This window comes from Mustela nivalis (genome assembly GCF_964662115.1).
Source record: "Mustela nivalis genome assembly, chromosome: 4".
Classification (NCBI taxonomy): Eukaryota; Metazoa; Chordata; class Mammalia; order Carnivora; family Mustelidae; genus Mustela; species Mustela nivalis.
In genome coordinates this window covers 48,094,387-48,209,600 of record NC_139023.1, presented here as the reverse complement: position 1 = coordinate 48,209,600, position 115,214 = coordinate 48,094,387, and the positions used below count along the sequence as shown (strand labels likewise).

The 115,214-nt window shown below is 40.1% G+C and overlaps 2 protein-coding genes across 3 annotated transcripts in view; both read right to left on the bottom strand.

The window, feature by feature from the left end:
• PPARGC1A (PPARG coactivator 1 alpha) overlaps window positions 1–1,712 on the bottom strand; it is a 646,737-nt gene extending 645,025 nt beyond the window's left edge. The window contains exon 1 of one of the 2 annotated variants that reach the window (XM_082727447.1): window positions 838–1,712. The gene's annotated coding sequence lies outside the window, so the exon portion shown is untranslated. The remainder of the gene's footprint in view (window positions 1–837) is intronic. The other variant, XM_082727451.1, reaches the window with a different exon arrangement.
• A 37,280-nt stretch (window positions 1,713–38,992) lies between these two features.
• DHX15 (DEAH-box helicase 15) lies at window positions 38,993–96,789 on the bottom strand. The gene is made up of 14 exons (XM_082727453.1): window positions 96,327–96,789; window positions 88,641–89,076; window positions 84,222–84,415; window positions 68,411–68,570; window positions 65,761–65,979; window positions 60,770–60,937; window positions 53,741–53,827; window positions 52,302–52,451; window positions 51,802–51,910; window positions 51,108–51,299; window positions 48,090–48,212; window positions 42,755–42,945; window positions 40,753–40,922; window positions 38,993–39,564 (listed from the first exon to the last, which is right to left on the bottom strand). The coding sequence occupies exons 1-14, from the start codon at window positions 96,395–96,397 to the stop codon at window positions 39,447–39,449; spliced, it is 2,388 nt and encodes a 795-aa protein (XP_082583579.1). The 5' UTR covers window positions 96,398–96,789; the 3' UTR covers window positions 38,993–39,446.
• Between the last annotated feature and the right edge of the window lie 18,425 nt (window positions 96,790–115,214).

Here is a 115,214-nt window from a genome sequence, read left to right as displayed (position 1 = left end):
ACCCCTAGACCCTGAGCACACTCCTGTCTCTCCAGGTTACGGGTGTCCGGCTAACACCCATCTCCTTCCACGCCCCCCCCCTTCCGGCGTCTACCTCTAGCTTCCACGGCCCTTCCACCCCGGATTCACACCGACTTGCACACCTACAGGCCGGCGGCGGGGAGCGTCGAGGGCACGATGCAGCTGGACTGCATTGCACAGTCATCAAAGTTAAGTGTGTGTGTTTGTGGGGTGCCTGTGCGCGCCAGGGGAAGCGCCGGGTCACGGGCGCCGGAGCATCCACCCCCCCCCCCGCCTCCGCGGGGTCAAGGGACGCCTCCACTTGAGATTGCAGCCATTTTAGGGAAAGAGGTGGCTCTGGGCCCTGGGGTGGCGGGGGGGGGGAGTGGAAGGGGAACAGCACGTCGCGGGGGACTCACAGCTCCGCAGCCCCTCGGCGCAACTGGAGGGCGGGCAGGCGCCGGGCGCACAGGGGCGCGGCGCCCGCGGCGACTTGGGGAAGGTTGCGCTCGAGTTCCCTGGTTTTGCCAGGAGTTGTTCGGGGTAACGTGCTGGCTCCTGCCTCTTCCTCGGGTTTCCGCTGGGTTAGGAGGTGGTGGCGGGTGGAGGCAGATTGGGCACGGGAGGAACGCTACTGCCCCTGGAGACTGGAGAGCTAGCTCTGGGGACTGGGGGCACCTCCTCTCGCCGGTTGGCACTGACCCAGACAGTGCGACCCACTTGGCCCCCGGGCCTCCCCACCCCCTCCCAAGCCTCTGCCTCCCCCGCCGAATGCCAAGTGAGAGCGCGGCAGGGGGCACAGGGCGCGACGCCGCCGGGCCCCGAGCCACCCCTTACCTGGTTGGAAGGGGTTTCCCAGGAGGAGCCGTAGTTGTAAAAGAAGGAAGAGAAGAAGGTGTCTTCCGACAGCCCGCAGCCCGCCATGCTCTGGATGCAAATAAAATGAGGAAAGAAAAAAAAAAAAAAAGCACACACACAAAAGCAACCAAAAATTTTCAAAATCAAATTAAAACAATAAGCGAAGAAGAAATTCTCTCGAAAATAAAGAGAAGGAGGGGGAAGGGAACGGCAAAGGGAACGCAAACTCTCGGCGGTGCTCGCTCTCCGGGTGAGGAGGGATGCTCGGGCTGCCGCCGCCGCCGCCGCCGCCGCCGCCGCCGCCGCTGCCGCCTTCTCAAGACCGTACCTACAGAGGTTCGTCCTGACTTGGGCAGCCGCCGCCGCCGCCGCCTGTGCCGGCTGCGTGTGTGCGCGCGTGTGTGTGCGTGTGCGTGTGTGTGGTGTGTGCGCGCAGAGCGAGAGACCGCAGGGGAAGCGAGAGGGCGAGAGAATGAGCGAGCCGGGATGGAGGGCGCAGAGGCAGAGCGGGCGGGCGGGCGTGTGCGCGCGGGGGTGCGTGCGTGTGTGTGTGCGCGCGTGTGGCTGGGTGTGCGTCTGTTTGGGGAGCTCACCGGAGAGCCGGGGCCGTCACGTGGGCGCGCTGACTCCGCCGGCTGCCGGGGACAGCCTGTACTACAGCCCCGGCCACTAAATCAGCCCGCGCCGCCAGACCTTTGCAGCCCCCCCTCCCCACGGCGGGCGGTGAGCGCCCCGGGACGGCAGGGGGCGCGGGTGCGGCCGCGGGCAGGTGGGCGCGAGGGGAGGAGGACAGCAGGATGCCGGTGGAGACGCACATGTCCCTCGCTACGCCCCGCACCCTCCCGGCAAGCCTTCCTCCCGCCCTCTTTGAAGATTTTTTTTTTTTTTTTAAATTCCTAAAATTGCTTTCCCGTGCAGAGACCCCTCTTCCAGCCATGGGGAAATTATTTTCACACAGTTGCTGTGTCTCGATTCCCTGTGCCCCTCGTCCCCCGCGTGCGCACACGCAGGCACACACATATACTCGTGGCCACCTCCTCCCATCCCAAATGCAAACCCACTTCCTTTCGCCGGTTGCTGTAGTTAAGCTAAGTCAATGCTACATCAAACTAGGCTAGGCTGAGAAAACTGGAAAGTGGATTTAGGGGACAATACTGCCCCAGCAGGAAGAAAGGCTCTAGCCTAGCATTCTGTTGATTTAACAGTTTAAAACGAAAAGGGATTTTGTAGGTTCTGCATCTAAAACTCTGGCCCCTTGAGTCGCAATTCTTTAAATGGAGCTCTTCTCTTAAGTCTGCTGAATGGTCTAAAAATATAAACGAATATAATCCCCTCCCCACCTCAAAATGGTATTTTAGGACTAAACCTTTTTCTCAATTTTAATAATTGAGTAGCCAAAAGTTGTTTTTGTCTTTAATGCAAAAAGCCATTCTTTACCTGCTCTCCCGAATTTCTTATACAGATCTTTCTAGTGAGTAAAATTCAAATAAAAATGGGCAAATCGGTGTAAGATGCCTCTTACAAGTATGTGAACACAGGAAAACTTGAAACAATCTGTTATAGGCAATTTATATCGTTTTCTGTCTGAATTCTTTTTCCAAATGCTGCCCATTTTTATTCAAACCAATTGTGTTTTTCCAAGACTTCACACTTCCTCCTGCAAATTCCCCACTTGAGGTTGAAATCCTCTGTGAAATAAACATTTCCACAGCAACCCAGTGATGTCACAAACATCGGCTCATGATTTCAGAGGGGAAATAAAGCAAGAGAACGGATCTCTCTAGAAAAACAGTTTCTGTCTTCTTGCAAATACCCTGGCTCCCAAGTAGAGATTCAGAAAACATTAGATTCCTGGCTAAATACTTGTTTTTGTTTTTGTTTTTTGAGATTGACTTATTTTTCAAAGCTATGTCAACCGATCTTTAAAAAAAAAAAATAGGTCATCATCCTTTTTTCTGGGTTCATGAACAATGGTGTTTCAAATCAGTGGTCCCTAACCACACTGGCCACTACAGATTTTAACGAAGGGGAAAGGATTTTTTTTCTAAAAAACTGATGTCAAAAAGAACATTGAGAGATGAAATTTAATGCACTAACTTCAGACCTAAATAATGCTGACTGACCTCGCTTCGAAAATACAATAGTTTTTAAGAAGTATTAGACCCACAGAAATTCTATTCCGTTATCAAAATTAGTGCTGATCTCACCACTATTGAATAGAGGGGCTTCACTTCCATCATTCCTTCCATTGTTTCCTTTGTCTCCAGGCTTGGGGAGAGAGGGAAGCATTCTTCATGCTGTCCCCCGTTTTAATTCTTCTGCAGTCTCACTCCTATAAATATTAAATGTAAAAATACTGGAAAATATAAGATGAGGACCAATGCCTGGGATTTCTTAGCTCTCCTGTCTAAATCAAGTTCTGTAGATAATATTTCTACTATAGAAATACAGAATATTGCTTCTATAGAAATCTAGCCTATAATTTAGGGGCACCTGGATGGCTCAGTCAGTCAAGCATCTGCTTTCAGCTCAGGTCATGATCCTGAGGTCCTGAGATCCAGCCCCATGTCGGGCTCCCTGCTCAGTATGGAGTCTGCTTCTCCCTCTGCCCCTCTGTGTTCTCTCCCTCTCTCTTGTGTTCTCCCCCGCCCCCTGCTTGTGTTCTCTCTCTCTCTCTCTCTCTCTCTTGCTCTCAAATGAATAAATAAAAATCTTAAAAAAAAAAAAAAAAGAAATCTAGTCTATAATCTAATCTCATTCACAGTTGACCTTTGAACAATGCATGGGTTGGGGCAGACCCCCGCAGAGTCAAAGATTTGGGTCTAACTTGGAATCCCCAAAAACTTAACTACGAATAGCTTACTGTTGACTTGAAGCCTTACCAACAACATAAATAGCTGGTTAATACACATTTTTCATATGTATTATATACTGTATCCTTACAAGGAAGTAAGTTAGAGAAGAGAAATTGTTATTTTTTAAAAAGCATAAGGAAGGGAAAATAGATTCACAGTACTGTGCTGTATTTACTTTCTAAAATCCACATATAAGTGGACCTGTGGAGTTTGAATCCATATTATGCAAGGATCAACTTATATTTTAGTCCAAACATACATTTTGTGCCTGCGGGTGCTTATTGCTTCCCTAGTTTCAGCGTGGGTCCCAGTAGAGGAAGTTAATTCTCTCTCTGTGATCCCCTTTCCTAGTTGTTGAATGAGTGGATTCATTCTTCACAGCAATCCTAGAAGATCCAGACACTTTATCCCCATTTCACAGTTGTGCAAACAGGCTCAGAGATGCTAAGGAAACTGCCCAAGGTCACCCAGCTACAAAGTAGTAGGAATTGAACCCAAACTTTGAGACCCGCCCCCACCTCCCCCATCTAGCTCTAACCAAGCCCATCATAGCATTGCTCACATATGGATCACATACCCCCCAAGAAGAGAGAGCATGGTTCTCCCCCTCTAACTGCCCCAATTAGTGATTCGTGTACCTGTGTGAGATGTGCTCCTTTAACACGGATGGCACGGTCACTAGCTCATCCACTCTTCATGAGGACCCTGTCATGAAGCTATTACTATGTTTGTTTCAAACTGAGGCTCCTCAGTTTCCTCCAACCTCCTCCAACTGACAGCTAAGCACGTGAAAGGCAGAGCTGGGTCTCGAACCAAAGACTTCTGGCTTGTGACTTCTCTTTCCCTGAAAATGTATCTCTCCCATCTCCAGACACACAGGAAAATGGTGCACGGATCCACAAAGCAGGCCCTAGACCTGTAGAGACATGCGGGCGTGGGGGCTGGGGTGGTGCGGGGGGGAGGGTTGGGGAAGTCAGGAACAGGTGGAAAGAATCTCCTCTGAGCAGCAAACAGGGAAACATTTGTATAAAGGAAGTCTGGCCTCTGGCCACAACCGTTTGGCTGCTTTCAAATCTCTAGCTCTTTAAGCAGGGAAGGCCCAAGGAGGGCCACCTGGAGAGACTTCTGATAAAATGCTTCCCTCTTTGCCCAGCTCACCGCTCTTCCAGGGCAGCCCTGTCACTCTGAAAGAATTCTTCCTCAGTAGGTTTGTTCACCTGGCACAAGCACAGTAACAGGGAGGCTTGTTTGCTGGTTCCCAACAACATAAAAACAAGCCACCCCCCCTTTACCCCCACTGGGGCCCAGAACAGATGCAGACAACCCCTCGGGAAGCTGAGAGAGCTACAGGCTCATTGAGAAAAGATCACCCAGCCGCCTTGCCAACTTCTTGCCGTGCAGTATTCAGAGGTCTGAAGATAGAAACCCAAAACAGAAAGCTTTTGATTTCTGAATTCACTGTGTAGGTTCTCTCAAGACAAACCAAACTTTCTTCTGCATGCATTCTTGTCATGTTGCCAAGTCACAACGTGTCACACCAAAAATGTGTGATGCGTGGAACTGATATCACTCCATTAATGAGAAAATCCATCTTTATTCATAAACCCTTCCCCCCTCCCAAGAAATCAGTTTTGCATTAATCTCATATCGGAAATTGGTTAATAGTCCAGATGATGCTGGCGTGTGTTCTTTGTGTGTAAATGAGGTGCATTAACAGTCTAATATCACCAGAGGATCGTTTAGTGAACAGTGGCTCTGCTCTGCAGATGTGAGAGGCCAAATTGTCGTGGATGTGGTTAAAAAATGATCATTTTGGCTAAAACTGCAGCAGGGAAGCAGATGTGATACACAGAGGAAGTAGATTTCATCGAGCCTCCTTCCTTTATTAAAATAAAGTCAGCTAATTCGTCTTATTCGCCCTCTGAATACAGACTCGTGTGTTCCTCTTCAGGCAAAGGGAAAACCAGCATCCTTCCTGCCTTCGAGACGTTGCCAGTCCCGACAAGCGTTGTTGGATCTACGAGTTTTTCTAGGTACCAGTTCTCTGTTAATTGTTGAAAAATTTCCATCCTCTCTTCAAAATTAGAGTTGCCCAGGGGAAAGAGCGAAATGAAGAAGTAGTAAGACACGGCGGAGGGCACAGGAACAGCGAAACAGTGAAAAGTGCAGAAAGGCAAGGGCAGAAGGAAGGGCATGGCACGGAGGTGACAGGAAACGAAGGCCAGAAATCACAGTGGCAGTCCCGCTAGCCAGCTGGTCCTGAGTGCCTGTGGTATTATGTCCACCATGATGGTAGAGCAGGATAACCTTTCTTCCTTGGTGGCTTCCCTGAGACAAGATGGCAGGGTCCTTTGCATGTTTGGGAGGAGCCCCTGGGAAACATGACAGGGAAGTAAGAGAAGTGAAAGGAGAAATGGAGGAGGCGTGCTGGGTGCTACTGGGGGCCGCTGGAACTCAGTACTGTTTGGGAACCCTTGGAGCAGTGGCCATGGCACCTTTTGTCATCTCAAGGGCAAGGGGGGCGGGGCCTGGGTATTGACCCTCCAGCTCTCCGCTAAAGGCTGCTCCCCACTGTTGCTTAACTCCCCAGGCTATATGACCTGCGGCAGACACGGAAAAAGTGGGGTCTGGCAGCCGCAGAGAGTCCGCAGGCAGAGCCTGACGTGAGGATCTGGGGCTACAGACGTGAAAATGGTTAAGGGCTGTGGGGATATGGGTGGGGCACCAAGAGCATCTGCTCCCCAAACATTAACTCATTTCATTTTACAAAAACCTTGTGAAGTGGGAACTATTACATTTCCAGTTTTCCCCCAGAGAACACAGCCTAGGAGAGTAAGAAGTGGCATCTGTTGTTTTTACCCTGTTACCACCAAGCTCTCTCTTGCAGAAACAGCCCCCTGCTTTTCCTTGGAGAAACGAATGTTTCTTCCCCATCTTTGACCTAACTGCCACACTCCAGATACATGCCTGTGACCCAAGCTGTCTTGCTAAGAGCTCTCCCTCAGATTGTCACAGGAGCTGTAGGGCATGAGGTGTGTGCTTTCTGCTGGGAGAGCGAAGCCAGGAAGATGTAAGCCTGGAGCTCTTCCAGGCCATGTTCCTCCCACGAGAATGAACCCAACTGCTTGAGATTGAAGTCAGCCCAAATGCAAGTCAGCTTGGAGATCCAGCCCTGACAGGAAGCACCACAGGTTCCCAATGTATATCATTTGAGGAACTGGATCCAGTCCAGTCTGAAGATAGACACCTCCCTGGACTTTCCAAGTTCACAAGCCAATAAACTCCTCTTGAATGATAAGCCAGTTTGAGCTGAATTCATAGAAGTTAAGCAACCTGGCCAAGATCACACACCTAATGAGTGTGGAAGTAACACTCAAACCCAAGTAACCCTGTTTGCATATGGCACTATTGCACATGGTCTAAACCATCAGGCTGTACAGAGGCAATCAGCTTCCACCACAGAGCAGAGCTCATGGCCACAGCATCCTTCTCAATGCTTGGCCCTCACTGAGGGCCCCCTTCCAGAAGCAGCTGCTGATTTGTTTAAGAGGATAAGGGATCAGGGTACATCTCAGTTTTATTTGAATTGTTTGTCCCTCAAATCATGAAAAGCGCAGCCATGTCATAACGATAGTCACTTGAAGAAAGTCCAGAGTTGAGGTGTAAGAAAGTTTTAAAAGAAAAAGAAATGGGGAATTGAGGCCTTCAGGTTTTCGTTAGTTGTGAGTTTTGTTTTGTTTTGTTTTCTTCTTTTGTGTTTTGAAGATCCAATCAGGATATATTTATGGACAAGTATTTTAGTCAATACCTATGATTGCAAGTGACAAAAGACTCACTTCCCTGGCTAAAAAGCAAAAGAGGAAGGGGAAAGAAAGTGTGTGTGTTTTGTTGGCTTACCCAATTGAAGAGACCAAAGGTAGGGCTATCTTCAGGCAATGCTGGATCTATGCGAGGTTCAAACAAATCAACCATTTCTTGGTTTTGCTTGCCTTTGTGTTGACCTCCTTCTCAGTCTCACACAAAACCTGTAGCAGCACCCGGCTCACCTCTTCTTTCTTACCAGTGGTTCTAGCAGAAAAAGAGTAGACGGATGCCCCTCTCTCTCAACAGTCCCAGCAAAACCCTGAGACTACATATTGCTGGCTCTGACTGGGTCCTGAACCATCCTTACAAGAGCCGTGGGATCCAACAGTCTGACCGACCAGACTTGAGTCACATGCCCGTCTTTGGCTCTGTTGCTGGAATTGCCACTACCGAAGCTTGTAGACTGTGAGACTAGAGAAGATGTGATTCTCCAGAGGAAAATTGGGGCACAATCTGGTAATCTCCTATTTCTGGAAGAAGAATGATTGGCCATCACGTAGGCAAAAATGGCTGTAATCCACCCTGATGGACATTACAGAGGACATCTGACCTCTCCCTTGTCTTTGAAGAGTTCGTACTCTGTTGAGAGAGAAGTAGCACCACACAAAGAACAACAAAGAAGATATATAACAATGGACGAAGGTAATTGCAGATTCTTACTCCCAGGCGACCGAATTCAATACTTTAAGCAGACAAGTCTGAGGTAACTTATATAATTACTGGGATGGGCCAGAGAATTGGGTTTGGATGCCACAAATAGGAACAAAGCAGCCAGAAAAAGAAGCTGCATGACAGTAGGGAGTGGACACCAGTAACTACCACCCGCTGCCCTGGAAAAACAAGACTTTGCCACCTTGTTAGCCAGAATATCGGGTCCCCTGCTTAGTGGCCACCAGACTTTGCTCCCTTCTGCCTATCAGTCTCAAGCAGCTGGGTTTGCTTGGGAGCGCCTCAGTCATGAGGCAGTTCATGACCAGACCTGCAAAGACATCTAGGAAATGTAGTTTTCAGCTTTCTGAACTCAAGGAGGTGTCACAAGGGCTAGTGAGTGAGTTCATTTACAGGACGGGCCATAGAGCAGATTACAGGAGTTCAGTGGGAGAGAAGACAATAAAGACTGGACTTAAGATCAGATCACCTGTCACACTGGTTTATCTGACTTGGTTCTGACATTTAGGGGGGTAGGATGTCCCCAGAAGCCTGGACACTGAGCCCACCTGGGGCCACCAGACCAGTAGGGCCATTTGAAGACTGGATGGCACATTGTTTTGCCTATGGGAGCCAATCAGAAGGGAGTCTGGATGCTGTTTCAGGAAGAATAACCTTGACACCTCACTCCCCTTCAACATCCACAGGAAGCGTCTCTTTGACTTAAATGCTTCTCTCTACTCTGACACCATAATACTGACCACCCAGACCACTGTCCTCTCTGGCCAGGACCGTAGAGTAAACTCCTGACGGGTCTGTTTGCATCCATTCTTGCCCCCTACTACCAGCCACCCCTCACCCTGCAAGTAGGATAATCTTTCCAAAGCACAAATCTAATCATGGCTTCCCTTTAGTGGCCTCCATTGCTCCTTGGCTCAAAGCCCAAATCCCATAAAGCTACTCCTCCAAATTTCTCCAATCTAACCACCCATACCTGACCCAAGTCTGGCAGTTTTCTATGATTGCATGTGGCCTAAAAAGCCACGAGACCCCTCATGACCAACTCCTACCACACACCCCTCCAATCTCATCACAAGTGACTCTCTCCTCGGCCCCTTCTCCTGGATCTCTCAGCCCACAGGCTGACGTTCCACACACATCACATTCTTCTACACGAGTATCACTTTGCCTCTATGGTCCCATGTGCCTAGAGTGCCTTTTCTACCCTTTCTGCCTGGCAAAGACCTTCTCCAAATCTAGCTTGGGAGTCAACTTCTTTGGAGAAAGGCCTTTGGAACAGCCCCAGAGGAAACTCCCACGTCTCTCTCCTCCCTGTTTCTACCATACTTACAGTCCATTTCCCACAAGCCCAGTCTTATTCACTTTGATTTTCCCCATCTAGCACAGGACCTACTCAATAAAAGTTGACCGAACAAGACAGAATAAACTTAAAAAAAAAAAAAAAAAAAAAGCAATCCCCTACACAGAAAGCAGTAATAAAGAAAATGTGTTCTACCACCACCTTGAGACCTCAATTAATGTGCTTTTCTCCTCGCGAATCCTTGCTTCCAAGCAAACAGAACCTGACAGCCTGAATTAAATCATTTATCTTTCTAGTTCTCTGCCTTGGCTCTAACACTAGTGGAAAAGCCCTGATATTTCATAAGAAACTGGCAAAAACAAAAGCTACGTCCCAGCACCTTGACTTTATCTGGTTGTGCAACCCACATCCGCATACAGACAGGAGAAATGTTCATCTCTGATCTTTCTTTTACCTAGGCAGAAGTAAACGCCAGATTACTATCTTTGATCATTTTGTTTGCTCATATAAACCCTAAAGAGGCTGAGTCTTGGTGTCTGTGCACGTGTGTGTGTCTGTGCATGGGCGCGTGGCGAGTGTCTGTGCACGAGCGTGTGAGCCTGTGCGGGGGCACCAGCCACGTTATTCAACTCCATACACGAATTACACAGCACAAACAGCCTTATCAGAGAAGAACACAGCCAGAAACGCATAAGTCTTCGGCGAAATGTTATGTCCCAGTTCCTTCTGATCCACTGTGATGCCTTCTGATTTAGAGTGACCTGTGGGTTTTTAACCAGGGGCCAGTGAGGAAACAAAGGACTATTTCTACTCTGTCCCGGGTTCTGCACTCAAAGCCAAACAATGCTTGTTTGCATTCCATCATCATATATAAACACCCACAGGCCAAGATAATTTACCTTTGCTGTTCTGTCATTAGACCCTTAACTCAGGGCCTTCAGAATGGCATTTAAGCATATTAGAAAGGCCTCTGATGATGGAGACTGCAGTGTTTATTTTTCTTTAAATAACAAAAATATCCTAGTTACAGTCTGCTCTCTGGAAAGAGGTAACATGGATATAAACACTTCGTAGATCACCCCTACATCAGCTTTACAGAAAATCGCTTTTCCTCTTCCAACCTCCATTTCAGAGCTGCTGAGCAGTCGCTAAGATGGTGGTCTGGAGGTGGCTTCTGCTGGTGTTCCCTGCTGAGCGCCGGACAGGGAGATCGCGGCAAGCAGCGAGAAGGCATGACGGCCAGGCTCGAGAGAGGCGGGAGGTAGGGACAGTCTGGGGACACCACACGACACAGCAGTTCGACCAGCCTCTCCCCATGCATGACCAGGCACACAGACCACCTGGGAATCTCATCGCCATGCAGCTTCCGCTTGGCTGAAGCGGGGCTGGGGCCTGTGAGTCTGCATTTCTTGGCAGGCTCCTGGGTGATGCAGGTGCCCAGGCCTGGGGCCCACAATTCAGTAAGGAGGCCTTAGTTCTCGGGCTCTAAGTTAGATAGGCCTGGCTGAGGGGCTGCCTCTTGGGAAGCTGAACACTCTTGTACAAATTACCTGGCCTCTCTGGGCCCTGGATTCCTTATCTGTGTAAATGAATGAGAACACCTGTCAGGCAGGTCTGCGGAGAGGCTTAAATTGTGTGATTTGTGAGAGGGGCTGAGCATAACGTATGGCGAGTTATAAAAGCATTTGGTAAGTGTTACTTATTCTTATCAGGCCCGGGGCCTCCTGTACCAAAGTAGGATAGCGACAGAACTGAAACCAGAGCCCACCTCCCCTGCTCTCTGGAAAGAGTACCTTGTCCATCTTATTATTTCACTCTTTCTTTTCTTTCTTTCTTTTTTTAAATTTCACTCTTTCTTGCAATAAATGACTTCTCTTGGTGTTATTGTGTTATTACACAAAGTAATACATGTTTGTTTAAAGAAAGGGAGAGAGAGGAATGGAGGAGGGAAAATAAAATAAGAAAAACCATGACATACCAGAGAGAGCAGGTGGCATTTTAGTCTATGTACCTTCAGTCATAGATGCACATTCGTCAGAAACCATGGAATGATACTGTACATATTTTCTAATCCTTTATTTTCACTTGACACATCATAGTAACAATGGGAACAATACAGAAATAAAGATAGTAGCTCTCCTTCATGAGGCTCTTACTGTGGGCTAAACACCCCCTCACACGATGCGTGCCCTCACTCATTAATTTCCGCAGTCTCTCAACTTCGTTTCTAGATAAGGGCACTGAGGCCTGGAGCGTGTGGTTTACCCGAGGTCACACAGCCAGTCAATGGGGAGCTCAAGCTGGAAACCAGGCAGCCTAGAAGCACAGCGTGGGCCTGTTAATTTTTATGTTAATTTATATGTTGTTAATTTTTGTATATAAATTTTACATGTTAATTTTGTATTTTTATATACATTCATCCTAACACGTCGTCTGATCGCCTGATATTTTCCCCACTTGCCAACCACATTGTGAATATTTGTCCGGGCTGGTCCACAGTGTTGCACGTCATTTTGGGTGGCTACATAGGATTCCACTGTCTATTATCATGTCCATTTCACAGATGAGAAAGGCGAGGTCTGGGTGCGCAGTAGACCGGCAGACAGTAAGGGGGGCAACCAGAGCTGCCTGGGAATCTGGGCACAGTGTCCCCAGCAGCAGTCCCTCAAGAGCGGACACGGAGCACTGGCCACGCGCACGTACTTGCTGGTCCCCATGGAGAAGGGCGGGCCAGCCGGATTCTTACCACAGTGGAACCTGCTGCCCGGCGGGCTGAGCCACGTGGTAAAATAAGTAAGCAGATGGGTGAACCAGATGATCGGAGATTTCGATGAGTGCCAGAAAACCAGTCCCAGGCTCCGATCGGAAGAATGGAAGCAGCCGTGAGAATTTAGACAGACTGTTTGAGGAGGTGAGATTGGAGGCAAGACCCCCATGACGAGGAGGAGGTAGTCCCACAGTAATCTAGTCGGAGTTTTCTAGATCGCTTCACAGGAAACAGAACAAACCTTAGGGAATGGGACTTGGAAGTATGTGTTCAAAGTTCTTATAGAGAACATGTGAGAGAGGGCACAGAGCGGGGAGTGCAGGGTCTCGGGTCAGAGGCTGGAGGGGGTGATCCTGGTCCTGCCCTTTGTGTGGCCTGAAGCGGAACTCAGTCATCTGGTCTGCAAAATGGGCTAGTGATACTCACCTTCGGGCAGGGCCGCTGGGAACATGAAATAGAATAACCACATAAGAGACCCGCCCCTGGGGATCCTGAGGGGACACTGAGCCCCGCAGCTGCTGTTGACAGCGACACTCAAGTGTTTCGTGGGCCTGGCTGCTGCAAGGTCAAATCTGTACATTCCAACATCTCTACTAATCCACGGTGGAATAAAGAGGTTCTGGAGACCTCACAAAAGCATGTGGACTCAAGAGCCCACGGAGCACTGCCACCATATCAGGATTAAGACTAGATAATACTCCGCACACCATTTGCTAAATCTCACCTCCAGGGTAGCCCAGAAAGTTCGGAATGGTGATTTCCAGCTTCTCCTTTGCTCTGTTTCCTCTGGTAAACTGAGGGGGAGGCCACCTGGGCCACCCCAACCACCCTTGACTTCTCTCCACTCTCACATGGTGCCACAGTTGAGGGAGAGGCCCAGGGGGGCAGGGCGACGACAAAGAAGCCATCTTTGTTCATGACCATAAACCCTACTGACATCGGCTCCCAACATGTGGGGGTCACTAGGCTAAGCGCTTTACCCCCATCATCCAACTTCGTCCTCCCACCTCCTGTTGTATTTTACAGATGAGGGGACTGAGGGTCCGAGAGGTTAAGGAGCTTGGCCAAGGCCACACAGCTGTTAGGCAGTTAGCTCCGTGCCGAGGCCATTTTTTTTGACATCCCCAAGCTCCATCCTTTTCTGCCTCAGGACCCACTCCCCGTTCTGTTCCAACCTGGCTAGCTGCCCCCCTCATCTCCAAAACCCGGTGATGTCACTTCCTCGGTGAGATGTCCAAAAATGGGCTCTCCAAGCTCGGTGTTGTCCCTCCTGCTGCCTGTCCCTGCTCCAACAGCACAGCTGTCCATGCGGTTACCGGCGTTCTGTATAGAGTAGGGCTGAAGGGTACCGCTCAGGCATGGGGTCCCTGGGACTGCAGCAAGCAGCACCTCCTTCCGGCTAAGTGACTTCGGGGAAGTTCCCCAGCCTCTCTCCACCTGTTTCCTTCTCTGCCACCTGAGGGATACGCCACAACGATAGAGACCAGTGCTGCCCACGTGCCAGGGGCAAGGCTCGGCAGGGAGCACGTGACACCTGCTGGGAGTGGCCCAGAGGCCAAGTTCCCTCTCACCGTGGCCTGCACCAGGCCAGGACTGTGTCCAGTACCATGGCTGGCAGGGCAGGCGCACGCCAAGTACCTGGAGAACTCAGGGCAGCGCTGCTGTGATCAGCTCCCCCAGCTCACGGTCGTTGGGCGGCTGAGCAGCTTGCTCAAGGTCACACAGCTGGTTAAGAGGCCCAGCCTGGCCGGAATCCTGGGCTCATTAGGCTTCCCCATTCCTCTGGCATGGGCTCTTGCCTTCCCACCCGTGGGGCAGACACCCATGGTCGGAGTGGGAGAGGTGGCACGGGGGTCGCGGGAGCTTGGGAGGAAACTTTCGATGCAGGGGGGCGCAACTTCACACCCTCCCCCCACAGGTGGCACAGGGCTTGCGGAGTCACCCGCCTCGCCATCCTGAGCAGCCAGAAACAAAGCTGGCGGCACCAGGCAGCGGGATCTCCCCCAGGGCCTCAGGCCTCCCAGGCACGGAATGAGGAGGATGGAGGTGGGGTGGGGGGAAGCTCCCGTCTCTCAAATGCCCTGGTGTTTTTAACTCGCTCTTTTATTTCCCCTGGGGACTTGCATGTGGCCTGGGCCTAATGACTTCCTGTGAAAGCTCTACCCGGGTGTTTTCCTGTGTCTTTGGAGAAAGGACCATTCCAGCCAGACCGGCTCCACTCCCCTCCCCTCACCCTCTCGGACCAAACCGACCCAGCACTTTTTTTCCACTTGAATTTAAGAGCCTTGCAGACACAAAGATCCTTTTAGCTTTTAACATATTTAATAATTTATTATTTATCCGGTATTTTTGTAAATGTGTCCCTCAGATCGGGCCTTTGCATCTCCAGTTTCCAATTTGCACCTACCTGACATGGTTTCTGTTACCGCCCATTGATGCTCGTAAGGCCAGGCTTCCTCTTTTAACACTTCTTTATAGTCCTAATGAACTTCCATGCTTCATTTACTCAAGAAGACAGCTCTCGCCCCTTTTACATTTTCCTGCTCACAGGCATACAAATCATATGTGTCACTAATACAGTGTTGGTTTTCCCCGGCGTTGCTGCTTTTTTTAAACATGTTTGCCCTTCAGCTTGCTATTAACCAGTTTCTTCCTACTTTGAAAAACTTGCTCTTTTAAATTTCATCATTCAGTTTTTTCCTCAGGGATTTTACCCTTTATTAAGAAGTCAAAACCAATTTTGGAGCAATCACAGATACCAAATAGTCTCGTGAATCTTTTGTACCCTTCATAGCTCCTGGCACAGGGGTGGGCACACAGCAGGGACACAAGAAATATGTGTGGCCGCCAAGGTGGCCCACAAGCGATGGGGAGCCGGGGAGATGTCCCAGTGAGGCGCACAGGTATGAACTCAGACCGCGAGGGGGCGAGTCTGGCTTCCATCCCACAGCAGCTGTGCGGCCTCGAGCGTGGTCCTCAAGTGCTCTGGGTCTCGGCTTCCTGAGCTCTCAAAAGGAAAAGACAGTGGTTCCACCATCTTCCAAGGCTTCTTGCAAGCAAGAAATAAGTAAAACGCTTACGATGGCTCCTGACAGACCAAGCCCTAGGTGAACAATAAATTTTGTTATCATTGACTGCCTACTCTTTGGAAGACTTTTAGTATTAGAGATTATCTTCAATCAAAGAATCCGGCAAATCCTGCCCCCTCCCTCCCCTCCCAATGCAGAGCCACACGGGATAAAGGTAGTAAGAAGATCTTGACCTTGATTGTCTACACAAGCATTCGGCTGTGTGGAAAGGACCCATCCATGTGTCCCAGTGTCACCCTGTCACTTCTAGGTGAACTCAAGGACAGCATCTGTAAAATGGGGATGGTACTTGGTCGTTTACGGAGACCCCACAATCTCCATTCTAAAATCTATTATCTTCATTTAATCAATTTCTTGACTCACTAGTCTAAAGGAAACTGCCCACACACCAGTTCAGAACAGTTTTTTTTAAAATTTACTTTTTATTTATTTTCAGCATAACAGTATTCATTATTTTTGCACCACACCCAGTGCTCCATGCAATCTGTGTCCCCTATAATACCCACCACCTGGTCCTTTCTCCAAAGACACAAAGTTCCCCCAACTTCCCACCCACCCTCCACCCCCGCCACTTCAAACCCCTCAGATTGTTTTTCAGAGTCCATAGTCTCTCATGGTTCACCTCCCCTTCCAATTTCCCCCAACAGAAGCCAGCCGGTCCTCTGTTAAGGATGGTGGACTCAGGAGGCCGAGGCAGAAATGCCCACTAGGGGGCGAGTGCGTTCATTCATTGTTCCCAGTGGTGCATCAGTCCCAGAACTGGGAAAGGTGAAAGATAGCTTACTCAGGGCACCTGCTCTAGCCCCATCTCCCTTCACACTACTGCTAATCTTCATACTGCCCCAACTCAAGAAATTGTATTAACTCCATATTAGACCTGAGACATCTGAGCCCAGCCTGCCCAGGACTACAGAGCTAAAAGGAAAAACTGAAGGAACCTAGTTTTCTCTTACTCTACCAGGCTGGCCCCAGGATCCCAGGAGAGGGCAGCACTAAACTTTGCCTGGAGGAAGGGAAGGTGTGCAGACACCTGAAACATAGACATTAACAAAATAGTGACTCAGGTGCATCTTCCCTCAAAAAGGAGCATAGGTTTGGACCTACCTTTCCCAAAGTATGTCCCAGGGAACATAGGTCCTGGGATAGTGCTCTCTAAACAGAGTCTAGAATCACATAAGTCCTTGAAATGTGGCCTTCATCTTTCTCTCTGAAATACAAAGTACATATTAATTAAAGGTTCTGAGAAGTCCTGCAGTAAAGAAACCTGTTTGCCTGTTTAAGCCAGTCAGCATTTCCTCAACCTATTTGACATTACGGTTTTTATATGCATATCATTTCTATTAATGTTCACTTAGAGATACACTGGTTTTGGTAAATAAAGAATATAATGAAAGTGAAAAATAAGACCCTATACTCTCCAATAAGGAACTGCCACAGGTATCTCAGGACAGCGGAGCATCCAACCAAGATACCTATGTAAAGTCCGAGTTATGAAACAACAGAATCAGAACTACAAAGAAACCTAAAATCTTTCAGCATTCAGGGTGACCCCAAAACATAATCCAGAAGACAAAATCAAATGGCAACCAAGTTGTTTCACACCATGGGGTACAAAATCTGTATTTTAGGAGTTCGTACTCAGAGCTAAGATCTTAAGCATGGGATGCAAGTTTATTCATGAACTCATTCTGTCCGCCAACACGATCAGATGTTTTGCTGTGGCTTAACGATTGAATGACTTAGAAAAGTGGAGTCCCTGCAGCATCATTCAGCAGCCAAGACCTGGAAACATCCTAAGTATCCGTAGACAGATGAATGGTTAAAGAACGTGTGGCGTACACATATACACAGTGGAAAAGTAGTCAGCACCCACCCCCAAGAAGGAAATCCTGCCATTTGTGACAACACAGATGGATCCTGAAGGCCTTATGGTAAGTGAAATAGGTCATTCACAAAGACAAACACTGTAGGACATCACTTTTATGTGGAATCTAAAAAACCAACAATACTCACAAAGAAAAGGTCAGATTTGTGGCCAGCAGAGGTAGAAGGTGGGGACAGGCGGCACTCAATGAAGGTGGTCACAAAGTATCAACTCCCAGTTATAAGGGGCACTTGGGTGGCTCAGTCAGTTAAGCATCTGCCTTCAGCTCAGGTCATGATCCCAGGGTCCTGGGATCGAGTCCTGCATCTGGCTCTCTGCCCAGTGATGGGGTCTGCTTCTCCCTCTTCCTCTGTCTGCTGCTCCCCAGCTAGTGCTTGTGCCTGTGCTCTCTCTCTCTCTGTGTCAAATAAATAAATAAAACATTTTTCAAAAAATCAAAACCAAACTCCCAGTTATAAGATCAGTAAGGACTGGGGATGTCACATACTACCTGAGTGGTTACCACTACCGCATAGTATATCTGAAAGTTGCTAAGAGAGTAGATCCTAAAAGTTCTCATCATGAGGGAAATAGAAACATTTTGTAAGTATGTGAGGTGGTGGATGTCAACTGACTGTAGAGCCCAAGTCACAACATATGTGTGTCAAGGCATTACGCTGTAACATCTTAAATTACATAGTACTGTATGTCGATTGTATCTCAATAAAACTGAAAAAAAAAAAGAATTTAAACAGTACTCAAAAGGATTATTCAGACTGCCTTCTCCAGTTCAGGGAGAGGCCAGCAGAGACAAGGAGGGAGCCAGGTGCTCCCCCACAGCTGGAACAGTGGCAGGGCTGGCCCTGCGGAGACCCTCGCTCACAGGAGCCCAGCAGCTTCCGCTGACCCCACGCCTCGTGATGACCCCAAATGAAAACAACAGTGAATGCTCATGGCAGGTTGCAGACCGGGCGCAAATCCTGGACTACAGCCCCTTTTCATAGGCATGGTCTTACTTCCCTCCCCTTGAACCTGAGCTGACCCAAGTGACTCACCTGCTTGGGGAAAATGCAGCAGCAACGAGGTCCTGGGACTTTGGAGGCCAGATCCCAAGGAAGCATTATGGCTTGCATCCCACACTCTAGGAGCCCGGCCACTCTTCCGTGAGAAAGACCAAGCAGCACTCAGGCTGAGCTCAAGCCAGCAGCTGGCACCACCCTGCCGGCCACGGAAGCAAACCATCTTGGAAGCCCACCTGCTGCTCCGTCCCCCCCCCGCCCCCCACCCTGAAAAACCTCACCCTGTGTTCACAGAATCCAGGAGGAGGGTTGTTTGCAGCCACTGACTTGGAGGTCATTTGCTAAAGAGCGATAGACAGCCAGAACACACTTTTGCTGAGCTACTTTAGGACAGCACCAAGGCTGGTGCTGTCCAATACCTCCTGTCATCTTCACGGGGGCCTGCACATGGTAGGTATTTAATCATACAAACATGAGAACTAAGGCTTTGGCCTTGGGACATATTTCTGGTCCCAAAGTAGGACCAGAAATATGTTCCATCTGTCTCTGATACTTTTAATGACCAGGAAACCCTCCAGGGGAAGAATCCACCCAATGTGCTAGGTTATAGGTGGGAGAAAAATAAAGTGAACGGCGAGCTTATGTGGGTGCAAGAGAATGAAACTCAGATTCGGCCTAAAATAGAATATAAGGAGTGGAGACTCTTCATAGAAATGGGCTCTCCCTCCAACTGCAGTTGCATCACTGCTACAGGCCAGAACAGGAGGAAGGGAGGGGGGCGCCCAGGTGGCTCCGTGGGGTAAGCCGCCAACCCTGGATTTGGCTCAGGTTGTGATCTCGTGGGATCGAGCCCCACATGGGGCTCCACGCTCAACAGCTTTTCCCTCTCCCTCTGTTCCTCCCCACTCTCACACTCTCTATCTCCAAAATACATACATACATACATAAAATCTTAAAAAAAAATTAAAAAAGGATGAGAAGGGAGGCAATATTTTCACAATGTTAAAGATTGTTCCCCCTTTTAAATGAGCAAAGCCGGCACACTGACCGTGCCCTTGACATCTGTCACTGAAGAACACTAACACCATGGACTTAGCCTCTGCTCTGTCAGGCACTGCTTCAGGTGCCTCACCTGTCAGGTAACCACAGGCACATTTCCTTACATTTGTAAGTGCTTTAGAGTTTACAAACGACATTTGCCCACATGCTCATTTCATCATGAGAGCAGATGCTTTTCCTGGGGAGCAAACGGAGCCAAATTAATCAGTGAATAATTAATATTTATCAGGCAGTACCTACGTGATGGAGAAATACGGCCCTTTTTTGCTGTCTCTTCCCTGCGGTTTGCTTTTCTCCCTTTGCTTTCTTACTGCACCGTTTGTACTATAACGGTCGGTATATATTTCCCTCATGGGCCTGTAAGTTTCACTTGCACACCAGCAGCCTAAGTGCAGCACTTGGGGCAGAAGACACTAGTGGCCCTGGTGGGAAGGACAGGTGGATGGATAGATGGATGGGTGGGTAGGTGGAGGGTTAGACAAGCAGACTGTATTTACAGTTAGTCACCCAGTCCCTGTGACGTTCCTGACTATGGGATTGTGGGCCAGGCACTTAACCTTTCTGAAGGAAGATTCTCTTACTTCCATAGTTACTGGGGATTAAATGAATTAGTGCATGTTTCTTGTGGGGGTGGACATGTCGCTAACTCTCCAAAGCAGAAGCTACAAAGAAGAGACAGAGGAGGCTACTGCAGAGGATGAAGAGCTGGAAGATGAGGATGGAGAAGGCAGTACTGGCTAAGTCATCAAAACAGGCACTAAGGAATTAAAAAAAAAAAAAAGTGGACTTAAAATATTATCTGGTGGGGCGCTTGGGTGGCTCAGTGGGTTAAAGGCTCTGCCTTCAGCTCAGATTATGGTCCTGGGGTCCTGGGATGGAGCTCCACATCTGGATCTCTGCTCAGCAAGAAGCCTGCTTCCCCGTCTCTCTGCCTGCCTCTCTGCCTACTTGTGATCTCTGTCAAATAAATAAATAAAATCATAAAGAAAAATAAAAAAATTATCTGGTCTGAGAAATCTGAGAAAAGACATCAAATCTACCAGGCCTCTACCATCAACTGGAGGGTGGGGAGGTGGACAGAAGTGGGCAGGGAAGTAAGGGGAGGTTTCAAATGGACAGAAGACGGACAGGAGGATTCGATGGCGTGGGCAGGATGGGAGCTGGGGGTGGAAAAGGGGGAAAGTAGGAGACCCGTACCAGACAAGGATGGTCATGCAGTGAGAGGGTACTTTGGGGGCAGCGAGTTTGGGGAATTCAGCTTTGTGGAGCACTCACAGAGACTTGAAAGGAGTGACAAGATAGGGAAGGAGAGGTCCCCCTGACAGACACAAGGTGCATCACAGCAGCGGTCTGCCGGTTTTCGACTGGCTGTGCATGAGCAAGGGCTCGCCGTCAGTACCATGGAAACAGCACTATGAATGAGCCAAATACTGTGCTAAGTCATTACATGCATGACCTCATTCAGTGTTCACACCAAGCTCATCTGGTGCCAACCACACTATTATCCCCATTTCAGAGATGAGACAACAGAACTGAGACATCTGGTCACCCAGGATAACACAGCTCATGACACATGGGGTTAGGCCTTGATTTCTGATTTCCCCACGTCCAAAACAGGAGGCTGTCACACTGCTCCAAACCCATCTTTGGTGCTGTTCCACAGGAACGGAGGGTAGAAGTTACAGAGATGTGGGTCTGGGCTCAGCAGCAATAGTTCTCTCAGAATTTAGGCTGAGCCTGACTGTCCACCCCCCACCCCCACCCCAAGGTAGCCCTCTCCGCTGGGGCTCATCAGAGGTGACTGAGGAGAGTGCAGTAGGGACTATCTGTCATGTTTCCAGGCTGTCTGGCCCCTTTTAAACTTCTCAACAGTTTCAAACGGATGTTTTCAGTGTCGTTGGTTTTTGTGGTCCTTGCTTATTTTACTATCTTGGAGGAAAAGTCAAGAAAGCGGGGTTTGGCCTGACGAAGGGAGATGAAGCTTGACAGGTTTATGTAAGGAATAGGCCTAAAGGTCTTTGGGTGATTAATCAAGAAGAAACAGGCTGAAAGGGGAGGATACTCTGATGGGAAAGAACTTGAAAATTCCACCACGGTAATAAAACATGGGCTCTCGCTACAACCCTGCAGGGCTGCGAGCGGAGGGCCCCTCTGGGGGAGGCGGAGGAGGGAAACTGCCAGGACTGACTGCTCTGGGAGGCCAGGACCCAGCGACCTCCACCACTGCATGGATAATGTTGGTGCAATGGATAGTATTCCATCACAGTCTCCCACTCTCCCAGCAAGTTCCACAAGGTTAATTTTGGCTACAGCCTGACCCCGTGACTTCTACCACTTTTTGGAACATGACCATGTAATAGGCGGTATTCCAACACAGTCTCCCACTCTTCTAGAAGGCACTACACAGTTTATATTGGCTACAAATAGAATCAACTGTTCGGTCAGTCAATGGCTGCTGTCCCCGTGGGCTTGACCACACGCCTCTGTTTCCACTGCCAAAGTGCTGGGCAACCTCCTCCCCACAACTTTTACACTGGTTAGTCTAGAAAGTGTCATTACTCACTGACTGGATCAATTATCCACCAAATGCCACTGCAGTAGGAACACTGGTGGAGCACACGGAAGGAATCCTCTTGTCATTTATTTGGGAAAACTATCACTATCCTTTTCAAACACTGTTTTTCGATTTTCTCTGTTTTCTTGGAGTCTTATGGTGTCAGGACTTATATTTAAGTCTGATTCATTTCAAGTTAATTTTTGTGAGTGGTGTAAGAGCAGGGTCCAGTTTCATTCTGTCTCATGTGGCTATCCAGTTTTCCCAATGCCATTTACTGAGAAGACTGTCCTCTCCCTATTGGTGTGTTCCTGACACCCTTGTCAAAAATTAGTTGATTGTATTCGTGTGGGTTTGTGTCTGGACTCTACTCTTTTCCCACTAACATGGAAGAAAATACTATACAAACCATGTATCTGATAAGGGGTTGATAAATAAAATATATAAAGAACCCCTACAACTCACTAGCAAAAAAAAAAAAGCAATCCAATTAAATTTAATCCAATTAAAAAACACACAAAGGACCTGAACAGACATTTTTCCAAAGAAGATACACAAATGCCAACAGGTGCAAAAAAGGTGCTTAATATCACTATATCATCAGGCAAATGCAAATCACCTCACACCTGCTAGGATGGCTACTATCCAAAAGACAAGAGATGACAAATGTTGGCAAGGATGTGGAGAAATGGGGACACTTATACACTGTTGGTGGGAATGTAAAATGGTATAGCCATTACGGAAAACAGAACAGTGGTTCCTCAAAAAATCAAAAATTGAACTGCCATGTGATCCAGCAATCCCACTGACTCACGAGTGTTATCCGAAGGAAATGCAATCATTATTTCAGAGCGGTATCTGCATTCCCCTGTATGTTGCAGCTTTGTTCACAACAGCCAAGACATGGGAACAACCTAAGTGTCCTTCGATGAATGAGTGAAACATGGTATTGAGATATACATACACACAAAATATATTATATGTATATAATATATATATACATACATTATATATATATACATATAAACATATGTATATATATATATATATAATTCAGTCATAAAAAGGGAAACGCTGCCGTTTGTAACAATATGGATGAATCTGGGGGCATGATGCCAAGTGAAATAAGCCAGAAAAAGACAAAGGTGAGTAGTGTATGGTATCACTTATATGTGGAATCTAAAAAAGAAAAAAAATCCCACTTTATAGAAATCTGAAATAGTACGGTAGTTGCCAGGGACTAGAGGGAGGAGGAAATGGGGTGATACAGGTCAAAGGGCACAAGTTTTCAGTTCTAAGTAGTTCTCCAGATCTAATGTACATCTTAGTGACTCCAGGTGGCCCAGGGATATAACACTTTTAAAGAGCCATCTTTTTATTAACCAACCAGTTAGTTGCAATCCTACCGGAAAGGAGTGCTTCTACAGTATCAAAAATAGCTTGCACTAACAATAGCAAGCATTCACTGAGTGCCTTCCCTGGATTGGGCAGTGTTTTAAACGCACTAAGTATTAACTCCATTACTCCTCGCAACATTGCTTTCTGCTAGATACTATTCCCATTTTAAAGACAAGGAAAGAGGCACTGTGAGCTCAGTTGCCGCAAGACTGGATCAGGGTCTGTCAGAGCAAGTACCCCTTCTCCACTCTTGGAGGCCACAGAAGTGACAGGGGCTTCCATCACCCCTGTCTGGGCAGACAGCAGAGGGCACCTCCCTGGCCACAGACAGGGTTTGACTCAAGAGGGGTACAGGTCCCAGCAGAGACAGCCTGAGACAAGAGCTCCTGGGAAGACCCACTACCCTTACAACAGAGCCAGCTGACACTGAAGTTGGTAAGAGTTGGGATCCCCAAGGAGGCTGCAAACAAGGCCAAAACAGAGGAAAGCAGAATGGAGGGGAGGGACTGTGTCCCAAAGCCATTGTTTGGGCCCTGTCCGAAGTCATTTCCCTAGACGCTTTCACAGTATGAGCCAATATACTGCCAGTTCTACTTAACCACAGGAGTTGGATTTTTTATCATCTACAACCAAAATTCTTATAACTGAATTTCTAACCATAATCCTTTTTTTCTGGGTACTTTAGTCATTGAATTCATCTTTGTTGTGAACCTATTAAATATCCGGGTTCAACACTATAGTTTCTAAGGGAGAGTCACAAGTCTAAGACAGTCCCTAGCCACCAGGAACTTAGGGTCACACTGGTTGTGAGATGCCCACCCTATCCACGCGGACTCCCCCAGAAGTTGAGTATCAGAGCTGCCCCAAGGCAGTGACTATGCGCCAAGCGTGAAGAGGGAGATTAGCTGCTGAGGAAGGAATGGGCTGGAGGAGGAGGAGAAGGTCAGGATGGGATGAGGTGGGGAAGGCCACGAGCAGCTGTGTGGACGGCAGCAGGATAACGCAGGGAGGGAACCTACGGGTGATGGTGGAGCTGAGGGTTGATTTCCAATCTGAGTTTGCCCCCAAAGCAGCCCCTGAGACAACCGAGCATGTGTGTATTGTATTTGGGATGTGATCCCTGAAAATGATGCTATGGAAGGGAAGGAGGCCAGTAAGAGGGTGATTGGAAAGCTTAACAGTGCCTGGGCAAATGGGGCTCTGTCCTGGGAACCCGTGGGAGATAATGGGGAACAGGCTGGAGAATCAGCCCAATAAAGAGGTGAAGAATGAGGTATTCATCTACAACCTTCCCCACCCCAGGGCGACTCAAAGCTGCTTCTCGGGTGGCGCCACCGCCACTTCAAGCCTGCCTGCAGCAGGGGAACTACAAACACCTTGGGTAGCCAGGCACAAGAGCTAGTCCCACAGGTCTGCAACAGTCACCAACACGACGGACTGCCTTTGCATCAAGCCAAGACAGCCAGGATTTCTCTGTCCCCAGGGGTATCATAAAACCTATCAAGTGGCTCGCTGAAGGCTGGGAATTTGGGGGCCAGATGGGAACGGGAGAAGGAATGTTCTGAAAGGGGAACCATTTCCTTAAACTCCAGAGCCCAGGGAATGTTTCAACAGTCACACGGCAAAGGTGGGGAGTGAGTCCGGATGATCTCCCCAGCATCCTCCCAGCTCTGCTGATCTCTGAGAGGGATTAGGATTAAACAAACCTGCTCCTCCTGGGAAACTCAGGTGAGCCATCGGACTCACCTTTGCCCTTGGCCCAGCACAGTGGCCCAAATCCCCACAATTACGGTCTTAAAAAGCTGCCGGTCTTGGACCAGGCACTTTTATTTTTCTCATTTGCAGTGAAGAACTAATGCCAATTTCTTGCTGGCAACCTGCTGTGTGTTTGAAGCATTCCGTCATTTAAGCAGAGTGCCCTTGTTTTATTGAAAGGTTTGAGGAAGAAATATACAAACACTAAGAATACAGGTGAAGCAGGAACGTCATTTAGGAAGGCTTTAAGTTCGAGTCCTATCACACCAACAAGACCTTTCCTTCCTTCACTCAATCAACAAATATTTTATGGACCCCTAATTTGTGCCAGGCAAAATGAGTAAAGTCTGGACTTTGCTCTTGTGTGTGTGTGTGTGTGTGTCTGTGTATAAATAGATGTACATTTATGGTCACATTGTGATCAGTGCTAGTGGAAAAGAGATTAAGCAGGGGAAAGTGATATGAGAGTATGTTATCTTAAATAGGTCCCTCTGAGTAGGTGGTACATGAGTACAGAGACACCTATGAAGGTAAAGGTGAGGAAGGAATCCATGTCTTGGGGGGAGGACATTTTAGAAAAGGGAAACATAGGCACCTGGGTGGCTCAGTTGTTTTAAGCATCTTAGGCTCAGGTCACAATCCCAGGGTCCTAGAATTGAGCCCCACATCAGCAGTCTGCTTCTCCCTCTCCCTCTCCCTCTGCCACCTTTCCCCCGACCTGTGCTTTTTTGCTTTCTTTCTTTTTGTGGTGGTGGGCACGGACCAGAAGACACATGCATGAAGTGTGATACAAGCTGTATCAGTTTCAGACTGCTTCTATAACAAAGTATCGCATAAAATAAAAAATAAAACACATCTATTATCTTACACTTTTGGAGGCCAGAGGTTCAAGATGGGTCTTTCAGGCTAAAATCATGGTGTCAACAGATCTTGCATTCCATCTGTAGGTTCTGGAGGAGAACCTGTTTCCTTGCCTCTTCTAGCTTCTAGAAGCTGCCTAATGCCCCCAAGTAGATGCAAAGTCACACAGCTGTGCAAGTGCCAGGAGCCAGGGCCTTAAGAAGTACTCCAAACGTCCCACCCTTTCACCACTGAATCCTAATGCCCCTATGGAGACCGAAGAGCCCAGACAACCATTTATTTGAAAAGTGCCTTCACTTCCCCAAGCCCTGAGCCATGTTACCAGTGGAGTATTTCAGATGCAGATTTACAGCTGGAGGCATACCTGGGGTTGGGGTGCTTAGATAGCCTACCATTTTCATTCCCAAGTGCTGAGCTTGTCCTCAGAAAGGTCCCCAACTCATTCCCACTGGCGCATTTAAGGAACACTATCTGGCATAACTAAACTGAAATTTACAGGGCAGTCAGCATGGAATGACAAAAAAATTAGATCTGAAAGAGGAAACAGAATCCTAGGCCTGGACATGGGAACTTGGGCTAGTTCTTTGTCAAGATTAGGTTTGCTTCCCTGCAAATGGAGACCCTTCTTTCCTGCTCTACCTGATACACAATCCCTAGTCATTTACAAATAAACTACAATAATAATCTTTTGGGTACCTGATCAATGGCTAGGGACTATGTTCTTTTAAATACATTACATACTGTTATACTTAATCCCCATTTCAACGGCAAAACAAGAAGGGTTAAGTAATTTCCTCAGTGGACCCTGGATTGAATGCAAGTCTGTCTGACCAAAAAGACCCCATGATGTTAGGTTAGTAGAAACAGGATATGACTGAAACATATCCTTGAAGGATCTTGGATATTTTTCCATTTTAAGTTCAAAAGATTTCATTTTATGCTTTATAAAAAAGATTTTTCAAGTAGGCTTCATGCCCAACGTGGGGCTCAAGCTCGTAACTCCAACATCAAGAGTCGTATGCTCCACCAACTGAGCCAATCCTGTAGGCCCTAAAAAAAATTCATTTTAAATGCAACTCGCAACTGTGCCTTTACCATAAGCCCTGGTTGGTTTAAGTCTACAAGTCAGACAGCACAATAGCAAGTAAGACCCATGGGGGTCTGTGAACCTCAGTCATTATAGGCAAAGAGATAATGTAAGAACACAGTCCCAAACCTCAGAGGCTTCTAAAACATAGTTTATTTCTTGTTCATCTCCAGTTGAGGCCATCTGGGAACTTTGTTGTGTCACCTCGCTCTAGAAAGAGCCAAGGGAAAGGGAGCATGGGAAGCGCACACTGACTGTGCTCCGACAGCCTCCACTCAGATGTGCCCCCTGGCACTTGCACTCTGTGCCACCAGCTCAAGCAAGTCATCATGGCCATACCTAACTTTGAGGGTAGAAATCGACCACAGGCCTGGAACCAAAGAAGAACTCCATTTATGACCACCACGGGGACCTTACCGTTTACAAAGTATTTGTCACAATGACTACCCAACTTAGTTCTCACAATATCCAAGCAAGCGATTAATTAGTTAAATGAGATAATTCAATTATAAGGCATCAACAAAACACCAGAAACAAGATAAAACCAGCGAAAGGGGAGAATAAACAGTTTGGACAATTCTGCCCACTATTTTGAGTGCCTCTAGTCAATGGAATTGGAAGTATGAGTCTGTCATTTGCTTATCTCAAGAGATGCCTGCCTCCTGGAAGTGTGTGTGTGTGTGTGTGTCTTCTATGAACGGGACTCTTGATTTTTTTTAATAAATGGCCTCTGAAGGCCTATTTTATCAATTCTCAGCTTAAAAATTGGAATCTTCCGATATTGAAGGGGGAAATGGCCATTTCCCACCCTTCCCCTTGAAATAGCCCAGCATGCATCTCTAACATCTCCCCTTCTCTGGGAGATTTAATTTGAACTATATGATTTTAGTGTTAAGGACTGTCTTTAAGAGTGTGACCCCATGTTAAAGACAAGACTCCACTTTTTCCCTCTCTAAAAGATGAGGGAAGGAACAGAGGCTTGGCAATCAAGTAACAAGGACAATAAAGAAGTGGCTCAGGATCATCTCCTGAAGGCAAGCCCCATCAAGGGGTAACTTAGAAGAATCTCAAGAACTGGGTGGCTCTCCTGGCTCAGAATTTCAGCTACCATCTCCACAGTAGAGATAAAAAGTTAAGAGGCAGGAGGCTAAGAACAGTCTCTGTTTTTCTTAGTTAACCCCAAAAAGACATGTTTTGGTTTCAAAGCCTGACCACCAGGTGTCAAGCTTCAGGGGGAAAGAAAATAAACAGAGATGGTTTATCAACCCCACTTAATTATGCCAATATAATTCAAGTGAGATTTGCCAAAGGACAGAAAATCGGCTGGCCCAAGTATGTTAATATGTCAGGGAGAGTTTACTAAACTTTCACTCATCTGATTACATCAATTAATATTTATCTTTTCCACATCTGTACAAATAATTCATTAGGCAGCACAATGATGGGACATCAATCCCTTCTCTTGATTAAAGATTAAGAAGTGGTCAACTTCCATATCCAACTATTCTAGAGACAGATAACCTGAAGGCTTCCTACAACAAAACACCTGGAAATGCAGAAGAAAATAAATATAACAAGATATTTTACTTTAGCTCCAACGCCCAGTGTGGAGTCCAATACAGGGCTTGAACTCGAGACCCTGAGATCAAGACCTGAGCGGAGATCAGGAGCTGGACCTGAGCACAATAGGTGAAACGCTTGAATAAGCCTCACAGGCTCCCCAAACAAGGTATTTTAAAATATATAATAGCTGTGCCTATCAGAAAGTAGGGGAAATTCCTGGAGCAGTGATGGGAGGAAAAGGACTGAAAATTCAAACGATGTGGCTGGGTGTACTGTTACATTTGCCAAACCTGGCAAGACAGGGACAGGAGGAACGGGAGGGAGGGTGGAGTAAAACTGCAATTTCTGCTAAAGCCTGGGCGTTCAAGAGACCATGGCTGAAGTGGCACAGACATATGACAATCCAGGTCTGCTTCACAATGGCTTGGAGTGGGGTGAGGTGGGTTATGGGGAGAACATGGGTAAGGGGTAAGTTAATGGGGCTCTGGGGTTTGCTCTTCCTGCTCTCTACCTTCATTACCAAAGTTTAAAACCCAGCTCTCACTAGTCCTATATCTTGGGCAGGTTACATAACCTCACAGGGCCTCATGTTCCTTGGCCGGGCTACTGTGAAAATGTATTTAAATTCAATGCACTTTAAGTGCTTAATTAGCACAAGACCTGTACATGAAAGTGGTGTTCAAAACATGGCAGGACAATCAAAACAAAATATGTTTGAAATGTGTTCTTCTTCCAAAGAGCAAGAGATTTTTCCTTAAGAAAGTCAAGAAACAGTAATGCATTACCCAAAAATTTAATGAAAAATAAACAAACTTGATTTAGTTATAAAGGGCCAAAATTTTACAGCCATTACCAGACTCTAATCACATGATGGGGGGAGGGGAACTGTCTGAAATTAGCGGTTTTACAACTTATTCCATATTTAAATCACTTAAAATAATGCACACACAGAAGTTTTGATCACTATTACCCACATTCTCTTAATGCCACTGGCATAATTCAAAAGCCATTTTTGTTTATTTGGGGAAAGAAGGAAATCAGGTGCAATTAAAAGCCACCATGTCTACTCTATAACTGTGTATCAGGGGAAAAGCCGTGACTTAGAATGAAGAGACAAAATAACAAACTGAATGACCTTGAAGAAAATTTGGTTATCTCAGGGCCTTGGTTTTCTTTGAAAATGAGGGTTTAAAATCAAGGACTTCTGAGGTCCGTTCCAGCACTTTCTTTGATTTTATGACAGCTACTGCAATTGCAACAGAAACTAACTATCCATTTGGCCCTCCCATTCCACAGAAACAAAATACACAGTATCATTTTAAGAGTCAAAGAGTCAAATTCTTGTTTTGAATTTTAAAGTGCTACATGACTGCTAAGGTTAAAACTCCTCTCTTTCAAAAATCGAAAAGGTTGAATCATCAGAGGATAAAACCCATCACCAGTGCAAACCAAAGTGGATTTTCAACCTAGTAGAAAATTTGAATTGACAAAGCATGCAAAAATTAGCTCAAATATCTGCAGCCTTCCTCTGAATATTCAGGCAAATGTTTAGTGGTTTAAGTGTTTATTGTTTATGCTGCAGGAAGCAATGAGGCTAGATGCATGAATGCAATATGCCCAGAAACTAGAATCTTCACTCAACAGGGAAGGAGTCATTTTCAAGGAAAAATAACACAACTAAAAAATTAAAAGTTCTTAATCAGAATTGTTTGTTTCCACAGGATCTTGGGGGTGGGGGGGTTAAGGAAGGGGTGAAGCATGGGGGAAAATCACCAACTGTCAATCATGTGTTTGCAAATTTTCAATTTCTTACAGTCACTGGATTTACATACATTTGTTGGTGATGCTTCTTTCTCCGTGTACACAGTGAAAGACACTGTCCAAAATAAATTTTGATATAAAGTAGAACTTAGCAAGAAAAAAATCACTTAAGAAATCAAATCTTATATAATGGAAATACTTTAAACCACAGCATTCATACATTTGACTGTGGATCCCAAATGCTTATCTAAACAGAGGCAACGCAATTAACTGCCTTCACTCAAAATGGTGTCAGAAGGCAACTACCCTATTTACTAGCCACTGATAAGTTATGACAACACTATTTCATAGCCTGTCATTGCATTGCTTTTAACCACCCTGGCTCTAGGATTCAGGATTTCCTCAACACTAAGGACTTATCTCAAATATTTTAGTGAACAGTTAAAAAAAAAAAAAAAAGTCAAGGTGGCAATGCCATATTCAAAAACTAGATAATGACCTGGAAATAAAAGCAGGATGGGCCCTGGGAAGTGATGAACTGCCACTTAACTGTGTCCCTAAGCTTTCCATTTTTTTTTAACAGAGTGAAACTTTGAAAGGTAACTTAAAAGATAAATCTAGAGGGCCTAGAAATTCTATGGGAAATCCAATGGCCATGGAAAACTTCCAGGTCACCATTAGTCTTTGTACTGTTCAAATATAACTTAATGATAACAAATAATGAATACATGATTGGTCACAGATCTATAAACACTATCACAGAAGCTGCTCTGTCAATCCATAAATACAATGTGGATTATCCATAAAAAGCTCCTGATTCCTTTCAATACATTCTTTCTAAATACTTCCTCCAAGCATCCCCTAGCATGTCAAGAGTGAAAGCATTCAGGTTACTCAGATCTGCTGGTCTTGGTCACAGTACTGTATGTTTACACAGGACAATCTTTTTCCAAGTGACTTTAAGAATCCTGAGTCAGGAAATAAGCAAGACAGATCTTTGAAAGGAGGTCACAATAATTATTTTAAGTTCTATGTAAAGAATGGAGTTTTACTAAGGTCCCACAAAATACCTATTTAAAAAAAATTTTTTTTTAAGATTTTATTTATTTATTTGACAGAGAGAGAGATCACAATTAGAGAGAGAGGCAGGCAGAGAGAGAGGAGGAAGCAGGCTCCTTACTGGGCAGAGAGCTGGATGCGGGGCTTGATCCCAGGACCCTGAGAACATGACCTGAGCCAAAGGCAGAGGCTTATTAACCCACTGAATCACCCAGGTGCCCCTAAAATCGGTGGAACAGTAAAGGCTATCAATTATGGGCATCCACTGGACCAGATGTTATGTATTATTTCATTTAGTGAAAACCCTTTGGGCAAACTATTATAATCAAGCCTCCCCTTACAAATGAGGAAGCAGGTTAGTGAAGTCACAAATCCACAATCTCACTGCCTGATAAAGGCAGAGATGGGTTTTAAAACCTGACTAAAAAACAAATTAAAATAAAATAAAATCTGGGCGCCTGGGTGGCTCAGTGGGTTAAAGCCTCGGCCTTCGGCTCAGGTCATGATCCCAGAGTCCTGGGATTGAGCCCCACATTGGGCTCTCTGCTTAGCAGGGAGCCTGCTTCCTCCTCTCTCTCTCTCTGCCTGCCTCTCTGCCTACTTGTGATCTCTATCTGTCAAGTAAATAAATAAAATCTTAAAATAAAATAAAATGATTGTTTATGAAAGTTCATTATATCACATTCTTGCCTCACTCCGTTGCATGCCCTTGAACAATCTGGTTTTTAGCCTAACGAGTAAAAAGCAGGAGGGAGTCTTAAGTTCTACCACTACCAGTAAGAAGGAAACAATGACATAAAACACTAAACACATGAAAGCCACAGCAGTTTATTTTGAAAAATACCTCCTGAAAAGTTACTGCATACCAGGCCTAGAGTCAGGTACTAGGGACATAGAGACATGCAACATAGCTCCAGCTCTTCAGGAACTAACAGCCCAACAGAGTAGAACAGCCTCAAATACTCAGACTGAAAGTACAGAAGTGGGAAAGATGATCTATCCTCACCATGACTGCAGGTCATGGGGAAAAGCAGTTTAATATGAGTGAAAGCAGGAGGAAATAAATGTGATTCACTTTGGTTTGGGAATACTTCTAATCCCAAAACAGAACAAACTGACTTCTGGATTATGTTTACTTCAGATGTCATTTCAGATTATGTTCCGTGAGCCATTCTAAAACCACAATCAAGAAAGGGCTGTGCTGAAAATCCACACTATAATAAACAAGTAGATCACCAATTAAAACAGGTGTCCTCTTCAGACCCTTAAAGTACTACTTAAAGAAGAGAAGGACCAGGGATACAGTAAAGTTCCCTCTCCATTTTCTTTTCTTTCTTTTTTTTTTTTTTTTAAAGATTTTATTTATTTGTCAGAGAGAGAAGAGAGTGAGCACAGGCAGACAGAATGGCAGGCAGAGGCAGAGGGAGAAGCAGGCTCCCTGCTGAGCAAGGAGCCCGATGTGGGACTCGATCCCAGGATGCTGGGATCATGACCTGAGCTGAAGGCAGCCACTGAACCAACCAAGCCACCCAGGCATCCCCCCATCTCCATTTTCTTATGAACACTAAAACAAAATGGAAAACTAGACCCACCTTGGTCACAAATATGCCTAATATATAATGTGGATGGGGCGCCTGGATGACTCAGTAGGTTAAGCCTCTGCCTTTGGCTCAGGTCATGATCCCAGGGTCCTGGGGATCAAGGCCCGCATCCAGCTCTCTGCCTGGCCGGGAGCCTGCGTCCTCCTCTCTGTCTGCCTGCCTCTGCCTACTTGTGATCTCTGTCAAATGAATAAATAAAATCTTAAAAAAAAATTTTTATAATGTGGAATATATTCTAAACTTATGACAAGCACCATAATCTAAGGATCAGTCAAGGACTCCAACCAGGCTTGATATATCCCAGCTCCCTGCTATACAGCTCAGGGAAAACATTTAGTACAGAGGCCCTCATGCAAAATGAGGAACAGCCAGTTCTGCTGTTAAGTGGCCACATGACCTTGGACTTCAGTTCTCCTTAAAAAAATACAAAAGGAAATAATGCAATATACCACAGTATAAGATTCAGTTCTAATGAAGGATTCTGAAGAGTTCCTATAAACTATTTTATGACTGCTTTCTCTTTTCTTCCACCATCCCTGATCATTTCTACTGCCTTCAGCCTACACTGTTGTTTCCTGATGAAAACATGACCACAACTATCCAAAAGTCATCAATTCGTGTCAAAGTCCTCTGTACGAAAAGACACCCAATATTACATTTCTCCACACTAACAAAAATGGCGAAATGTGTTCTTACCGATCAAATAAAATCTCTCCTACCAAAACTGACATGAGATGGTCCTGATCATAACATACTTTAAGAGGACAACTCCACAAAGCAGTATACACCATTACTTTTTGTACAAAGTCCTATGCCTCTCTAAGGTAATCAAATGTTACAGGTTAGTCAAGTGCAGCCATTCAAAACCTAAAAAAACCTTTAATATCATCAGTCCACCCCTCTTCTTAAATATAAAAAAATAAATAATAAAACAAACTATATTATAAAAAAAATTTCAGGGATGCCTGGGTGGCTCAGTGGGTTAAAGCCTCTGCCTTTGGCTCAGGTCATGATCCCAGGGTCCTGGGATTGAGCCCCGCCATGCAGGCTTCCCCCCCTCTCTCTGCCTGCCTCTCTGCCTACTTGTGATCTCTGGTGTCAAATAAATAAAATCTTAAAAACAAAAATAAAAAAAATTTCATTGATATAATTAATTTTGGGAAGTAATGATTACATAAAATAGCCAAACATAAAGCTTTAAGAATTTTTGTTTTATAAAATAGTCCTGTATGTTTTGTACCAAGAACGAAGACTAAAGCAATGGCATACATAGACTATCACAATTCAAAGATGAAATTCCAGTAATTTCTGTTACAATTAACTGCACGAGTTTGTCATTCCTTAAAAATTAAAATGTTTCCCTTTTGAAGACACTGACTAGCACGGACAGGTAAACCCTCCCTGTGAATCAAGGACTAGGTTCTTTGATAAGATACTAAATAGAGCTAGTGCCATAAAGCTGAAATATTCCCTACCATCTAACCTTAGTAATTCCACTTCTTTATAAAATCTAAAATAAAACAACTCACACCTCTGTAAGCATTAAAAGAAATTCTCATTCATTAAGGGTTTTAAAATAAGTCACTCCCTAAAATTGAGAGCATGCCTCATTTCAGTCTGATCATGTCTCTAATTTGGCTAAGACAACATTTCAACTGCCTAACAATTCATATGAAAAACAAATACATGAGCTGAAATGGACACTTGTCAGTAAAGATATCACAACTAGTACTGTGTATACAATGTTCACCAGTGCTACTAACCAAACAGCACAAAAGCACAAGGCATGAAGAAAATTCACAGGTACTAGATGAGTTTACAGGGACAGCTATCAATGATTCTTTTAACTGTTTTAAAGATGTATTTATTTGAAGAGTACACACATGCAGCACACACAAAACATGAAGGACAGAGAGAGAAAGAATTCCCAACAGATGCCATGCCCAGCATGAAACCCGACAAGGGGCTCAATCTCACAACCCAGAGGATCATGACCTGAGTCGAAACCAAGAACTGGATGCATAACCAACTCTGAGGACGCACCCAGTGATTCTTTTTAATGACAAGATCTCGAAGGCTTTACCACTTTTCTCCATGCCTTCATAAGCCATACTCAACCTGGGCAGCTTTCTCCCTGTTCAACACTCCTGGGCTATAGACCACAGGAGAGGAACCTGAGAAGGAATCCATAGTCAAATTCACACAATACTCCTCTCCCTCATGCCTGGACTTGATTCCCTTGCAGGCTCCGTAAGAGGCTATTTGAACTAAGGTTCCTTAACTATCTTAACCTAAGGAAATTCTTGCCCTCATCTAAGGAAATCTTCTCATTTCCAAGGCTAACACCACCAAGCTTGGCCTCAACCTGTCTTTTCAAGACATTCATTGAAACTTTGCCTAACAACCTGTTAAGTTGGGTCCCTTTCTTTAAAAAGGTATCCCTCCTCTTTCTTGATCTCCATCCTAATCATGCAACTTTTTGTAAAAAGTAGCCTTCCCAAGTTTCTTCCAATCCAAAACTTTAACTCAACCAACAACAAAAACCAAGTTACTTAAGTGTGGTTTTCCCAAGTTTACAACTTGGGTTGTAAGTTCTCCATCAGGTTCCATTTACAACAACCTACTACAATTACAAATGAAGACTCTACAAGAAATAGCATCTTTTAAAACAGAATAAAAGAGGGGGGAAAAAATAGAATCTAAGAAACTTCCCAAATCTGGGCTGGGCTACACTCCATATACCACTGCTGATGGAGGTGGCTGCAGAGAAATGCGTTTGCTAGGTTAGGCTCAAATACCCTCAAAATGAGCAATTACCAAGCCCAAGCTAGAAAATTCAGTTAAGCCAAACAGCATAGTTTCCATCATCTAGCCAGTGTACACCAAAAGAAGAAATTAGAAGTCACCGCAGCAACAAGGTCTCAATAAATGCATTTGTCTTGGCAATGAAGGATAACACCTGTGCAACAGTGTACCTACAGGGCCATTTTGTCCATAGGTCCAAGCACGAGCTAATGCACCACAAAAACTGCCTGGGAACACCACTCCTCCCTGACTTTCTCTAATATAAAAATAAAATATAAAAAATATAAAATTCAAATTTCTGTGTAAATATGTACCAAACATATTTACCAAACCTGTCAACTTCACTTTTAAACTCAGTATTGATAAAAACAGCATCTGAAACAATGTGTAGGTTGGTTTCATACTGTAAGAATTCTAGAACCTTTAAAAAAAAATGTACTTGAGATATTCCTAACCCAACTATTTAGGAAGACATCGTTCTTGTGTCTGTAAATTTTTTTAACATTATTTAACGAGCAATACAGAGATGTATTAAAAAGCATGGGGTGAGGTCTCTAAGATGAACACTGTCCATGGTCTTGTGACAGTCTTTTCTCAGCCCTGAGCCACATCCAAAAATTACCGCATAATACCTGGATGCCTTAATTTTTTTTTTAAAAGATTTTGTTTATTCATTTGACAGAGATCACAAGTAGGCAGAGAGGCAGGCAGAGAGAGGAGGAAGCAGGCTTTCTGCTGAGCAGAGAACCTGATGCGGGGCTCGATCCCAGGACTCCAGGATTGTGACCTGAGCTGAAGGCAGAGACTTTAACCCACTGAGCCACCCAGGCACCCCTAACGGGATGCCTTAAATTTACATTAAAATTAACATGAGCCAAAAGTACACTGTGGTTGTTCAAAAGGTTAATGTAATCATAAGCTACATTAACATAAGTGATGTCATGTCTGGTCCCCTGAGAAATACAAGTTCCACTGCTCTCTGCCCAGTTTAAACCACAGAACTGACTACGGTCCAAAGAATATCTAGCAGAGGTTAATCAGGGATGTTCAAGATATCTAGAAATGGTATCAAAGAGAAGGGTGAGGGGAAAACAGGCTATTCAGCCTAAATCAGGGTAAAGGAAGAGGACAGTTAAGTATCTAAATAGCATCATGCAGTAAAACAAACATCCTTATTTAACTAACTTTGCTCTAGAAGCAAGAATTAGAAACAGTTAGTCAGAAAGAAAAATTTCAGCTCAGCATTTCTAGCAGAACTATTAAGATATCTTTGAAAGTAATGGTTTGCTTTAACGTATATGAGCAGAAAGGATGGCCATTAAAATTATTCAGAAGGGAATCTCAAGGTGTTTGTGTTACCTTACAAACCTGAAATTCTAGGACTAAATCATATGGACTTATGACTCATAAGGGCTGTGGCTTAGTGGACTGACTGTAGAGTGTATGTTATACTGTCCTATTCCCCCAAGCTGTGTTCATTTCTACAACTTATAGCCAAAGGCCTTCCTTTATGCTACATTCACAACAAAAAGTAGATTCCGAGAAGTGAAGACACCTCTTCAGAAAAATCTTCAGTAAGATTTTCTGAATTATTATGGAAAAATCTTTAAATTTAATTTTCTTCTACGGGACCACTGGGGTTTCATTTGATAGTTTTAACCACCCATGGAAACAAGGGAAATGAAACATGTCAACTGCTTCTGTATTCTGCTGCGAAACCTATGCAAAAGGGGTTCGAGGACAGGAATTTTAAAGCCATTCTTTTGCCAAAAACTTCAGTGCATAAAACTCAAAGCTTTGGACAGATATGGTCAGCCTCACAAAACTCAATGTTGCAGTGGGCATGACAACGGAATGAAAGAGCTCCACCTGCTCCACTGTTTCCATGGCCACTCCCAGTGCACACTCATCACTTACAAGACGGAAAGAGTACTCGCTGTTCCTAGAAACTCTGCCAAATGCCAAACTTTCTTCTTTACATCAGAGCTCTGCAACTTAAGTTTCTCTTTAAGAAAACCTAATGGTCTAATTTAGAATTTTAAAAAGCACAAGATTGAACAACACATACACTACACCGAGATCTATTTAAAACTAGGTAATGGTCACATTATAAAAATATGCAACTGGGGAAAAAAATGCAACGTAATACTTTGGCAAAAGCTGCCTGCTTAGGAGAAACAGTCTGACCAAGTGCCGAGACTTTCTTAATATAAAAAAATTCTAGCAGATAATTTGTCAATACTTAAACTGGGATAAATTTTTAACCAATTTAAATGCAACCTAAATATTATTTCACCATGTACATTATCCCATGGGAAGAACATCAGGCACTTAGAGAAATGTATTAACTCTTAAAAACCACCAGCATAATTTAATAACAGCTACCTATATACTAAAAATTATTTAGCCTGAAAAACTTTAATTTTCCCAATTAACTCCCTTAAACCACATAAGATATATGCCACAAAATATATTTCAACTCTAACTAAAAACACCTGTACATTTCCTTTAACATTTAAATATTTGTGTATGGGGGGGGGGGGGGATAGAAGAAGGGAGTCCAGAAATTAAGGAGTACAGTATTTACTCTTCAAGTGAAAGGAACGGATTTATTACAGGCCCCTTAAGGGATCACACTGAACACCTCATTTGTGTTAAAAGAGTTTTTAACTTGTCTACTATCTGTTACAGGAAACAGAAAGCCAAGTTTACATTTTAACACACTTTACTAATCACTCTTGCACACTGTGTAAAATATCCAATTGTAAAAGATCTACAATTTAACATCATTCCCTACTATTAATGTAATACAAATAAACATCTGTTTCAGAGGATAGGGTGTTTAAAAGGTTTCTCTAAGTATAATAAAAAGACCTGCTAAAAATGTGGTAACAAATCAGCCTTATGAAATGAACTTTAAGACGAAGAGAAAGCTATTCTTTCGTTATCCAGTCCTTGGAGAGCCAATTTTGAATGAAAACATACACTTTTATCCCATTAGATTAACCTAACAAAGTACCACACTATCATCTTAAAAATATTGCTTTAGTGACTATTTTATCTAAGGAGTAGTAGCCTTTGTGGAAAGATGCTAAATATGAAATCATAGTTTACTTACAATTAAAAAACAAAAAAGCCCCACACTTGAGAAGAAAAGAAGCCATATTTAGAGAGCCTAGAACAAAGATATCAAAGTGCTTTGGCTGAAATTAGTATAAATAGACTTTATTGAAGTCAGTGCCTCTGTACTGAGACAGAAGATTGTGTCTACATAAGCACAAGTTGTAACATTTCACAACTTCTAAAAGGAATGTCAACAATTACAACGATCATGCATACCATGGTCGATAATCACATTTTAGAAGCATTTTCAACCATTTCTAAAGAAATGCTTATAACATTGTTATATATAGAACTACTTTCAATAAACTGCAAAACATTGATCGACTTTTCCAGTATGAGCTACAGTGTCAACACAAAAGGGAGGCATAAATGTTTAATTTATGAAATCAGAATGGAATATTTACTGTAAAGAAAAATTAAAAAGCTTTCAAATAAAGGCCATTATTGAACCAACGTGAAGAGCACAACTTGAACTTTTGAGTTCATTCATCTTTTAAAGCTGTCCTCTGAATAACTTCAGTTCTAAGCACTGAATTCAGTACTGTGAATATTCCTTGGATTGAAGTTTGGCAATGATGCGGTCCAACTGTCTCTTTGCTTCACACTGTGGGAAATTGCTCATGTCATAATATTGAGGGGCAATTTTCACCAACCTGTCCAGAAGGGGGGAGAAATATTACCAAATTATCATTTAATTAAAGACTAGAGTTGCTAACAGGATAGGAATTACTCATTAATATATTGATGAAAAAAGGTAAATCTACAAATCCAAATCAGCATTATAACTACAAACGCCTAATCCGTACAAACACTGCTTTTAGAAGTGAATTACTTTCGCAAGCTGTAAAATTTTCTGATGTTGGACTTTCCATAACTTAAAAAAAAAGTTCAAGAAAAATCCTTTCAAAAACCTTTCTCACATTAATCTACAGATACTAAAATAAGGTCTTAATTTCTTCACTCTAGAACACTATTTTGACCAACCTCTCCAAGGTTATAGTAGTATAGGTTCTATATGAGAAATATCTTTGCATTCAAATGATTGTATCTTCTCAAAGTTTACTAACCATAAATATAGATCTACACTCCAAAGAATACACTTGACTGAATCTTTTTTAATGTTTAGCCATACAATTTTTTCTCAACAAAGAATTTAAGATAAAATGGTAATGTCCTACACATGTGTCAAAAGTCATAAATCTGTGTAGGAAAGAAGCCTCACAATATCTAGCAAGTGACATCAACTAAAATTAGTGCTTTCAGTCCCACCATTCTTGGCTGACATCTCCTATCTTAAGTTCCAGAATGGACTCTGGTAAACCAACCAACCAACCAACCAAACCAAAAACCAGACATACAAAAGGGGAGTGGTGGTAATTTTGCTTAAAATAACACAATCAGTTCCTATAACAATCTATAAATCAAATATGCTAAGATACAACAAGACGTGTAATTTCTATGTTTGCTTACTGACTCTCTTTAAAGCATCAACATATAAATAGTTCAGAGCTAATGATAAAAGACTGTTTCAAGTACAGTATCAGGAGACTTGGGTTGATCACAACAAAATAGTTCCTAGGACACTCCTTAAGCTAGTCTACTATAATTTTATATTTGGCTTCAAATCCTGCCCATGCCCATACCAATAATCCCACCATCCTCTTAGCAAAGCAAAGATTCTAAAGAGATCAAACATTCTATCAGATCAAGGCCCCATACCTAAACATGGGAGCACATGAGAAAGAACTTTCAGTTCCAGGATAGGACTAGTGCAACCAAGTCAGATTCCATTCTGAGCAAAAATGCTAACAAAAACTGTTAGAACAAAGGGTGGTACTTACCATTCTGGCTTGATATCTGTACACGTCCGGATGTAATTCTTTGTTGTAAGAACAAACTCATTATAAAGCACCCATTCAGGCTTGTGGTCAAGAACAGTAGAGGGATGCAACTGAACCACCTGGTTATCTTTCACAGTTAAGTAATGCCCTGTTCGTTCTAAATGTGCCACCTGAAACCAAAATCCAGTAAATTAATACAATGCTCTTGATGTGCTATTTATAAAGCAAAAGTGGTATAAAGCTACCTATGCAATTAGAACAGGAAGGCCTCAACTTTTGCTTTTTATTCAGGGGCTACACTTACTTATCACTGCCTTATAAAGCAGGGGATCAGCAAATTACTGCATGCCAAATCCAACTCATTGTCTGCATTTGTTAAGGCCTATCAGCCAAATATGGTCCATATGTCTTTAAAGAACTGGGGGGCGGGGACAACAACAAAAGAACAGTAGTTGGTGACCAATGAAAATCATGTAATCTGAATCTCAGGGTCCATAAATAAAGTTTCAGTGGAACACATGGATGCGGATTTGACCATGGCCACATGTGCACTGAGAGGGCAGGCAGGGCTAAGCAGTCTGAAGAGTGACCTAATGGGCCCATGGAACCTTATATATACACTATCTAGTCTTTCCTGCCTTAATCTATCTAGAGGGGATCCTTAGTGCCAGCTGTGTATTAGATGAACAATTACTGGAACATTCATGATTACGACGGAAAAATAAAGCAAAAGGTAGTCTACAAAGAAAATATAACAAGAAAAGAATGGAGCAGGCAAAGGTGGCACGTACTTCTTGCCTCCATTTCTTCTATCTATAATCAAACACATCAACTGGTGGAACTTATCTACTATTTAATTAGCTAACACTGAAACTGATGATGATATGCCTTTTCTAATTCTAGAATTATAGTAATATGAAGAATGTGTATGAATGACAGAAATAAAAATTAATAAAGAACAGAAGAATGAACTCAATTTCCTTCAATAAATAATTACTAAGCACCTACTAGGTGCCAGGTACTATACTGGACACCCTGTTTCTAACCAAGTTTAACTTTCACAAAAGTAGAAATCTATACTGTTTGAGTGTGGCTTTACCAATCCTTTTTCAATTATAAGCAAATTTAAGAATATGTCAAAAAGAAGCCACTGTGTATTAGTATATATTAAACAAATATTAAGAACAAAGTGTCTAAAGAATGAATTTTCATACCTAGCTTTATTATTTCCCTAACTCTAATGAGCATGGGATCTTATATAAGGTGCCACAATAAAAACTCTTACTGTTACTATGATTTCAACTACAGACTATGCACCAATCAATTCTTATTTTGATTTTGTGCATTTGGGTCCATTCTACTTATTTAGCTCATCTGGCCTTAAGGCAGGCTACATCTTGCTTAACAGACATAGCCAAAATAGAGAATGAAGAAACAGGAGACAGAAGTGATGATTAAAATCAATCCAATCACAAGTAATGGATTGACTTGTTTTCAATTTTACCACCAGGGAATGAGTTTTTAAACAATTTGTTTAAAATCCCTTAAGGGGCGCCTGGGTGGCTCAACCTGGGTGGGTTAAGCCTCTGCCTTCAGCTCAGGTCATGATCCCAGGGGCCTGGGATCCAGTCATGCATCAGGCTCTCTACTCAGCAGGGAGCCTGCTTCTCCTCATCTCTCTCTGTCAAATAAATAAACAAAATCTTAAAAAAAAAAAAAAAAAAAAAAAAAGACTGCTAATTAAAGAGTAATTCCAAACCGATTTCTACACAAATGGATTACTAACTTTTTCATTTAATGAGTTAATCTGTCAATCTGTCACTCATTTTTTAAACACAAAAAATTTCTTGGTATATTATTTCAGTCCAAAATCTGGACATAACATTTAAAAATCAATATTCAGAGACATTCTTTAACTTGTTTAAGTAGATTTAAAGGGCTGTTACAGAAAGCAAGCACTATTATTAAACATTTAACATACATGCATGCATTATCCACATACCTGCATAAAATACCCAGTAACCAAAGCTTTTCTTATATTAATATAATAGTCCCTGCTTGTAAAGTCAGTACTTCGACGAGGCAAATTAAATCTGTCCATAATTCGTGATAGCTGCTGGCGTACATTATCTGCTGACATCAGGGACCTGTAGTTAATGAAGTTGTCATAACACCACTGAACCGATTCATGATCTACAAAGTTGGAGGGAGGGGAAAAAAGAGGGGACATGAATTATCCATATAGGTATATTATCTAATTAAAAAGAAAAATCAGTGCTTGCTTCGGCAGCACATATACTAAAAAAAAGAAAAATCATTACTAAGAATAAACTAAGTAATATAGAAAGGAGAATTAACCACATCAGTGTTATAAAAGAACCAAAATGTTATCAACATTTTGAAGTTCAAAATCAGAAATAGCACTAAGGTTTCTGGCTACTGGATTTTGTGATTTTGAATAAAGTATTCTTGATGAAGTTACATCGCCCATTAACACCCACCTGGTTGTTTCTCATATAGTCTAACAGACAAAGATGGGTTGAGGGAATGTGATAAAATGTCATGTCTTCCTCATTTTCAAAGAAGGATAGACTTAGATTAAGATTACCAAATACAATTTAGAAGTCCTAAAACTGAATTCAAATGACTACTACATAATTTTTATTTAACTACTTCTGAGCTAGAGCACAAATCTAGAGCTAAACATTTAAAAAAGTTTCACTGCAAACCATGTGCCGTTTAATGGAGGACAAACAAGATTTAAAATTTAAGTGGTAAAGCACTCTTTAATCCCAACCACCTATTTTTTTTTTCACTCCTCCCTCTGCCACCTCCCCTCTGGTAACCATCACGTTGTTCTCTGAGTGTTTCTTGATTTGATCCTATCTTATTTTTTCCCTTTGCTTGTTTTCTTAAATTCCATGTGAGTGAAATCATATGGTAGTTGTCTTTCTCTGACTTATTTCACTTAGCATTATACTCTCCAGCTCCATCCTTGTCATTGAAAATAGCAAGAACTCATTCTTTTTATGGCTGAATAATATTCCACTACCCCCCCAATCGTCTTTATCCATTTACCAACCAATGGACACTTGGGCTGCTTCTGTATGTTGACTATTGTGAAATACTGCTGCTAGAAACACAGGGATGAATGCATCCCTTTGAACAGCGATGAGCACAGGATGATATATGGAAGTGCCGAGTTACTATACTGAACAACTGAAACTAATATAACACTATATGCCAACTAACTAGAATTAAATAAAAACTGGAATAAAAAACTAAAGAACTAGACTATAAAAGCAAAAAAAAAAAAAATACAGGTGATATAGTTTATAAGGATTCTGGAATCCCCACTCATGTTTAATAAACAAGTCTTACTATTATTAATAAACAAAGCTAAACACTTCAAATAATTTCACTGTACGTATTTATTATCAAAGGGATATTTCTCTACTGATGAATCCTTGACAAGCTTCCAACCAATCCACTGTTTGTTCATTTAAGCAAAGAGCTCAAACTGCAGCATAATATAAAATATTATACAGTGACATTTTTATGTCCTGGAGAGTCACAATGGAAAACTTCATCATTTACTTCATAGGCCTTTTGATAAATAAACCTAAGAGGGTTACTGTGAAATGGGGGGGGAAGGGAAGGAATTTAAAATCTGAACTATGTTCATCCTTCTGCAGCTTCTGTAATAAATATTAATCTTTGGCACACTCTTTTCTCCTTAGTTCTAGGATTCTACCAATTGAAACATACAACATTTTAATTGCTTTTCAAAGGAACAACATATATTAATCAGTGTCTGCTTGTTACAAAATCAGCCACATTTCAGAAAGGATGGGTGGGCAGGTGAGGTAGTAAAATGGATCTTTTAAATTAAAGAACTGATGTGGTCATGTCATTAACCCATGTAGAATGAGAATAAGTATCCATCTGAACTTACTGACATTTAAAACAAAGCACCAACCAAATATCTTCAGGAGATAACACAAAGAGAAGAAAAGTATGCCTATGAGGCATCCTTGCTTATGCTGGTGCAATGCATGGAGCTGAAACGCAATGGAAATGTCCACACTGAGACAGTAAGAAAGGGGGCCCTTGAAAAGGGCAGCTGATTAGCATCCTCTGATCTGAAGTATAGCTTTTCTGAGGTTCTAAATTTCAGAACTCATATCCCCTAAAGAGAATACTCTTTAGGGTAACAAAATGGCAATTTTAAGTGGTCAAGATAAACACTATCTGGCAGTACTACAAGTACTTTCTAAATTTGTTAGAGTAAGTTGATAAATGGGAAAAATAAAATCCAAAATTGGAAATATTTTAAAATAATGCTAGCTATGAATTTCTTAACCAATATAGCAGAACTACTTTTAAGATCTAAAGTCAAATCATTTCAGAGTGAAATCAGACAGACAAATCAAGGTATTCCAAGATAATTTAAACCTAGTTGTCTCTCAAAAGTGTTATTTCAGAGATGCCTGGGTGGCTCAGTCAGTTAAACATCCAATTCTCAACTTCCAGCTCAGGTCTTGATTTTAGGGTCCTGAGACAGAGCCCCACAATGGGCTCCAAGCTCACAGTGGAGTGTGCTTAAGATTCTCCTCTCCCTCTGCCTCTACACACCTCTGCTCACATGCATGCCCATGTGTGCTCTCTTCTCCAAATTTATTTTCTAAAAGTATTATTTCAACATATAGTATATCAAGATGAATTTTAGCTTTTCTATGTAATCAGCCACTGTCATTGTTTCTGATAATATAGTTCCTCTTGACCAGTATCTGAAACACAGTTGCTATACTTAACGTTTCAATTAACAACATAACATAGCATCATTTAAAAATCATTAGTGAAAACACTCCAAATTCAATAAAGGGATATGAAATGTTCAAATATTATGTAGAGATCTAGGAGTCTGGTATTATTTTTAAAACAGCTCCCTTTATTTGAAAAGATGACAGGCAGTAATTAAAGGCTAAATCCTTTGACTACTGGGGACACTTTTATCAAATGTTCATTCTGTTTCCTTTGACCTTATTTATTACAAGTATTTGGAGTAAAAGGTCTAAAAACACCCATCAGCTTACCATCCCTATGGCAGTGAGAAGCATGTAGTAGACAAGGATCAAGCATCTAGAGAATGGATGCTACCTCTCTAATTCACGACACTCCTTCTCCTAGTCTTGCTAAGAAGTGGTAGGATAAAGCTTTTATAGATACCTACTGTTCAATATTTTCATAGAAAGCTCCCAACTACCAATATGTACATAAAGAAAAAAGCATTATTTACTAATTTTATCATGTGAAACAGTAAACTGCTCAAATTTCAAAAACTGAATTGTTACATTCATACTTAAAATCTAAATACACAGTTCTACACTATGAAACCTAAACTTCATTCTCAAAGCAACTGATGAAATCCAAATACACCAACTGCTGAGCTTATAGAACTTAAATAACTTTTAACAGTTATTTAAAAAGAGAACTTAAATAACAAAATAATACAATCTCCTAACTTAAAAGAACATTAAAATCTCTTGTGAGACATACATGGTAAAAACCCATGCTGCTCCATTAGAAATCTTTTAATTTCCACTTAAAACAGTATTTTAATGATCTCAAAGGATTTTGAGAACCAAGATGGACATGAATCTGCTCCTTCTCAGGCCCTTCCCCTCTGTAGCCTCCCCGTCAGTTAACAGGTTATGTGCCTGGTGGTCACATAGTCCACCACCAACCACGACGACACCACCTGTTTGATACACACAGGAATATAGTGTATTTCTTGGATTGATCTAAACTATATCAGGAATAGTCTTTAACATTATGCATCATCAGTACACTGGACACAAGAGGGATAAAATAAATGTTCTGAAGTCAACTGTGTACTGGCCTTCGTTTTTTATTTTGACCTGATTATTTGCCAATTCTATGCAACTCATAGCGAAGTTCATGTGTAACACACAGACGTGCAGCACTTTGGCAGCTATGCTCTTTGTTCCACTTACTGGCTCTGCAGCATTTTTGGATTCTGAGATAAATAAATTCAGCCTCACCCAAAAGAGATGTGCCAAAACGAACAGACCATTTTAGGAGTGTAAATAGATTTTTAGAAGATAACAAAAATGAGTTACAAATAAAACGACATGAAAAACCTGAATTTGAGCCACTGTATTTCACTGTTCTCAAACAAATGGAAAAATGTTTTTCATGTCACTAAACAGTCTCTGAAAACCATTTAAAGTTAGAACAGGGCACCTGGATGGCTCAGTCAGTTAACTGTCTGCTTTCAGCTCAGGTCATGATCCCTGGATCCTGGGATCAAGCCCCTCATTCTGGCTCCCTGCTCAGCAGGGAGTCTGCTTCTCCCTACCTCCTGCCCCCGAACTGTGCTCTTTCTTTCTCTCTCTCTTTCAAATAAATGTAAAAGAAGAGAAGAGAGAAGAAAAGAAAAGCTAAGCTTAGAATAGTATAGCATAAATCACTGAACCACCTATTTATTGGTGGGCATTAAGACAGTTCCCCCCTACCCTTTTTACTATCATATGTAATTTTGGGATGAAATCTTTTAATTTTATCTGTGTCCACTGGACACTGAAAGATAACTTCATAGATTATTTCTGGTTCAAAGGTGTGAATTTCTTCAGGTCTCAGTGACATAAAATCTACTGCTTTTCATAAAGACCACATCAATTTATATTTCCACCTCTAGTGTAGGATTGTTACACTAAACCCACTTCTACAGAGCTCAGGACTATTTTTCTGTAAGTTTTGCCAGTTTTATAGGTGAGAAAATGGTACCTCTCAATAATACTGCTCTTGAACTACAAATAGAGTTCATCTTTCTCCTCATGTATATGGACCACTTATAACCTGAGAATGGTCATTCACATCTGCAGCCCTTTTTTCTATTTTGTTAGTTTTATATTTACTTAAGAGCTATTTATTAGTAAAATTATTAAGCAGTAAAGATTCTATAAATGATACAAAACTATTCACATATAATGAATGAGAAGAAATAGGAAAAAAACGTACATAAAAATTATAGTTCAGTGGTAAATATTATACTATTTTATATTTTGTTTTTATTGCTCCGTATTTTCAAGTTTTCTTATAACAGGTATTTTCCCCCTGATTATAAGTAAACAACTTTGGAAATGACAGACAATTTCTATTTTCAATGCTAGTCAGGAGATTTTTCTAAAGTACCTCTGGGTTTCTAATGTAAAGTTGTCACAGATAATAAATGAAAGTAAGATGAAGAAACATCTTATATGCTGCAAGTGACATTTAGACAAAAGAGTGCCTTCAATCTAATTTACACTTACTTTGTTTAAAAGCATGGTAGACATTCAGCAGTGTCAGATGATCTCCATCTATGTGGGCAAATCTCATCTTGGCTTCATCTGCGGCTTTCTTGGCCTCCGTGGGGCGAACAAAACACTGTGGGACTAAACAAGGTTGGTATGGGCCCAACACAAACGCCCATATCGATGAGTCACGCATTCACAGATAGAGGAACAAGGCCTAGCTAGGTCAGTTCACAGAGCATAGGGCAGGGCAGGATGGCCTCCAACTGCATCTTGGACTGTTTACTACCTTGATTTGGTACATCAACACCTAACCACATCTGTAAGACAAGAGGGTTTCAAAGCTACAGAGTACCTGATTATTTTAACTAGATCTAAAAGTAGGCATCAAACAGCTATTCTGAAGGCCATCAAGATACTAGAAATAGAAAGCTCGACTTATTTCAAAAACCAGTGCCGATAGCTCTACCAATAACCAGAATTATGGTGTCAATAGCCTTTAAGCTAAATGTAATTTTTCAAAAGGCCATCCACTAAATCCATTGAATGGCTATGGAAGTTAGAGCTCTATTTGCCCACTGCAGGGCTAAAAACAACTTTCTAACCAGTCTATTGCCACATTTCTACTGTAATTTTTTCCCTATTGCTATGGCTATTACCAACTGGTGGGTATCACTATTAGCACCGGTGAGCAGAAGCATTACGTAAACATAAAAAATATCATGAAATCTTGGGTTTTGATGATAGCAGTAGTGGTGGAAGGTTAAACCGCCTTTGAATTAAGAAAATTCAAAAAGGCTGCGGATATTCAGCCTAGTTTTCCAGCATTTTAATAAAAAGATTAGAAAATTACGTCCCAAGTTTAAAAAAAAAAGTTATGTGAATCAAAACCTCAATATAAAAAGCAAAATTCAATATTTAAAAAGTTGACAATTAGTCTGAAACAGTCATTATTTCAAGGGTCACCAAAATATGTAACTACAGTATTTGTTTAGAGCCTCAATGTTAATTCACATAAAACTTTAAGTTGTTACAAAGCGTGCACTACATTTTTAAAATACAACTTTCCTTAATTCACTTTAGCAATTCCATAGTAATAAAAGCAGTATGAAAGTAAAAATACTTAACAGCTTGGGACTTTGTCAACACATTTTTAAAGCTCTTAAAACCTTGTCAATATAAAAAAGTATAAATGATCAGTCCAGATAGAAGATAATGGGAATAATCAACAACAAGATCAAATACAGTATCAAATTACTTTCCCATACAGTTTCCCCTTTAAAAAGATACCAAAGAAGCCAAATAAAGACAATGACATACGATCACAATAAATATAAATTAAATGTCCTGCTTAATGTAACTGAAGCAAGGTAATTCATAGAAGTACAGAAACCTCTCAAAGATGTGAAAGTAAATATGAACTAGCTCCCAGAATTAACAGTGGGAATAAGCAGCACCCTAGAAGGCCCTTGATTGTACTATTTTGTATCAGGACCTGAAAATTTCAAAAACTATTTAAATGGAAAACAAAGCAGTATAAACTCGGCAAACTTGTTTTTGTTCCATGACTTCTTCCTCTCCCTTTAGCATTCCCCCCCACAAATGCCATGCTTAATAACCACTACACATAAATGTCCATAATCCTGATGTGCTAACAGACCCCTGTGTTGTGCAGAGCTCCTTATTACAAATTAGAGATATAGTTGGAAGATTTCAACTGCGTCACAATGACCAGTTTTTTAAAGAGCTAGTAATCTAGACTCATATGATGGTAATTATATAGTATCCCTGATAAGAGAAACAGGAAGAATAAAAACTGAGCAGAAAACAAATAAATACACAAACAATCTGTTAATCTTGCCCCACACTTTCTCTGCAAACTAAAATCTTGGGTAAATACCAACTGGGAGCATCTAACAAAAACACGTAAGAAAGGCAGACAACAACCTACCACCACCTCCGCAAGTGAAACTACAATTTTATTAAAATGATTCGATACTGCCCTGCCCATCTGCTCTGAGTCTGATCAGTCATAACTCTGCAAAAAAACATTTTTAGCTAGTTCTTAAATAAAAAATTCACACCATTAAAACATACCATACATCTAAACTAAGCCAAAATTTTGTATTTAGGAAATTTTTCAATTTATCCTTTAATGCTAAATAAATTTTGAATTATTTGAGGCATTAAGTTATAATAAAGACGAATAAACCATTCTGAAACTGAAGTCATTCTCCCCAGTAGTGGAACTAGTAGTATAAAGTACTTTGATCATCAGTAAAAACAAGAAATGTCTTCTATTTTTAGCTATAAGAATCAGTGTAAAGTTGTTAATCATATTTCTTCTTTTTGGAAGGTCTAATTTCCAAGTTATAATTCATTTGTGGATTACGCTTTATTGTTAACTAAAAACAGCATGATTTGTTCAGCTTAATGTTCCAATTTCCAAAATTAGCAATATTATCTATTAGGTATATTTCTTTTATCAAGTGTTTTCTGCCATTGTAAAAGAATTCTCATCTGATTTTAAGCCTAAAATTACACATACCTATTTCTATTTATTTGATACTAACTTTGAAATTCATGTTTGCTTGACTGCCACTAGAAAACATATTTATGTATGTAGGAAAAGCTCAATTTAAATGATAGTTTGGGTTTGCCCCAGGCTCACTTAATAGTGCCAAGTACTAGAACGAATTTCTTCTTGTGCTTTCAGTAATAAACCGCAAAACTGATGAAGCTACCAAAGAACTCCGTTACAATTGTGTTCAGACTTGTTCTTTTCTTATTGCAATTTTTATTCGCACTCAAGAGAGCCAATGCTTTTACTAGATTTTGTGCACAATCAATTACTTTACTTTTGTAAATATTATGTCTTAATAAATCTTTTTACAAGAGATTTAGGAAACAAAATGAGTTCCTTGAAACCAACTATAAAATCCACTATCATACTAGATATTAAAAAACAAAACCAAATGTGAAGTCCACCCAAACTGTGAAGAGCTGGGCTTTTTTTAGTTCCTTTCCCTCTATTACCTGACAACATAGCAGTAATAGATAGGACCTCATTAGAACAGTTGTAGTCACAACTTGCAATAACCATTTTAGCGAGCTGTGGATCTAGAGGAAACTCTGCCATCATGGATCCCAATTCAGTCAGATCTCCATCATCATTTAAAGCAGCCAGGTAATTCAAAAGTTCTAAGGCTCTCATCAGAGTTTCAGGAGCTGGGAGAAAAGGCAATCTATTAGACAAACTGCTTTAATAAGCAAAAATGTGAAAAAGTACAAACTATTAGAAGCCATCTCATTTTTCATTCTACAGTGGACCAAACTCAAAACTCAAACTGTCATCAAATTCAGTTACAGAGATCTAGCAAACAATGGATCACATAAACTTGCAAAATTTTCCTGCATAGTTAAAACTGTCATTTTCCTACATTAAAAACAACAACAACAACAACAAAACAACAACACACACAAAAAACAGAAATTTGATTTTCCTGCCCAGTCAATAATTCCCAGGATATTTTGTTATTCCAAAGAAAGAAACAAATTAAAAAGAACTTTCTCAGATAGTTGTCACTCTTTTAGCTTTAATGCTACCATATGAGACTCTTCTTGATGATACTGGAAGAAAAAAATAAGGGGTATGTGTGTAATGAATAAGATGCAGAGACACTGAACTCTGGTTAAAAGGTTTGCTAAAACAGGCTTTGAGAATTCATACCTGGTGGATCCATAAAGTCAAAATGCACCAAATCATCAATACCAAGCTTCTTCAATTGTAACACAACTGATCCTAAATTAGAACGCAAAATCTCAGGATAGGTGTTATCCTAGCAAAAAAACAAGAATGTTTATTCTGTTAAACATGCCTTAATCCTCTTGCTCCAGAAAACAAAACATATCTGTTCTCTGCCTCTTTAGCTATTTACTTTGGCATTACTTCTAAACCACCAATCAACATGAGAAAAATACCGGAAAGAAATCAGACATTTCCTGTGAACTATCTTTACAGGGTTGAAAGTGTTACTGCCACTGTTTCCTTCAACTTAGAACTGTAACAGAGAGCTGTACTGCTAGATTACAACATAAATCTCACTAGGGGAAAAAGTAAAGAGCTTATGGTGCCAAAGACAAGATGAAGTAAATAGAACAATTTTCTTCTGGTAACAAATTCAACTTAACCTTCCACACAAATAGGAAGGATACAGCAAAACCCCTTACCTGCATTTCTGTTTTATAAGCCTTCTCTGTATAAAGTCTGAAGCATTTCCCAGGTCTGGTACGCCCAGCTCGACCAGCTCTTTGTTGAGCTGAAGCTTTACTAATGGCTGTTACCAAGAGAGACTCAACTCTGATTCGAGGATTGTATACCTATTGGAATAAAAATAATGTTAAGAATTTTTTCTCCAGTTAACCACAAAACTATAATCTAACAGAAGTACACAAAGTCCACAGTTAATCTCAAAATAAAGTAGTACTGATGAAGGCTGTAAATCAGAGACAGAAACCAAGAATTGGTTACCCTGTGCCTTAACTTTCAGATATTCTGACTCCATCATTCTGAAGATCCAAGCTAACATGGAAAGGCTCTTACCTATTATACACAAAACTTCTAACACTTTTACTCTTCTTAATTGAAAATATTTTCAGTTCTCCTAGTTTTACCTTGCTTTCATAGAGCAGACAGTTTTAAAGGCTTCTGCCTGAAAAGAATCTGTCAATTTCAACATTTGATGTTCAGAGTGAACATCAAGAAAAGTATTTTGAATTTAGTCCAAAAAAAGTCAGTTACACACTGCCACTTTAAAGAGAAAATTTTCCATCAGAAACAGGAATAATACATGGAACAAATTCTCTCAATTACACCTACAAAATTTAACAAATGTAACAGAAGATCTGTGAATTACAGAACATCCCCAATATTTCTTGAGCAGTCACTTCCTCTGACCGAACTGCTTGGTTTTCAGCACTGTTCAACTAGAGGTTAACATTAATAGCTTTTCAGGTACTATGCCTGGCACATAAAAGAAACACTGATATCCTTCGGTAAGTGACCAATCTACAGGAATGATAATCCTATTCCTCTAATTACTACCTCCATACTTTTTTTTTTTTTTTAAGATTTTATTTATTTATTTGACAGCGAGAGAGATCACAAGTAGGCAGAGAGGCTAGCAGAGAGAGAGGAGGAAGCAGGCTGCCGGCCAAGCAGAAAGCCCGATGTTGAGCTCGATCCCAGGACCCAGATCGAGATCATGACTTGAGCTGAAGGCAGAGGCCTAACCCACTGAGCCACCCAGGCATCCCAACCTCCATACTTCTTAAATGAATGCAGAAACCAAAATACTTGCCAGTGCTACAGAGAAATAAAGAACAACAACAACGAAAAAAACCCCAACACCACCACCAACAAAAAACAAATTAACCTTAACAGGGAAAAAAAAATACAAAACCCAGGATTAAACATTATGCGTGGGCTTAATACATGAGATCCATATAACAGAAAAGGTTCATTATCACCAACACCTGAAAATAAAACACAAGACAAGAAAAAAATAATTCTAAAAAGTAAACTGTACTCACTAAATGAGTAGACAGTAAGAACTCTTAAGCTAACACCAATTTAATAAAGAATACAACTAAAGTACTAAATTATGTACCTTTTGTTTTGCAAATCCAGGATCAATCACAAATACCACACCATCTATTGTCAAAGATGTCTCTGCAATGTTAGTTGACACAACTACCTGTTAAGAAATTAATGGTATATAAATTATATAGTAAGTCAAGTAAAACTGAGATAACAGTAAGCCATGAAGTTTCACTAAAGAATATCGACCCAGTAAGTAAACTAAAAATAAGGTTTCATCCTCAATGGCCAATGCAATATGAAGAAATTAATATTTAAGATCTTAAATCAAAATTTCATTTAGTCCATCACAGCAAATTCGTTTTTCAAAGAAAGATATTACTCCAGGTTATCAGTCAATCACATTGTTTTGATTATTTAAATGTAAGGATAGCATCAAAAGAAAAATATCGATGAAACAGTATAAGCTTAATTTATAATGTCTCTCTGACAGAACATTATTTTGGTTATTACCCAAAGTCCACACAACATGTATATCTTCCAATATTTTCTGGAAATATTTACAAAGGAAATTTGCATCATCAAAACTCAACATTTTAAACAAAATGGCACAGGAGGCAATGGGGGGAGAAAATCTCAAGTTATAATCCAAGAACTGGCAGATCATCAGAATTGAATGCAGATGTTTTAGCAAGTGTACGGTCTCAAAGATGTCACGGCATACAAACCAAGTGTTAATCACTTGGACCTTTTACTGCCAGGGGAAAATGTTTATAGCATTTACATACTAGTATGATCGTTGTGTGTATGTTAAGTGTACGATGTACTTTAGATCTATTTTAGGAAACTGGTTGGGGTTTGAGAATAACATGTCACATAATTTTTCTTTTTAAACAGTAAATGGGATACTCATTAGTATTTTTTCCTCCAAACATCTGATTTTAAGGAACAGAAAACTGCCATTAGTTGAAAATGCCTGTATATGCAAGCAAATGACATAGTAGATGAGTCAGATACAGGGCCTACTCACACCGCTTGTAAAGGAAGCTCAGACATGGACAGTGTAAATGACACCAAAAAATCACTCTGAGACTTAAGAAGGGTTTATTTCCACAGCAAAGACCAAGGAAATTTACCGAGAAAACGGCACTTAAGTGAGTTGGCAACTGTAAGGTGGGATGATAAAGAAGGGTAGAACACTAGCAATAGAAGGTTGCGCTTAAACTAGGGCATGTAAGCAAAAATGCCCATAGGCTCATCTAAGAAACGAAAAGGACTTACACTGCCAAAACTTACTAGAGAGCCACTGATGGGGTAATATTTTAGAATCATTCACATATAAAACCAGAATCCTTCTTTTTTTTGTACTGGGCAGTTGCAAAGACTGCAGACTAGCAAATGGGTAAGAAACACGGGCCGTTTGATGTTACTGAAATATATTTTTCAGTACATTTAGACAACACGCACACGGTTCAATAATTAAAACCAAAGCAAACATAAACAAGGTATATAAGGTTGACAGGTGAATTTGAATAAATATCCTGAGTTGAATATTATTCTACAAAGTCATGTGTGTTGTGCTGGAAGGAGCAATGAATTTAGGAGTGGTGGCAGAGCCGGAAAGCAAACCTAGGTTGCTAAGTTATAGCAGAAAGGTTTTAAGACTCCCAAACCTTTCCTTTTATAACTTCTGCATATTAATCTAGCTAAGCCAAAGCTATTAACAAATAAAATTAGGTAATAAATGTAGAAAGTCCTTATAAACCTATTACAGAACCAGCTACATGCTCCTGATTATATAAGAGGTCTTATGGTTTTCTGGAATTCTGGGGTGAAACTGTTACAGTTCTGGATATATACTTAAAGCCAGGGAAGAAATTTTTAAAAAATACATTTCACATGTTTATTGTAGAACAGAATACAATTAATGTGATAAAAATTTATTGATTCAACTGGTTCTTTACGGTTATTTGAAAATCATTTTTCTTTACAAAATACTTTTACTCAGTGGTCATGCGTCTTTGGGTATGGTGAGTGTGTGACAAACTACAGAATACTTACAAGGACGTGTGGATTTGTGATTCCACAAGTGTTTAACAGGATTATGCCAACCTGGCAAACCCCATGTCATTATCAAACTCTAAAACAGTAGTGTTAAAAAAGACCTTAGAGAAGTATGACTACTTTCAAGCTTTTTTCCCAAAGGCTTAAAGTAAATTGGTTAGAAAAGCTTTAACGTAATAAAATTTTTTCTGAATACAACTTATTTACCATACTGATTTAGCAGGTATTAAAGTATCTTTGAGAAAAAGGGCAGGGTTCTGAAACCATGGGAAGTAGGTTTGTGGACCAAAAAATGGAAAAACTCATGTAACTGTATGACTTTCATGGTGCTTCTGCCAATGACTCTATTACTAGAGCTGGAGAAGTAATACTAGCTAGGTCTAAAGAAAACACACATACATAATACACAAGAACAAATAAGTGAGATGTAAAAGTCTTCTAGCTCCTTTGAAAACTTACCAACAGAGTAAGGCAAGCCATAAGTATGTTCTAGATGTTAAGTGGCACATGATCTAATTAGGAACTGATCAGAACACAAAGTAATCCTGAATTTGTCAAGGGACCTACATATGACCAGTGGAAATATATATAGATGGTACAAGATTTCTAGACTGTAACATGGCAGTAAGTGTTCAAAGAGCCTTAAAAAGTGTTCAAACCTCATTGACCAAGCAATTATTTCAGGTAAATAACCCAAATAACCCCTAAATATAGAATAAACCCTGTGGGAAAAAGTTTGACACATTTTATGTGTTTATGTTAAGTGTGTTAAGATTAAACTTTATCTAGATTTATCCCCTTCCACCTCAATAACATGCCTTGCAATGAAATCTACTTTGATTTATTTCAATAATTCCACTTCAAAGTAGTAGAACTGAGAGTACTTGAGTTGCTCTACTTGAATTCTATTTGGACACAATAATGCATTTAGGTTCAACTAGTTTGGTTTTTAGTCCCCAGGGAACTCTGTGGGGGTCACCAATTCAGTAAGGACATTAACTTCTTTATTTGTCCACCTCCCAGCAGTACCACACCAAGTTATCTTCAGATAGTGGATCATTAAGCCTCTCTTTAAAACTATAGAACCACCACCACAAGGGCCATTTCTCTTTTTTATTGAGCAGTGTATGCTTTGAGCCATGTTAATTAGTAAACTGTAAGATAAGCCACAGAAAAATCAGCTATCTGTATGGACAAAATTAATGAAAACTAAACAAAATCAAAGAATAGTTACTAGGTTTTAATAACACCAAATCTATTAAATAGCAATTTTAAGACGTACTCAAAAGATGTACATAAGTAATTTACTGATGAGTAAACTTTAATGTTTATACAAAACTGTAGCTTGAACTTAACCTCAAATATCTGAATAAATGTCAAGCATGATCAAAACAAGTAAAATGATCTACCCTCACAAAAATACATGCATTCCCAACCTTTCTCGATCATTAAAAATTTTTAAACAGTTCACCAGCAGTGCTGTGTTAGAAGCTCACATAAAAGGAATTCAGTAACTATTTGTAAAAGGAATGCTAGTTAAGTCCCCAATGCCGACAAACCATAAGTGACTCTTAATCTCACAAAACAAACTGAGGGTTGCTGGGGGGAGGGGGTTTGGGAGAAGGGGGTCTGATTATGGACATTGGGGAGGGTATGTGCTTTGGTGAGTGCTGTGAAGTGTGTAAACCTGGTGATTCACAGACCTGTACCCCTGGGGATAATACCCCTGGGGATAAAAATATATGTTTATAAAAAATAAAAAATTTAAAAAAAAGTCCCCAATGCCTATAAAACTTTACCTTTAATATAGTCTACATTTTAAAACTTTAATACTAAAAGGCTGCTTTGTAGGTTTTACCTCAATCACATTATAAACTCTATTTTACATAAATTAATACTATCAGTAAGATAACAAATAAGGTACTACCCTCACAAAATGTGTCCAAATATACAGAATCATACTTATTCTGGCAGAATTTTTTAAACACCTATTAAATATTCTCTTTGTTCCAAACATTTTAACTTCTTACATTCTACTTTATGTTATTATCCTTCTAGTAGAACAAATTTAACAAAGAAATCAATCAAATCGTATTTGGTTTTACACAACTGGAAGCAGACCATACATCCCTAAATATTCTGTCGTACTTTTAAATCAGTTGTGAGTATTAGTCACTGACAGTGAATTCACACTTGTGAATAAACGCGCCATTCTATAAACTGGCAGAATAATGAATTCATGACAGAAGAAGGAAGCCTTGGCCTCTAGTCCTTTATTTTATAAGAAGGATATTATCAAAGTTGTGACATTTCTTTTTAAAGACAACAGGAAAACAGCAACCAACTGCCAGTTCTTCCTGTTCCAGTATGCAACCACTTTCCCTCACATAACCTGTGTGCATCTTAATTCCTCCCCATCCTCCTTCCCCACAGTCCCAACAATCCTTCAGACAGCTGTCTAACCCAGCCAGAGCCATGGGTCTGCTGGTCACCTGCTCTTCCTGCGCCAGTTGGTGCCTGGACAGAAAAATTTTCTACTCACTCTGATTCTCAGCTGACACTCCCACCTTCTTACAGGCAGTTTCCCCATCCAGCACCAAAAACATGACTAGATGAGTGAATCCTCCTCTGTGACTGCTCATTTTTCCTTAAACATGCCCCACATGAGACTGACAATCCAACTGCCAAAAAGTCCTCCCTCCCTCTCCTGGGATCATGGCTGGGGGCGGGGGCCGCAAGCGGGGGAATGGGTGCTTGTACGCATCTGTGTGTTTGACAGTGTTCTCAGCGTCTAAGATGAAGCTCATTCATGCCAAGAGAGAATATGACTCCCCACCAAGAGATCCTATTGTTTTAGCTGAATGAAATACCACCAGTAGATGAAGCAGCACTATGACCCCTCGTTGGACTCTGAACTGAAAGCCCACAATGGGATCCCAAAGTGAGCCCACCCACTGGGGATGCCAGTGGTCCCCTCATCATCTGTGGCCATCAACACACATATATGCAACTACTGCTAAATCACTCTTTTCAGTGAGACAAAATTCTCCTCAGTATCCTTGGGATTTACAAGAACACAAAAGGTAATACAGTTAAATTCTAATTCATGCGCTTAAGTTGTAGATCCTACAAAATGTATCATGTACTGGACTTATACCAGACTGAAACTAAATTTCCAGTAAACTTATAATTAACAGTAAAGAACTCAGATTTGTGAAATACATTTCAATAAGCTCAGGCCCATACTTCTCAAAGTAACCTAAAAACGGTATGAAAAGAGCTATATGAAAAGATACACAAATACGGCAAATCTTGCTCAGTGGTTAAAAAAAAAAAAAATCTAATCTTAAATGCAGATATACAGAGTGTACATGATTTTAAGAAAAATTAAAAATTATCTGCCTACAGTCTATTCTTTATTATAAAAATGTTTAAGAAAACAGCTACTTTATTTATACATCCACTGATACAGAATTAAGCTAAAAATTCCAAAGAGAATAAGCACTTTTCAGTCAAAAATTTCAACTTCAAAATTACATACTAAAGCTATCACTTAGAACTTCAAGTTTTCCCCAAAGCTGAGTATGCACATAAAGTAAAATGTTATTAACATTTTAAGATGGAAAAATTTTAAATGGAAAAAAGGTTTTAATGTGTTTTATAGACAGCACTATGACAAAAATAATTGGAAAGTTCAACATAATGAAGCTATGATCACACTGTTTCTTTAAAAAAGTCATATTTACTACTCCAGCCAATCTATGAAAATCTCAGAAGCTGATTTTTTTTTTCCCTATCAATCGCTTGTTGATTTACATTCCACTAGGCTGGTGTTGTATATCCTTTTGGTAGGTTCCTTCAATTTGAAAAATGTATTTATTTAGTTCATTTAACTTACACAGCCATATAAAGGTATTAGTAGCCCTGATATATTTAAGAATCTTTATAATGTGTAACTTTTCAGTAATGATAAACATTAGCAAAAAGACTGAAACAAACAGCAGAAAAAGTTGTGGGAATCTGGTAGTCCTGAATATAGAAATTAGAAAGCAATCACTTCCAAATCTAACTGACAAATAAATCATACCTAAGTAATATTTCAAAAGTTTTTTCTACAGGAATATACTCAAGGAATTTATAGCAGTTACCATGAGGGACTAGTTTATTCTAGATACATTAGTAGTCTGTGTACACAAAACTTAATCCTTGATAATAATCCTCCAAAGTGATGACGTAAATAATATCCACTTACAAAAAAAACCTTAAGAATCTTACCAAAATTCATATTCAGCAGCTATTTAACCTAATAAATGACTAATTCCACTAATGTTTTTCAAACATTTCCAAACAATGTAATTTTATTTTTGAAGAACCTACTAGAACCTCCAGCTCTCAAAATAAAATAAAAGCATAGTTTTTTTTTAATAGTTTTTTTAAACTAAACTTCAACTCAGATCCCCTTCTCCTCCCAACAAAGAGCCCAGAAACAGGTTTAGAAAAACCCTTGCCCCTTCCTATGCCAGGCAGACATCCATACTAAGAGAATCTGGCATTCCTGCCCTAAAGAAACCCACATATTTATGCAATGCAGCACGATGAATGCTATTATCAGAAATCTGCGCAGTTAGTTATTTCATACCTACAGACATGACAATTGGTTAGGTCTTTAAGAAGATTCTAGGCAGAAGCCAAGGCACTGAAGAAAAAAGTGCTTAGCTTTTGCCAAGTGACTTAATGGAGAGAAAGACAACACTTGATCATCTCTTGCTTTTCTTAACCCACCCTAACCAAGCACCCATTTACTAAGGAAGCGTTTCCTGTGGGGGATGGAAACAGTGCTCTTACTACTCTAAGGTCAAAAAATAAAATTCCACCAAAATACACTTTTTTTCTATTTACTTTTGAAATACAGATTATTTTGTAGTACGCAACTCAGATCACCACCACCCGTAACTTAGTACTTAAAAATTCAACAGTTTCATATCTCACCGTTCTGTGTTAATGAAACATTCATAGAGAATATTTCAATGCTAACCTTTCTTCCAATCGCTCCATTCTGCTTTTTTGGAGGCGGAGGCTCAAAAATGCGTTGTTGCTGCTGAGGCGGAAGTGTAGAGTATAATGGAATGATTTTAATGTCACCAACTTCAGGGCCCAAATCATCTACCTCGCGCTTTATTCTCTTACAGGCTTCATCAATTTCCTACAAAATAAAAGGCTGAGTGTAAAATCAAAACAAATACACACTGAAACATTTAAGTATTTATCATAATCTTATTAGTTCTATGACGTTTACTTTGAATTTGGAAATCAAAACTAAGTTATAAACTTCATTGGGATTTCCAATACTATTGAAGGAATTTTGATTTCTGTACTCAAATAGACAACTATTTATTGGCACTCCACACTCTTTTCTTCTAGTCAAAAGTCCTAATTAAATTCCCAACAAATTGTACTGAAATTAAAATTATTCACCAAGGAATATTTAACTGCACTCATAACCTTTTAAATTTTTACAATCTAAAAGAAATTGATGGGCTAGATATTTTAAATAAGCCAATTAGGCTTTAATGTCACATATCACTAATGTGATTATATGGAAGATTTGCTTCATTGTGCCTAATGAGAACAAACACCTTTATAGTATCAACACAGATATTTAAAAGTAGGTAACCCAAATAACTTAGAGCATTTTCAAAAAATTTCCGACCACAGAAAATAATTTCCAATGCATGTGCATTCATCTCTACGTTTTAAAGAGAGGACTCAATAAGTACTCAGAGTGTTGGGAGACAGAGAAAGAAAGGTTAGGCAGAGGCTCTACAGCAGTGGCAAAGGGACTTAAAAAGAGGGGGCACGCACGGGGAGAGAGCAACAATTTAACTTTTACTAAAGCATTAATTCGGTTAAATTCAGAAGTATGTTAAATGATCTGGCAGCCTGTCCAAGGCACGACCCAATCAGAAGGTATCAACAAATTATCTCTTACTCAAAAATCAGAATGATTAAAGAAAAGAGGGGGGAAAAATTTCTTATCAGGTAAATGTAGTCTGTATTTTTATTATATTAAACTAAAATTATCTTCCTTCAAATGATTTTATCAAAGTGTAACTCTGTTTTCATGTTAAAAAATACAAAGTTTTTGGATACTTAAGACCAAAAGATTTTTTCACCCTCTGTTTCAAACATAGCAGTTCTCTTAAAAAACAGTAAGAGGGCTGAAAATTATCATGTAGAAAATTATTATTGAAGATTCGATGTTCATATTTCCCTCTGAAATCTGAAGTTTCTAAAAGAAAATGAAAGAATGCTACTGACTGATAGAAAAAAATATAACAAAACAAGTATTTTTAGGGAAAAAAAAAGCATTTAAATGCTGTGTCTAGATTAGAATGCCCCCTGCTGGTATGCAAATACAAAATTAGATCTCTTCCAAATAAAAAAGATTTGAATTTAACTCCAAATTAGATTTTTCTAAAATAAAAACAAAAACACATGAAAACTGATGCCGATATTCAGAATACTGTTTTAATTTAGCTAACTTAGCCAGATATTTGACTAGAAAACAGAAGTTTCAAAGTCTCTAAACCTCCAGATTTCATTTAGAAAACGAACTGCCTCAGTGTACGTTTTCAGATTCCAGAATTTTAGCAAGATAATTCTAACTTTATACTTTCAAATCTGTCAAATATGTATACAGATAAAACAAAATCACTACTGCATGGGATATAAAGATATCCCTAGTGATGGGAGGGGGGAAAAAGTCCCACACCACTTGTTTTTCACACAAGCAAGGTTCTAAACACTTAGTTTTAAAACTGCAACAAATTTTTCCTAAAATTCACCAAACTTCCATAGTCAACATTAAGTTAAGGAGAGCACAAAGCTCATTGACATTCAGCAGCATAAAGCAACCATCTGCTCAGGGTTGCTTACTTATGAGCAATATTAACTACTGAGACAGAAGCTCAAGAATTTTTAAGACTTTCAGCCCCAAAAGTATTAATATATGTGAGTAAATAAATTTGGACCACTAATTTGAGGAGGCTGAACGCACTGTATATGGAAAAGGCATTTTACTCAGCAAAATCAAAGATAAAATAACCTGCTGCTTAAAGAATGGTTTTAACATCTTCACGTAATCCCTGACAAACAATTAATATTTCAATTATAATCGTTCTTATCTAATTGAGAAGTGTAGCTCTCCTAAGGACTTCCACTAGGCAACACACTTCATTTTAATCACAAGTCCAGATTTTATGTATTAACATAGAATTACCAAAAACTATTCTAGAATTCAAATCTTTCTCAACATTTCACCAAGACTGCTCTCCTACTCCCAAATTAACTCAGATTACTACAGATGCATTATTGTTTAAGCAGTCAAAGCGGTAAAATGCTCTTAAAAATCATTTTAAAACTTCCTAAGAAAACTGAATTTTACAGGTGCTATTCAAATTTATGAAAACAAGAGAAATTACCATTTAATTGACCACATGAAAATAAAATAGGTTCACAGATATGAAAAACAGTAATATGATATATCTTTAAGTCAGCTTTACTAAACACAATCAGTGAAACAAAATACATTAGGTACTCTGCTCCTTTCTCCCTAAAGATCTTCAAATTCAAGACTAGTCACCTAAAGATGATTTTTAAAATGTAGCAGAACAAACGCAAACCTAGTTCACAATCACAGTCAATAACTTTACTGGAAACATACTCCAGCAGACATTTGAAAACCATGGGGCTTGCTCCCTTCCTTTCCCCAACGACAGCATACATAGCTGCCAAAACATCGAGTACAAGAACTTAAAGCGTAGGAAAGCTTTTCAGGTCCTCACTATGAGACCATCTGATCTTTCTGATAAAATTCTAATATGTTTAGTTATCTGAACATAATGGCTATTTTAGAAAATACACTATGCAGTTCTCTAGATGAAGCAGGGAACTAGAGCCCAGGCACAAAAGGACAAAATGAATACAACTGCCTAAAGACTGCATTACTGCCTAAATACCATTTATATGCCATCAAAAATGCATTTGGTACTCTTGCTTACAAAATATATAAAAATTCTTCCATTCAAAATGCATAAAAAAGACTAGTACCAACATAGATCTATCTGTAAAACTGAATTTGCAACACATTTTATTTCCCAGAAGAACAAGTGTGATTCTTAACTGGGAATAATTTTCCACCCAGGGGACATGTGGCAATGTCTGCTGACATTTTTGGTTGTTACAACTGGGGGAGACAATGTTATGCATCTAATGAGTAAAGACCAAAGATGTCAGGATGCACAGGTTACCCTGCAACAAAAAAACGGATCAGAACCTATCATGTAAATAGCGCTGAAGTTGAAAAATCCTGTTGTACAGTAAAGAACTATGGCCAATGGGGGTACAAATCATAGCTCACATAAATACTGAAGAAATGCAGGGGAAAAAAATTACTCAACACTTATAGCTCTTAAAACAATAGCATCTGCTGGTATATTATGTGTTATCAAACATTCCTGTAGAAATTGAATACAAATAAAATAATTTACATTCCAATGGAGGCAGGCAGTCACACAGGAGACCTCTGATTTGCCATCTGGGAGAACTAGGGCAATTCCCCACAACAGTGTTTATAGTTGTGTCATTAATGTACTACAGGAATTATGTGGGTTTAAACATCCCTCTAGGACAGGGACCTTTAAACCTAGGGAAATATAAAAAGGGCCCACAGACCTCACTGAAGTTGCAGATTGCTATATTTCACCAAAGATTTCACCTATCTCAGCAAGTCTGCAAGAGGGCCAAGAACTTGCTTGCCTTCCTTCAGCAGGCAGTTCACCGGCCACACTTCAGAAAAAATGTTCTGGGGCAGGGGCCAGACCTTTTATTGTAAAGGGCCAAAACAATTTAGGCTTTGCATCCATGTATCATCTCTGTTGCACATTTTTGTTCTTACTTAAAACTGTTGAAAAATGTAAAAACAATTCCTAATTCGTGGGTCATACAAAACTGAAGTAGAAGGGATGGCACCTGCAGCTATTTAAATTTAAATTATAAAAATGCTGCAATATTAAAATTTAATCCCTCCTCTCACAGCCACATTTCAAATACTCAAAAACCGTAAGATTTCTGGTGACTACCATATTCAACAGCACAGACACAGAACATGTCCAGCACTGAAGAAAGGTCTGAGGGGACAGCGCTACTCTAGAACCTCACCACTCAACCCTGGACAGCTTCAGCATTACTTGGAAGCTTGTTAGCAATATAGAATCTCAGACTCCACCAGACCTATTGAATCAGAATCTGCAAATTTTCTTAGTGATCTGCATGTGTGTTAGTTTGAGAATCACATTCTAGAAAATTCATAAAACCTACTGAAACAAAGGACAAGGCCTTAAGAAAACCTCTAGTAAAAGGCTCTCTGAAACTTTCTTATCCAGACAGCTCTTTCCTGAACTTTACCTTGAGGATGTCACAGCACACCTTTAAATCTATGGGAAATAAATTTAAAAAATGCAGCACCTGAGAATAAAATGTGTATCTTAAAATGAGGTAAATTCTAACTAAGAAATGTCAGTGATGTTTCTAATCCTTAGTAAAGGCATGGTAAACAAATAAAAGCACAAACATTTCTTTTGATGTAGAATGGGCAACCAAGTCACTCAAAAGCTAACTGACTAGGACAATCTGATTTTCACAGCAGCTGTGTGGTTCAGGTTCTTGCTTTACCACACCACTACTTACCACTCAGGTCTCTCCAAAGCTGAGATGGCAATCACTAAACCTTGAAATTCTAAAAGCATTTAACATTCTTAGGATAATTAACAAACACCAACTGTACAAAAGAGTATTCATAGAGTACAGAGACAAAGGGGTTATATATGTCATACATAAATACAATCAACTTGAAGAAAAACCTTAAAACTTGGGATAAGAAATACATGGTTAATATATGCCAAGTTCATAACAGTTGTATAATTTAATATGCTAAAGGCTAAATAGTGAAGCAAATAATGACTATACCTCTTGACCAGTTAAGAAAAGTAGAAGATCTCCCTCCTCCTCTTCACACATATGAATTTGGATCACTGTTCGAATGGCAGCTTCAAGATAATCTCTCTCTGGTTCAGGAGTATAAAAGATCTCAACAGGATGTGTACGCCCAGGAATAGTTAAGAGAGGACAGTTATCAAAGTAAATTTGGAATTTCCCTGCATCTAGAGTAGCGCTCATAACTATAACCTGGAAAAAAAAAACGACAGTGAATTATTTGAGATTGTCTTCAAGGATTCTTAAATGCTCTTAAGGAAAAAAGATAAGTAACGGTTACTGTTCTATATATAATATATATATTCTATATATGTTATTTAAAAACCTATAAAAATCCTCATACAAATTAATTATAAAAAAATCAAATGCTGGGGCACCTGGGTGGCTCAGGACATGAAGCATCTGACTCTTTTTTTTTTTTTTTAAGATTTTATTTATTTATTTGACAGACAGAGATCACAAGGAGGCAGAGAGACAGGCAGAGAGAGAGGAGAAAGCAGGCTCCCCGCTGAGCAGAGAGCCCGATGTGGGGCTTGATCCCAGGACTCTGGGATCATGACCTAAGCCGAAGGCAGAGGCTTTAACCCACTGAGCCACCCAGGTGCCCCAAGCATCTGACTCTTGATTTCAGCTCAGGTCATGATCTCAGAATTCTGAGATCATCCCCCACCCCCAGCTCAATAAGGAGTCTGTTTAAAGTTCTGTTCTCTCACTCACTGCCCCTCCCCCCAGTTCATGCTCCCTTTCTCTAAAATAAATAAATCTTAAAAAAAAAAAAAAAAACACAGAAACGCTGAGCTATAGTAAAAGTTACTAACATTTTAAAAAATTAGAAAGAAACTCAATATCCAATAAACTACATCTTCATGAAACAATACCTGAAAACCCAAAGTTCATAAAATGTTCCTAACACATTTAGTTTTCATAATATGTAAAAGGGATTGATAAAAACATTAATACACAGTATAATTACTACTGTATTAAGACAGAAAATGATAACCTTGCACACAAGAATAAACAGGAAATGCAAAAAAGAAAAAAAAATCAGTGGCACAGGTATAAATTTTCTCCTTCTTCCAAATCACTTTGAGTAAGTATGACTTCTTCAGAAAAATTCCTACATAGGGATTTTCTACACTGTTGTAAAAAGCCACAGCCACAAAAGGCCATTTAGGGGTTAGGGTTAAGGGCTACAACACAGGGCAGTCACCCCCACCCCCCACAACGTAAATCACACGTTACAGGACCCATTAAAAAGTTTACTTAAAAAGACCCCATAAAACATTCTACTACAGAGTAATTTCTACTTTGACTTTCTTTCTTAAAAGCTTTAATAACCCACACCTGATTTTCTAAAGAACAAAAAGCAGAAACAGGCCTATACATACAAAGAACTGGTAGCTGCCAGAAGAGGGTGGAGGGATGGGCAACATAAGTGAAGCAGAGTAGAAGTGTCAAACTTCCACCTATGGAATGCATAAGTCATGCGAATGAAAGGTACAGCATAGGAAATATAGGCAATGGTTTAATAGTGTTGTACGGTCACAGATGGTAGCTATACTCGAGGTGAGCACAACATAATGAATGCAGAGTTGTCATTACCAATCACTATGCTGTACATCAGAAACTAAGATAACATTGTGTGTCCACTATACTTCAATTAAAACAAAACAAAAACTTCAACAGTTCATAAACTTTAATCAATAATGACAGCATTAAATTTTAAAATACATTCTTTAAAAGCGTAATTTTAATTTATAGGCAAAAACATACTAAGATAACAATTGTTTTAAGACCCAGAATCTTTCTGCACCGTGTACAATCCCGTTAACACATATATGCTAACAACTGAATGAGCAGCCCAAGCTCCAATAAACGGTACAGACACACACTTCATGGGGCGCCTGGGTGGCTCAGTTCATGATCCCAGGGTCCTGGGATTGAGCCCCTGATCAGGCTCCCCACTCACCGGGAAGCCTGCTTCTCCCTCTCCCACTTCCCTTGCTTGTGTTCCCTCTCTGGCTGTCTCTCTCTGCCAAATGAATAAGTAAAATATTTAAAAAAAAAAGAGAGAGAGAGAGAGGCACTTCCTAAACTCAAGGCAAAAAGGTCAGAAAATTCAGTCTGTTTTAAGCCCTTATAAACGGTTTAACACTGGCCAGGGTAGTGGCAATATAACAGAAAGAAGAAAAACCCAAGCAAACTAGGTGAAGTGAACACATTTCTGAGGAAAGGCTTGCTTGTTCTGGGTATAGCTGTTCCTATTACCCAACATGACGAGTTATAATGGGTGTGTTTATGTTGAAGCAGGACAAAGATTTGAGGTTTCTATATTTAATGAAAGGTAGGGTGAGCAGGGTTATTAGATCACCAGAAAACAGGTAAGTTAGAAATGGAAAAGATCTGGCTTAAAAATACATTACTAAAAAGTGAAATCATACCAAGAACACACATGAAGACACAGTTACATACCTTAGAAACAAAGAAAAATAACAATGTAGGTACTTACTGGTTACTTGTTTTACAACTGGTATTTTATAGGTGATTAGAATGATTGGCATATATCCTGTTTTTTTAAATATACCTTTTTTAATGAAATAAATGAGTAAAAAAATTATTTCACCTTTAAGTCTGATCTCTGTCTTACAACTTCCTTCAGAACACCCATGAGGATATCTGTAGCCAAAGTCCTTTCATGAGCCTCATCAAGAATTATTACTCCATAACGCTCCAGAAGGGGATCATTCATAGCTTCACGAAGTAGCATCCCATCAGTCATATACCTATATTCACAAAAAACAAGTTGGCCAAGGTTCATTTAGAGCATTTTAAAACTCAACTTCATGACATGCAAAGACATCAGGAAAATCAAAATTAAATTTTTCCCAAAACAAATGGGCTATTGTTTCATAATCAATTGCAAAATTAAACATGAATAAAAATTTCTAAGAGTATCAAACAAGCTATACACTACCAAATTTTGTCAGGTGAGACTGTAATACTGAAATGCATTAAGAAAACGAGATTAAATCTGCTTATGGAATATAATTAACACATGGTTTCATACAAATGCCAAAGCCAAAACGCATCACTTAAGTGAGTTTCTCAAAAACAATTTAAAACAAAAACGTTCAACTTCCAAAACAAAACTAAGAAGTCACTTTAAGTTGTTTTATAATACCGTATCACTAAAATGTTACCACAATGCAAATGCACTTTTCTTTAAAGCCGTATTAGTAATTCCCCACTTAAGCCAACAGGCTTCCTTGGTTCAAAAGGGTTGAGACAGCACAAAAGTCTACCATCTGTTTGCCCAGTCCCGTCCAATTCAATGACATAATGGCAAGCACAAAAAGGAATACATTCATGGAATAAGGGGCAGCATTAGCACTACAGAAATGTTGATAAATATGAGAGATACAATAGGACAAAGACATCCACTAAATCAATGCAGAGAGGGAAAGGAGGTTTAGAGATGGCTCAAGATAAAACAGCTAATATGGCACCCGATGCAGGATGGTTTGGTTTGCAAGTGGTGTTATGGGCCAGCTATCTCCCATCCATTCTACTCTGGCTGCTACTGTCACTAAGAGAAAACAACTATCCCTAGAGTTTGGCACACGGACAAAACAAAGTCTGCCTGTATAGACTAAAGTCTCAGTTCATTCAATTCATGATTTACAAATTTAAAAGCAGTAAAAAATGAGACGTCATCATTTCTAACTTCACCATTTTGGGGTTTTTATTTTTTACAAATTAGTCTAACCTAATCTTTCATGGACTAACTTGGTATTTTTAGCTAATGTGATTTTCTGGAGCAGTTAAATTCACTAAATTGACAATGTACAGCAAAAGTGAACTGTTCTCCTTATTTCACTTTAACTTAATTCTAAGTTTAGTAAGACTTTGGGCAAACAAACCCATCCTTATTCTATATATTTTAGCTTCTTATTTGACCATATTTTTAAAAGTAAACTACATTTCTGCAATTAACACAGAATTACCTAAAGATTATTTTATATTAAGACCATGAAAGAAAAAAACAGTGCCAATTAAAATATGACTCAATGGCTTAATGACAGTGCAGCATAGTGCATGAATCAGCTACACTATTGCCTCTAGCTGCTTTAGCTGCTTTGAAATATCTCTGATCTATTTGAGGACATTTAGTAATTCCTCCTGACTTCAGCTGTTAATTACTGACATGAAATAGGCAATCCTTTTGCACATTATCTCAGTAGCGAAACATAATACAGTATCATCTGCTTGTGTGTAACTTCCTCAGATTCCACAAAGCTCTTGTCTGTTCTTTAGTGGGGGGGGGGGGGATGAACTGGTTACTCTTTGAACAATAAATATTTGCTTAAATACTATCAAATGTACACCATGCTCAGTATCCAAGCTTACTCATTCCAACATGGAATCCCAGGATAATCTTTTTAAACGCATTTTATGGAATTAGCAAATAACCCCAGTACATGTAGTTCCAACAATAGTGCATTACTTATCTGAAGTGAAATATGTACAGCTAGATCAAGTTCAAGCACTCACAGGCAATAACCACCACCAAATCGCTACCAGTTTATAAGACTCTCAGACTGTAAAAATGTACCTCAATCTCAAATACTAAAAATATGAAAAAGTCACAGAACTGATAAAAATACCAGGCTTTAACTTGAAAACTCCTTGAAACTTGTTTAAAAAAAAAAAAGTCACCCTCTTTATTTTGATCTTTACCCTCCTTACACTCAAGCTTCACACAACCACAACAGTGCAGAGGCATGCACAGCTAACCCCAATGCTCATTCTTTTAGATTTTTCTGAGGGAAAATGCTGCAAAGGGCAGAATACAGATATTGTATGTTAATGGAACTCCTATCTGTCTTGTTTTATTAGGAAGTACGTATAATATATGTACTAAGTTAAACGGTCAACTAAACCCTCTGACTTCCAGACTCCAGAGACAGACTCCTAACAGGTGTCTCAGCATTTGATCATCACACGGTGATCTAATTCTGAGATGTTACTGTTACCTCTCCTGCACGACAGGAATGTAGGAAGTCTGCTGTTTGTGTAATAGAAAGCTTCGGAAAAAATTACATTTGTAGGGGCACCTGGGTGGCTCTGTCAGTTAAGCGTACCAACTTTTGGTTTCAGCTCAGGTCATGATGTCAGGGTTATGAGATGGAGCCCCGAGTTGAGTTGGGCTCTGCGCTTAGCAGAGCAGTGAGATTCTCTTCCTCTGCCCTTTCACCCACTTGCGTGCATGCACTCTCTAAAATAAATATTGTAATTAAAGATGAAAGGTCTCTTAGAAATATAATCAATATTGCTGATTTCCCAGTGTAGAAAATTCACTATTAGTAGTTAACTTTCCCAGAATCTCAAAACCAGTTAAATATCTTAAGACTAAGTATCACTGTACTGATCCCCAATCCTGAGCCCCTCCTATACTAACATACTATACTCTCCTCGAAGTCCAAGAAAAATGTACATATAAATACAATAAGCAAAAAGTTAGCTGGTGTGGAGGTGGGGTTTGGAAACATTCAGAAAAAAAGTAGTTTGTAAGCTCATCTGTGATCTACAGATAAGCAGTAATACTAAAACAAAAGTACTACTGAGTAAATATTAAATATTAATATTTACTAGAATATTAAAACATAAGTACTATACTACTTTCTTTGTCCTCTGAAATGACTGCAGCGGATGCTCTTAGTCAGCCAAACTTTTTCTAACCTGATTTAATTGACCCCCAATCCTCAGATGGCCTTTTTAAAAAAGATTTATCTGAGAGAGAGCACACGTGTGCACAGGCACATACAAGAGCCAGACAGGCAGAGCCAAGAGAATCTCAAGCAGACTCCACACTGAGTGAACCTGGAGCCGGAGCTGGGCTTGTTCTCACAACCCTGAGATCATAACCTGAGCAGAAACCAAGAGTTGGAGGCTTAACCAACTGAGCCACCCAGGTGCCCATTACCTTTTAAATCAAGGAAACAGAGCCAGACTTTCCAAGTACATCTGGATCTTCTATATAAAGAGAGATCTTTTAAAAAAAACCTCACCCAGGGGTACGTGAGTGGCTCAGTGGGTTAAAGCCTCTGCCTTCAGCTCAGGTCACGATCCCAGGGTCCTGGAATCAAGTCCCGCATCGGGCTCTCTGTTCGGCACAGAGCCTGCTTCCCTTCCTCTCTGCCTACTTGTGATCTCTGTCCATCAAAAAACAACAACAACAAAAACTCTCAACCCAGTAGCGGATGAAGTCACATAAAAGTGTCCCCCCAAAACAAGTATGCAGGTACATCCTTTTCCTATCTTACTTTAACACTGAGTAATGCTCTCTTTTAAGTGTGTACCAAAACTGATTTCTGCCATCCAACATCTTTCTCAGGAGTCACCTCAAAATTCTAATCCTGTCTCCATTAGTATATCTTATTTAACATATGAAAAACATACTTTTTTTTTTTTTTTTAAACTACAGTTTGTTAGGCCTTGAGAATTTTGGGACAATTCTTTGCTGTGTGTCACCACAATCATCGATTCCTTTATGGCATGCTTTCATTTACGAGACTTCAGGCACTGTTTTCTGTTGTTATATTATTACACAGTAAATTTTTCTTTCTATGAGTGCTGTAAGTTTTGATAAAATTACAAGTGTGCCAGCATCAACAGATACAGCTGATTTTAGGAACACTGAACTTTTCTTAAAGTACATTAAGAGGCTCCAAAGTACCAACATGTTCACTGGCAAAAAACAAGAAGGGATGAGGCTGTGGATTAAAACCCAAGTTCAGGGGCACCTGGGTGGCTCAGTGGGTTAAAGCCTCTGCCTTCAGCTTGGGTCATGATCCCAGGGTCTTGAGATGGAGCCCCACATCAGGCTCTCTGCTCTGCGGAGAGCCTGCTTCCTCCTCTCTCTCGGCCTGCCTCTCTGCCTATTTGTGATCTCTGTCAGATAAATAAATAAAATCTTAAAAAAAAAAAAAAAACCCAAGTTCAAAAGGTCAAATGTCAAAATAATGAAAACCAATCAACCGACCGGGCCTATTTCAAGAACAGAGGGGAAGCTGGGAGCAAGACCACACACCTATCCTTCCCCCAGGTTTCCTTCCCCCTCTGGGTTTGTCCCTCCATCGAGACTCCTCTGACCTGTTGTCACTGTTGTTTATTTATGCTATGGAGAGGCAAACAGAAAGGTCCTACACTTCTCCTAATTAAGCCACTATCAGATTTACCGGCAACTTTGGCAGAGTATCTGAGGTGATTTTCTTTCTTTATATTTAGTGACTTGATTCTGATTCTTTCTGTTGTTTTGTATGGAACAGCACTTTATCTGTGTATTAACAGAACTGTTCCCCTGTATCCTTTACGGCTTTTCCTTGTTTTTGTTTCCTTTTTAAATTATGCATGAATTTTATGTGTATGTGAAATTAAGGTCCTTATTAACCCTGAGAAAAAAGAAAAGCCACCCAATGATTTGCTATACTACTAGATAAATGAAGCCCTCTGATTTAAAAAGAAAATGCAACCAAACACAAAGCACAGAAAAAGGCAGAACCTTTACTGCTGATCCTATAAAGGCCATAGCCATCTTCAATTTTACTACCTTCCTCTCGGTACTAATGGAATATTTAACCACAGTAAGGCATCAGTCACAGAAAAGTAGGGTGTCACAATAATAAAACTTTGATCACCTAATTTTGAAGTTTCAACAATAGACTAATAATTGAAAACTGAATAGGAGAGTCAAACTCTACCTCTGACTGGATACGCTAGTATTCAGTGTTCTTCAGTTCTGAAACAATAACTTGCTTAAGTAGTCATCTGTACTACCACCTGTGAACCAGTTAAAAATATAAAACTTGGGTCTCACTCCTGACCCGCTTAATGAGAAATTTTGAAGAGGAGTCATAACAATCTGTTCGAACAAGCTTTCCTGAGTCTGATGCTTGCTAAAGTCTGAGATGCAGTAGTCTAAATCAAGTTATACAGAGGCAGATTAAATAGATGCCTAAAGCAGCAAAAGATCCCTGAAGATTAAGTCAGAAACAGTTTATATTTTCAACCATGACTGCTTAATTAATAAAATAAACAAAAAAAAATTCAGTGTGCTGAGTAGTATGAACTTATCTTGAGAATTTCTTTTTTGCAATGGGCACATGCAAATGGCATAACACAACTATAAGCCAAATGCCAACCCTGACCCTGACCAATAACACCAATTCCAACATGAAAAAAGTATTATAAAACATTACAGACTACGAAGGTATTACTTAGTTTTCTGTTTATATTTATAATTTTTTGAAAAATTTCTCAATTTGTCTGGTTCAAAGAAAATAGATACATAGGTGAAAGTTTCCCAAAATGTACACCAGAAATGTTTAACAAACTCTGTATAAGATTATTCAGAACTTTAGTGGATGTCAAAAACTAATGCACAACTGTGCCTACATGGGGAAACAATCCCCAATAACTTAGTGTTACGTTCTCTGGTGTAGGAATGTGTTAAGAGACACAGAGTGTGAACCTACTTAAATCCCTACCTCAAACCTTTTATCTGCTTAAAAAAATTTCAAATAGATCAAAGATGTGTAAAACAAAAATACTACAACACATGGATTCAAATAATTGTTCAATAACTGAATACATCTTCAATTAATTCAAAACACCTATATAAAATTCAAGTTTCTACATGGCATAAAGTGTGATAAACAAAGCAAAGAAACATGGCAAAGTGAATAAAAATTGGAACTTAAATCCTGAAGGCCAATTTTGTTAAGAAAATTGCAGCTGATATCCAGAATGCTAATTCTGTTAAGAGCTCCTACAATCAATATAAAAAAAGCCAACTAACCACAGAAAGATGGACAAACACCAAGTTTCATTAATCCTGTAATACTGTACATTTTTTTCAAATTTACCTTCTCTGGGATTGGGATGCATTTTAAAATAGCACCTTATAAATAACTGGCAAGCAGGTAGCAATACTTCAGGAAAAATGAGAAAAGCACTACTCTAAGCTCAAAAAGAAACACAAATGGCTCATAAATAACACGTAAAAAGCTCAATTTCATACAAAAGAAATGCAAATTAAAACCTAATATTTCATTTTTCACTTAAAATAATGACAAAGAAAAAAAAAGTTCCACAATACAATGCTGGCAAGGATACAGAAACAAACATTCATTTGCTCATTCCTTACTGGTCAGAGTAGATAAATCTCTATGAAAGGCAATCTGGCAATATAATAAAATTCAAACATAACCCTGTAACTCAACCAATTTCATTTGTAGGGAATTCATTTTGGGCATATATGTGTCAATGTGTGAAAAAATGTGTGTACCAGGTTTTGTTAGGAGGGTACTAAGGGCAGCACATGTTTTTCTTTTTAATATTTTATTTATTTGAGAGAGAGAGAAAGCACAAGCAGGGGGAGGGGGAGAAGGAAAGAGAAAATGAGAAGCAGAATCCCCACTGAGCAGGGCTCAAATCCCAGGACCTAGACATGACAACCAGAGCAGAAGGCAGACATTCAACTGACTGAGTCACCCAGGTACCCAAGCAAGTATTTTTAATAGCAAAACTACAAACCTTGAATGCCCATCAATAGAATAAAACAAACTATACAGTCATTAAAAAGAGTAAGGCAACTTTATATTTACTGTTCTAGAACAATACAAGTGAAATCAGCACCTATCAGTAGATGGGGTACCTGGCTAGCTCAGTAGGTATTTGAGTATGCAACTCTTGATCTCAGGGTTGTGAGTTTGATTCCGACGATGGGTGTAGAAATTACTTTAAAAGCAGCCCTATCAGTAGAATACTTTTTGAATGACAACAGTAAAAGAAACAGAAATGACAAAGCTAAAACAGCTTGCACTTACCAAGAACTTCATTAGAAGAAAACTATATATAGTATACTGACTTTATAAAATACAGCTCTTTTCACTACTATGAATAGTGAAGCCTGAACACCCACACCCTACCATGCGTTAAAATGCCAACATTATGATATGGTCAATTACCAACTTTTAAACATGCTCACAGGGATTGCTATTATAGTTATTCAGTAGGTACCAAGAGTCCTCAAATTACCTTCCTCCAATAATTTCTTCCAGTATCAGTTATTTCTATGCCATAAGCATAAAAATAAAGAACTATCATCAAAGAACACATAATTGTGTACAAAAAGAAAAAAAAACCCCACATAAGTCAGTTAAAAATGAAGTCATTTACCTCTTGTAGGTGATCTGGCTATTTCTGGATTCATCACTAACTTAATGTCTTCAGTGTCTATAATGCTAGCATTGTATTTCTCAATTTATATAGTTCTACGAAGTTACGTCAAAAAAAAAAAAAAAAAAAAACCTTTAGAAACCTGATCATGTGAACACGGCAGTTTTAAAAAATAAGATATTGGTTGTTCAATAAGATCACCTAAAGGACAGTTTATCTATAATCCCCTAGCACAGTCCAAGTTTAGATTACTGTAGAACTTTAACATCTATTTATATAACCAGTCAAGAGAAGAGTAGACTACTTCCTTCTTTGGGTATAAACAGGTCACTTAACTTGCTACAGTAAATTGATTCAATTTGTTAAGTGATACCCTATTTCCAGAGAATAACTATGTTCTTGCCTAAGATTCAAAACAATTTATATTATCATCTTCCATATCTGACATGTGATGCCACAGAACCACTAGCAGAGGTACTTCATTATGTGTATTCCTTTCAAAGATACTATCTTTGCAAGGCTTAATTTTTGATAGTCGCTCTAACAAAAAGCAAATATAAGGCAAATATCAGTGTAGAACAGTAAATAAAGGCGGCAGTGTCCAACTCAACTCCATAGTTTAAGAAACTGACATCACACTAGTAGATAATGGTGCTTTAAGAATGAAATAAAAATATTTTGATTCCGGGCACCTGGTTGGCTCAGTGGGTTAAGCCTCTCCCTTTGGCTCAGGTCATGATCTCAGGGTCTTGGGATGGAGTTCCACAACCCGCTCTCTGCTCAGCAGGGAGCCTGCTTCCTCCTCTCTCTCTGCCTGCCTCTCTGCCTACTTGTGATCTCTCTCTGTCAAATAAATAAATAAAAATCTTTAAAAAAAAATATTTTGATGGGCACCTGGGTGGCTCCATGGGTTAAGCTGCTGCCTTAAGCTCAGGTCATAATCTCAGGGTCCTGGGATCGAGTCCCGCATTGATTGGGCCCTCTGCTTAGGAGGGTGCCTGCTTCCCTCTCTCTCTCTCTCTCTGCCTGCCTCTCTGTCTACTTGTGATCTCCTTCTGTCGGATAAATAAATAAAATCTTAAAAAAAAAAGTTTTGATTCCAGTGTATGTGTGGTATTTGTTTAAAGGCTACTAAGCTGTTAGGACATAAATACTTAACTAAGTTTTTAGGACCAAACCAATAAATAAATGAAATTCTGAGTCATTTCTTCAGGCGTTAGGGTACCTTGAAAAATCACTGAGACATTAAGCATGTGAACTTAAGGTAGTTTAGGAACTTCTACTCTACCTAAAACCTAGCTAAGTTAATCTATCTAAGTCCATCCACCCTTCTCAGCTCAGATGAAATACCTTCTCCTTTGTGAAATCATCTATATAATTCATGTGACTAAAACTACATTCTTTTTTTTTTTAAGATTTTATGTATTTATTTGACAGAGAGAAATCACAAGTAGATGGAGAGGCAGGCAGAGAGAGAGAGGAGGAAGCAGGCTCCCTGCTGAGCAGAGAGCCCAAAGATGCGAAACTCAATCCCAGGATCCTGAGATCATGACCTGAGCTGAAAGCAGCAGCTTAACCCACTGAGCCACCCAGGCGCCCCCTAAAACTACATTCTTAATTGCCTCACAGCTTAAGTCCCCAACCAAGTCAGAGAAGAACTAGTGACACTAACACAGTTCGTTTGTGTACTTAATATTCCTTTCATTTGTAAAGGGATAAGCAAACATTTATATAGGGTCAAGTTCAACTTGATATATTTAAACAACACTAATCTTACTAGAATCACAACAAAGAACAAACTACAAGATGTAAACAGTCACATGGAAAGGTACGACACAATATTTTGAACAATTTGGAATCTACAGTGTTCCAATGCGTTTCTAATACCAAAAAATGGACAAAAAGAAAGCAAACAGAAAACCGCAAACCCCACTTATATATAACCTGTACAGACAGTCTCATACTTCTGAGATCAGCATTCAAAGCATACAGCTTTATCTGGGCAAACAGCTAAAATATATTGGTATGGTTCAGTCAGCTATGTATCAAGCAAAAGAAATACCTAAGAAATTAAAAACAGGCAAATTACCTTTTCAAAATAGACTGTCCATTCCTCAATAAAATTCACAGAAAGCTAGTATAAATGCATAGGTTTTATTTAACATTTTGTAAGATGTTAAACACTATAAACAAAGAGTCTTCTAGAACTAAACCCTTGCAAGTACTTAAGTATAAACACAAAGACCAAATGCAATATATGCATACCTTTAGGAAATCAAGTTAGCTTTTTATGAACAAAAAAAAAATCAAAGAATTCTAACTCTAAGGTGACAACGATGAGTTTTCGGCCTGACAGAAAATGCTTAAGTGGTAAATATTTGTTCTTTATCACTACCCCTTTCTAAAGATTTAGTAAAACTACCTTATCTAACCCCAGTGCTATACCTAATTTAGAACAAAGCCTACTCTACAACATATGTTCAATAAATTAGTTTATAATTAATGTTTATGTAATTAATGGTCTTTAAAGTACCAGGCCTATTTCCATGGCTTACCTCCAGCCCTAAGAGTATTTGGATTCATTCATTCATTTCATAGTGACAAGTAATACCCAAGTTTTAATTCAAGTTAAAACCCCCAAATTGTAATTCAAGTGCTGTATTAAAAAGAACTTTATTAAGCTGTTTTTATGTCTCTTTTTAATTAACTAGGTTAACTGCTTAATAAGATCCAATAATTTCTCAAACTGGAAATCTACCACCCCTAACAGCAGCAGCAGTGTAGAAATGTTGACTTAGCACTTGCTGGGCGACAGGAATTACTCTAAAGGCTGTACACAAATTAACTTATTTTATCTCAGAACCACCATATGAGGTAGTTATTATCAGCTCTATCTTCTGAAAAAGCAATAAGCACAGGGAGGCTAATTAACATTGCCAAGATCGCAGCTAATAAGTAGCAAAGCTAGGACACAACTCCAGCCCCGTAATCTTTGTCTGTGGCTTAGGATGTATTTCCCTTTGATTCTCTTCTCAGCTCATCTACTTTTTAATAAGGCTGCCTTATTGGAAACCCACTGTGGAATCTCTAAATAGTCCTTATTCAGTTGGTGCTTCCAACTCAAGCCCCAAAGAATCTGGTATGAGAAGCTGCTACAACAATGTCTGGTAAATTTTCCCCAGTGTCAACCTTAAAGGTCCTGTACCAGCCAACTCCTTATTGTAGCAGTGTTTGTACTGGAATCTCATATTTATTAAATATTTTTAGATTTTCTTCCATCTTCTCATCTAGACTGCCTTTTGGAAATTAAAAAAATGTGGAAAGTCTCTGACTCGTATTATGGAGATTAGCACTTCTTTGGCTGGTTAGTTCAAAACTTTTCTTCCTCAAACTTTACAAGGGGTTTATCACACCTTGAGACCCCAAGTTCTGTTCATTTCTCCTTTATCACCTGATTATAGATTTAAACTATATCCTGTCCTTAAGTTTTCTAGATTTTTCCAGCAGCTTGTCCTGAAGCTATATATACCATAAAGAACTCAGGATGGTGGTCTTACAAAACATGCATCCTTGAAGGAAAGAGCTACACCACCTTCACTCCATAAACATTACCCCAGATTAATTCCTTAGCCTTTGACCCATCCCAAAATTGAAATGAATCTGACGCCCAAAACCAAAAGATTCAGAATAGAAACCAAATTATAAATTATATACACCAAATCACCCTACCATCATGCTGTCTCCACCAAGAAATCAAGGAAAATGCCTTTTCATGAAAACCAACCAGTTTTTCACATTTATGTTGAAGATTAACCCACAATCTACAGTATAGTGACAAATTTCACACTCTCCTGTTGCCTTTTCCAAATCAGGTTTTTTTTTTCTTTTTGAAGTTCCATGCACAAGGCAAGTATACAGATATAGACACAAACTCTGTTTCCCAAAGCGTTTATACTCCAACCAGGCAAAAGAAAGAAACCAATCTTTAATTATTCATACTATCCATAAACCAGTCCTATATCATTTCAAGTGATGAGGCATGGAAATACTGACTTACACAAATCATTTGGATACTTGAAAGAATACACAAACTGCAGTATCTTCTCAAGTAAACTCTTTCCCCCCCTTCAGAAAAAAAAGTTTTAAAAATGTTGCTCGATGGGCACCTGGGTGGCTCAGTCAGTTAAGTGTCTGCCTTCAGCTCAGGTCATGATCCTAGTGTCCTGGGCTCAAGCCCTGCATCAGGCTCCCTGATCAGCGGAGTCTGCTTCTCCCTCTCCCTCCGCCCCTCCCCTGATCAATAAATAAAATCTTAAAAAAAAAAAAAAAATGCTGTTCCGTCTGCCAAGAAAGCTCTGCTCCCTGTACCCCCAAACCCTGGCAAACCATTATTCAACTTAGACTTTTATTCCATCTTCTCTTGTCCCGTCTAAACTGAATTTCCAAATCATGCCTTCATACAAACACTGGTATTCTCTTTCAGAAGCCTAATCACAATGTGAAATTGCACTTACTTTATGGGGACAAGAACCAGATCAGCTTTTTAGTATCTAGCTGGCACTGTCCAACACAGAGAAAGCACTCAATTAACTAACTTTACGACTAACTAAACATTACTTATGTAAATCACTGGGTTCACTCAATATCAAAATACCTCAGAATTCTGCAGCTTAGGGGAGAAGATACAAAAAGAAAATAACTAATTAGGTACAAAATTACCAACGTCAAATATTATATCTCCCTGAAGGTTCAAGACTATCATACTGTTTTATTCCATAAAAAAATTATCAGCTCCCTCAAAATAAACGAAGAACAGATTTCTTAAAATTTGTCGGAACTCCAAAGTGCTTCTTAAAATCCCCTGCAAGAGTATCATCTCTTCTTCCTTAAAGTGATTTTTCACTGACCAATCACAAACTTGGCAACATCTTCCACTGACAGATGTGCTCTTCTTTAGCTAATTTACTTGGGTTTTTTTGGATTTTTTTCTTTTTTTCATAATTTCCAAGCCAAAATGGCAAAAGGAAAGTTAAGCATACTGTAAAAGGAATACTTCAGAAAAGTGATGGGAGCAGGCAAAAATCACAACAAATGAAATTTAAAAATGATTTACAGCTGTGGCAGTTTGAAAACTAACTTGTCTACTGGGACTGGACAGACAGACTTTTAAGACTAGTCTGATAGAGAGTGCACTAATTTACACTAGATCCAATTCTCTGAAAACAGTACAATAATAGATCTAGAATCTAGAATTTATGGGTATGTGTCCCAAACACCAGAAAAAGTACCTTTGGGCCCTTAATATGAATAGAGATGATTTAAAGATATACTACTTTAACTAAAGTACTCTCAAACAAATTTAATTTAGTAAAAAACTATTTGTTTACTGTCAACAATGAAATCAAAGAGTATGATTGAATTCTGAGTCCCTCAGACAGAATTTTCAGAAGTTAGTCCTCTTTACCATTCTTAGTGAAAATTAAAAGCCTTTTTTTGGGCAGAATAATGGATTCCTAGGCATATTTATAACCACACCTGACCCCTAAACAACACAGGTATGAACAACACATATCTACTCATACAGATTTTTTTTCAATAAATATAGTACAGGACTATAGATTATTTTCTTGTGATTTTTCCCTTACCTTGCTGTAAGAATATTGTAGATAATACATAAATAACATACAAAATATATGTTAACTGTTTGTTATTGGTGAAGTGAGCTATTAGTAGGTAATTTGTAGGGGAGTCAAGTTAGACACTGATTTCTGCAGGGGGTGGGAAGAGCTATTGCTCTAACCCCCTTTGTGGCTCAAAGGTCAACTGTGTATAAGAATAGCTGAAGGAGGAGACTGACTGGTGGCTGTCTTAGGTATTCACTCTTCCTAGCTAATTAACTATGTAACTGATCCTCCTTAAGTTTAAGTTCTAGCTGTTTTTAGTATCTGGGGTTCTCAAGACATGAGATGATAGAGGACTATACCAAATACATTTACAGATTCATACTACACTCCATTTGAAGTATTCCTACTATCAAAACTATCACACATTCCATACAATTAAATAGGATTTAATTTTAGTATCACTTAAAGACAGTATTAGGTAAGCTTCTAGCTCTTCAGACTCTAGAAGATAACCCAGTAAGCTAGCTCTGTCCAGAATTAGGTGGGCTTTTTTGTTTAAAGTTTAGTTATAGCCTCTGGGAACCATTTCACAAAGAAAACATCCCAATGCCAAAAATATGTTCATTTTGATCTATCGAATCTATTTATATGTTACTTCTCATTCCCTATTAACCGAACCAAAATCTTTCACAAGCATACATTTTTCGAAAGCCTACCACTTCCTAACACTAACACACACACACACACACACACACACACACTCTAACCCAGTATTACATGTAACTTTCCTTGCCCAATTCCAAATTCCATTTTCCCTGCTCAAATGTGGCTTGCCAAGAAATATTCAATACTTAGTGAATCAAATGTCAAAATAATTATTTCTCCTCAAGGTGAGTAAAATCTGCCCTTTATTGTCCTCAAGTCTTTGACATTATCTGCATATTAAATTAGTATGAAATCTTACGTTATGATTTTATATAACTCCTTCATTGGTTATATCATAATTACAAGTGAACAATAATGAGATTATCACTAAACTAAAAAGATGTACTCAGGGGCACCTGCATGGCTCAGTCGTTAAGCATCTGCCTTCAGCTCAGGTCATGATCCCAGGGTCCTGGCATTAAGCCCTGTATCAGGTTCCCTGCTCAGCAGGAAGCCTGCTTCTTCCTCTCCCACTCCCTCTGCTTGTGTTCCCTCTCTCACTGTCTCTCATTCTGTCAAATAAATAAAATCTTTAAAAAAAAAAAAATTTTAAAAAAAGACATACTCAATGAAACTTAAGATATAAACCAAAAACATGCCTTAAAGTCAAAAACAAGCTGATTTAATAGACAACTGTCCAGTTGCTATTAAAAACAAGTGATACTTTAACCTGAAGTTCCAATAATTATCAAAGAAACTAGAAAAAACTGACATGAAACTTTAAAAGTGATTGGATGTTTTAAGGAAATTTTTAAAGTTATGAATATCATAGCTATATAAGAAACCATCTTTGACCTATGTACACTGAAATATTTAGAAATGAAAGTATATAATATCTAACATTTGCTTAAAATTATATGGGACAGGGAAAAGTTGGGATTTGGATGAAACAGGACAGCCCAAGGTTGAAGATGCTGGATAAACAGGTGGGAGTTCATTATACTATCATACTTCTGCATTCATTTGAAAATTTCTGTAATACATTATTTCCCTCATAAGACTATATATTCCTGCCACCAATGACTCATTTCACTGCCCATGTAACATTTTGTTCCAAAATTGTCTTTTAAAAAACCTCAGGGAGAATACATCGTGACAAAGAAATCATTTTTTAAAAATGATTTAAATGTCACATATATACAGAATAAACGGAAGCAACAAAAGGGGAAGATTTTCAAAAGAAGTACCATTAGGCAGTATCTCACAACTTATGCAGAATACAGTATAAGAAGAAAAAAATTAGGACAGTTATAAAGAAAATACTAGAAGGAAGCTCAACAGGGTAGTCAATTGTGCACCACAGCAATAAAAGAAAAGGTAAAGGACTTTGGGGAGACTCCAAGAGTATATTACACAACAAAAGATTCCTCCTTTTAGCTCATAACATATGTACAGTAATAGCTGTATAATTAACATTAAAAGCGCCAAATAATTTCTATCCCATCCCACACATCATTCTTTCTAGAAATAACTATCTTTCACTAAGATGTATCACTTTTCTACCACATTTAAATGCTGTAACATTTAACCCAAGATATAGCACCGAATAACTAAAATCTGACCTTTGAAGCTCACTGTCTACTGAACAACTATATAAATATATTGCTAGTAAGAAATCTTTCTTTGATCAAAGAAAATTTTGAACAAAATCAATTTTTGTTCAAAGAAAAATTTCTTTGAACAGCTGTATATATTGCTGGTAAAAAAGAATCCATCTTAAAAAGTCATTTATTAAGTCTAAGAAGGTCTTCTCTGGACTATTCTAAATTTGGATGATTTTGAGACTCCCCTAACAAAGCCCTCTATCTAGTGGCAGAAAACTAAAAGTAGAGAAACAAAGTATGCATTTTCGAAGACAGTACTTACTTAAGAATGGTTTTTGCACTGCTGCAGTCTTCAAATCGGATGGAGTAACCAACTTCCTGGCCCAACATTACATCCATTTCATCAGCAACTCTCTGGGCCACACTCATTGCAGCAACTCTCCTGGGTTGGGTACAGGCAACTCCTCTCTTGGGTCCTGGTAATGATCGCATGTACTCCACACACCACTGTGGAATCTATCAAATAATTTCAAATTTAAATTAATTCTACTCTGCCTGCACATCAGGCATATTCAACATATATTTTATTGCATTCCAATAATTTAAAGCAAAAATCAATTAGGCACACCAAGTATTAGGGCTCTAACTTAGAGCATGAGCCCTCCAAGCCAAGGGGTCATACACTGATGACGACATAATACTCCAGAGCAGACTAGGTCCACTGAAGCTGTGCTAAATATGCTCTACAGCATCAACTGTTAGATCATTAAACCTTTCTCTATATACTGGAAAAAACCCAACTTATAAAAAATTCTACTTTTTAACAAATGTGAGTTTCCACAAATTTTCTCAGAAATTATTAAATTCTTATACAATCTGATTACAAAATGCAGATGAAAATAGAAATCACAACCCTTGTGGTTATAAAGCTATGTCTTTTAAGTCAATTCAAATTTGGTTTGTAAACCAGCAGAAGAATCAAACCCCTATTCTTCTGCTTTTGGGAGAAGTATGCACAATGGAACGCCTTAGGTGCCATCTTAAAAGTCAATTTCAGTAACTGTCAATCTCAAACTCGATGGCACCTACAAAAGCAAGAAAAAACACCAACAAGCACAAGTTGGTTGGCTTCCATGACAACAGCGCATTTCTCCCTTGTTCCATTATCAACAGAAGCTAACAGAACCTCTAATTTCTTGGCTCTTCACTCACTTACCTAGGTAAGAACCATGGCAAAAATCTAAGTAATCACTATATTAAATGGGAATCCACTGCATTAAAGTCATGATGGGCCTCCATCAAAGCATCCAAAAGCTTGTCAAACTCAAATGCCGCAGAAAATGCAGGTGGGGGTGGTTTTGGTAAAGGATTACAAACACACTTGAAGAATATTGGTTGTCGTACCATTGCCACATTTTAGTTAGGTTACTTCTACAATTTGGGGATAACTGTTTTCACTTACAAATATCTAAAAGGGGAGAAGGGTGACTATATCACTTCTCTAAGAACTTAACAATGCGTATCTTTAAAGGACTTAAAATGAACAGAAATAAATACTACCCTAAAAGAGAAGGGTCTCTCTAGGTCTATAAACCCACAAACCAAAGTTAAAGTGGTTTTCCAGCTAAGTTTTATATATTTATCTTCATTTCTGCAAGCCTTTTGCAAAGGCAAAATGCACTTTATAAGACCAAACAAAATGAAATTCAAACAAACATTTACCATTCAGTTAAAACTATTTAAAACCATTTGGAATTCTCAAGGCAAGAATGTTCAAAGCTTTTAAAATTCACTCCAGTGAAATGGGTAACTTGCTTCCACTTTAAAATTAAGATACAAACATTTTTGGCCAATTCAGCAGTTTTTGAACCTTGATCTCGGGACTTCTTCTTACTCTTAAAAACAATCAAGGATGCCAAATAACTAACAGACTTTACTATATGAGGAAATTAAAACTGAAAAACTTTTAGAGTATTTATCAATTCTTAACAATAAAAACCTATCCTATGCTACCAAAAACATTTTCTATGAAAAATAATTACATCTTCCAAACCAAAAAAGAGAAGAAAGAAAAAATTAGCAGAAAGAATACATTGTTTTGCATTTTTGCATATCTCTAATGTCTGGCTTAATAGAAGACTGCTGAATTCTCTTATCGGTTTCAATTTTGAATTTATTGCACTATTTTTGTTTTGCTGGAAGTATATAAAGAAAATCCCAGGACCTCTGAGTTTCAGGAACCTTCCAGGTTTCCCAGACAATATTTGGAAAACGGCGCAGGCAATGCATCTATTCACATTTCTAAGAACATTATCCTGATTGGTCTTATTTACTCTCCTGACTTCTAGTATTACCTGTAATACACTGACAATCCTAACTATGTTTTCCATCCTAACCTAGTGGTCATTTCCACTTGAGGAATGAATATTTTACTGGTATCCCAAATTCAACAAGTTCAAAACCGAAACTATTTCACACCTTCCTCCTATACTTACTAATCCCTCCTATGTCCCAACAGTAATATTAACATCCTAACTCCAATCTACTCTTTATTCTCCATTCTACTACCTTATAAGGAGTCAAATTTTTGTTATGACTTCCTACATAGTCTGTCGTCAACATTCTCACTAGACAGGACATTTCTGTAAAAATCCCTACTGAAAAGCTCTGATGGCTCCCCGATCTATAGCACGATACACTGAGGCTTAGCCTGTTGTTCCAGTCCCACCTGCCCCATCTCCCTCTTTGTACACACCCTATATACTGGCCAGAACATACAAAGTTTTCTCTTCTCTGAACTTGTGCCTCTGTTCACCCTGAACTGGCTTTAGTTTCTTACACATGGATAATAGTATGAACACACCAAGTTGCAATGTAAAATGACTTTTACTGTGAGTCTCAGTCAAAAGTTAGAGTCAATACTTTAGATTCTGTTTGGAGGGTCTCATTTTCTGACAGGCATAAAAAGATAACCAAAAGGGCTTGCTCTTAATGGTTTTGAGTAAAAAACTTTAATAGGAGCATGCCAAAAAAACACTTGGGTGAAATTCACTAAGCTGTTCAGCTTCCCTCTGAACTACCCAAATGGCCTGCGATTTTAAGTACACAAAACAAACAACAAAAACCACTACAAATATTCATCGAAATAATCACAAACCTCTCATTTTGATATCACTTGACCTTCCACATTAACTGCTACTAAAGAAACTCATCTCTGAAACAAAGTTAACCACGTAAGACCATAGAACAGGAAAATGAAATAAATATAACTTTGGCTATAAAACAAAGAGACAAAGCTTTAAATACTGAGCCCACCTAAATCTACTATGTAACCACAGGCAACTCACTAAACCTCTAAGATTCTTACCAATCTCAGGCTCATTTTGCTCATCTGGAAAATAGTGACCAACAACTTCCTTATAGTGTTCTTGAAACAAATACAAAGGATACAGTGCCTAGCTTTATCCAATTCCTAATTAAATAAATTAGTACTATGCAAAGCAGATAAATCAGCTGAAATTCTTTAAAATACTAAATCTTCAAAATAAGTTGTATCTTTTCACACATTTAAATTTCCGTAAGATGATAAAAATAAACCTATCAGTTTCAGTTCCTAACATCAACACTAAGTTTTCTTTTCTTATTAAGAAAAACCATATTCACTAAGGCTCAGTCTTTAAAAGCCTTCTATTCTGAGTGCCACTGTAGCCTTCAAAATGTCTCCATGATATATCCAAATTGATAGATTTGTGGCATATGGAACTTAAAAAACAACAACAATGGTAACTTGCACATGCAGTATGCTTAATTATTATAAACATGAGTCACAGGTAAATAAACATGGAAAACAAGCCAGGAAAAAACACAGTATAGTAATATTGATTTCTACATAGTAAGAGAACTTACTAAATTCATTTGAACTTCTGGATTTTCCAGATTTTCTACAATGGCCAAGGACTACTACTTCTGTAATCTCCTTGAAATTTTTAACTGGTGGTTAGGCTCAAGCATACAAAAATATGGTTAACACCTCATTCATAGCAGGAAATGCAAATTAAAAATTACTGAAATACCATTTTCACCAATCAGATTTGTAAAAATTCAAATTCCATAGTATAATCTTTTGGATCTACCTGTTCATGAAAAACAACCATTAGAAGCAGCCTAGAGTTCTATAACATGGACCCAGTAAACCACAGCTCATCCATTTTTAAAAATATCCTAGATATATTACTAACAAGACACTAGTGCTTACTGCTATGTATCTGGGGGTAGTGTGTAACTGGATATATGTGGAGATCATAGGTAAAGAGACTTTAGTTAGCTCTTCCATTTTTTAAAAACAGGATAATATTCACCCAATTCAAGACAATTACAAAACGAAACAAAGAAACAAACAAAAGATCAACAAAAATAAAACTGCCTCAGTGGTTCAAACCTCTATACTCAAGCAATGGAAAACAAAACTTGTACCTCCAAATTTGTACCACCCAAGAGTCAAAGTGGTCAGAAAGCATCATTCTGTCATACTTAACATTAACAAAACAGCACTGCTATTTTCCTCTAGACTCAGGAAAACAGACACTCCCACTGTGTATTACTAAAAAGTGCTAAACATTAAGTAGCTATTCTTCGGGAAGTTCTACCAGACAATGTAAAGGACTACTAGGATCAAATAAGCAACATTTAGTAAACATGAACATTAATATAGTATATACCATGGTATACAATAATAACTCACCTGTGTTGTTTTACCAGACCCAGTCTCACCAACCAGTACAAAGGACTGATGCCTAACCAGAATATCTGTAAACCTATCTTTGTATTCCCAAACAGGGAGCTGAAGCCGTTTCTTTAGAATATCATAGTAACGAGGAGTATGGGGTAGGTTGGTAAAAGGATTAATGCACTGTGGAAGTGATGTGTGTCCTGCATGTCCGGTGTGTGCTGAATGAGCAGAATGTGTCGAATGTGTTGAATGTGCAGAGTGGGTTGAGTGAGCTGAATGGGAAGCTTTTAAAGGTGGTAATCCAGCACTGATAAGCATAGCATTAGTCGAAGCTCGCAATTCCTTCTCCTTTTCTTTCTCCCTTTCCCGCTCTCTATCTCCTCTATCACGTTCTCGGTCTCGATCTTTAGACCGATCTTCACGATCCCGGTCACGATCTCGATCCTTCCTAAAAATAAAAATTTAGAATTCAGATTCTGAATTTTACGCAAAATGTTCTTGGCAGTGTTATAGTCACAACAGAAATATGCAACAACCAATAAACCAATACAAAACTCAATAACGAAAAAGACCTTATGGACATTGGGGTTGGTAGGGCTATGGTGAGTGCTGTGAAGTGTGTAAGCCTGATGATTCAGACCTGTATCCCTGGGGCAAATAATACATTATATGTTTATAAAAATAATTTTTAGAAAATAATGAAAAAGACCTTATAATCAAGAATTCTCCATGCCTCATCCATAAACATCTTTCCCTCTTTGATGAGACCTCAAGTTCTCTTAAGGAACAGTGTCTTTCCATACCTTTAACCACCAGCTGAGATAACGCCAAGTCTGAGAAATCAGACTTGATGGAGTAAAATCCCTGCCTACTTAGCAGAAGTTAAAGACTGAGGGCAAAGGTGGGGAAAAGGTAGGAATAAATAAAGCAAAAAGGATACATCACAATTTTCCCCAGATTTTCCTTCAAGTTACATGAAAAGGGATGTTCAAATTCAAAACGGCTTCTGGACACAAAGACAATTCTATTTCCCTAATGGTAATACAAATATGAGTTAATAAAAGACTGTAGGTGAGTTTGCTTTCGAGTTATGCTTCAGAGCACTTTTCCAGTTTTATTTACTAACCGTGTATTTGTCCTACAGAAAAACTAAAATTAAAACACTCTCATTCTTTTGTCTTCATTTGCACAACATCCTTAACAGCAACTGCAAAACTTTGTAAACCTATGTATACTTTGGACATTCGTCAAGTGAAATACAACCATTAAAAACAAGCTTCACTGAACAAAAGTTGTTATTTAAAATGCTAAAATTTTGCAGATGGCCACTGTATTAATTCTAGGTCAACTTTAAGTACTCAATGCTAGTATCCACTTCCAGTTACCACACACGATTCCTAATAAAATAATAATTTTTAAATAATCTGTTTATTTATTCTACTAATCCAGTTTACTTCAAATCAAATCCTACAGCAAACTTGCCACAAAGTATCTGGATCCAGACCTGAAATAGTGAGGCAAAACAGAGCTGTAAAGACAAGCCACTTAACAGGTCATTACTCCTTATTCATAAGTCACAGAAGACGTACAAATTTTCCATGCACCAATTATCAGTAGCCAAGTAGGAAAGACCATTCATTCTCTATGACAGCACATCAGAACAACAGAAAACCCTAGATAAAATACAGCTAAAATTCTAGAGCAGGCAGGAATTAGGTTGGTTCCCCAATTACAGAAATAGTAAGCAGACCAACTCTATTTTATTTTGTCCCTCCTTAAAATATAATTGTATTCCAGAGAAATTTAAAGAAAAGCTTTATTATGTATATAAACACATACACACACCTTTCACATGTATACTTTCATAGAGCCATATATACATACTTTTCATATAAATATAAAATACATATATAAAAAGTGATCCTTTCTCCCATCCCTCTGTTCACCTTCTACAGAATCACAGGACACATAAGCCATGACTGAAGCCTTTTATCCCATTTCACACAAAGAGAAAGGAAGTCAAAGGGGGTAAAAAATAAAAACCCAAAAGATAACATAATAAACACATAAAACCAGGTCTCAGAACTCACAACTTCCTGGGCTACCTTTGAAATATGCCATCAACCATCCTTTGTTTACCTCATTCTGCCGCTGGTCTAAAGTATCATTAATTATTTATATTGCCCCAAATGTGAATGACAAAGTTTCTAACAGGGTACAGAGAAATGTGCCCAGCAAAGTGAGAAGCACTGTAGCCATGAATGGTTCAAAGACCATGTATATTAAAGGTCACAGAACATAAAAGAACCCTTAAAGAACATCTGGCCTAAATGCAAAGGATTCATGTTTCTAGTACTCTAGGAGTGGGGTGGGACAGAAGACCATTACATGACCACCAAGAAACAATATGACAAAAATATAAGTTTTATAAACTTCTACACTCTTAGCACCAGGCACTTAACATATGAACCTAACCTTTCCAGAGTTATAAAATACAGGTAAGGGAGAGTGATCGACAAAGTAAATCATACCACAGTGCTTTGTTACGGTATCTATACAGATACATTTTTAAAGGGCCTACTTCACCAGAAACTTCATTACCAAAAATAACGACAGCAAAGGGAGCATAAAATACATCCTAAGGACACAAAGATTTAACTGCTGACTGAGAAATAGGGGCAAAAAGAGTAAAAAAGAAGCACTGAGATCACAGCTGTACAACCACTGGCAAGATGTAAGCCTCAACTTACTATCTGCAAAGAGATAAGTATTACTAAAATAGCCTGAGATTAAAATAAGAAAGCAAGAGGAAGGATGCAGAAACCAAATCCAATCATCTTGCCTATCACTCAAACTATTTACTTTCAATGTGGGAGGATAAAAATCAAAATACAGCTATGGAGGGCTCTCTCAAATCCATTACTTCATAAATAATGAATAGACCACCATGTATACGTTTTCTTTTCCTTTTTTTAAAGTTATTTATTCGAGAGAGAGAGATAGAGACAAAACAGTGGAACAAGCACTCTGGCTGAGCATAGAGCCCAACTCCGGACTGGATCCCACAACCCCTGACATCATCACCTGAGCCGAAATCGAGAGTCAGGGGCTTAACCCACTGAACCACCTGGGCAACCTGCCTATTTTCTTTTTTAAAACAGGCACTTTCATTATACAGGAGTTTTACTCTTAAAAAGATTTACTCATTGAGATATGATGCTTAAAAACTGACTAAAAAACAGTGCTTTATTGATCACACAGCCACAATCCTGGCAGGTAGACACAGTTATGACACAGTTTTTAAGCACGTTTCTTAACTATCTCAGCTCAATCTTGGCTCAGCATTGAAGCTAACTATATGACCACAGTTATTTCTTTCCTTGTCTATAAAATGTGGCTATTCACAGATCTTGTGCAGTACTTCAAGAATTAAGTCAGGGGCACCTGGGTGGCTCAGTGGGGTAAAGCCTCTGCCTTTGGCTCAGGTCATGATCTCAGGGTCCTGGGATAGAGCCCCGCATCCGGCTCTCTGTTCAGCAGGGAGCCTGCCTCCTCCTCTCTCTCTGCCTGCCTCTCTGACTACTTGTGATCTCTCTGTCTCTGTCAAGTAAATAAATTAAATCTTAAAAAAAAAAAAAAAAAAAAAAGAATTAAGTCAGTACATGTAACGTGCTTCAAGTTGTGCCTGGGACAGTGTAAATGCCTGATAAATATTGCGTATCACTGAAGGGTTTTTTTTTTTAATTACAATACCGCATTAAAATTCTACATGGAATAACAGGCACTACAGTACTGCTGATGAAGATGTAAAATATGGGGTTTTTTTCAAGATTTTATTTATTTTTTTGTCAGACAGAGAGCAAAAGAAAAGGAAGCATCAGGCAGAAGGAGAAGTAGGCTCCCCACTGTGCAAGGAGCCTGATGCAGGACTCCATCCCATCCATGACTCTGGAAGCATGACCTGAGCTGAAGGCAGCTGCTTAACCGACTGAGCCACCCAAGTTCCCAAAATCAGAATATTTTAAATACACACTGCTTTTTCTCTGGCAATTTCACTCCCAGAAATTTTCTGAAGGGTATTTTAAGTGTGTGCAAATACGTATACATAAGGATATCCTCCATCCCTTTCACTTGTAAAACAATAAAGACTGGGAAACTAAACACCAAAGAGGAGAAAACTGGGTAGATAAGTTACAACACCCCTTTATGAGTGGAATGTGATATAGCAAATGAAAAAGATAATGTACACCTATTCTAATTTGATACATTTCTTCGTAATTAAAAATCAAAGCACAGGGGCGCCTGGGTGGCTCAGTAGGTTAAGCCGCTGCCTTCGGCTCAGGTCATGATCTCAGGGTCCTGGGATCGAGTCCCGCATCGGGCTCTCTGCTCAGCAGGGGCCTGCTTCCTTCCCTTCCCCTCTCTCTGCCTGCCTCTCTACCTACTGTGATCTCTCTGTCAAATAAATAAATAAAATCTTTAAAATTTAAAAAAAAAAAATCAAAGCACAAAACAGCCCATATTGAAACATTTCATCTATATTAAATATTACAGTTTGTATTTGTGAATAAACATGCAAAGACTAAAAACAATGTTCATTGAGTGGTTCAAGATAAGGATGAAGATTTCAGGGAAATTTTTCTTTATTTATTCTTTCTTTATTTATTTAATTCTTTCTTTTCTTTATTTCTTTATGTATGAACATTTCTTGTATTCCCTGGGACAAATTACTTAACCTCACCTGTATCATAGGGCTGTAATGAAAAAGTGGTATATATATACAGCACCCAGAATAGTTTTGGGAGCACAGTATGTACTCTACATATGCTATATTTGTTTCACTTTTCCACAATTAAGGAAAAAAGCGCTTATTATTAGGAAGTACTCTCCAAAACAAACATAAAAATGGAAAGTGTCCTTACTTTCACAAAGTTTTCCAAAGGTCAGTTGTCTTTTTCTTAGTAATTTTATAAAGCAAAACTTGTGGGATGATGAAAAAGTAGAAATGTCAGTATGTAACAGAAACTTTCAACTTCTCTACCTGACCTCCAAACAAAAATACAGCAAGAATAAGAAATGCCATATAGTTTGGGACTTGAATCTAAATGAAATCTCCCACCAAATTACTTTCCTTTTCAGTACTGGGGAATGAACCAGCCATGCTCAGCAACAAAGTTCATAGGACTGGCAAGCTTCTCTCCCTCAGATAAAACCACTTGTTAACTACAAGGGTTTAAAACAAAAAACAAAAAACACCCCCCCTACTTCAAGACTGCATGGCAGGTAGGGAGAGGGTGGCTGGGTTATGGACATTCGGGAAGGTATGTGCAGTGTTGAGTGTTGTGAAGTATGTAAACCTGGTGATTCACAGACCTATACCCCCGGGGCCTAATAACACATTATATGTTAATTAAAAAAAAAAAAAAAAAAGACTGCATGGCAGTCAACAAAAGTGACTTTCAAAATTATCGAACTGGCGGCAGGGGGAGGGGAGAACCCAAGTACAAATGTAACCCATTGCTAAAGAATTGGTTGTATGAGAAATGATACAGAAATGTTTATACAAATTTCTCTCCAGAATTATCTCAGAACTTGGACTTGACTTCAAAGATGAACTCTCCTTTACCAACAGGCAGATACAATATAATATCCAAGAGAATCAAAAGGTCACCATCCTATACCTAAAAAGAAATCCTTAATTTACTAAGGCTGTTTTGCAAGAAAAAGGGAGCAATACACACACACACACAGCCAATGATCCCAAACACACAAATATGAATGCACGCACGCGCGCGCGTGTACACACACACACACACACACACACACGAATAAATGAATTCACTGCATTCCAGTGTCTTTTGTTCCAATCTGAACTCTTTTGAGAGACATCAGTTGCATCTTAGCCCGGTGACATGACTATTTTTACTCCCAGAAACCAAGAACCAAGTGTTCCCTACTTTACCAACCCATTACAAATGTCATTAAAATAGGCTGCACTGACTTAACTACAGCCATATTCTATGCTGTAATGGAAAAAAGCAAGAGGCTAAAAGTGAGAATGAAAAGATCAAGGTTCTACATCGAGCTGTACACTGTGTAAGGTTGCACAAGCCACCTTAACAACTCTGCATCTCCATTTGTCATCCCCTGAGCGGATGATGCTTATACTCTCCAAAGTAACTTTCAGCTCTAAAGGAGTCTTTAACCAAAAACGCTTAAGTTTTGCTGGGGGATGGGGAGGAGAAGACCCTAAAGAGAGAAAACTAATAACCTAAAAAGAAAGAAAACTAATGTCTAACATTGCAAACTAAAAATTTTACATGATTAAAATGTGATATACTTTTGCTTTCCACATTCAGTACAAAGTATTAAAAAGTACATCCTTCCCCAGGCTTACACTCCAGACACACATAGACACACTCAACATTGATACTGGAAACCAACAGAAATGAAAAACTTTGGGAGAACAAAAATTCATAGAACTTATATAGATAACGTGACACAGTGATTCCTTACATTCTTTACACACACACAATTAAATTATGGAAAGTATTTGGATATGCACACTTCTGTTTTCTGACCTGAACTACCCAAATAATTTTCTCAACTTCAGGAATGAAAACACACAACGGTCGAGAAGTGATTTTGATGAAATTGCTAGTAAATTGTTAAATTCCTCTGTAACTTTCAGGAAATGCTACGGGAAAGCAATCTGAAACACCAAGAGTCTAAGTGTTTCAACTCCCTAGCAATCTCCCCACGGGCGACATTTTCCTAAAACACTAAAGACATTTTTTGGAGAAGTGTCTGCATGTTTCCAAAGCTACTAATGAAGGAGTGGGGATATAAAACAAAAACTTCTTAAAGGGGGGAAAAATGCCTTCTAATTCCCATCCCACGACTGCCCAATAACCACTGTTTCAGCCAAAGCAGGAAATAAAGGAGATGGCGGGAGCGTAGGCAGAGAGCGGAAGTTTGCCTACTATCTACTTTGAAGTGTTTGAATGGACTGAAGCACAAGCTCTCCCGCCAAACTACAAATGCAGCGGCTCCAAACCACCAGCCCTCCAACCCATCAGCGGTGCTCCACGTTTTCCTTTCTCCCTGCAGGCCCTCTACTCTCCCTTCCCCGAGAACTCTCCCGGCACGCCTCACTCGACTCCCGCCACCCCCATCTCAACCTACACAAGAATCCACGCGCTTTCCTCACTTTCTAACCCCTTGCCTTTCTCCTTGGGGGGCACCCAGCCGCCCCCCAAAGACCTCTCCGCGATCGCTCCGCCGTAGAAGTAGCTGCTGCCCTCGGAAGCGAATACTCCCGCCGCGCCCTCCCCCACAGTCTCCCCGGCTCCAGACCTCACCCGGGAACCCAGACCACGAGGTGCGCGACTCCCTCCCGCCTGCTCCCCACGAAGTGACTCCGGCTCGGCTCCGAGAGGAGGTGCCCTCGTGGCCACACAGGCCTCTCCACCCTCCCGATTGGGCCGGGCGGCGGCCGCGCCACACATCTCCCCGCGCCCTTGCCCAGCCGAACACCGGGAGTGGCGCCGCTCTCCCCGACCCGCCGCTAGTGAGCCGAGCCCAGAGGGAAACAAAGGGTCGAGCTCCAAGGCCCGTGGCTAGGCCGATCCTGGCCCGCTCTCCTCCGGGACCCCAACAAAGCCCGAGCCGCTGCCTCGCGCCCCCGGCCTGGCTTACCCATCGGTCCCCGCACGCTTCTTGCCGGAGGGGTAATCCTCCCCCAAGTCCAACCGGTGCCGCTTGGACATCTTCGGACTTTGCGAGCGGGCGGTTACGAAAGAAGAAGAAAAAAAAAGAAGCTGGCGGCTGTATCGGTACAGTCGAGGGCAGCTACTTAACTCTGGAGGACCCCGACCCCTCCCCGCTACAACAGCCTACACCGTGCGGCCGGAACCAGGAGCTAAAATGGCGGCGGCGACGAGGGCTGGGCCTGCGCGCGCGCTTCCGCAGCGTGCTGTGCGTGCCGTGCGTGCATGCGTGCCTGGTGCGCGCACGCATCGGAGGCGGGAACGCCAGGCCCTTCCTGCCGCGGTCTCGTTGGCCCGCCCCGCTTCGGCTTCTAGGGCCTCTAACCCCTTGCTTGGCCTCTTAGCTTACGGTGTGGCTGTTCAGAGGGGTAATCCCCTATGGCTTTCTTTCCCCTCTGATTTAGGAAATTGAAAGAGAAGAAAGTCTAGTCCCAGTTACGAAAGTCTGTCCATCTCTGTTATCCTGGCTTCAGGGGAACCGGACACCATGAGAGGTTGAGAAACTGAGATCATAACAGCTAGATGGTAAGGTGCGGAGTCAGAATGGGAACCCAGTATTTTGTAACTCTCAATCTTGAACTTGCAGCCACTGACCTAGACCCTTTCAGTTATATTAAGGAAACTGAGGTGAGAAAATAGAAGGACTTGCCTTGATGCATTTTGCCCCTTTTTTTGCCCAGCAAGAATAACATACGTTCAACCTGTAGATGTTTTTTACTGGAAGAGAAAATTGGCAGTAAGGGCATAATTCGTTTTTTTTTTGTTTGTTTGTTTGTTTGTTTTTCTTTTTTCCTCTGTGTGACTGTAATGTGATTCCACAGTATTAACCCTACTTCTGACCTCAGTCTTACAGTAACACTGCAAGGTAGGTGTTATTCTATAAATGTGGACACTAAGGCTGAGAAAGGTAAGTCACGTTGCCACAGCAAACTGTTAGGGTTAAGTGACTCTTACAACTCTTGTGGATCTCTGCCCCCAGGGCATATCAGTTTCCCAGCTTAAGGGCTACTATTAAGTACTTTAAAATTTCAAAGAAATGATGAGGGGAAAGGTTAGAATTGTACCTGCAGAAGTGGCTCACTCAGGGACGCCTGGGTGGTTCAGTTGGTTAATTGTCCGCCTTTGGCTCAGGTCATGATCGCAGGGTCCTGGGATTGAGCCCCACATCTGGTTTCCTGCTCTGTGGGGAGTCTGCTTCTCCCTTTCCCTCTGCCCCTCCCCCCCCCCCCCCCCCCCCCCCGCTCATGCTCTCTCTCACTCTTTCAAATAAAATAAATAAAATCTTTAAGAAAAAAAAAATAATAAGTGCCTCACCCTAAGAGGCATCAGCCTGGCATAAAAGTGCAAGGAGACTTGGTAAAGGAGGAACTGAAATTAAAGTGGTGATGCTTTCTCCTTGGGCTTAGGGTATACCTAAAGAAAACAGTACTGTAATCTGAATGAAGTTGTAATCTGAATGAAGAAAAGCCATACTTACCAAAAGATAGTGGCCTTTCTAGAATCTATAATAAGGAGAACAAAGAGCCAAAATCTGCTAGAATGTTCACAGTGCTGGTGAAGAGGGGCAGAGTACTGTGCCTAGATAATCCACCCTAGATTTTCAGATAGAACTGTCTGTAGACTAGAGAAGAGCTGCCTACCAGGTCCCTACAGCTTTTTGGAAATGCCAAAGAATATTTCCTTTATACCATCTCTTTGTCCACTAGATAACCATCTGGTCTATCATTTATCTATGGCATAAAGTTATTCACCTAGAGAGAATGTCTTGTGCAGCTAACCAGCACCAGGTGTCCAGCCAGAGATGTCTTCCAACCTAAATTAATAAATAATCATGATAATAGCAAACACATATAAAGAACTTACTGGGTACCAGACACTGTTTCTTATATATTTTAACCTACCTGACCCTTACAACAACTTTGAGCTGGGTGCTATGAGTTAGACTCCTTCACAGGTGAAGAAAATGATGTACAAAACAGGGTAAGCACTGTGGTCAAAATGACCGTTTCCCAGATAGTCTTTGTGCATAAGTGCCATGCTGTGCTGCTGCTGATGATAAATAAAGATTCTCATTCCACACTGTTCTAGGGTTTGGTTACTGAGGATAAGTTCCACCAGTCTGGCAAACTTAATGTGAATTGATAACCTGAAGTTTGTCTGCTGTGCAAGGGGAGAACTCCTTTACGGAACTCTCCATGGACAAGTTAGGATTTGGAAGGTTTGCATCCAGCCCGATAACAGAGCCACACTATTAACTGCTACACTTTATCACTATTATCTATCTTAATTACTTCATTTACATAGTTGCTCAATGAGTATTTATTAAAGCTACATGTCAGGCATTAAGTTTAGTTCTGGGGATGCTGGAGAGGACAAAATAGCCATAGTTCCTGCCTTCATAACACTTATCAGAGGAAGAGAGGCGTTGAACAGCTAAATACAAAAAAAGCTATGTCATCTGTTATAGCTCTGATAAGTGTTAAAAGGGCCAGACCCTTTTAGTAAATGGTAAATACAGTCTTATAACTTGGCAAATTCCAAGGGTTTAGAAGTTACCTCTCAGGAACCAGGAACAGTATTATGTAACAGTGTGTCACAGCCCCCTTTTTTTTTTTTTTTTTTTTTGCTCTATGTGATCCTACTGTCCTTCCCTTCCACTGCTGTTGATCCTAAGTGTAATCCTTAGTAAACTTCCTGAACACTCATCTTTGCTTCTGTTTATTGTTCATGGAACCCAACTTAAAAGATTTGGTGCCAGGAATGGTCCAAGAAAGCAGACACTCTGATTGTATTTTGGGGTTAGCCATTGGTCACCGACCACAGTGAATCAGTGGTGATGTGTAGAACATAGCAACCACAAGAAAGCAGGTTAACTTAAAAGTTTCACCTGTGATGTAATGGGAAAGAGCATGTGGTTTATAATGAAAGAACATACTGTCAAAGAACAGGGGAAATGGTATCTGTAAGCACAAAGGATGTCGTGGCTACTACAAATGGAATTGATGCTAGGAAGAGCTAACAATGATTAGAGTGGTAGATCTACAATTCAAAGTGAAGTGCGAAAGCCAGAAGACCTTCTGGGAGCTTATGAAGAAGTTCTCATCTCTTGCAGTGGGAAGACAGAGAAAACGGGGAACTAATCCTGGACTTAAATAAACTCATGATGAGCTCAGAGCTCATACTGGCTCTCACAGTATGAGAGCCATGTGGAAACTTGCAAAGTCTAAACTCTCCATTTAGGAAGGGGTGATATGTCAAGGTCAAGGCCCTCATTGGGAAATAGCAGAACTGTGACACACTGGGATAGGGACATTTAGGTTCATATGCCCAAACAATCTGAAATCCCTAAATTCCCTTCAACCTGCTGAGCCCACCCAAATGCTCCACTCCACCCTATTAAAAGCTAGTGCTCCTTGCTTATAAATCAATGAGAGGCCTCCTCTCTGCGGGATAATAATGCACTTCTCTCAGGATACACTACATTCCCCCCACTGATTTGTTGGCAATAATTAAAGTGAAGTCACAACATATGATATTCCAGGGGCATCCTAGGGCCAATAATATTGGAAAGTGACCCTACCCCAAAGAAGCTGTAGGACCTAGCTCACAGGTACTTACCGGAGCCAGGAGATTATACATGGCAGCCACTATATTTAAGTGTAATTGCTATGTTAAGAGAGGAGAGAAGATAGAATCATATAAAATGCTCAGGGAAAACCAGAGAAGGCAGACAAAAAAAGAGGTGAAAAAAGAAAGAAAAAAACTATAATGAATAGAAAATAGTTACAAAATCAACCTAGATAAAAAAGAAAAATGACTTCCTCAAAAAAAAAAAAAATAATTGGGCAAAGGATTTGAATAGACATTTCTCCAAAGAAGACACACGGATGACTTATAAACACATGTAAAGATGCTCAACATCATTAATCATTAGGAAAATGCGAATTAATACCACAATGAAGAGCCATTTTTACACCCATTAGGAGGGCTATTATAATAAACAAAACAAGTATCGGCAAGGTTGTAGAGAAATTGGAACCCTGGTGCATTGCTGTTGGGAATGGGGTAGCCACTATGGGAAACAATATGGTGATTCCTCAAAACATTAAACATAGAATTACCATAGGATCCAGCCATTCTCTTCTGGGTATGTAACCAAAAGAACTGAAAGCAGGACTTGAATGGACATTTATATACTGATGTTTATAGCAGCATTATTCACAATAGTCAAAAGGTGAAAACAACCCAAATGTCCATTAATAGATGAATGGATAGAGAAACTGTGGTGTATACATACAGTGGAATATTATTTAACTTTAGTAAGAAATCATTTAGTAAGAAATGTACACATCTATGTGTACAACATAGATGAAACTTAAAGGCATTATGCTTAGTGAAACAAACCAGACACAAAAGGACATGTATTCTATCATTCTGCTCATATGAGGTACTTAAAATGATCAAATTTGTAAAGATGGGAAGTAGAATGGTGGTTGGCAAGGGCTGAGGAGAGGTAGAAATAGGGATTTCTTGTATAATGGTACAGGTTTTCTGTTTGAAATAGGGAAAAGTTCTAGAAACAAGTACATGCACATCAATGTGAATATACTTAATACCACTGAATTGCATACTAACAAATGGTTAAAATGGCAACCATTATGTTGTATATATTTTACCACATTATAAAGGAATGAGAGAAAGAAGGTCAAAATTGTGGCCTCCCTTCAAGATCTAAAAGATGGATGGGGGGTGCCTGGGTGTCTTAGTCATTAAGCATTTGCCTTTGGCTCAGGTCATGATTCCAGGGTCCTGGGATGGAGTCCTGCATCGGGCTCCCTATTAGGCGAGAAGCCTGCTTCTTCCTCCCCAACTCCCCTGCTTGTGTTCCCTCTCTCACTGTGTCTCTGTCAAATAAATAAAATCTTTAAAACAAACAAACAAATAAATAAAAATATATAAATAAGTAAATAAAATCAATAAGTACAATATGTAAATAAATATATATAAATTAAATATAAATAAATATAAAAGATGGATGGGTGATAATCTCTGTCATACCTCCATTTAATTTACTGATCAGGCCTCTGCCAAATCCAGATAAATATTGGAGAACGGCAACTGACTATCACAAACCTAACTAAATAGCATCCCCAATTTTAGCTGCTATGTCAGTTGTGTCATCTTTGCTAGAGCAGATTAGCATGGACTCCGGCTATGGTAAGCAGCAATGATCCAGCAAACTGACTCTTTCTATTCCCATCCAAAAAAAAAAAGAAACAATTCACATTCCTTTGGCGCATGCAACTGTCCATTTATAGATTTGCCCCAGTGCTATGTTAAAACTCTGCTACCCCTTGTTATAACATAGTCCAAAAGAGACATGAACCAGCTGGACCTCCCACAGAATATCACAGTGGTCTGGGAAATTGATGACATCATACTAGCTAGACCAAATAAACAACAACTAGGAGATTGGAGGCCTTGGTAATTCACATGCATTCTTGAGGGAGACAAACCTTAAAAGATTCAGAAGCAGGATGCCTGGGTGGCTCAGTTGGTTAAGCATCTGGCTCAGGTAATGATCTCAAGGTCATGATATCAGGGTCATGAGATTGAGCTGCATGTTAGGCTCCATGCTGGGCGTGGAGCTGCTTAAGATTCTCACTCTCTCACTGCCTCTTCCCCCTAAAAAAGACAGAGAGAGAGAGAGAGAGAGAGAGAGCGCCTTCCACATAAGTAACATTTTAGAGTCTAGTGATCTTCACTGTGTGGGGACATCTCTTCCTTGCCATCACGTGTAAGGAGCACAGTGCCTGCTAGGTAGGTCTCTTCAAGTTCTGGAAGCAATATATCCCCAAAAATACTGCTTCAATTCACATACTAGGTAACAACGCACATACCAGGATGCATTTTTTTTCAAGGGAGTGAAAAAGGACTGCCACAGGTCCAGGCTGGAGGGCAAACAGCTGGCCTCTTGGACCATACAGCCTAGCAGATTCTACAATATTAGGGGCATCAGTGATGGAAAGATGATGTGTGGATTTTCTGTAACCCCCGTTGGAGAATCACAGTATAGATCCACAGGTTCTGGATCAAAGCCATATCAACTGCAACACAGAATTACACACCTTTTAAAACACAGCTTTTGGAATACTACCGGGCACTGATTGAGACAGGTACCTCATTATTGAACATCAAGTGACCAAGACACTAAAACAGCCCCTCATGTTCTAGGTTCTGTCGCATTCTCCCCACCGTAAGGTGAGATAGGCCCAGATGGAAGAGGTACCTCTAGGATTTAACATCAATAAAACTAGAGAGCACAAGAGAGCTGTGTAAGCACAGGTAGTAGACATATAGCTCAATCAACCACCACTGTTAGATGCCACCTCTCCCTCAGCTCTGATGCTGTGCTGGGGCCAACTTCTATCAGCTCATGAGAGCTCATTGTTAAATTTTCAGGAATGTTGCCATCCTGTTGACATCACGTAGATAGTTTGAAACTGACAGTAGTAGAAGTATTTATACCATGAAAATGAGTGAATGCTATAAATCACATATTTTTCATGTGGTTTTATCGCCTTTTCAGAAAGCTGGTTGTTAAGTATTTTACCAGTAGACCACTGCTCAACTCACATTTCAATGATCAGTTGATGTAAAAAGGAAAAGCCTGAGATGGATTCCCAAATGGCTCGACAGTGGCTGCACAACTGCCTCATTTAGCATGATCTTGAAAGATTCACCACTTTTCATGGAAAGAGAAGTGGCCTGAAATGAGAACATGCAGAGATTCACGGGCACTGCTGAATAACTTGACCATCTGGTCAGGAGTCTGGAAGCAGAAAGCTTGGAAGATTAGGGGACAATGAGGATTGGGGTAAAGCCATGCAGACGAACATATGAAGTGGGCACAGAGTGATAATCTTTATTTCATAAACAAATGCCCATCAAAGAACATCCATCATAGAAGAGGCACTAACAAACCACATATCGTCCAGTGATAGACAGGCTTCTGTCATCAGCCACTCCAGGACTTGCTTGATGGGCATATGAATGGAGTTGTCACGGTAGCAGGGATGGAAGCTATATGTGGATGCAACAGCATGGGTCCTACTTAACAAGGCTAGTCTAGCTACTACCATCACTGAATATCCAATTTTTTCACAACAGAAACCAATGCTGAATGCTCAATATGATACATTCCCTCCAAGAGAATGACTGTATTGGATACCATTACCTCTGAAAGTGGTAGCTATTCATTTTGACAAGAATAGACACATATTCTAGGTATGGATTTCCTTTTTCTATCCAAGGTCCTTGAGCCAGTACCGTTATCCAAATACATGGAATGTTTAATCCCCTATTATGAGATTCTATATACCACGGTGTCCAACGAAGGGACCTACTTAACATTAAAGGAAGTGCTGGAACACATATATGACCAGGAGATACACTGTTCATATCACACACTGCAATACCTAGAAGTAACTAACACGATCGAATAACTGGCTCAGAAACAACATCTCATGAAGATGGCATGCCATCCTCCATAATGCAATGCACATTGTAAATAAAGGACTCTTCTTTTTTGTTTAAGATTTTATTTCTTTATTTGACAGAGATCACAAGAAGGCAGAGAGGCAGGCAGAGAGAGAAAGCAGGTCCCTGCTGAGCGGAAAGCCCGATTGGGGCGCGATCCCAGGACCCTCGGATCATGACCTGAGCTGAAGGCAGAGGCGTTAACCCACTAAGCCAGCCAGGCTCCCAATAAATGACTCTTCTATGGTGTTGTTTCCCCAATTCGTAGAATACATAGATCTGGGAATCAGAAGGTGGGAGAATGAGATCTCCACCTTCCTTCACTTTTAATTGTCCGTTTTGGGAATTTGTCCTCCCCATTCTTGAAACTCTGGATTCTAAATAGTTAAGAGTCCTAAAAGGAAATACTTCCACCACGGCTGTCAACTGTGCTCTCGAAGTTCCTCATGCCAAGGGACTGGAGGGCAGGAAGAGGAATCACCAAACTGGCAAAGGTAATTGGCATTGATCACCAGGAGGAGAGTAAGGCTGCTGTTACACAAAAAAGAGTTTGTCTTCCTCTCAGATGATCCATTTGAACACCTCTTGGTACTCTTATTTCTAATTTATATAATAAATATTCAAAAGTAGTAGCTATAGCCTGAGAATGTCATAGTGACCAGGGACTCAGACCCTTAAAATCTGAAGGTCTGGAATTTCTGTTTGTTTAAGGTTTATTTATTTATTTATTTATTTGAGAGAGAGGGAGGGAGAAGCAGACTCCCCACTGAGCAGAGAGTCCAAAACGGGGCTCAATCCCAGGACCCTAAGATCATGACCTGAACCAATGTTCAGTTAAGGCAGATGCTTAACTGACTCCCCTGAAGGTCTGGATCTTATTACCAGGTAAGCCATCAGGAGCACCAAAGATGCTACTTGAGGGTGAGACTAAAATAGATGGCCAGTAGAGGAAGGAGGCGATGAGTGTTCATTGCAGCCCTCAAACGCATTGCAGGTGTCTGCACACCTCCTACCCAGGGTAGCCTATGTCTAATAACAGATGACTATGGGAATATAAGTCTTGTTCCTACCCACTGTGATCTGGACCCAATTGGAAGAGCTATCCTAGCTTTGAAGTCACCACTGGGATTGACTGTGGCCTTTTGAGGGACCATCACAGCCACACTTTTCTCTATCCAATCCTACTTTCTTCTCTTCTTTTCCACTAGTGTTGATCCCTGGAGCACTCCCTCATGAAATTCCTGTGTGCTAATCTCAATATCAGAGTCTGCTTCTCAAGAAGCCTAATTTAAGATATTAGAGTTGGCTTCCTTATTTTCAATATGAACAACCTCCAAACACATTCTAGATGACTTGTCAGAAAGTTTGAAAGTCTCACATATACATTCATTCATTAGTTAGCAAATATTTACTTATCACCAACTATATGTCAAGAACTGTTCTGGATGCTGAGGCTATAGTGATGAAGAAAATAGAGAAGATTCCTGCCCTTGTGGCACTTATATTCCAGTGGAGTGTAAGAAGCAATAAGCAAGAAATTAATAGGATAATTTCAGATATTCATGGGTACTGTGAAGAAAATAATACAGAATAGTATGACAGAGAATAACTAGAAGTGTTAGAAGTGGGAGGGATTCTACTGAGAAGGTAGTTAGGAAAGTCTTCTTTGAGAAGTTGGCAAGGGCTCCTTGGCATGAAGAGCTTAGAGAGTGCAGTTGACAGCCATAGTGGAAGTATGTCATTTTAGGACTCTTAACTATTCAGAATCCAGAGTTTCAAGAATGGGAAGTACAAATTCCCAAAATGGACCATTAGAAGTGAAGGAAGGTGGGGATCTCATTCTCCCAACTTCTGATTCCCAGACCTATGTATTCTACCTATTGGGGAAACAGCACCATATAAAAATCATTTATTTAGAATGTGCATTGCATTATGGAGCCTTTCGAAGGACTGGAAGAGTATTCCAGGCAGAGAAAAGAGTGGGCGTAAGGAAGGAAGGTAGTATGAGTATGGTAACAATAGGAAAAGACCAGCATGGATACAGGTAGTGAACAAGGGGGTGGGGGGTGGGCTGAGCTGAGGTTATTAAGGTTGACAGTGGCCAGATTATGTAAGACCCATGAGTCATTGTAAGGAGTTTGGATCTACTCTAATCTCAATGGAAATCTATTAAAGAATTTTACACGAGGGAGCTACATTTCTGTTTTACTTTTTAATGAGTCACTTTAGCTACCTTTGGAGAATCAACTATGAGGGAAAAGACAAAAATGGGAGCAGGGAGTTTAGTACAGAAGCTACTGAAGTAGGCCGGATGAGAAGTGATGGTGACTCAATCCAGAATGATGACAATAAGCAGGTGAGATAGAAATGGGTTTGGGATCTAGTCCTGAGGCAGAGCCAACAGGACACACTAATGGACTGACTCAAAAGAAGGTTGGGAAAGGAGAAAGAAAGGAGAGGACTATGGGATGTCTGATCAACCAGGTGTATGGTGGAACTATTTATCAAGGTGGGTAGGATTGTGATGGGTGGGTTGGAGGGGATGATTTAAAAGTTTTATTTTGGTCATGCTAAGTTTGAGATGCTTGTCAGACAGACATCCAAGTAGAGATATCAAGCAAACCTACAACTAAAGCTTAGGGATGGGAATGTAAATCTAGGCATCATCAGCATTTTATTTAAAAACATGGAACTAGGGGCACCTGGGTGGCTCAGTGGGTTAGAGTCTCTGTCTTCAGCTCAGGTCATGATCCCAGGGTCCTGGGATTGAGCCCTGCATCAGGCTCTATGCTCAGCCAGGGAGCCTGCTCCACCCCCCCCCTCGACGCTCTCTCTCTGCCTGCCTCTCTGCCGACTTGTGATCTCTGTCATATTAATAAACAAAATCTTTAAAAAAAAAAGTCTGTATCACATTCTGAATCATTTAAAATAAATAAATAAAAATAAATAAATAAATAAATAAAATAAAAACCTGGAACTTGGGGTGCCTGAGTGACTCAGTTGGTTAAGTGCTTTCAGCTCAGATCCTGATCCCAGGGTCCTGGGATGGAGCCTGCTGAGCAGAGAACCTGCTTCTCCTTCTCCCTCTGCCTCTAACCACCCCCCTCAAGCCGCCCCACTCATGCTCTCTCTCACTCTTTCTCTCTCAAAATAAATAAACAAAATCTTAAAAAAAAATAATGATATATAAATAAATAAAACCATGGAATTAGGTGAGATCACTTCATCCATGAGTGAGAACCAGGCCCTGGCATCCTCTTGGTATCCTTTCATCAGCCAGTGAAGGCAACAGAGAGGAACCAACCATCAAAACCAGGTCAGAACAGTAAACATATCAAGAAAAAAAAAAGTCCAATGTTTCTAGGAAGCCCAGTGTAGTAGGCAGGACTTGTGCTCCATGATCGTCATTACCTGGATATTTCACCTTTATCTACTACATTATGTAGTAAAAGATACCTTGCAGATGAAATTAAGCTCATGGACTTTAAGATAGGGAGACTAACCTGGATTATGCTGACGGTCCCAATGTAATCAAGTAGCCTTTAAAAATGGAAGAGGAAGGCAGAACAGTCAGACTGATGTGATAAAAGAAAAGGAAGGAGACATTCTAAGCATGGAAGGGACCCATCCCTCTGTTGCTGGCTTTGGAGATGGAGGAAGGGGGCAATGAGCAAAGGAATGAATATGACCTCCAGAAACTGAGAACGACACTTAGCTAATAGCCAGCAAAGCAAACAGCTCTACCACCACAGGAAACCAAACACTGCAAATAATCTGAATAAACAAAGGACCAGATTCTTTCCTAGAGCCTCCAGGAAGGAATGTAGTCCTGCTGACACCTTTATTTTAGCCTGGTGAGTCACCTGTCAAACTTAATGTCATACAGAACTATAAGATAGACACTGTTTCTTCAAGCTGCTAAGTGTGTAATAATTTGTTACAGTGACAATAGAAAATGCATGTAGAAGTAAGATGGGGCAGATATTTGACCATTGGGTTGAAAAAGATAGAGGCCATTGATGAACTTTATGTGCTGTTTCAGAAAAATGGTGCTGGGAGAAATCCAGACAAAAGGGTGGAGTGAATTAGAAATAAAAAGATATAAAGGAGGGGCACCTGGGTGGCTCATTTCCTTAAGCAACTGCCTTCCACTCAGGTCATGATCCTGGAGTCCTGGGATCGAGTTCCACTTCGGGCTCCCAGCTCCATGGGGAGTCGGCTTCTCCCTCTAACCTTCTCCTCTCTCACACTCTCTCTCATTATCTCTCTCTCAAATAAATAAAATCTTTAAAAAAAAAAAAGATATAAAGGAGGAGGAAAAAAGCAGAGACATGACATAGAGGGATAGGTAAAGTCATGAGTTCTGATACAACTCCACGCCCCAGAGAGCGCTCAAGCTGGTTAACAAACAACAACAACAACATTGAGGTCCACCAGCAAGAAATCAGGCCACCTCTGGATTGGCAAACGGGTCTACCGCTAACATTGGAGGGATCTGGGGCAAGGGTACGAAGGACTGCATCTGGCCTGTGGCATACACACCTGCTCTCCCCTCCCTTTGCAGACACTCCAGTCCAATGGTCATGGCTCTCATCCAGGTTCCCAGGGGTAGGGACTCCAAATGGCAACACTCCCTTGGTCCTGTAGACAACTTGCTAAGTGGGTAAATACTGACCCAAGAAAACCCCCATTGGACCCCTGACAGGCCTAGCACTCAGTCATGAGCATGGTCATGAAACCTGGACCGTTCAGGGTTTGAGCCCCAGTTCCCTGAGTCTAAGAAAGACTCTGCTCTCGGCCATTCAGGGTTTGAGCCCTGGTTCCTTGAGTCTAAGGGAGACCCTGCTCCAGGCTCTAGTAGTTTGTACTGGTACCTCCTCCTCTCATGATAACTTTATTAACAGAGCAGTAGGGAGCACAGGGCAGCCCCATCCAGGTACTGAGGCAATTCAGATGAATGGAAGCCTATAAAGAAAACAGGAACAGAAAGTGAGGAATCAAAACTGAGAGACTTGAGAACAGCCACATCGCCCCCAGCTGACTTTACAGCACAATGCCTGAACTCACTTGGTGTATGGAGACAACTTCTCCTTCCCCCACTCAGCTTTACACACTTCTCAGACTTCCTCTTGTGGAAGTACCAGGGAGGAGGATCTCATCACTTCTGCTGACCCAGTGAGAGCCTGACTTCCGCTGGTCCCTTTTTCTCAGTTGGGTGGGATTAATGAGTCACGGTGGGACCCAGGACTTGGGTTCTGGTTCTCTTGGATCTGCGTGCCCGCAAACGGAGTGTCACTCAGTCACTAGAAATTTGTGTGGATCTTTTTTCTATCTTCCATGTCCTTCTTTAACACACTCATGCTTTCCTCCACCTTCTTAAATTTGGGATGATTCTTTTAATGCCATTGTCTAAGAATTTTATCATCTGTGTTATTTCTGGGTTTGTTTCATTGATTCCTTTTTCTCATCAACAACAGTTACATTATTCGGCTTCTTTGCATGTCTGGTAAGCTTTTATTAGATGCAAATAGTATGAATGTTGTCTTGTTCAAGGTGGGGTATATTTTGTTCCTTTAAATATTTGGGGGCTTTGCTCTGGGGCGGAGTTAAGATACTTGGAAGGGATTCAATCCTTTCAAAGCTTCTTTTTTTTTTTCTTTTTTTTTTGGGGGGGGATCATGATTTTATTTTTATTTATTTATTTTTTTAATATAATTTTTTATTTTTTATAAACATATATTTTTATCCCCAGGGGTACAGGTCTGTGAATCACCAGGTTTACACACTTCACAGCACTCACCAAAACACATACCCTCCCCAATGTCCATAATACCACCCCCTTCTCCCAAACCCCCTCCCCCCAGCAACCCTCAGTTTGTTTTGTGAGATTAAGAGTCACTTATGGTTTGTCTCCCTCCCAATCCAATGAAAGAATAAATCAAAGCTTATTTTTATCCTGTGTTTGTTAGGTGCAGAAGGGCCTTTGCCCTGAAGCTAGTGGAGGGGAGTGTTCTTCCTAATCCTTCCTGGTGATCTTTCTCTTACTTTGCGTGGTATTCTCATTCACATTGCCGTGGCCTGAATGTTTGGATCCTCCAAATCCATATATTGAAACCCTACCCCCAACATGATGGCATTTGAAGTGAGGTCTTTGGGAGGTATTTAGGGTTACATGAGGTCATGAAGATGGGCCGCCCCACGATGGGATTAACACCCCTCTAAAAAAGAGGAGGAAAGACAAGATCTCTCTCCTCTCTGCAACTAGCACTAAGGAAGACCACATGAAGGTATAACCAAGACGAGGGCCCTCATCAAGAACCTCACCAGGTACCCTGATCTTGGACTTCCAACCTCCAGAACTATGAAAAGCAAATGTTCATTGTTTAAGCCATTGGTTACAGCAACCTGTGCTTCCTCAGAAACACATGCACAGCTGAGTGCTGGGCTGAAACCCTCAAAGGGAAACCTCCGCAGTTCTTCAGAGTTCTCTCCATGTGGCTCTTGGCTGCCCGGTGTGCCCCGCAAATTATAGCTGTTTTGACTCAACTCTTTAGACGCTGACTCTGTACTCAAAGTCAGAGATCACTCTGGATGCTCCTCCTTGAACTGCAGCTGAGAAATTCTCTGCAGGCAGTAGGCTTTGGCAATTTTAGGGTTCATCTCCTTTGTTTTCCTTCTCTGTTGCCTGTTGACCAATGCCTGAAACTGTTGTTTTGTATGTTTTGTCTAGTAATTTCATTGTGTAAGGAGGAGGTGAAATCTGGGCACTGGTTGTTTCATTATGGCCCAGAGCAGATGTTAGTAAACTATGTCAGTAAACTAAATCTATGCAGTAGACTCTCAGCATATGCTCCAATATCTGGTGGGGAAAGGTTTCTTTCATTTTTCTTTTTTCAAAATTTTGGTGGCCTTCAGGTCCCTTTGCCTTTCCTATGGATTGCATAACTTGCTTACTAAATTCCCTTAAAAAGGTCCATTGGGATGGGGATTGAGATTGAATTAAGTTTTAGGTACTAATTCGAAATATACTCTTATACTTGGATATACCTTGCCCTTGGATAGGAAAAGGTAATGTCATAAAATAACTCTTTTCACCTGCTGGATGTTGTTGATGAACTGGAAAGGGAAGATGCATGATTGAAGGGTACATTGCAAGACCCAGTTGAGGAAGTGCTGGCCAATTCAAAGCTGATAAACTGGAAAGAGTATTGGAACTCCATAGGATGAAAATATTAAAATTGTCAAGATTAGGGAAAGAGAGTGATCTCTGGGATACTTTGTTAAATGAAAAAAAGGTGGAGAGAAGCATAAACAGTTTTCTACCATTTAAGGAAGAGAAGGTACAGGGGCATCTGGGTGGCTCAGTCAGTTAAGTATCCTAGACTCTTGATTTCAGCTTAGGTCATGATCTCAGGATGCTGAGATCAAGCCCCATATTATAGTCTGCACTCAGCTGGGAGTCTGATTGAGATCCTTTCTCCCTCTCCTTTTGCCCCTCCGCCTACTTGGGCACCCTCTCTCTTTTTAAAGTAAATCTTTAAAAAAAAAAAAAAAAAGAGCGGGGAGATACACAACACGCAGGTACACATACTATTATGTATACATATGTATATCAATCTACTTAAATTTAAAATTGCCAAGTTGATTAGCTGTTACTACAGTCTTTTTTTTTTTTTTTTAAGATTTTATTTATTTATTCGACAGAATGAGAGAGAGTACAAGCCAGGGGAGCAGCAGAGGGAGAGGGAGAAGCAGGCTTCCCACTGATCACGTACCCTGATGTGGGGCTCAATCCCAGGACCTTGGGATCATGACTTGAGCCTGGAGCCAGACGCTTAACTGATTGACCCACTGAGCCAGCCAGGCAAACCTGTTAGATTTAAGACTTCCTGTCAGAGGAAGTCATGAAGGAGCAGACACAGTAGCTTGACTTTTTCAAATATATCTTGCTTTTAGATTTTACTTTAAAACCATATATAGATTACATAGTTATACATCTAACTTAAATTTTTAAAAAGCAATATCTGAAAAACTGAAAGTAACCAAATGAACCCAACCCAAATGGAATCAGTTTGGTGGCACAGCTACACAGAGAGAACCTATATAAAATGACTTTTAAAGCATGGTAATTTGATAGCACAGTCCCTAGTGAGATATGCCCTAAGGGCAAAGGAAGAATTGCAGAAACTGTCTTCAGCTGCTGCAGAAATCTCACATTTTTGAGGCAGGGCGGAGATCGTTATTCTGAGACTGGAGTGTGTGCAGAGTGGCCTAAAGTCAACGAATTCTGTGGGGCTTGTCAATAACCCAAATTGTTCAGTGTGGCAAAAAAGGAGATCAATCAGTTAAGTAAAAATCCTGTAGTCTTTCATTTGAATCGAAACTATTGATACAAACTCATGGTACTGGTAATCCTAGAAACAAACACCATTTTTCTACTCTGTCCACTGAAAAAGTCCAAACACTGTGACTCAGCCAATAGCATCAAGCACCCACATGGTGGTCCCATCCCATTTTCCCTAGAAGGCAGCAGGGCCCCTGGGGCTACAGCCTTAAATAGGTCAGGGGCACCTGCTCCCAGCATCTGAGCTTCCTTTTCTCTGATAGGACCTCAAAAATCCCCAGGGCTGTGTGCAAACCCCTCACCAGCCAACCCGAAGAGGCCTCCGGAGGCCGCCAAAACATACAAATAACTGTCATTGAAGTACATCAATATGGAAGCCCACTAGTTCTTAACAAAACAAACAAACCAAGCCAAACTCAAGGGTCACCCTTAGAGGGTTCCAGGAAAGCAGCTCATCTGAAATCCATCCTTCATCTTGTTCTCCTGTGTAACCAGACCACCAGGAAGCCTGTGACTGTCAAGGACACAACACATTTGTAAAAGAAATTTCTAAAGCTGTTCCAGTTCACAATAGAGAAGGAGTGATGGAATTAAAATATCCCCCCCCACCCCCGCCCCAGACCCCGTGTGAATCCTAACCAAAAACTGCGATGAATACAGGGGCGCTGAGCAGCAAAGACAGACAATCCGACGTTCTGTGCCAACTTCTATGAAGAGGATTTGCCAGAAAATTGAAGCTGAGTCTGATAGAACTTAGATCTAACTATCAGTACACAGCAACTACAGGAGACAGAGGAATACATCCAGTGACACCACAGAGGTGTAGTTACCAAAATTCAGCCTTGGAAAATGCTACTGGACAGTCTATTTTCCTCAGTAAATTCTAAGAGCAGATGTGACAGAGGGGAGTCTACAGATTAAAAAAAGCTAAAAACCAATCACCTCCAACTGCAATTTAGGGCTTTATTTTGATCCTGAGTCTAACACATAAGCTAAATAATTATGAGATTATTGGGGCAACTCAAAGAGTGATGAGACATTTAATCACAACAAGAATTTTTAAATTTTTACAATGTGATAATGCTATTTCTTTTTTTAAAAAATACTGAAATTGTTACAGTTTTGAAAATATCACTTTTGCCCCTTAATAGACATAACAAAATTCTATTTATTATCTCAACAGTTCTCTTTTGGAGGGGTGGAAGGAGTTGGATAAAATTATATTAAAATCCATAGGGAAATATAAATGCCTGAATAGCAAAAACCACTGTGAAGAAGATAAATAATGAGAGACTTGTCTTCACCTGAAAGCCACTGTAATAGAAATCACTGTAATACAATGAACATGGTATTGGCCTAAGAGTAGACAAATCAGTGAAACACAAGAACGGATCCAAAAATAGAACTCAGTATATATCATAATTTAATATGTGACAAAGGTAGTATTTCAATTCTATGGGAAAGAATGGTTTAGTTAATAAATACTGTAGGCATAACTGGCTGTTCATCTAGAATGAAATGAACTTGTATCCCAATTTTGCAACAAGCCCCAAAATAAATTTCAAGTGGATTAAAAACTTAAATATAAACAATAAATCTTAGAAGCCCATTTAGGTGACTACATGCAAATCTAGGGGACAGAGAACAACTTTTTAACTCAAATCAGAAACACAGAAAGTATACAAGATAAATATTTGATTATATAAAAGTTTAAGACTGTTAAATGGTGAAAAACACCATAAAGTCAAGAATCAAAATATGCATTTAGGACAACATGTGCAATGCAGGCAACAGATAAAGGATTAATATTTCTTATATGCAAAAAATTCTTACAAAGTGATAAGAGAAAGATAAGCCCTTCCAATCTTTAAAAAGGGCAAGAGGTATAAACAGGCAATTTACAGAATAGCAAGTCCAAATGGCTAATAAACATATGAAAAGACACCCAAACTCACCAGCAGTGAGGGAACTAAAAATTAAAATAATAATGAGACACTACTCCACACACGTCAGACTGGCAACAAGTTAAAAAAAGTAATATTATCTATTGCAGCCTCCTGCGTTCTTGTGAAAATGTTACTGCCTTTTGAGGAAAAAGACTGTCTAGCAGCATCTCTCAAAATCAAGAATCCACATACCCTTTGACCTAAGGATGGAACTCTTGTAAATGCGGCCAGTAGAAGTCAAAGAACCGGTGCAGAAGCCAATATGTGAAATTGTGGGCTGCAGAATTATAGTGGCAAAAACCTAAAGATGAAGTGAATATGTACCCATAAGGAAATGGTTGACTAAATGGTGTATCTGCATCACAAATAGTACAAAGCTGTTACAGAAGAAGGTATTAAAACTAGTCCCTATGAATTAGAAGGATTGCTATGTGATGTTGAAAGAGGAAGGAAAGATGCTGAGAATTGTGTACAGCATGGTTGCCAGTGATAACTAGTATGTATGTATGAATGTGGAGGTGAAAATGTATATATTTGTACGCAAACCTCTCTTTGTTTATGATTTTGTGAGCTTGGGGGGAAAGTGTGGAATATTCTACAAGGGGTGATTAACAGCCAGGTTGAGAGGGTAGGGAGCTGAGATTTAATGTAAGGAGGATCAAAGAAAAAAAACAGCTGATCTAAATTTTTTACACATTAATTTGTTACACATTAATTTATGTATAAGTTACATATACATATATGTATAGTGTTTGTGTGTGTCTGATGTATATTAAAGGAAAAAAAACTAGAACTGAATCTGTCTCTACATATTTGCAGGGTGTCCATGATATGCTGTTAAATTTTAAAAAGCTTGTACTGTGTATGGTATGATTCTGTTTTGTCAAAACAAAGCCCATGTAGGCAAACCTTTAAAACTGTGAGCAGCACAAGTAATACTGAACACTTGTAATACTGAATGAGCCATGAAAAAGATGTGAAGGGATAA

Excerpts from the sequence above, each read along its gene's own strand:
- DHX15 (XM_082727453.1), bottom strand. The coding sequence starts at position 96,397 with ATGTCCAAGCGGCACCGGTTGGACTTGGGGGAGGATTACCCCTCCGGC. Across the intron at positions 52,452-53,740 it reads CTGGATTTGCAAAACAAAAG|GTATACAATCCTCGAATCAG; the intron begins GTACATAATTTA and ends TTATTCCAATAG. Across the intron at positions 40,923-42,754 it reads TTACTGGGTATTTTATGCAG|GTGGCACATTTAGAACGAAC; the intron begins GTATGTGGATAA and ends TTTTGGTTTCAG.